Raw genomic sequence first — 144179 nt, 5'->3', positions numbered from 1 at the left:
ATTTGCTGTTGATTGGGAACATCAGGAAGAACTGGTTCTTCTTCATTTCCTGCAACAAATTCCCAATATCCTTTTCCCATAAGGAAATTCGTCATTCTAAACTTCCATGCTTGGAAGTTGTTCTTGTCAAGCTTTTCAGTTACAATCTGTGAAAGAGAATCAGATGCCATTAGAGAATACTGCAAAAAATTCTGTCACTGCAAAAAAACACAGCTTCACCCTCACAAGGGCAAATCTGCAAAACTGGCGAAAGTGGTATTTGACCACATAGTCACTTCCTAGTGACGATTTTGCATAAACAGGAACCAAGGATGATTCTGTAACTCCCAATGTCTCTGCACACAAGCATACGATGCAATTTCTGTGGTAACTTTTCACCGACCTGTAGAACAGTGGTCGCACAGCATAAAATAGGGCCTTTTCCTGAGTGCGTGCAGAAAACTTCCGCCTCCAAAACAGGCCCCGAAATGGCCTCAAATAAAAAAAACAGGGTCGCCTGGGGCTAAAGCCCTTCCCCGCAGCATATATTGCCCTCTTGCTTGACCGCGAAGGGCGTCTCAACCTGAGACAATGCACTCTTGCAATTTTCGACTGTGCTACCTGCAGAGATCTGCTCCCAGAACAGAAAATGAAAGCAACACTGCTCCTCTTACTAGAACACCGCGAGCTTGGCTTGCTTTCTTGAGCTCCTTACCACGAGCAAGGCTCTGATACCATGTCAAGATTGTGGGAGAGAAGGAAGGAGTCTCACTTGTAGCTTTCTTGCTTGCACAATGGGGGAATACACACAAGGGTGGAGGCTGAAAACAATTTTCCTCTTCTTAGTTGTGTAAGCCAAAAAGAACTCTCATACAAAGAAATAGAAGAACCCTATATATGGGTCTCAAACCAAACTCAACTAACTAAGGTGGCATACTAATTGAGCCACGAACTAGAGTAGATAAGGGTAGCTGTCATGTAGCTATTATTTATGGGCAGTGTACCAACCGCGTCTGCAACTGACAAGTCGGTGACATAAATTATACAATGGTCACCCTGGCGTATCACGATTGGATCTCGATATCTCAACATTGCCTCTGCTGTCCCATTATCTATTGGCAATAACCGCATAAAACTACATATCGCATGCCCTTTGCCTCCATCACTAATATACAAAATATAAATAATCAAATGTTTCTCCAAGGTGCGATCAGTGCTCTCATCAATGAGCATAGAAAAGAAGAAACTTCTACATACTTCTGCATACATTTGCTTTCTTACATGGTCTCTCATAGCCAATAACATCTCTCTTCCTGAAACCGAATTGACGTATGATCCATATTCATTTGATGCATGTATATCTGGAGTAGAAAGCTCTCTTTGCAACTTGCACAACTGTGGATATTTCTCTAGTAGTAAATCCTCACATGTCCAACGGATAACCCTTTCCAAACTCCTCACAAGGAGCTCCTAGACATATTGGTGTTATACACCACATAAAACAGTCACAGGGAGCACCCCTTGACTCATTGCCATGGCCCCTCTATGGCTCACCTACACCTCAAGGATTGACTGACAACAATCTAGTTTCACCTCATTTTTTTGCATATATGATGGTTGAAATTTCAACCATAGTGTTAGTCATTATAAGATATAGGCATTATACCGACGTTAAAAGCAACAAAAATGTTAAATAAGAAATTTACCCCCTATCGTCGCAAAAAGTGTCGTTATTGGCGACGCCATAGAATAGTTGGTATTTGCGTCATTATCAGCGTCATTATTTGTGTCGGTATTAGCGTCGCATACCGACACAAATAACGACGTTGATAACGATGCTTTGCAACGCTAATAACGACGCTAATAGCGACACGTGTAGTAAATTTGCGATGCTAATAGTGACGCTAACAGGGAAAAAAAATTTGTGGCAAGGTAGCAAATAGTTTCAGAAATGTGTACAATGCTCGTGTAAATAAAGACAAAGTGTACTTAAATCATAACATTAATACATGAAATAAATACATGATCGCATAATGAAAGCGACCGGTACAATCATGGCAAGATACTATTACTATATAGAAAATATCTACACATATCATGTGACCAAAAAAGAAGGGTGTGTGAGCTCCAAGGATCCAAGGGTGAGCTATAGATCATCGCCATCCGAAACCTCGTCCCACCGCAAAGGAGCATCGAACGGACTCTACAAAAACAAAGAAAAAACTACACATCAGTCCACCATACAATAATGTGTTCTAATTAAACATGGTAACTACGGACAAGAAATATGAGTGACTTACAAGGATGTCGCATCCATACAATCGGTCGATCAATGCAGTGAGACCGTGCCTCTCTACATATCGAGTCTCAAGGCCGGTGGGATCGCGATTTGTAATGGAGTGCTGCAAAGAAAACAAAATTCAACTATTAGAAACACGATTGTCAGTACAAAGGATATTGCAAAAATATAAGCAAGCAAAACAAAAGAAAAACTTACAAAGTCCTCCAAATATGTCCTGTGGCTGCCATTCCCAAGATGATGGATCACTCCGGCCTCTAGTCGTGCCCTCGCCGCCTCATACTACTGTCTTCAATGTCCTAGAGAATCTGTAGTCTCCTCCCTAAGTCGGCGTCAGTCATCCGCATCTAGCCACTCAAGCTTTGCAACCCCGTTCTTGAGTGCCTTACGTGTGTCCGATCGTCTGTGGGACATATATGCATGCATTCACTCCATCATCCAGCTCGTAGAAAACCTACCTGCTGTGGCTGGTACCGGAAACTCCTCATGCAAGGATACTACTATGTAGTCCTTGCTCCCCTTCGGTATGTTCTTCCAATGATCCAAGACGTTGTGCCAAAAAACTTGTTGGCACAACTCTCTCATGTGAGCCATCACCCTCCTCCCCTCATCATTCATGATGATGGCTCCTAACCTATCATCTACAAGGTAGGCATACCTTCTGGGGTATGCCTAAGATGGGTCCTCTCCCACCTGCGACCATGCTCATGGGCATATCCAGGAGACCCATGTACATCTGGTGTACCGATTGGGGTAGTATCTATCGAAGTAGTACCCATAGGAGTGCCACTTGTGGATGGCTAAGCAAAAGCCGGAGTGAGTGGAGTAGACATCCCTACAGGTGTGACAAATCCCGGAAGTGACGTAACTCCAGTAGAACGACGAGACGGAGACACCGCATCCGTGCATCCACAACAACCACCTGAGCCATGCTCTCTAGAACTGCCACAAGAGTGAGGAGTAGCACCTATATCCCGAGCCGACCGCGGCCTCATTGCATCCACATCTCTATAGAATCCCCCTGAATCACTCCCTCTGTCTGGCCCAAGTTTGGAGCGTCGACCTCGTCTACTCGAAACTGAAGCATTAGATCGCACCGAAGTAGATCTAATAGAGCAGCCTGACGGTGTTGGAGACAGCTCATGGTCTGCCATATCTCTGAATCTTGCCATTTGATCTGGAGACATGTGCATGAAGATCTCCTACAGCTCCTCATCACTCATCCCTTGACTCATCTTGATGATCTAAATATCCACAAAGGTCACCTGCACATACAAAAAATGATGTTAGCATAATCTATTTAAATCATACAAAGCACGGTAATATAAATCTTAAAAAAATGATCTTACTTAAAATACATATCTTATGTACCCTTATAAGCGATTCGTTAACGAATTGAGTAGGTGGATGCTCCAAGTATGAAGTAACCTATGGTCCCATGTCAATCTCCTGACATAACTCGGCATACACTGGAAGGTTGATAGACATATTACCACAAAAGGATGAGTCCACCTCTTTCTCAAAAAATTCTTAGACTCCTGTATTGCCATCATTGTTACCCGATGTTGGCTCCTCTACATGCTCCAAGCTTTCGGTGGTCTCCACCCCTTGTAATATCGACCCCTCTATTTGCATATTGTCCTCATCTATGCTTGGAACATCGCTTTGATCATATACTCTCGCACTTCAGGGAGCTGAAGGTATCACATACCGCCATTGAGGTTATCGGGGGTTTGGATAGAAGATTACATGTTCACAATCACATACAAGAGAGATTTAACTATTGTGACATGTACTAGGTCATAATACAATTAAAAAATAAATGAGTTCACATACCTATTCACAATGGGCCGGCAACACAAAGGTGTCGCGCAAATCCGTCCATTTTTTTTCAAAATTTATTTCGAGAAATCCAGATGGACCTCGTTGAACTGTTGCTCCAGCTCCTTCAAGTACTACTTTGAACCACTGCACATCGAATAGTATCATGGAGAAGCTACGGTAATCCACCATAACAATACTTTGCAAGTTCCCAAAATACTCTATCTCATCTATAACCGTATTTGGATCCGTTGCTTGTCCTCGACTCTCTTGCTCGAACCTTGCCATGATAACACAATCTGTTGTGGAGTGCATTTTGTCAATACCCTCCATGCAGAAATGCCATCCATGCAACCATGCTGCACTATATATTTTGTGTTGTACATTGAAATAATCAATTAGTTGTTGCATATAAAATATAGATATGATAAACCCTAAACATGTCATCACCTTTGGACTACATTCCCTCGAGAATTCTCACTCCTCGGTTGAGACCTGTGCCCCTTCACGAGATGCTGCAGTCAAAGATCCATGCAACCATCGTGTTGACATAAACCACGGCATCTCCTCCATGCCCTCGGGATATCAAATCAGTCGATGACACGTACTACGTCAAAATTCAAATCGTGCTTCCTCTCGATCTTTCCTAGCTTATTGGTACCTAGCAAGCCACATCTCCATAGAGGCATAGTGCAACATACAAAAGTGATTCACTTTTTCCTCCATTGCAGCATCCATTCTTCTTTCTACCCCATTTTCAACCACCACATCTCCGATCAGTCTATCATCGTCCTTCAACGACCATAGCATACTGTTGTCTGAATCCACCGTTGGTAGCCATTGTGAAATATGCACTAGCACCTCAAATACCAAACCAACCTTTAGCCATGCTACCTTCTAGCCGAGCTTATTGTCCCACAAAGCCTTTCAGGGTTTTCATGAAGCGCTCCAAGAATAACATCCATCGCGTATGGACTGTGCAATCTCCACTTCATCTACAAGATGCACCAGAAGGTGGATTTGTATCGTGAGCATGCTGGTAGGCATTCATTTCTCAAAGAGATAGACCATCTCCACTGCTCCCCACCTCGTGGATTCAATAGAGGATATCTTAATCTCCTTCTGTGAGATCCATTGCACTAAATTCAATAACCTATAAATTGCCCTGCGTATTTCTAGAGTAAGGCATCATGCGATCGCGATCGGTAGTACAAACTGCCATAAATGAGAAAGCATTATGAACAATGACTTCACTCCAAATAGCAAAATACGCAGGCCACTTATAATCCATTTATAATACAAATCTGGCATATCTTATGCCAATCATGGGATTTTAGCCCTAATAATTGGTCATCTTTAGAAAACACAGACCTCAGAGAACACATCATACCTGTCGGAGTGCGGAAAGACTTGACTATTTGCTTCACAATGCGCTTTTCTTTAGTAGAAAAAAACCATTCGTGCCCCTATAGTGTCTCTCTTTCCTGTGATGTGGTCCCATAGCAAGCTACACACGTTCTTGAAAATATATATGGGATCCAACAAGTGGTTGATCTGTAACTGGGTCCAATATGGCAATTTGTAGAAAACTGAGAACCGTCGCATTCTATTTGGATGCGATTCCTGTGGACCATTTTTCGCTCGTACCAGCTTTGGGCATTCATACGTGTTGGAGGTCATCCAAGAAAACCTTCCCTGAGTTCATGACCCTCTGGCAAGAAAGTAGCGTGTCCTTGATATAACATATTCTTCATGGTTTGTGACCTTTGAGAGTCTAACTGTGGCTCGCACAATGGACATGCATGATAACCTGAGATAACTAGACCTGTCCCAACACCTCTATCCAATGAATATAAACTTGAATGAGATATGATAGATATTACCAATGAGAACGGAAGCCTACTTACCTGAGCACTCTCCAAACCCTGGAGAGTCATACATCGTCCATATCAGAATGGCTCGAATATTGGTGGACCGTCAACCATCGCGCTTGCTCATATCTTACACGGTGACCCCTTCCTCCAACAAAATCTTAAGCTCATCGACTAATGGACGAAGATACATGTCTATATTTTTGACTTTGTAGCGGCATGGGGAATGAGTAAGCTAAGGATGAGATGTTCTTTCTTCATAGAAAGCCATGGAGGGATATTGTAGTTGACAAGGACTATAGGCCACAGACTGTAAGAAGTTGAGCACTGATCAAATGGGTTCACGCCATCCATTGCAAGACCAAGCCGAAGATTCCTTGGCTCTCGAGCAAGTCCATGTAGCTCCATGTGTGTGAATCCGTTTATATTTGTTGAACTCCATCTATGGACCTATTCTATGCATGCCATATTGTCAAGCTCGCCATGCCGAACTTACGAAACATGTGGCTTATGCAGGGATAAGCAGAAAGTGTCTAAGAACTTTTTGAGGGATGGTTTTCCCTTGCAAGTCCTATTGATACATATGAGAACCACACTTTGGATATGTCTCCATAGCCTCGTATTCTCCTTGAAACAGTATGCAATCGTTGATACATGCATGGATGCTGTTGTAATCCATGCCAAGCTTTCGTAAAACATGTTGTGCATCATCACGAGACTCAGGTATGGTATTTGCAAGTGGTAATATATGATACTTTAGTAACCTTTAAAAAATCATAGAATACCTTGAAAAAGTACACATATTTTTAATGATAGTGCTGAAAAGAAATCAACGAAGCGTACATACAAGGTACCTGATCAACTCGGTCACATTCGCATCGCTCCACCCATATTTTGCTTGCACACTTAGAAGTGCAAGTAGTGTCTTTAGGAAAAATACTCGGCACCCATCATATAATGGTATGGATGCTTCCTCCCTAAGCGGATTAGAAGTCTCGACATCCATGGGAATCAATGCATCGATCATTGCCTCCATCTCAGGCTCTAAGATTGTAGATAAGTCTCGAAGGTTGCATGTCTCCTCTGGTATTGGCGGTATAGATTGGGTAGTACCTTCCAAGTTGTAGATTGGCTCAAGCACTCCATCCATCGCATGCCCACGAACTCTTTTAATTTGCTGCAAAGAGTGCACTCCTCCTTGGGACAAGACATCACCTCCTTGGATAGAAAATTTGATAGTCACACCTAATATTTTTGTATATATTGGTATTCAATTAGCTTGCGAATACAATGCATGATTGATATAAACTTTTCTTACCATTTTCTTGAAATCTAAGATAGCTTGATCAATGATCTCAGATTGAAACTTGCCAAAGTGTCGTACGTGTTCTATAGACAATCGATGTTTTCGTCTAATTGCCAACTTACATTGAGAGCAAGGACATGGGATACACTGATTAAGATACGCCTCGTGATCTTGAACATCACGACCTTCATTGTTTTCCATTTTGTCTACGTTACGACGAACAATTTGTTTTTGTTATCATTCTTTTTTTCTTTCTTAAATTGTTTGAGAAGGGATTTCTTCTCTTGTAACTTAACAAACATTAGCGTATGTAAAGTCTCCACCCACCCACAAATTAACGCATGTCGGAGTGTTTCCCGTCTCGTGGTATTGCATGGGACCTCACCAGACCTCGTCACCACTCTCCTTTGTTTTTTATCCATTCATTCTCTCCTCTCCTTCCATCTCTCTCTCTTTTTCTCTTTCTTTATTATGTTGTATGTTTATTCCCTCTCTCTCGTTCCTTATTCCTTTTTCTCTTCCTCCCCCTCTCTCATTTCCTTTAACAAAATATATATCTCTCTCTACCACTACCACTACCACTACCACTACAATAAACAAGAAAAGAAGAAACAACAACAACAACAACAAATAAAAAAACCACTACTACTACTACAACCATGACTACGATGACTACGACCATGACTATGACTACGACTACGACTATGACAAACCACTACTGCTACCGCTATCGCTACCACTACCACTACCACTACCACTACAATAAAAAGAAGAAGAAGAAAAAAAAAACCAACAACAACAACATCAACTACTACTACTACTACTACAATAACAATAAATAAGAAAATTTAAAAAAAACTACTACTACTACTACAACAATAAAAAAAATAAAACTAAACAACGATAAATAAGAAAAGAAAAACTACTACTATTACTACTACAACAAACAAGAAAACTACTATTACTACTAGTAGTACTATTTTTACTAGTAGTACTAGTACTACAATCACGACTACGACCACGACTACGACCACCACAATAACTCTCTCTCTCTCTAGTACTACCACTACCACTACAATAAACAAGAATAGAAGAAAAATCAATAACAATAACTACTACTACTACTACAACAACAACAAAAAACAAGAAAAGAAGAAAAAACAACTACTACTACCACTACTACAACAATAACAAACAAGAAAACTAAACAACAATAAACAAGAGAATAAAAAAACTACAACAACAACAATAGCAACAAATAAGAAAACCACCACTACTACTACTACTACTACTACTACTACAACCACAACTACTACTACAACCACAACTACGACTACGACTATGACAAACCACTACCGCTACCACTACCACTACCACTACCACTACCACTACCACTACCACTACCACTACCACTACCACTACCACTACAATAAAAAAGAAAAGAAGAAAAAAAACCAACAACAACAACATCAACTACTACTACTACTACTACAATAACAATAAATAAGAAAATAAAAAAAAACTACTACTACTACTACAACAATAAAAAAAATAAAACTAAACAACGATAAATAAGAAAAGAAAAACTACTACTACTATTACTACTACAACAAACAAGAAAACTACTATTACTACTAGTAGTACTATTACTACTAGTAGTACTAGTACTACAATCACGACTACGACCACGACTATGACCACCACAATAACTCTCTCTCTCTCTAGTACTACCACTACCACTACAATAAACAAGAATAGAAGAAAAATCAACAACAACAACAACTACTACTACAACAACAACAAAAAACAAGAAAAGAAGAAAAAACAACTACTACTACCACTACTACAACAATAACAAACAAGAAAACTAAACAACAATAAACAAGAGAATAAAAAAACTACAACAACAACAATAGCAACAAATAAGAAAACCACTACTACTACTACTACTACTACAACCACAACTACTACTACAACCACAACTACGACTATGACTATGACTATGACTACCACAACAATAAACCACTACCACTACAATAAACAAGAAAAGAAGAAAAAACAATAACAACAACAACAACAACAACTACTACTACTACAATAACAACAAACAAGAAAAAAGCAAAAACTACTACTACAACAACAATAACAACAACAACAAGAAACAAGAAAAGTAAACAACAATAAACAAGAAAAGAAAAAAAAAACTACTACTACTACTACTACAACAAACAAGAAAACTACTATTACTACTACAATCATGACTACGACGACTACAACCACGACTACGACTACGACTACCACAACAATAACAATCTAGAAGAGAAGAAATTAAACAACAGCTACTACTATCACTACCACTACCACCACTACTACTACGACTACCACAATAACAACAAACAAGAAAATAAGAAATTAAACAACTACTACTACTACCGCTATCGCTACCACTATCACTACCACTACTACTACTACAACAACCACAAAAACAACAAACAAGAAAATAAGAAATTAAACAACTAGCACTACCGCTATTGCTACCGCTACCGCTACCACAACAACAACAAACAATAAAAAAATAAAAGAAGAAATAAAACAACAACAATAACAACAACCTCTCTCTCCTTCTCTCTCTCCCTCCCTCTCCCTCTCCCTCTCTTTCTCTCTTTCCCTAATATGTTTAATGTTTTCTCCCTCTCTCTCTCTCTATAAACTAACACTAACATCATGTTCATATTCAGTGCGAATGCCCAACAAACCTATCTCCTCTTCAAATTGTAATAATGCACTAGTGATATCATCAAGAAACTGACATTTTCTCTTAATTATGTCAATGATTTTGTCATGAAATTCCCAATTGCGGAGGCGCTGAGCATCTCTCCTAAGGTGAATTCCACCCGATTGTTTAAAATCCGTTCTTCAAGAACCTTCTTGATATCGGTGGTTGTCTCAATACTAGATTATAGCTTATATCCTAGTACCTTGCCCGTCTTTTTTCCCTCTTTTTTGCTATCATGTAGCTCTTGCCCAATCTCTTTCATAACATGCTCTCAAGAGTTGGCTGATCTGTAGGTTTAGGCTGATCCACACTTCTTCTCTTCACTCTCTTAGATGTCCCTACATTAACTTCATCTCTCTTTCATTTATCTTCCACAAGTATATCCGTGTTTTGCACTTTTGCTAAATATGCATACACTAAATATGCATCTATTGTTGATTCCCAACTAGTTATGTCACAAATGTCTTGCATGCATGAGAGATTTTACTGTCAGTAACTTTTGTCTTTTCAGTTGCATACAAAGCATGTGTCCATAGTGCAGCCTTTGGATAAATTGTTACTAGGCCAGACATTCTATCCAAATGTAAACAAAAAATTAACAGCATATACAACCACATAAGTATTTCAAATAGCTAAGTCTTCCAACAACTTCTATATACCTCCCTTTCCAAAATTCAAAGCAAGAGACAAAATCTCATTTCTTATGCACGAATCTTGCCATCTTTCCAAAAGATGAGCTATCGTGCCAAGGCCTACTGGATGAGCAACACAATCTTTCCTTTCATGCTACAAACTATCATATCACATACATATTTTCCATGGTTTAGGAGCTAACTACTCAAATCAACTTTCAAATTCTCTTAATAACTATGTAGCCACAAGACCCTTATTGGGTTGTAGAACCCACTCCTGGAAAGTCTTATGGGTAATGAAACTAGTATTGACAATGTAAATTTATTCCGTGAGTGTCTTCTTCAAAGCTATCCACCAATGCATATACAATTTGGTAACTCAGGCATTCAATTCATGTACAATAACGTACAAAATACTGGATCCATGATGCAAGTTAAGCCACCCCAAAGCACTCCATCTTTTGAGCATAGATATGCAAATATGCAAATACACTCCTACCATTAAACAACTTCATCCCACACTCTACTACTTGTAGAGTATTCATCACAAAAATTTCTCTTTGAGCAAAAGCTTACATCACCTGTTGTTGTTATTGTACCTGCATAAGCATGTTCATATTCTACACTAACTACTACAAAATCTAGCTAGACATTGTCCTGGAATTTTCTCCCATCCTAACTTTCCTTTCGACAACCTTTCACATCAAGCTCACCAATGTCAAAGGGGTTTTAGTCAAAAGGTTGCATCCACTGGGGATCAAAGAGAGAAGGAAGTGAAAATAAAAGATAGAAGATTAAAAAAGAAATCAACAGAAGGTACACAATATAAAGACAAAGCTCAATTATTCAAAGCACAATGTATTGATAGAACTTGAGAATATAAATAAAATCCTTCTCTGGGACTACTTAGAAGCAATCTTTAAGCATTAGATCTCTTGGAGCTCTTTCGTAGACCAAAAAGATACACCAAACACTAGTTTCTTCTCTACTACTTAGAAAACAAATTTGATGTTTTGGTTGGCTCTGAAAGGGGAGTAAAACCTAAGATACCTGCTCAAAATTCTCATTGATAATTGTTTCTTCTTCTTTTTGTCTTGAGTGCTATTTGTTGTGCCTAAAAAATGTGATCGTACATCGCACAAATTTGGAAGCCCTTCTTTTTGCATGAGATCTCCCAAAATAGCTAAAAAGGGACTTGCTTTTTTGTATGTCACCCTATTCTAGATATTTTCTTTACATTTTTAGAATATTTACAAGAAATAATATCTAAAATATCAAAAATAGACTAAACTTGTCTAAAAATCCCATATTTTGGAACTATCCATACTATGGACACTAAGACTAATTACTAATATGACATTGACTCCCTAGATTAATAAGAAAGTCGAATGATGATGAACTCCATGGATTTTCACACTGCGTCTGTGTAGTGGCATGACAGCGCCATCATTAGCTGCCTATCACTTAGTCTAACACATTGTTTGAGACTACAGTCCACTTGCAATTATATCATGAGCATCTGCATTTTCATCTTTAGCCTGGAAATATTTGTGTTTTCCTAGCATGCCCCTTGCTAGCTTCACTTGTGGCTCCCTTTCGTAGTTCTTAGCCATGCATATTTGTGTTTTCTTGTAGCAAAACCTCCTATAGTTGTATTTGCTATAATAGCAAGTTGTGTAGCTATTTTTCTCCTCTCATAGAGCATGTTGTTGGAGGGTTTTTAGTCAAAATGTCGTATTAACCAGGGGTCAAAGGGAGAAGGAAGTAGAGAATAGACAATAGAGGAGAAAAAAAAGAATAGACAAGAGATACACAAGGTAAAAACAAAGCTCAATGATTCAAAGCACTATGTATTGACAAAACGTAAGAAGATAAATAAAATCGTTATTTTGAACTACTCGAAAGCAATAAGTAAGCATTATATCTCTTGGAGCTCCTTGGTATGTGTTTTTTGTCTACCAAAAGGAGCTTCAGGTAGTTTTTTGTGTGCGTTTATTTACTACTTGAAAACTGTGATCGCTCCTGCACGAATTTGAAAGGCCTTTCTTTTTGCATGAGATCTCCCAAACTAGTTTAAAATCCACTTGCTTTTTGCATGTCACCCTATTCTAAAATTTTTTAATATCTTTTTAGGATATTTATAAGAAATAATATCTAAAATATAAAAAATAGACTAGTCCAAAAATCTTGTATTTTGAAACTATCCATACTATGGACACTAACACTAATGACTAATATGACATTGACTCTCTATATTAAGAAGAAAGCTAAACGATTATGCATTCCAGGGTTTTTCAGACCATGTTGTTGAGATATCGAGCTCCACTCGTGATATGCCAGGGTGGCCATTGTGCATTTATGTCACCGACTTGTCAGTTGCAGATGCAGTTGGTACACCACCCATGAATAATAGCTACATGATAGCTATGCTTATCTACTCTAGTTCATGGCTCAGTTAGTATGCCACCTTAGTTAGTTGAGTTTGGTTTGAGACCCATATATAGGGTTCTTCTATTTCCTTGTACTAGAGTTCTTTTGGCTTACACAACTAAGAAGAGGAAAACAGTTTTCAGCCTCCACCTTTGTGTGTATTCCCCCATTGTGCAAGCAAGAAAGCTACAAGTGAGACTCCTTCCTTCTCTCCCACAATCTTGACATGGTATCAGAGCCTTGTTCGTGGTAAGGAGCTCAAGAAAGCAAGCCAAGCTCGCGATGTTCTAGTAAGAGAAGCAGTGTTGCTTTCATTTTCTGTTTTGGGAGCATATCTCTGTAGGTAGCACATCCGAAAATTGCAAGAGTGCATTGTCTCAGGTTGAGACACCCTTCGCGGTGAAGCAACAAGGCAGTATATGCTGTGAGCGAGGGCTTTAGCCCTTGGCGACCCTCTTTTTTTTATTTGAGGCCATTTCGAGGCCTGTTTTGGAGGCGGAAGTTTTCTGCACGCACTCAGGAAAAATGCCCTATTTTATACAGTGTGACCATTGTTCTACAGGTCGGTGAAAAGTTACTGTAGAAATTGCATCGTATGCTTGTACGCAAAGACGTTGGGAGTTTCAGAATCATCCTTGGTTCCTGTTTATGCAAAATCATCACTAGGAAGTGACTGTGTGGTCAAATACCACTTTCGCCAGTTTTGCAGATTTTCCCTTGTGAGGGTGAAGCTATGTTTTTTGCAGTGACAGAATTTTTTGCAGTGTCCTGTAATGGCGTCTGATTCTCTTTCACAAATTGTAACTGAAAAGCTTGACAAGAACAACTTCCAAGCATGGAAGTTTAAAATGACGAATTTCCTTATGGGAAAAGGATATTGGGAATTTGTTGTAGGAAATGAAGAAGAACCAGTTCTTCTTGATGTTCCCAATCAACAGCAAATGTAGGCATTCAAAGCATGGCATGAGCGAGCCAGGAAAGTTATGTACTGGCTATCTATCAGCATTTCAAACTCTATGATTGTGCATATTCAAGATGCAAGTACGCCAAAGGAGGCATGGGATACTTTGTCAAAAATGTATAACACAAATACGCAAGCTAGGAAAATGCAGCTCAAGCAAGAGTTGCATAATGTGCAAAGAGAAAATATGAGCATCAACGACTACCACATGAAGGTGAAGAAGATTGCAGATGCACTTGCTTCCATTGGGTCGCCAGTGGAAGATGATGATTTAGTTTCTGTGACCTTGAATGGTCTAGGAAAGGATTATGCACAGTTCCGAACATCCATTTCCGTCCGTGAAAGATTTCCTGATTTTGAGTAGTTGATTGCTCTTCTAATTTCTAAGGAGCAGAGAAATAGTGGTACATCTTCTTCAGGAGGAACTTCAAAAGAAGCTGTCTTCTACTCAAATGTTGGAAGAGGTAGAGGCAGAGGTAGAGGAGGCCGATTTGGAGGCCATGGTAGAAATCAGAATATGCAGCAAACTCAAGAAAACCAGTCCTATGGAGGAGGATGTGGTAACTCTAGAGGCAGGGGGAGCCAAAGAGGTCGTGGTGGATGGCAAAGAGGCCAAAATGCAAACAGCAATGTTGAATGCTACTACTATGGTAAAATGGGTCATATGGCTAAAGACTGCTATAAAAAACAGAATGACATCATGAATGGAAAATTGTAACAAGGGAATTATGCATCTTCTAGTAGACAGGGTGATGACAGAAATGAGCATTTGTTTATGGTGCAGCACATGAACAATTCTGTGACAAGTGCAGAAGAAAGCAACGATGTATGGTATGTTGACTCAGGTGCATCAAACCACATGAGAGGTCATGCAGAATGGATGGAGGATGCAAGGAAAATGGAAAAACCAGGATTTGTGGAGACTGGTGATGATACTGCACATCCTATTGTGCAGATTGGAAAAATTCATTTGTCTATGCAGGATGGGAAAAAGAAATACCTGTCCGATGTATTTCATGTCCCGAATATCACCAAGAATCTGGTTTCTATTGGTCAAATGGTTGAGCAGGGCTTGCAGGTCAGATTTAATCCTCATGGATGCTTTATTGAGGATATGAAAAATAAAGGTCGCTTGATAGCAAAAGGAAAGAAGAAGGGCAGAATGTTTACGTTGGATGCAGACATGCCTAAATTGAGTGCAGCAATGCTTGCACATGGGACCGGTGTAGTTGCAGATATTGATATCTGGCATAAATGCATTGGTCATATTAATGTACAACGACTTAAATCAATGCAGGCCCAAAATATTGTTGCAGGATTACCTAAATTCAAGGTTGCAGAAATGCATAAGGTATGTGAAGCCTGTCAATTTGGAAAACAGGCAAGGAAACCATTTTCTAGATATGTTCAAGAGAGTGAGAAGCCATTGGAATTAATCCACTCTGATGTGTGGACTACTAAAGCTGCATCTCTTGGAGGCTGTCATTATTTTGTCACTTTTATTGATGACTATAGCAGAAAAGTTTGGGTGTATTTTATGAAAAAGAAAAGTGAAGTTTTTGGGCATTTCAAAACTCTTAAAGCTATGGTTGAAAAAGAAACAGGCCTGCAAATAAAATGCCTAAGGTCAGATGGAGGGGGAGAGTACCTCTCAAATGAGTTTGCAAGGTTCTTGCAGGAGCATGGCATAAAGCAGCAATATTCATGCAGTCATACCCCACAACAAAATGGAATTGCAGAAAGGAAAAAGAGGCATATTGGAGAGGTATCTCGTGCCATGCTCAACGAAAAAGACTTGCCATATTTTTATTGGGCTGAAGCAGTTGCTACAACAGTCTATATAATGAACATGACTCCCACTGCAGCAATACATGGGATGACTCCAGAGGAGAGGTATACTGGTAGGAAACTAGATATTTCTCATTTGAAAATTTTTGGTTGCATTGCCTATGTACATGTGCCAGATGAGTTGAGATCCAAGTTGGATCCAAAAGCTGAGAAGTGCATCTTTATTGGTTACTCTCTACAGCAAAAAAGGGTATAGATGCTATAACCCTTCTACTCGTAAGTTTACAGTGAGCAAAGATGTTGTTTTTTATGAGATGAGTAGTTGGTATAAACCAGTAAATGTGATTGATGATGTAGATGCACAAAATGGTAATGTTACACAGAATTCACAGCAGTAGTCACAAAATATTAGTGGACCTGGAGCGTCCTCTAGCAGTGGTTCACATTCTTCGCCATGGACAGGCAGATTGAGATCAGGAGAATCTTCTCAAAGCAATGCAGATAGTGGTATGCAAGTATCACGAAAAGGAAAAGAGAAGGTTGATCAGCCCATGTTTGATGTGAATGCAGGTCACTCTTATGTGGATGGTGAATCCAGTGGCTCAGAACAGAGCATTGATGATGAGTTGGGTATTCCTTCTATTATTACACCTGGAGTAAGGAAGACGAGCGATGTTTTGAGAGCATCTGGTAGTGAACCTACTTTGTGCAGGTCTACGAGAGCTAGGTATCCTGTGGATAGGCTGAAATATGATGGATTTACAGCCATTCACTATGCATATATGGTCAAAGTGATACAGGAACCAGAACCCACTTATTTTGAGCAAGCCATGGGAAAAGAAAAATGGGAGAAAGCCATGGATGAAGAAATGGATGCCTTGGAAGCAAATGCTACATGGGAATTGGTACCTTTGCCTAAAGGTAATAATGCAATTGGCTATAAGTGGGTTTATAAGGTGAAGCACAATGCAGATGGTTCTGTGAACAGATACAAGGCAAGATTAGTAGTCAGGGGGTATGCACAAACATATGGCATTGACTATGAAGAAACATTCAGTCCGGTTGCAAGGATGGCAACCGTAAGAGCAGTCATTGCTATGGCTGCATCAAAGGGATGATCTTTACATCAGATGGATGTAAAGAATGCCTTCTTGTATGGTGATTTGCAAGAAGAGGTCTATATGGAGCAGCCACCAGGTTATGTGCATGCTCTTCATCCTGAGTTTGTTTGTAGGTTGAAGAAAGCTTTGTATGGCTTGAAGCAAGCACCTAGAGCATGGTCTGACAAGATAGGACAATATCTTGTCACTATTGGCTTTCAGATTTCCAAGGCAGATTTCTCACTTTATGTGAGAAAAACAGAGAAAGGTATTATGCTACTTGTCATTTATGTTGATGATTTGATTATGACAGGTGACAGTGATGAAGATATCCTTCATGTGAAAATGCTATTGAAGCAGAAGTTTAAGATGAAGGATTTGGGAGAGCTGCGTTATTTCTTGGGCATTGAGGTGATTAGATCACCAAGTGGGATACAGCTCTTGCAGAGGCAGTATGGATTGGACATGCTGTCCAAATATGGGATGACAGGCTGTAAGCCTATTTCAATTCCTTTGGAGCAGAATGTGAAGCTGAGCGCAGATGCAGGTGAGCTTTTGGAAGACCCTACTATGTACATACGCATAGTAGGAAGCTTGATTTATATGACTATTACCAGGCCAGATTTGAGCTATGTTATTGGATTGGTAAGTCAGTTTATGGAGGCTCCAAGGAAACCGCATTTGGATGCGGCTAGACGCATACTCAGGTATGTGAAGTCCACATTGCAGTATGGACTATTTTATGAGACTGGGGTTCAGATACAGTTGCATGGATATACTGATGCTGATTGGGCTGGTAGCATTTCTGATAGACGATCTACCAGTGGATATGTGTTCTCTTTTGGGAGTGCTGCAGTCACTTGGAGCAGCAAGAAACAGCCTACAGTTGCCTTGTCCTGCACAGAGGCTGAGTACAGGGGTGCAGCAATGGCTGCATGTGAGGTAGCTTGGTTGCATAAGCTACTTTATGATATGCATCAGCCTACAGATGGGCCAGTTGTCATTTATTGTGACAACATGAGTAGTGTACACTTGGCAAATAACCCAGTCTATCATGCTAGAACAAAGCACATTGAGGTGCATTATCACTATGTGCGAGAGAGGGTTTTACTAGGTCTTATTGATCTAGTTTATGTCAGCACAGAGGATCAGGTAGCTGACATATTTACGAAGGCATTGGGCACAGAGAAGCTGCGCAAGTTCATAGACTTGCTTGGTGTGCAGGAATTGGGATTGAGCTCGAGGGGAAGTGTTGAGATATTGAGCTCCACTCGTGATATGCTAGGGTGACCGTTGTGCATTTATGTCACCGACTTGTCAGTTGCAGATGCGGTTGGTACACCACCCATGAATAATAGCTACATGATAGCTATCCTTATCTACTCTAGTTCGTGGCTCAGTTAGTATGCCACCTTAGTTAGTTGAGTTTGGTTTGAGACCCATATATAGGGTTCTTCTATTTCCTTGTACTAGAGTTCTTTTGGCTTACACAACTAAGAAGAGGAAAATAGTTTTCAGCCTCCATCTTTGTGTGTATTCCCCCATTGTGCAAGCAAGAAAGCTACAAGTGAGACTCCTTCCTTCTCTCCCACAATCTTGACAATGTCCATATAGTAGCACGGCATCCATCCCCTCTAAATCTGCATATCCTCTTGTATGTGTGAAAATCCTAGTTGTCACTAGATTTTGAGTCAAGGTTATAAGCTGAAGTTAAAGCAAGCTTTATACCCAACTGTACAAAGATATCATGGGCTTCATCTACATCTAGTTCACCCCTATCTATTGTAATGTTTCCCACACAACCATACCGACAAAAGATCACTTCTAAGAGAAAAGTACGCACTACATTTATTGACTTGGTATATAGAGCTCTCCCTTCCACTTGATTAGTCAAGACTTCATGAGGATATGTGGGCTGCAATCTATCGCAATGTCTCACAGATGAATATATTTGACATGTCATACATGTTTTCACAAAGTGAGAAACATCCTTATATATGTCCTGCCACCAATATCTTTCTTTGATCTTTGGAAAAGTATCTCAAACACCTCTATGGATTGTTGAGAATTAGGTAATCACACCTGGTGTAGCCCCTTTTTATGGAGTGGTTGGGCTAAGGATATGCATGCTAACTCAATCCCATAAGCACAATGGTGAAAAGTGCTACCTATCTTAAAGCTATAAAGCATTGTACTTGTCTATCATTTGATGGCAATGTCATAGCACTTTTGTCCTTTCCCTCAAGTGTCAATGTTATTGTCTACACACATAACATTGTGTTTATGAGTCCAAGCTTCCATCTTGGAACCTAATTCACTTGTGTGACAATCATTAACTACAGTCAATGTCATCATGAGTTTTCTCTTTCTTTTTCATCTACCATAGCCATACTCTAGATCGGTCTTTCTAACATGGCTAGCCCATAAGATTTCATGAAATTCTTACATAATACTTGTGAAGCTCTGTTACCCATAATTTGCAATGGCATACCCTATTTCTTATTAGCATGTTTCCACAAGTACTCATCTTTTAACAAAAACCCATAGGCTTTCCTCTTGATCTTCTTAAACTCCTCATCCAACCACTTGTCTCTCTTTGTTCATGTGATGATGCATTGACCAATTCTCAGCCAACACTGTCTTGCATATTTTTCTTCTAGAAACATTACATAACATCTAAAGTGTTTTCTCTTTATCGTACAAGCTCTTATTAGTGCTATAGCAACTCCTTGCATAACTAAATTCACTCTCACAAAACTTGTATTTGATAAGCTAGCTAATGTATTTTCAGCGTTTATATTGTCATTGCATTCATGAGAGCTACACCTATAGTTACAATGGTTGTCAATTCAGTTTCACAAATCAAAATATCAATTTCAGCTACAAGAAAGACATCTTCTTCCTCCTCATCCATCATTCCATCTTCATTCTCATAGCGTGCCCCCAAGATAACATATATGCCACTATGTCTACCACTAGGTTATCTCTTCCTGCAATATGCTAAAATCTAGGGTTCAAAGGTTTGATGTATGCAATCAACCTAAGCATAGCAATGTCTAGCATAGCACAATTAGTAATCATACCCAATATCGGCAAACAATCAGTCTCAGTGACTACGGAGTAGCCATATAATACTCCTTATCACATTTAAGAGCTGTAAAAAATTCCCCATAATTCTCTTTTTTCCTTTAGATACCTTCTCTATCATTCGGACATACTTTAGCACCAAACTGGATTGCATATCTTTGCCCTTGCTCATCATCTTTCCCAATTTTCCATCCAATCCCAATTGAGCTTGTATCAATAGTAATAATGATAGGCTTCCCATGTGAATAATTAGCCTTCCTCAATGTAGGAGCATATCTCATAAGCCACTTCAATTTCTACATTTCTTTCTAATTCTTCCTTTCCCAGTGAAACCTTTGACCTTTCCTTAAGAGCTAATATAGAGCATTAGCTACATGTGCAAAGTGAGGGATCCATATCAAATAGAACACACATGCACCCAAGAATCTATGAACTTCATATACATTCATGCATACATCTTGCATTCTATCAATCCCATCTATTTTCGCTAGTGATGGTCTTTACCCATAGGACCCACACATATGTCTAACAATCAAAACCTCTTCAACTCCAAATATTGAATTTTGTCCAGAAAGAGTTAAATGCATGTCTTTTAGATGCATCAAAATATTTTCACAATCAATAATATGGTCCGCAACAAACTCTCTACACCCATGAGCATCCATCTCTTCATTCTTTTCATCCATTGCATACCCTTTGATTGGAACATCGTCCAAGAAGGGCATTGTCAATTTTGGTATAAAGTCCTTGAGTACCCTATTCATAGCATTTGCCATGTGTGCCATTGAGTTCTTTGCACCCTGCAGGAGAGTACACACATCCATACTAACCCTAAGGAAGTCTTCATGGTTGTGATATCCCTACTCTCAACTACAAGCTGAAAGTGATCATACCCCGAGTAAAGATCACCCAAAGAATAGATTGTTCTACCTGTAAAATTCCATGCAAATTCATCAACCACAAGACTTGCACCAACATTTCACATGGTCACTTTATTAACCAGTTGCATGTATTGAACTTGGGGGGTTCACTAGGGTTTACTGTATGGTACCATGTGAGTGTAAGGGAGGGGGTTATTTAAGGGAAGGAAGGTACATTTTATAAGGTAAGGTCAAATAAATAGGGGGTAGATAAGGGGTATTTTCATATATTTCTTACACACAGGTGACGACTCCTTATTACTATTAGTGGATCCCTCGTGGTATTGAATAAATCTCAAAGCCCCATTCTTTTTTGGCATAGTAAACCAACCATTTGAGTATGGGGATGAAGAGGACTCTATCTTCATGATGTGAATCTTTTCATTTAGCAAATCCATTAGCTTTGGCAATTAAGCTTTAGCCACTTAAATAGGCCTCAAGTTCTATGGTAAATGTGGCATAATAAATATTACCTTAGGAGAGACAACATTCGAATCCATAGAACCAGCTGGTTGAAATGCAAATGCTTGCCCATGTTTAAGCAACATCTACATAAAATAGCCTCTTTTAGCTGGAAAAAGAAACCCTTTTGTACCAACTTTCAATTCTTGTAATGTTTCAACTATAAATTGATGACCTATATCTTTAGAATCCGTAAACTTGGCTGCCTTGACACCTTCTCATACAGATCCTCACTATCTGGTGGAAGCAGTAAAGGAACTAGTTTTACCTTTTTATCAACCATTTTATACTTTGTCTCCATAATTTCTTCAACCCATTGTAATCCTTCCTATTGAGCCAACAATGCTATAACATCATACATGTCCAAAGAACATATTGATTATACTCTATTTTTAGTCTCATTTTCTACATGTGTAGTTGCTGAAATTTCAGGCATAGTGTCAGTAATATTTAGCCCATTAAAAAGGCCTATTTTTAGTCTCATTTTCTACAAGTGTAGTTGCTGAAATTTCAAGCATAGTGTTAGTAATATTTAGCCCATAAAAAATGCCTGAAATGCCTTCATCTTTAGCTAACAACCCGAATGCTCTCAATTCCTTAGTAGCCCATCTCATAGATACGCATCCAACCTTGCACGTAGCTTCCATAGGCTTAAACCAACATGATCTATTTGTTATAAACTAAGAATAACCAATAGTAAATACATGATTCATTCCATCAAGAGGCGAGTATATCCTCTAAATAGCACTAATGTAGCCCTGCATTATAGCAATACTCAATGAAAATCTAGGTGTTTGAATTCTCTTGCATTTGGAGGCAAAGGAAACTCTCGAGAAGCATATCTGGATTCCTAGGATTATTAACACAAACTATAATAAATTTGGTTGCTTTCCTTCCATCCTTTCTTCTAACTCTTGCATAAGGAGAACCATCATCAAGCACCTTTGTTTCCAAATGCACTCATGTAATATAGGGCTCTCCCAAAATCACTGCATATGAGGAACTATCTTGCACAAATAAGTATTGCTCTTCTTGTACATCACCAATTATTACTTTTACATTAGGACATGTAGCATACATATCCCATGAAGAATTATTTACAACCCTCATACACCAACCATGATTAGTGTCCATAGGCTATGCCCTGGATTGATATGATACAGGGAAGCTTTGTGAGTTGGGGAATACTTTTCCAGAAGGAAGCTCCAAGAGATTTGACCTGTGGAGTGAGATATAAGCAGCTCAATCTGATAGGGAGCTGCTGGCTATGGCTGCCATGGAAGCTTCAGTGAGAGTAGAGTTGGGAGATGAAGTCATGAGCTGAAATTGAGCTAGACTGAGGTTGAGAGGAATCAAGAGAGGCTAGAGAAGCAATGCCATGCCCAACTGGGCTCTGATACCATGTGAGAAATGCGGGATCTAGAGCATGGCAAAACCGGAAGCTATGGAGGATGAAATGAGAAGTGTGGACTCATGATGGAGAAGACAAAGACACTGTTTGTTACACAAGTGAATTAGGTTCCAAGATTGAGACTTGGACTCATAAACACAATCTTGTGTATGTGGACAATGACATTGACACTTCACTGAAAAGAAAAGAGTACTATCATTGCATTAAGAAAGGAAGCAAGTACAATGCTTTATAGGAAAGTAGGAAACTGCAGTAGGCACCATTGTGCATATGGGATAAGTTAACCTGCATATCCTTGACCCTGAGGCTCCATACAAAGAGGCTGTTTTGTTGAGTGTGATTGCTGATTCTCAATAGTAGCCACACATGTGGCTTGTGTGCATGCCTCCCCCCTCATGCTTCCCCACACCACTTAGCTTCTCTCCCTCTCACACTCCTCTCCCTTGCCATTCATCGGCTGAGGGGAGGGGGTAAATAATAAAAATATTTGCCTTAATTTTTTACCATTGTCCCTTTTTCCCTCTAGAAGAGGAGTTCTCATGCGGCTTGCGGGTTTTGAGACTTGGCGGATGGCACTGGCACAGCATGGCAGCCTTTGTCTCCTCCTTTCTCCACATGCTCCAGGGGGGGGGGGGGGTCATATAGGCTAAGGGGGGAGAGAGGTAGCCACACATGTGGCTTGTGTGCATGCCTCCCCCCTCAGGCTTCCCCACACCACTTAGCTTCTCTCCCTCTCACACTCCTCTCCCTTGCCATGCATTGGTTGAGGGGAGGGGGTAAATAATAAAAATATTTGCCTTAATTTTTTACCATTGTCCCTTTTTCCCTCTAGAAGAGGTGTTCTCATGCGGCTTGCGGGTTTTGAGACTTGGCCTTATTTGCACAACACGGTTGGGGTTTATTAATGCGCGCGCGGGGTAGAGACTTTTCCACTAGCATTATCTCGTTGCGGGAGATGACTTAGCACAGCTTTTGCACGGGGCGTGTAGTGATCAAAGTTCTTTAATATTTCATGCGAAAATATTACATTCTCTCCCCCTTAGAGGAATCGAGATGTCCTCATCTCAAGAAGAACTAGGGGTATTGTTGGTTGAGAGTACTCTCATCCATCCAAGTGGCATCCTCTTTGGGATAATCTTTCCACTGGTCGAGGTATTCTCTCAAGGTTCTGGATCTCAAATGCCTCCTCCTAACATCTAAGATCCTGTCAGGCTGTAGCTCAAGGACTCCTTGGCTAGGCATTACAACGTGTTGATCATCAAGCACATGAATAGGGTTAGGCACATACTTTTTTAGTAGACTGATATGGAATACATTATGAACTTTTAGGGTCTCAGGGAGTTGCAGTCTATAAGTATTAGGCCCTAGGCACTTGAGAATCTTGTAGGGTCCACAATACCTTGGACTTAGCTTCTTGCATTCACCTAAGGATAGGGAACTCTTCTTTGGGCATACGCAAATGAAGACCATATCCCCTTCAGCGAAGGATCTATCTTAACGTTTCAAATCCATGTATGCCTTCTGTCTATCCTTGACAGCTTGGATGTCCTGTCTTATTGACTTCATTTAGTCATCCATATCTTCCAGCATCTATTTTGAGGCTTCAACCCTTAGGGTTGGATTTGAGAAGTTTAAAGGACTATGACAATCGTGTCCATACAATGCTTGAAAAGGGGTCATCTGAATGCTTTGTTGATAAGAAGCATTGTAGGCAAACTCAACCAGTGGCAAATACTGAATCCACTTTTTGGGTTCACAACAGCAGTGTGTCCTTAGCATATCCTGGATGACTTGGTTGACTTGCTCTGTTTGACCATCAGTTTGGGGATGGTAAGCTGTACTGAAACAGAGTTGAGTCCCAATGACTTTGAAGATAGCCTTCCAGAAGTGTAAGGTGAAGAGAGAGTCATGATCACTAATGATTCTTTTGGGCAACCCATGTAGTTTCAATATCTCCTTGATAAACAACCTTGCAATGTCTGAGGCTTTATAGTTTGTCTTAACAGGAATAAGGTGCGCAACCTTGGTGAGCATATCCACCACAACCATAACGGAGTTGTATTCTTCCTGAACTTGGGGCAAGCCAACAACAAAGTCCATACTGATGAATTCCCATTTCATTTGGGGAATGTCAAGTGGTTGCAACTTCCCTGGCATTTTGACATGTTCAGCCTTAATGCATTGACAAGACAAACACTCCGTGACATATTTGAGAACGTCACCTTTAAGACTCTCCCAATAATAGCGCTTTCTGACTGCATTGAGGGTCTTGGAATAGCCAGGATGTCCTGAGAAAGGGGAGTCATAAGCTTCCCAAAGTATCTTTATCTTGAGTGATTGTCTTGCTGGTATACATAATCTCATTCTGTGTGTGGTTCTAATTTTGTTGCTAGTAAAGCTTTTGTGAGACCTTTATCATCTCCAAGTGAATCATGCTTCCGAGTGGATGTTGTTCCCTTTAGTGAAAGCATGGTCTGTCAAGATTGTGGGAGAGAAGGAAGGAGTCTCACTTGTAGCTTTCTTACTTGCACAATGGGGGAATACACACAAGGGTGGAGGCTGAAAACAGTTTTCCTCTTCTTAGTTATGTAAGCCAAAAAGAACTCTAGTACATAGAAATAGAAGAACCCTATATATGGGTCTCAAACCAAACTCAACTAACTAAGGTGGCATACTAACTAAGCCACGAACTAGAGTAGATAAGGATAGCTGTCATCTAGCTATTATTCATGGGTGGTGTACCAACTGCATCTGCAACTGACAAGTCAGTGACATAAATGCACAACGGTCACCCTGGCATATCACAAGTGGAGCTCGATATCTCAACATGGTCCCTACGAGTAACAAGTCACAGTGTGGACGTAAACAAGTAAAGACATATGCAACATGTAATTCCTCTTCCGTAAGGAATTGGTCAATGTAAGGGTGAGCAAGCACATGGTCGTCTAAATGCTGGTTGCGGGTGATGGCCAAAACCCTAAACAAGATAGGTGCCACATAAGTAGGGTCGTATTCGATGGTTTTAACTGCCCTGCGTTGCTCAGCATTGGTCATTATTCGACAATCTTTTTTCTCCCATTGGATTCTCAGAGCAAACCACTGCTACAAGAACGTGGAAGGCGAGCTTGCCATCTGCGTGAGCTCTTGCAACTCGTGCTCAGGAACAGAACGAGGAGGCTTACGATATGAAGTGATTAGTCTTCTGAGGGCAGCTTGCTCCTTTGAGATTTTGTCGTTTGCTATTAGTTCAGCAGTAATTTTGGGGAATTTACCGGTCATAAGTTCGTATTCTTCCCAAGTGCATGGTAATGCACGAACATTCGAAGCAAGTGTTTTGTCAAGAAGACCTAGGTCTAGCCTCTCATAACTTCTAGCGAATGTAGTGAAAGTTTTTTCCAACATCTTGATGTAGGTTACTAAGTCATCCCCAGAAGTCGCGGCGAGGTCTTTAGCCAAGGAAAGGAAAGGTCGTTGTCGAAGGGTTTGTGAAAGCAAAGTCGCAACCACAGAGGTTCTTGAGAAATTCCAAGATGAAAGATCAAGCGAAACAAACAATCAGGATGAATATGATGCCAGGTTTTAAGTGTATTACAATTTTTGGTTCAAGTACAAGGAACAAGACCCATAATTTTAGCTCTTTAAAATTGTTGATAACAAACAATGCTTCAGCTTTGAGCAATGACTCTTCAGGATTCCTTGTTGCTACACCATCAGCTGCCAACTCTAATGCTTGGTCAGGTGAGAGACTGAAATGCCCCAGAGCCTTCAGATAGGGATCTGGAAAGGGCTTTACTCTTTCACATTCATTTCCTACCACAAAAATCTCAAAGAAATTTGTGCGGCCAAGCAACGAGATCATTAACTCAGCATTTTCACGAGGTGCATTTGTAACAGCAGCGCATTGGAGACCATTCTGTTTTATCCATTCACAGAGTCCTTCCAGACCTTTTACAGGCTTCAGTAGCTTCCTTGCAAGACTGCGAAAACGAGCTTCTTTGTTTTTCCATGAATTTGGCACATTTCTCATTATCCCAGACAGGGAATAAATGTTTAATCATCTCAGCATCATCTCTTCCTGTTATATGGTTGATGTAAAATTCTTCGCTTATCGGTTTTCCTCCCTGGAAGCTCACCTCTTGCAGGAGTCCTTGATACCTCTTCTGTACCTCCTGGATTTCGTATTTCCAGCAACTCCAATGGATCCAAGCAACCCGCTGAACAAAGGCAGGGAGTTCAGCTATGGAGTCGGGAATCTGAATCCGGTGAGGGCTGGAGACCCTGGCCTGGTATACGACGCGAGCTTCAGGGACTACGTATTGTTCCTGTGCAGCCACGGTCTGAATACGACGACAGTGAGGGCACTGACAGGGGATGCGACGACGGAGTGCCCAGACAACTCGGCAGAGCTGTACAGTCTGAATTATCCGGCGATCACAGCGGCGTATCTGATCGACCTGAAAGGGGAGTGGTACACGACGGAGAGGACGCTGACGAACGTGGAGGGGCTGGGTCACGAACTGCACGTATGAGGCGGTGATGGAGGCGGTGCAAGAGGGCTTGATGGAGGTGCGGGTGTCTCCCTCTCGCCTGGCCTTCTCCAACCCGCGGCAGCAGCTCCTCCAGAATGATGTACCGGCCTTTCCTTCAGCTTTGTCTTCGTCGTCGTCATTGCAGCACTTCTTCCTTGTCGTTGATATTAGCTTCGTCAGTAGTCTCAATCAGGTCATCGTCTGCAGCTCCACTTTCCTCCTCCGATGTTCGAGCTCTCCAACGTTGTCCTTCCCATTGTTTGCTTCTTCAGCATGATCAACATTGCTTCATTTTCCTTCTTCAATTTTCGGACGATTCTTTCATCTTCACAGCTTTCTGCAGCTTCGTCATCTTCATAGTCCGCCTTCGTTACCTTTCGTGTTGAAGCAATGCCGTCTTTACATTCTTCTGTGTTTGTCATAGTAGACCTTTTGACTGCAGATTGGCCCTTTTAGCACGTTCATGGGTGCTTCAGGCATCCTCCTCGTCGTCACTCTACATTCGTTATGGGAATTGGCTTCTCCATTTCCGTCCTCTGATGCTTCTTCTTCTCAGCTCGACATCCTCTTCGCATTGTCTTCAGTAACTTCTTCATCTTTGTCGCTTGTCTTCAATCGTCTTCCATCGCTTTGATTTGATGCCGACTTTCTCCTCCTAAAGCGCGGCTTCTCCTCAGCTTTTCTCCATCCTCCTCTTCCCAATTCGTCCCTTCGTCATCGTAATCCATCTCCGTTGCTTTTTCCCTTTTCTTTTTATCTTCCTCCTTTTCTTGGCTTAATGCCCCTTTGATTAGCTTTCTCATCTTCGTTTTTGAAGCTTGCCTCCCTTTTCGGATTTCCCTCCTTTTTATTTAACCGGTAGCATTTATTATTTTATGTACATCATGGTAATGAGCTACCACAGAACGAAGCACTTCTTTAGAATAGTTGCCAAATTGAAATTCACCCTCACTTTCTCCGTTGCCTGAGAAGTCGAATCATGCCACCACTATGCGTATCCATCTTGGTGAAGTGGGCAAAACCAACAACAACAATGTGCACCAAAAAGAACCCACCTCACACACATATTCTCACCAATTGTATGTACTGATGATGCCTTCCATTTGATTTCAATGACAAATACTCCAAAAAGGAGCACCTGAATTGTCGTCTCACTCGCATACCACAAAGGGCCATTGACACCATACTCCCATGTAACATTAGAGCTTTGCAAAATAGTAGCTGCCCAAGTCCACTGTGATACAATGACACTCATAATCAAGCCTGTCTTGATGCTCCTACTAGTTGTATTGCACCATTCTGAGGTGTGCTAAACATCAAGCATGCTCTCACATTTGGCAAACATATCTACCAATATACTTCGACTTGCATCTCTTGGAATTATTTAAGTACTTCCTCACAAAGCCCATATTCGGCATATCTTGAAATAAGTGTAGCCCATGAGATTGCATCTCGAGTTTCCAACCCATCAAAAACCTTATTCTTCTCCATCTTCGGCATAGAATGAAAGAGCAAGCATAAAAACTAAGTATGTACAAAGTAACAAATCTCATGCACAACTTTTGGGTGGTTTTCACACCTCGAATGCGCAGCAATACGACATCATACCGCGTAGGAAGGTTTAAGACCTACTAGTGGGAATGGTGCAAATGGACTGGATAGTGGTGACTCCATCATTGGTGTCACAGGTGTGGCTTTGCACTCCGAAGCACTTTGAGGTGCTATAGGAAGCTCTAGGGGCATGGGAGTTGTATTGGGTTCTGAGTGAGCAGTCATGGGGGTATTTAAGTTCTCTGTATTAGGTAAGTCCAAGGCTTGTGGTGTTTGCTTTGGTTGATAGATGAGCTGGGGCTTACTAGCCACAACGAGCAATGGTTTGCTGACTATGCCCTGGGCACCATGTGTGCAAGCCTCCCTCACTTGGGTGAGATTTCTTGTAGATGAGCTTTTAAACTTGCCATTTTTTGGCACCCAAATCCAGGGGTTGCCCTCGTAGTATCCTTGTGCTCACAAGAGATCTTTGGGGATCCATCGCGGCGTGGTTGTGTGTCTACGTGATAGCGTCTAGACTGCCTCTTAGGCCGTGATGGCTGATTATTTTGGTGTTTAGAATCACATTTGGGTGGTCTACCTGGATGTGGTCTTTGCCATTTTTGCACCCATTTAAGCTTGGACTCCTTGGCCTTGTGAGCACTCCTGGTGGGTTTGGGCCTAGGGTCGAGAGCCTGGCATGAGGCCTTAGTTTTCTTCTGTTTAGCGTTGGGCTGAAGCGTGGCTGTAGGGGTTTCTATCGGTGGCTTCGTAATGGTGGAGGAGTCAGGACAGCCCTTGCTGAAAGTCGTCACTATACGCACATTGCCTATAGCAAGATGAATGTGGTTTACGTTGTAATCCACATTACAGTTCGTTTGCTTCTTGAAAGTACGACCTAATAGTGACATATTACCGGCTCCTTTAGTGTCAGGCAACACATGTAAGAAGGCAGGTAAACTTTCAGACTCGATATAAACGACTACCTTGCACTTCCCTAGGAGTGAATAAGCATTACCCCCAAACGGGGTGAGTTTGACATTAGTGGGCTGTAGTTTCGGTTGACCAATGCGTGTCCAATGGTCATGTGTCAAGACGTTGTAGATGGCACCTTCATCAATCAAGGCATCGAAAGAATACGTCGCTCCTGCTGTGACTGTGATTCGTAGATACGTTAGTGCCACTGCTTCTTCATCCTGATTTGTAAGGTTGGTTATAGTAGCCATGCAGATGTTCATTGGGGGTTCTAGCATGGGTGGCTCATGTAATGGATGGGAAGGAGGATATTACTTCTTTATGCAGCTGCCTTTAAAAAAGCCTATTCCTTCGCCTTCAAGTGTCTCTAACTCAACATTCCCTGTTCTACCAATCATGCGTACTCTGAAAGGCCCTAGCCCCCGAAACTTCATCTTTTGTTTATGTCCTTTTACAAAGTATAGCAGAACAAGTTCCCCTTGTTCAAAATCTCGCTGTTTGACATGCTTGTCAAACCACATCTTTTGTCGAGCCTTCTCACAAATCAGAGAGTGAGTGGCGAGGAGTTGGGTCTCCGTTAGGCACTCTAACTCCACTAAGCGATTGGTCCAAGCCTCTCTTCCCTCCCAATGCTCCTGGACTGCTATCCTTAAGCTAGGGATGAAGAATGCTAAGGGTAAAATGGCTTTAGTTCCGTATGTCAGCCTAAAAGGTGTCTGTTCTACAGCCGTTTTATAAGCTGTGCGATAGGCCCACAAGGCCGCCATTAGCTTGTTGTCCCAGTCACTTCTTGAAGTAGACACTACCTTTTGTAAGCACGTTGACTAAGATTCTATTCGTGGATTCGGCTTGGACATTAGCCTGAGGGTAATAGGGAGAGGACTTTCGATGAATTATTAGGAAGGTAGAGAGCAGGTGGGAAATCACCTCATTAATGAAGTGCATGCCTTGGTCGCTTACAAGTTTGATTGGACAGCCAAACCGTGAAATGACCTGCTCCCACAAGAACTTTGCAGTGGTTCTAGCATCATTCTTCCTCGTGGCTCGTGCCTCTGCCCACTTCATTAGATAATCGGTTGCCACTATGATGTAGCGAGCTTGGGAATATTGTGCCGCAGGACTGATAGGTCCAATAAAATCGATGCCCCATTTTTCAAAGGGTTGTTGGGCTATGATAGGAGTCAACTCCATCTTGTCTTTCCGCATAGACACTTTGGTCCTTTGGCACTCATTGCAGTGCTTTACGAATTTAGCCGCATCGCGGAAAAGGGTGGGCCACCATAGTTGGGATTGTAGCACCTTTCGGGCTGTTGTGTCCTCGCTAAAGTGTCCTCCAACGATTCCGCCATGTGCTTCTTTCAATGCATCGTGCATCTCGTGCTCACATACGCATCTGCGCAATAAACCATCTTGTACCAACCTGTAGAGTTGGTCGTGGTATGGCTGAATTTTCAGGATAAGTCTTCTCAGCTTGGCCTTCTCAATGGGTCTCTCAGGTAGTCTGCTCTCTAGCATTTGCACTATGTCATCGGCCCAATATGATGTAAGATCATCTTTAAACAATTCTCTCTCGCTAGACAGGTTAAAGAGATGAGCATTCGGTAAATCGTCAGGTATGCCTTGTCCAACGGCTTCTCCTATGGGTATGCGGGACATGTGGTCAGCCATCTAATGTTGCTTTCCTTTGCGTACAACCACAGAGAAGTCAAACTCCAGTAGAAGGAGTAACCATCTAGCTGTGCGTCCCGTAGTGCAAGGCTTGTTTACAAGATATAGCAAGGCTTGATGGTCAACAAAGAAGACAAAGGGAGTGGCCAACAGGTAATGCCTAAATTTCTTTACTGCAAATACCATGGCCAACCCCTCCCTTTCTGTCGTGGAATAGTTCATCTCAGTCTCTATGAGCTGCCTGCTGGCAAAACTCACCGGGTAATCTAAGTTATGTTCACCAGGCTGCCATAGCACGGCTCCAATAGCGAACTTAGAGGCGTCTATGTGTACATGAAACGTTATGTTCCAGTCTGGGGCTCGTAAGATTGGTGCAGTAGTAAGAGCCTTTTTCAACTCCTCATATGCATGCTGGCATTCCTCAGTCCACTCGAACACTATCAATAGCTTGTACAATGGTCTAGCATGTGAGAAATGCGGGATCTAGAGCATGGCAAAGGTAGAAGATATGAAGGATGGAAGGAGAAGTGTGGACTCATGATGGAAAAGACACTGTTTGTTACACAAGTGAATTAGGTTCCAAGATTGAGACTTGGACTCATAAACACAATCTTGTGTATGTAGACAATGAAATTGACACTTCACTGAAAAGAAAAGAGTACTATCATTGCATTAAGAAAAGGAAGCAAGTACAATGCTTTATAGGAAACTAGGAAACTGCAGTAGGCACCATTGTGCATATGGGATAAGTTAGCCTGCATGTCCTTGACCCTGAAGCTCCATACAAAGAGGCTGTTTAGTGAGTGTGATTGCTGATTCTCAACACCCCTCCTCAATCATAACTAGAAAGGCACAAAGTGTGTAGAGGCTGTAATGAGAACCACTGCAAAGTGTGGGCACACCACAAACATGGTAGACACCAGAGGCTGTTGCAGAAAAACTGTGTGGGCACCAAAACATGATGGACATCCAGAGGCTGTAACAGGGGCCTCACAAAGTGTACAGGGACTGTAATGCCAAGTTACATAAGGATTTTTACAAAGCTTATGGTAGGAAGCATTAGGGCAAGGAAGTACAAGGCTATTTAAAACAGTCTATAAGAATTATGAGAGTAAAAGGACTTATGAGTCTTGTCCTTCCGATCCTGGTGGTCTTCATCTTCATCTTCTTCTTCCTTTGCTCCATTTTCTTCTTCTTCTTTGACTGCGACTAGATAGGCCTTTTGGGATCTCTTTCTTGTGTGGCAGAACTTCTCGGTGTGTCCGGTCCTTTTGCAGAAGTCACAGAAGAGCTGATCCTTCTTGCCTTTGTACCTGTTGCCAACATATAATGCATACTCATCTCTAGAGGTACTTGGTTCTTCCTTAGTTTTTAGCTTCTTTTCCTCTTCTAACAGTGATGCCTAGATATCAACAAGTTCAGGATTTGGCATGTTGATTAAGGTTGTTGATACATTATTATATTCAGGAGGCAAACTCTTAAGTAGAACACCGATGCAAACATCTTCATCCATTTTAATGTTGATTCTTGCAAGTTGGGTTAGGAGTCCTTCCATGTAATTGAGATGTGTGGCAAGTGATGTGCTGGACTTCATTTCAAGCCTGAAGAACTCAATCAGGAGACCATACTTTGATGATTTAGATTGTGCACCGAACAGGGTGTCAAGTCTTTTCCATGTATCCTGTGAGGTCTCACAGTTATCCACATGATGGATATAACTGTCGTCTAGCTCCAGTTTGATAATGGCATGGGCTCTGTCATCATTCTTTTGCCAAGTAGTTGCAAGGTCCGCGTCCCGAGGTTTCTTCTCTTTGCCATTTGTGATGGCCCAGAGACCCTTTTTCATCAAGATGAGCTTGATGCGGGTTTGCCAGGTGTGAAACCCGACTCCTTTGAATCGGGCATTTGGAGAGTCTTTTTCCATGTTGAGGTTTCAATATCAGCAGCAAATCAGCACCAGAATTCTGAGATTTTATCAGTAGAAGAGCAGAATGCAGTGTGTCAAGAGACACAGTTAGTGACAGTGTGAAAACACACTATGTCAGTGTTGATGTTGAGCTTGATTCTTGATTCTTCTTGTTCGGGATCGTTCGGTCGTTCTTCAATCTTCTCAAGTCCTTCCCCTCCTTGATTTGATGCTAGGTCAATGGATTACAGTGACAGAGGCTTGGGTTGAGTGTCAAGAGAAAGAAAAACTCAGAAAAAAAAGCTTGAGAAATTTTGGCTATGGTGGAATTAGGGTTTCTGAGACAGGGGCCTGGTTTTTCTCAGATTGTAGGAGCTATACTTGATCATTTTAAAAAAATTTTACATGCCTAGGAAGCTGACTTCATGAGCTATCAAAGCCCCATGATAATCATCAAGATCGTGGATTGTATGAAGCACGCAGGCAACTCGAACAGATTCGGCGCAGTTCAGGACAAGTTTCCGTGATTTCCGTAATGCCGGGGTCAGGGCCTAGCAATGTGATCAATTTTCATACCAGGATGAAGCGTCTTGAGTAGAAGAACAACCCCCTAGAAGGAATCAAGAGCTGAAATGGCCTGGTTGAGAAGTTATTGAAGCTCCAAGTGAGGTAGGTCCTGTCTGGCTATGGCAGACACAGAGCAGAGATTGAGAATTTTCACAATGCTGAGCTTCAGATAGCCAAATTTCATAGATTGATGTGATACAGGGAAGCTTTGTGAGTTGGGGAATACTTTTCCAGAAGGAAGCTCCAAGAGATTTGACCTGTGGAGTGAAATATAAGTAGCTCAATCTAACAGGGTGCTGCTGGCTATGGTTGCCATGGAAGCTTCAGTGAGAGTAGAGTTGGGAGATGAAGTCATGAGCTGACATTGAGCTAGATTGAGGTTGAGAGGAATCAAGAGAGGCTGGAGAAGCAATACCATGCCCAACTGGGCTCTGATACCATGTGAGAAATGCGGGATCTAGAGCATGGCAAAGGCGGAAGCTATGGAGGATGGAAGGAGAAGTGTGGACTCATGATGGAAAAGACACTGTTTGTTACACAAGTGAATTAGGTTCCAAGATTGAGACTTGGACTCATAAACACAATCTTGTGTATGTAGACAATGACATTGACACTTCACTGAAAAGAAAAGAGTACTATCATTGCATTAAGAAAAAGTGTAATCCATTTTCATCTTCACTAAGATAACCATTCCTTTTACCCTTTACATTGACATGCCTCCTAAGAACTTGTTCCCCCCATTTGCTAGAGTTATCATAATTGAGAAGCAATGTAGCATACCTAGTGCTTGAAGAGTAAACCCAAAGTGATATGGTAAGCTCTTGATAGGGGCTTTGGCCAAATTTTGTGGTAATAATCCGGGTTGTAAAAAACCCGGATCAACATGACCAAGAATTCAAAGTGTCCATACCTTGTACTGAATGCCATCTTTGGGATATCTTCTTCCTTGATCCTTATCTGATAATATCCAGACCTAAGATCAATCTTTGAGAAGATCTTCGCACCTTGAAGACGGTCAAGAAGCTCATCTATTCTTAGAATGGGGTACTTGTTCTTAATGGTTGATTGATTCAACCCTCTGTAGTCAATACATAACCGAAGCATTCCATCTTTCTTCTTCTGGAATAGTACTGGAGATCCCCATGGTGAGCTGCTATGATGGATGTAGCCTTGATCTAACAGTTGCTTGAGTTGCTCCTTCAACTCAATCGCTTCCGGGATGGACATCCTATATGGTCTCTTTGGAATTGGTGCAGCTCCTGGCACTAGCTTGATTTCGTGATCAACTTCCCTTTGAGGAGGAAGTTCTGTCAGCTCTTCAGGAAATACGTCTACGTATTCCTTTAACCATGAAGGTTCTTCCCTAGACTCCTGATTGTGATCTAGCTTATTAAGCTTAATCAAATAGACAGGTAGCCCCTTTCTAACTCCTTTTATTATCTGAGATGCTTTGGCTAGTTGAATTTTTGGCTTCCTAGCCTCTCCTTGAGTTGTGACCAATTCTCCTTTAGAATTTCGAAAGGAAACTTGGCCCTTTCCACAATAAATGTAGGCATCATTAGGTTTAAGCCAATCCATTCCGAGCAAACACTCGTGGATACCTAGGTTCATAACCTTGAATTTGACCGAAGTCGACTTTCCTCCCAGTAGGAATTTCACCTTTAGTAGTTTGCTTGGTACAAGTGACCTCACTGCCATTTGATAATTCCACAAGTAAGGTAGGTGCATCTATTGTGGCTATTCCTAATCTTCTTGCACAGAGACTGGTGAAATGAAGGAATGCGTACTGCCACAATCAATCAAGGTTTTGAAGCTTTTACCTTGATAATCCGATGGAGTTTGAATCACCGAAAATTGGCGATTCGGGCCTTTCTTGTGAAGGGCGGCATGAATCATTGCCCTCTCAATGTCTGCTTCCATGGTTGGGTCTTCTTCATTACACAACTCCTTGTTGGCAACACTAGAGGTTCTCCCTCTGGCCCTGACGGTGGCTCCTTGGTCACAGATGGTTCCTTGGAATGGTCCTTGACGTTGACCTCCGTTAAGCTTGGGACACTGCCTTTTAAAGTGACCAGGCTCACTGCAATGGAAGCAATGGAGATTGTGGCCATTACCTTGGGTAGGCATGAAATTATTGACATTGTTGGTCCTAGCTTTCTTTCTTTGTCCTTGATTTTGGCCTTGCACTCTCTTCGCCTAGGACCTATACACTCCTTTGTTCTAATCCTTGTAAGACCAAGTCTTGTTATTTCTTGGCCTGGTCTGCACCTCCTGTATTATGGGTGCCACTCGAATGAGCACATCCTAAAGGTCTATTGGGCGCATTGATTCTAGACGGGTATTTATGGGTGGGTTTAATCCGGGACAAAACTTTGACACCTTTTGTGTCATATCCATTTGTGGCGCGTACTTCAAAAGAGAGACGAACTTTGAATAGTAAGCATCAAGGGATAGATCCAGCTGCTTCAGCTCATAGAACTCGTTCATCTTCTGCATGTGGTAGGTAGGTGGTAGATATCTTCCTTGCGCAGCTCTTTTCAGCTTCTCCCAAGTAACTGACCCTTCCGAGATCCCTTGGTCTCTGCACCATTGCTTCCACCAAAGCCTTGCTTCGCCGGTAAGCTTCAGTTTGGCGAGCATCACTTGGTTAGCTGGTGCAATACCTGCTACTTCAAAGTAATCCTCCATGGATTTGATCCAGATTTCGGTGTTAGTTTGGACAGTCCTTCCCTTGCCATCAAATTCTGGTGGCTTGATTTTCTTGAGAAGAAACTTCTTCTCCTGAATCATGGCCGTACTTGGTGTAGGGGTCGGACTAGGAATTTGCTTTTGAGGTTGTGCCTGGGCATTAAAATTCCTTACGTAAAAAACTTGCTAAGCATTTCTCACATTACATTACATGCACGTTCAGTTTTTAGCCAAGTGACCTAATCACTTAACTCCATTACTAACACTTACAGCCAAGACAATCATTGATAAAAAAAGTCTATTTCATTCATATGGGTGTAGCCCTTTCAAGTATAATTATTTTTGGAAAGATGGGACAAGCTAATACATTAATTTGGGGAGAATAAGATTGTATTACATTCAGCTACAGGAACTGAGTAATAGTATGGATTGGGGTCATGGATTTTCAAGAATCGATAGGTCATAGGAAGATTAGGGTATCCTTTCCTTTGATACCGGTTCTTCTCATAACGTCCCAACACCTTGATTCTGTCGGCAGGGATTATTCGAGTTACTTCCTAGTACACATATGTGTTCTGTGCTTGACCTTTCGACCGCCGATATGTAGGGTTGCATTTGCGTGAGCTTCAACAAAAATGAACAGCTTCACGATCTTTAGGTCCTCCATCCACTTGATTCTCTTCAAGTTGGTCCGAAGGTACGCAAGTCAGTGGACAGCTATGTAATAAATTCCTGAATCACCCATCCATCTCCGTTCCATGTACAGGGGTGAAGGATTGTAGATGCAGTCTAAGATATTCATCATACCTAGCCTCCATCGATAATCAAAAACATGCATCGCGGTTATAAACATAACCTGGAACACTAGGAACTTGTTCCATGCTTCACGACTCTGCGCTTCTCCTCATTAAGTTTCCTTGAAATTATTAGATCCTCGTTGGCTCGCTCTGATACCAACTGTAACATGTCCACCTGTTCACTTGTAGGACACGTCTTAGCAGCCCATCAGGAAGAGAGTCCAGAAAGCGCCGCCCGGCACTCCCACGGAATGTCACGAGGTTTGCGATCTAGGTCTTCCCGAGTTTGCCATGAAGCGGAAGCATTCCAGCCGTTCCACAACTTAGGATCGACCTGAATCAAGGTTTTTCTAGTTGTCAAATTCCTTGAACGATAGGTAGCGTCGAACCCCAAGCGAACTACTTTACGCAGATTTTCCCGAAGAAAATTGACAGCAAGGAACGGTGACCTAGAATCTAGAGTACTAGAGTCCCGATTTATATTGTTTTAGGGGAATGGAATGGGACTATGCCTTATGGGCAGAGAGGTCGAGCTTTGCATCCCTCCCGTTTCCCATTCTTCGTGAACCAAGTGCAGCATGAATCCACTTCGACCCTAACGTTTCTGCGTAAAGTAGTTCACCTGGGGTTGGACACTAGCTACCGTTCTAGGAATTTGACCACTAGAAAAATCCTGATTCAGGTCAGTCCTAAGTGGGAATGGCCGGAATGCTTCCACTTCGTGGAAGACTTGGGAAGACCTAGATCGAAAAACTCGTGACATTCTGTGGGAGTTCCAGGCGGCGCTTTTTGGACTCTCTTCCCGATGGGCTGCTAAGACGTGTCCTACAAGTGAAGAGGTGGGCATGTTACACCGAATACTTCCAGCATTCGATCCTGGATCATTCGCGACTTGGCAAGATTCCAAAGGTTTAGCAAGCTAGGTTGCTTGTTTACCCTTTTTCCTTGGGTTGGGGTTTATATCTTGTTGATCCCAAATTGTCACTACCTTAGGTTTCCTTATATTATAGTTGAATAGATCCTGGACAACCTCGTCATCCTAACTTGGTTGGTCAATTTGCTTCTTGGCAATTCACCATTGCCCTAAACTTCACAAAACAATTCCCAACAGGGAGTGTTGTAGTGGGACCACTACTCATTTCTTAGAGAATCTAATTTGTAATTAGAATTTTCCAATCTTGGTCTAAGGTATAGCAGTACTAACTTGTGATTTAGATGCAAGAGCATATGGCCTTGCAGGCTTGTTGCAGGAGATAGGTTTCAATACCTAACTTGTGGGATTATATCTCCCATCAGGCGGTATTTCTTGATCACGATATAGTGTTTGGGAATCCTATTGACCCCAATCCAAAACCGTAATCCTACTAGGTTGATAAATGTTTTGGCCCTAGGGTCCCTAAATTCCTTGCGCGAAATTCTAGTATTTGGTCATCTGATCCTTAGGGTGAGAACCCTAGATCATTCCTACATGGTTGATTTGATAACCCTAACATTCGCGAATGTGGGTTGAACTTTTAAGATCGAAAATATTAAATCGACATCCTAAGTGCAATACTAAGCAGAATTTTAACATAACTTAACCTAACCTAGCACATTGAGGTGTTCATCGTACGCCTTTATGAATCTCATGTGAGTTACAAGTACATGCGATTTACTTAATTGATCTAATTGTCTTACGAATAAAGATGATCCTTCCCTTAGAGATGCAAATATTTCCCTCTAAAGTTTGCAAGAACTTTCCCTAAAGATGGAAATAACTGCAAGATGCATGAGATATATCATTTCATGCGAATATGCAATTTCAAGACCATAGACCTTTTGCCTTTATACAACTATGGGACCTACAATGATCTTTCTTTTCCTCGGCCTATACGGTATTGGTTGACATTCATAACTATTTCTTATAAATCCTACGTTTTATGCATCAAATTCAAAGCTTTTGTATTTTAATGAAGGTGCATCCTTTCCGAAATGCGAATTTTGATAATAGAACTCTATGCATGGATGCAACATTCTTTCATGACCAGATGCCAATGAATACATCATTGATTTAATCCATCCTTTATCACTTATCTCAACCTAAATTGTAACTATCATTGCATGCGAATTGTCTATTGTCATAAGTGCATTATGTGTTATATGCCCTATCCTTTGTGTGATGCAACAAAGACACCTTCGCACAATTGCAGCTTTTAACTTATGCATCATACGTTCAAAAATGCGACTATCCTTGATCATGGAAGTGCTAGCAAATGCAAGTACCTCGTCATGCAATTGAACTTTGTAAATGGAACAAGTATATAAATTTTCCAATGCATTTAAGTTTCCCTATGTGAATTAAAACATGCTTTATGTATCCTTTTCATGTGAGGATATTTTTCGGAACTTGGGCATTCAATATTGGGGCGTTGTCCACTCTTGTACTTTGGGTGGAAGCTCCCACGTGCGCTCCTCTCGACTTTTGCTTAGGAGCCATTGACGAAGTAAATTTTGACTCAACAAACTCTCCCTTGGCCCCCTTACGAGTTTCGAAGTTACTACTGTCTGAGATCTCCTTCCCTGCACATGAAATAGGCCTTGCAAGACATGGACTAAAAACCCCGGGAGAGCTGCAGGTGAACTTGGTCTAGAGAAGCTTCAATTAGAAGCTTCTCAAGCTTCTGGATGAATAGGGGATGACGTGTGAAGACGTGATGGCAAAGATGATTGGAATGATGATGGTGAGGATGACGTTGATGATACCATTGGTGGCGGTGAGGATGACGATGATGATAGCGTTGGCGGCGGTAGCAGCCTGACGGCGTGGCGCAGGCTAACGGCGACAGCAGTCCGATGGCGGCGGCAGCTCGACGGCGGGCAACACAGACCAGGCCCCTCCCAAGCTTGGGAGGGGGGGTTTATATGAGGTGAAGGTGGGGGGGTGGCCACACAGGTGGCAGTTGCATGGTTCCCCCCCATGCCCCTCCATAACACCTACTCACTCTCTCTCTCCCCACCATGCAACGGGTGAAGGAGAGGGAGTTATATATATAAAAAATTTGCAATTTATTGATTATTCCTTTTTCCCTTGAAGGGGAGTTCTCGTGGTGGGTTACGATTTTGAGCCACGGTTTCCTATGCACAACGTGGGGGCTGGTATTGTTAGTACACGAGGATGGAGCACTTAGGCTAGAGTTTCTTGTCACGGGAGATTAGTTCAAATTGTTTTTACGTGGGATGTAGGGTCATAATATTTTGTTGTAGAAATATTACATTCTCTCCCCCTTAGAGGAATCGAGATGTCCTCATCTCGAGAAGATCTGGGGATATTGTTGGTTGAGAGTACATCCATCTATCCAAGTGGCATCCTCTTCGGGGTAATCTTTCCACTGGATGAGGTATTCTCTCAAGGTCCTGGATCTCAAATGCCTCTCCCTAACATCTAGGATTATGTCAGGTCGTAGCTCAAGGACTCCTTGGCTAGGCATTACAATTTGTTGATCATCAAGCACGTGACTAGAGTAAGGCACATACTTTTTCAATAGGCTGATATGGAATACATTATGAGCTTTTAGGTTTTCAGGGAGTTGAAGTCTGTATGCATTAGGCCCTAGGCACTTGAGAATCTTGTAGGGTCCACAATACCTTGGACTTAGCTTTTTGCATTCACCTAAGGATAGGGAACGCTTCTTTGGATGTACGCGAATGAAGACCATATCACCTTCAACGAAGGATCTGTCTTGCCTTTTCAAGTCTGCATAAGCCTTCTGCCTGTCCTTGGTAGCTTGGATGTCATGTCTTATTGATTTGATTTGGTCATCCATGTCTTCCAATATCTGCGTTCAAGCTTCAACCCTCAAGGTTGGATCTGAAAAGCTCAAAGGAGTACAACAATCGTGCCCATACAATGCTTGAAAAGGGGTCATCTGAATGCTTTGTTGGTAAGAAGCATTGTAGGCAAACTCAACTAATACTAACGAATTCCCATTTCATTTGGGGAATGTTCAATATTTGCAATTTCCCTAGAATTTTAACATGTTCGGCCTTAATGCGTTGACAAGACAAACATTCTGTGATATATTTGAGAATGTCACCTTTGAGCCTATCGCAATAATAGCTCTTCCTGACTGCGTTAAGGGTCTTGGAATAACCAGGATGTCCTGAGAAAGGGGAGTCATGGGCTTTCCAAAGTATCTTTTGCTTGAGTGATTGGCTTGCCCGGATACATAATTTTGTCCTAAAGTAGACAAGTCCACTATCGATAGAGAATTCTTGATACTTCGTTTCTAGCTTTGGGTCTTGATCTTTGATGGGGATCTCCCTTAGCAATTTCTGATAGGTTGGGTCATGAGATGCCTCTTCTCTAGCTAGCTCAAGAATTGGATTGTTTGGCATGAATAACTTTGTGGCTAGAGATCTAACTGTTGATGGATCTTGCAAAATCAGAGAATTTAGAAATGACTTGTGACTGAGTGCATCGGCAACTACATTCTCCTTTCTAGGCGGGTATCTGATTTCAAAATCATATTCTTCCAGTACTTCAGTCCATCGGCATTGCCTCATATTGAGCTCATTTTGGGTGAAGATCCATTTAAGACTCTTGTGGTGTGTCACTAAGGCAAATTTGTTACCCAGCAAGTAGTGTCTCCAAAGTTTGAGAGCATGGATGACAGCCAACAGCTCCAGATCATGCGTAGCATAATTCCTTTCATGGCTCTTCAGTTTCCTTGAAGAGTATGCTACGGGGTGACCTTCTTGTATGAGCACACATCCTAAGGCAAGTGCGCTAGCATCAGTTATCACTTCAAACTCCTTCCTAAGATCAGGAAGTTTCAGGATGGGTGCTGATACCAAGCTTTGCTTTTGTTTGTCAAAGCTATCCTATACTTGCTTCTTTAGTAGATCAATTAGAGGTGCTGCAATCAAAGCATAGTTTTTGATAAAGACCCTGTACCATCATGTCAATCCAAGAAAATTATGTACTTCTTTGACAGAAGTTGGTGTTGGCCATTCCAGAACGTCTTTGACCTTGGCCGGATCTACTGAAATTCCTTCCGCTGATACAATGAATCCCAGATATTCAATCTATCACTTGAAAAATGCACACTTTTTCTTCTTGGCATAAAGCTTGTGTGCTCTCATTGTTTCAAGGACAATGCAAAGCTGGGGTTCATGATCTTTTTGCTGCTTGGAGTAGACTAGGGTATCGTCAAAGAAGACGAGTATGAAGTCATCAAGATAGGGCCTAAGGATATCCTGCATTAATCTGTTGAAGGTAGCAGGAGCATTTGTCAGCCCAAATGACATGACTAGGAATTCAAAGTGTCCATACCTTGTGCTAAATGCGGTCTTCGGGATATCTTCTTTCTTGATCCTTATCTGATAATATTGAGACCTGAGATATATCTTGGAGAAGATCTTCGCACCTTGAAGACGGTCAAGAAGTTCATCTATTCTTGGAATGGGGTATTTGTTTTTAATGGTTGATTCATTCAACCCTCTGTAGTCAATGCATAGCCGAAGCGTTCCATCTTTCTTCTTCTGGAACAGCACTGGAGCTCCCCATGGCAAACTACTAGGACGGATGTAGCCTTGGTCTAATAGTTGCTTGAGTTGCTCCTTCAACTCAATCGCTTCCAGGATGTAAATCCTATATGATCTCTTTGCGACTGGTGTAGCTCTTGGTGCCAGCTTGATTTCGTGATTGACTTCCCTTTGTGGAGGAGGTTCTGTTAGCTCTTCAGGAAATACGTTTGCGTATTCCTTTAACCATGAAGGTTCTTCCCTAGATTCCTGATTCTGATCTAGCTTATTTATTTTAATCAAATAGACTCGTAGGCCCTTCCTAACTCCTTTTATTATCAGTGTTGCTTTTGCCTGTTGAATTTTTGGCTTACCAGCCTCTCCTTGAGTTATAACTAGTTCCTCTTCATAATTTCTAAAGGAGACTTAGACCTTTCCATAGTGAATGTGGGCATCATTGGGTATTAGCCAATCCATTTCGAGCAAACATTTGTGGACACCTAGGTTCATTACCCTGAACTGACCGAAGTCACTTTCCACCCAGTAGGAATTTCACCTTTAGCAGTTTGCCTGGTACAAGAGACCTCGCGACCGTTTGCTAATTCCACAAGTAAGGTAGGTGCATCTATTGTGGCTATTCCTAATCTTTTTGCACAGACTGGTGAAATGAAGGAATGTGTACTGCCACAATCAATCAAGGTTTTGAAGCTTTTACCTTGATAATCTGATGGAGTTTGAATCATCGAGAATTGGCGATTTGGGCCTTTCTTGTGAAGAGCAGCATGAACGCAGTTAGAAGATTGTTGGTCCGGTACCTCTTAGCAATGTGTGGAGGAAGCAAGGGTTCAGTGAGGTAGAAAAAGTTGTCAATGGTGAGGGGAAGCGCACAGGACGGTGCATGAGACATCATTTGTACTGTGACAACACAATGTAGCATGGTTGAGCTCAGTGACACCTTACTTTTGGTAGTGGGTAGCTACTTGTATTGCTTGATGAGTACGGTGTATTTTCCATGGTCGTCCGTGCATTGCTTACCATGATCGATTGCAATGGTATTAAGGTGGAGTGCAAAAAGGAATCGTGCAAATGAGTCAGGGTGATAGGTCATGCCCTTGATGTGCCCTCGACAATTGTGGGGGATGTGTAGAGGGCTAGGGGACTAGGGACGGAGCCAGCCGACCAAGGTAACTAGGCGTACCTAATTTGAGTACCCCTAGGTGTCGTGCTGCGATTGTGAGTGCTTCTCTTTTCTCTCTCTCTCTCTCTCTTTCTTTTCTTTTTGTTTTTTCTTTTTCTTTCTCTTCTTTTTCTTTTCTTTTATTTCCCCTTTTTTTTTAAAATAATAACATGAGTACAACCATTGCAATATGTTGAGGCTATCATCCTTTCAATTGAATTGGGAAATGTCAAGATTCAAAGGCTATGAAAATGGATATTAGAGCGATGATTGTGTCCTAGCCTCTTTGCTAGAGGAAGAGTTGTTGAGATGGGGAGATATACTGGATATTTTGCAAGACCTCTTTGTAACGTGCAATGTTGGTACAATTAAGGTAACAGTTGTTGTGAGTGCCAGGTGTAGAGCTTGACCCAGAAAGAGAGAGTGGCCATTGATCATGCTTTAGGCCATGTGATGTGGGCGATTGACAGGGGTGATTTTCGCTTTCGATGGTGAGGCTTCCATCATGGCTCTTTGTGAGGCTGGTGGTCTTGCAGTGACTTGGGCATTGAACACTTTCGTACAAAGACCTGTGTGGTCCTGCATCCACTTGACACTTTGTGAGAGTATATGCAGGTCACATGCGTCAATTATAATGAAAAAATGCAATGCAAGAAGATATTACTTTATCAAAATCCTATGGTGTTGACTGTGATGCATATCATCGGTGCTTGTTAAAGACGTCACATGTATTAGTATTCGGTAAGGGAGGTTTGTACAGTTGGGGAGCTTGCCCCTTTAACCACTTAAGGACAAAAAGTTATGACAAAATGTCATTTGGCAAGCAGCTTATACAACATAGGGCCTATTCTATTTGTATGTGGTGGGGTGAATTTGGGTGATCAAGCGATTGGGACTGTGCCAGTGCAGGATTCCTATCCGGCCAGGCACAGGGAAGATGTCAGCCGAGACCTGTATGGTGTAGTCCCTCACCACAACTGTTTCAAGAATTCTTTTAAATAATTCATCAAATTCCCTCTTGTTTCTAGCTTCCTTCTTCTCTTTTGAGCACCTGGTGCTTAAGTGTTTGGTGAGGGCCTACATGGCCGCGGTTGCCCACCCCCCCCCCCCCCGGCATTCACTTGAGCCTTTGTTTTCCTGGCCTAGGAAGTTTTTGGCTTGCGTCCGGAGTGATGTCTCTTAGGGCCTCTTTTTGGTGTGTACCTCTTAAGGGTAGGCATATATTGCTCTGGTGGAGGCGCTTGTGCCTTATGCTCCCTTCTACGGAGGAGAGCTTCCTTGCATGCCAGCTACATTGTGTGCTCCATGATGGCTACTGTGGGGAGATATGTAAAATGTGAACCAAGGTTAGGTTTTGAGGTAGGATAGAATTATTTGCATGAAAGGGATTAAATAATGGATTATCAAGTGCATATGAGGAGGAGGGGTGAGGTGAGGCATGCAATGTTTGTTGTAGAGGGGCGGCCCCCGTGATGATATTCGTCCTGCTTCGACTGCAAGGTGTATTCTATTCATTAGCAAATCTTGGCTTATGCTAAGTTGCGTGGGCTGGTTGTGATGGAGTGGAGTAGGGCTCGTCCCCGGAAGGATAGATCAAAAAGGGAAAAGGTGTATAGAAGGGGATGGCGCCCCATCTACACCGTCATAGATGTTGGTCAAGGCTTCCTATGGCGGTAATGAGGGTTGCATGGCCTCCACCTAGAGGCGAAAATGGTCACATGACTTCTAGACGTGTGCTGAGAGGAGGACCTGATGAGCTCAGCCTATCAAACCCAACTCTTTTCCCTACGCTTGACTATCATTGCTTGTGTGTTCATATTATCTATACAGGGTCACAAAACTCATTTTTTATCTATGTACATATTTACGAATCTAGGTCACTTCATGAGGATAAAAACCAATTGTAGAACCTAGGATTGTACTGGAGTGTGGCACACACATCCAGTACTCATGGCATCTTACTCAATAACAATAGATATTTTGCAACATCGAGTAGCATGGTACCTTGTCCGAGTCTAGTAGCAACATGTAACTCCTCCTAAATTAGAACCTTATCAGCCAATAGTTCTCTTGGCTAGTTCCGGCTAAGTCCATACCCCGAATGGCAGTCATTACTCAAAAGGAAGTCGTCGCCATATAGGTTGGGTCTCTTTGAGACCCATTTGGCCAATCGCTCCTTTGAGACCGTGGGCTCCCAGTTGAGCCATTGTAATGCAATTTTCAAACCAATATTTTTCGAATTGACTTTGACCCTCTGATTGTCACTTTAGTTGCTCTATCTCCACAAGATTTGGTTGGCAGAACACATCATTGAATGTCACAGTTAAGCATAGTTCGTCGGCTTCCTCATCATAGATGAGTCGCATGTGTTCATGCAGGTGTCTGTCATAGTGCTCATCGAGATGTTCTTGCTCTTCCCAGGATAAGGGAAATGGTAAGTATTCTTTCAGCTACCCTCTAGGGAATGCACCCATATTTGTAAGGACGTAGACATGTGCGAATACTTTGAGTCTAGCATCCAACTCATTTAAGCATTCTGAAACACTTCTATGTTCAATGAGGGCTTGCTTAGGTACTATCTCATGCAAGGTTCTAGGAGTTTCCCTAGGCTTTAGCATAGCTAGGGGCTTAGACCTAGATGAGCAAGATTGTTCAACACTAGGATTGCTTATGCTCTTGGGGTTTCCATGTTTCTCTTGAGGCCTTACTGCTATTGTGTCATGGTTCTCCTTGTATGTGACCAATATAGTCTTGTCACCCTGTTGTGACAGTGTTGTATCCACTCTTGATTGGTCAATGCGAATTTTGTTGTTAGTGGATTGAGTGTTGCAAGCAACCATTGATGATAATGGTTACTTTTATTTTTCATAGCACACGGATGCGTCGAGGTTTGGCAATGGATTCATTCATGGGTGGACTCGATGCTTTTATTTTTCAAAGCACACGGATGTGTCGAGGTTTCACCACTACTATGAGAGATGGCAATGGGTTCATTCATGGGTGGACTCGATGCTTTATTCCTCGGCTCTTCGGTACTCTTGGTCTCAATCTTCTTGGGGTCTACAACCACTTGCAACTATTGTTGTTGTTTTCATTCTTTTCTCTTCCTTTTCTTAGGCAATGAAGGTGTATCCCTTGAAGACTCGGGACCTTGAACTAGGTTAGTTGTTGATCTGCTTGGCTTGGCCTCAGTATTCTCTTTCTCTAGTGTGTCCTCATGGGACATAGGTGTAGCCTGTTGAATAGCCTCACTAGGTTGTGAGGGTACAACTGCCTCTCTTTTTGGAGAGCCTAGCTTTTTAGCTAATTCCTCTCCATTTTGTTAAAATACGCGAGATCTAGAGCATGGCTATGGCGCTTGTAAGCATAGACTAAACTCATGATGACATTGCTTGAAGACCACAACTGTTACACAAGTGAATTAGGTTCCAAGATGGAAGCTTGGACTCATAAACACAATCTTGTGTAGGACTAACAAGTACAAGACTGACACTAATTGATAAAGAAAATCATCATCATGTATTCATTAATCTGTCAAAAGTGGTAGTCAAGTACAATGCTTTATAGTTGTTGGATGGGTACAGTTTTCCCTTTCTATTCATATGGGATTCCTGCAGCCTACATGTCTTCATCCCAAACTGCCTCATACAAAGAGGCTACATTAGGTGTGATTGCTAATATCTCAACACCCCTCCTCAATCACAACCAGAAAGTACAAAGTGTGTAGAGGCTTTAGTGAAAGTAACACCTGCAAAGTGTGGGCACACCATAAACATGGCAAAATTCCAGAGGCTGTCGCAAAAAAGGCTAAATGTGGGTACCACAAACATGATGGACATCCAGAGGCTATTGCAGGGGCCTTACAGAGGCTGTAGTACAAGGCTACATGAGGAGTTTTACAAGCTTATGATAAAGACATTTGGGCTAGACATTACAAGTCTAAAAAAGTCACTAAAAAATAGGATCAAGGACTGTGAGGCCCTTGCGGTTTTTAGCATTTCTTTTGACATAGATCTTTGATTCATTGCAGTTCTTTTTGTCTAGCTTCCTGTACTTGTACTTCACTTTGTTTGCCACTTCAAAGTCTTCATGATTTTTCTGCTTCTTCTTCTTATTCTTGTTATTTTGGTCCTCTTGATCTGCTTCTTCATTGACTTTGCTTGCAAAAGTTGCATCAGTATTTATGTCCATGTCTTGCTCAAGCAAAGGTATCATTGTCTTTGACGTAGCAGAAATGTCTTTCAAAATATTCAAATAAATTCATCAATTGCTCTTCAAAACAAGTAAATCCATCCATCCTTGCAAGCGGAATAAACAAGTCTTCCATGTAGTTGAATTGAGCAACAAGAGTAATGTTACTCTTCATGAGAAGCAGCTTCATAAAAGACTTGATTTTGGTCATTTCCATGATGGAAATTAGCTTCAAATGATTGAAAAGAACCAGCAATGAGTTGATCTTTGTATGTCTCAAAGACACAAGCAATGGCAATGAAGTATAAAAAGATACTAGTTTGAAATTTGATGTTTGTTGCTTGAGTTTGACTTGATGATCTTCAAAAACTCTTCACAACTTCCCCTCCTTGCTAATTTTATGGTTGAATACTTTCTAAAAACTTCAGATTAGAGTGGCCTTGGCTTGCTTTACGTGGTAGGAGAGAGAAAATGAAGGAAAAATGAGCTTGAAGATAAGTGGCTATGGTTGTCTTGTCAAAATAGGAACCAGTGATTGGTAAATGAGCTCCCACGAGCTCCACAGGTCAAATCTACTCAAACCCTTTAAGATTGAGGACTCTCACTAATGTTTCTAACACCCCCTAAGAGGGTTTGTACTTGTTTTGCTTGAGTTGAGAGATCTAAGCCTTCAAAGTGGTCATTGTTAAAATTGCACCCAGATTTGGGAAAATGCAAATGCCAGGCATGATGTGCATCAATCTCCTTCATTTTTGTGCCAAGAAGTTGTGTCTTGACCTGAAAAACAACTCTCAAGAATAAATCCTGAAGAGATATGGCATGGTTGATGAGATATGGCTGCTCCAATAGAGGTAGGTAGGTGTTGTCCACAGACACAATTATGGCAGCGACTCTGAAAAGAGGCAATGTTGAAGCTATAGTTGCCCAATCTCAATGATTGAGGTGCTAGGGAGGAGCTCTGGAAGTAGAGAAACACTTCTTCAGAAGGAAGTTTAGAGAAATTTAACCTGTGGAGAGAGATATGAAATCTTCAAGCTCACAGGGTACTGTTGGGTATTGCTGCCATGGAAGCTTCATTGAAGGTAGGAATGCAAATGAAGTTGGAGATAGGGTCCAGTACTCAAATTGAGCTAAGCAAAGATGGAAAGGAGCTGAGAGGAGTGAAAGGAGATTTGGGCCATGCTCGAGCTCTAATACTATGTTAAAATATGTGGGATCTAGAGCATGGTTATGGCGGCTTGTAAGCATAGACTAAACTCATGATGACATTGACTGAAGACCACAACTATTACACAAGTGAATTAGGTTCCAAGATGGAAGCTTGGACTCATAAACACAATCTTGTGTAGGACTGACAAGTACAAGACTGACACTAACTGATAAAGAAAAGTATCATCATGTATTCATTCATCTATCAAAAGTGGTAGTCAAGTACAATGCTTTATAGTTGTTGGATGGCTACAGTTTTCCCTTTCTGTGCATATGGGATTCATGCAGCTTGCATGTCTTCATCCCAAACTGCTTCATACAAAGAGGCTACATTAGGTGTGATTGCTAATATCTCAACACATTTATCTCCTCATCTGATTGCATTGGCAGGTGCTTTTGGTTGGGCATTTGCTCTAGATTCTTGTCCCTACCCATTGGAACATGCCTCCATTGCTTCTTATCAGTGCAGGTGTTATGTTAAGAGTTGTTTTTCTCTTGCTCAGGAGGTTTGGGTGACTCTAATATAGAATTGAGAGATATTCTAGGATTCTTGTTAGGTAAGTTTGGACGAACCAATCGAAGAAGTTAGGGTTGTATTGAGGGGAAGCATAGAGATCTAGAATTGCAGGGTCTTGAGTGAGGAAAAAGACATATGCACTAACATCAAGAACCATACTCCCTACTTCTAGCCTACTAGCCATGTGTAGATCTTCTTCTAAATGCAGTTTATCATACAAGGGATGTTTTTGGACAATGGCAGAAAGCTGGACCTCATGGACCACTGCCAATACTTGTAATGAGGTTGGGGCAATGTACGTGGGATCATGTTTTATTTCCAAAGGACTTTTCTTTGCTCAGTGAGTTTCATTAGTCGGTGGCAAATTTTGGCTGCCAATCTTTGATTGGAGCACCATTTCTGCATGAACTCACCTTTTCCTTTCCCTTTTCATTTGATTGCTTCGATATTTTCCTTGTTTGTCTCACATTGAGCAGTATAGAATGAGGGTATCATGCACAATTCTCTAGCTGTGGCCTTTGGAATATCCTTTATGACTTCTTCAGTGATAGCTACATAGTAGGACAAAACATGTTGTTGCTCATCCCAAGTCAAGGGTTCCACTATGAGCTTTGTGTGCTCTAGTGTTGGCCTTCTCATATCCACATGGACGTACGCACGTGTGATGGCTATTAGCTTGTGATTCAAGCTTTGTCAGGTACTTCTTCTCTGGTTCATTGGTCAGATGCGCCATCTCCTTGGCCAAACCTTCAAGAGATTCCTCCTGAAGCCTAGGCTTTAGGTGCTTTGGTAGTGCTAGAGATGTCAAGGATGTTGGTTGCGAAACCTCTTCCACGGTTGACTTGCTAAGGACATGTTCCGCAAGGGACATTGTCACGGCCAAAGACTATGACTGGTGTGATTCCTGATTGGAAGTGGCAGCAGCTAGCTCAGTGGACTGGCTATTGTTAGTAGGTTATAGTGTCAGGTCCTCACGCATATCAGAAGTGGTTGTGTCTTTTGTTGCCCTTTGAGCATTCACTTGTGTAGATCAAGCCTCAGTTGATCTACTCTTAATAGATTGCACAGGCATATCCTTGGGCTGAGAGCTACGGGTGGTGTCATGTCCCACCTCTTGGACATTTGGAAGCTTAGATGGAGATAGAGATTGGGATTGAGCAGCTGCACTTGATGACTATTGTTGTGCTTCTTGTGTCTATTTATGGAAAGAGGATGTAGGAGACTTGGGACTCCTCAGTGGCTTTGACAGGGCTGGAAGATTTGCTCGTGGGTGTGAGATTATTCTGCCATTTGCTTTGTTGAACATTTAGCCTTGCCATGAGCAATGTTGTGCCTATGATGCCTGTTATCCACTTGGGAAATCAAAGGCTCCTTGGGCACTAGTGGCTTTTGCATACCCTCAATGATTACATCTGATATCTGCTTGTCAAGCACGCTAGGCTGAGGATCTACCCTTTGATTAGTCCCATTTGGTTTCTTGATTTTGATCATGAGGGGCTCCATTACTCCAATGTTTTTGACTCGAGACTTGGTTTTTCGTTTGGATTTCCTCCTGCACTTCTTTGCTCTTGATACAATCTAGCCTTCAGTTGACAAAGGTGGTTTAGTCGGGAGTTTTGGCACCCAAATCCATTGGTTACCTGCGTAATACCCTTGAGCATGTAGCAACACTTTGGATATCCATCATAGTATTGTGGTAGCTCTCCATCGATGCCTTCATCAGTAAGGCTTGGGCTTCTTTTGTGGTCTTCTACGATATTTGTAAGTCCAAAGCCTATTCTTGGCATTGTCTCCTGACCTTCTTGTTTCAAGCATGGCCTTGCTTATTGGTTCTCTCTGTTCAACATGTGCTTTTATCAACTCTTTCAACAAGTCCTTTCTCTTGTCGCTAGGCTTGCCTAGTATGTCAAAACATTCCTTGTCTTTCCCTAGAGGTTTAATGAGGTCACCCTTGCTAAAGGTTGTGATTATCCTCACACCTAGTAGTGTCAAGTATATCCTCTGTGCTACATAATCTGTCTCACACTTGGTCGCCCTTTTAAAGGGTCTTCCTAAGAGGGTTTTCTTTCTGCAATTAGCACTATTTGGAGGAACATAAAATGGGATACGCAAGCTTTCAGTTTCAATTATCGCAAGGATTTTGCACTTCCCCATAAGTGCTTGTGGTTGTCCCCTATAAGGACTAAGAGTTGCATTAGTCGGTGTTGTTGACATATCGAGCTCCACTCGTGATACGCCAGGGTGACCGTTGTGCATTTATGTCACCGACGTGTTAGTTGCAGACGCGGTTGGTACACCGCCCCTGAATAATAGCTACACGATAGCTATCCTTATCTACTCTAGTTTGTGGCTCAGTTAGTATGCCACCTTAGTTAGTTGAGTTTGGTTTGAGACCCATATATACAGGGTTCTTCTATTTCTTTGTAAGAGAGTTCTTTTTGGCTTACACAACTAAGAAGAGGAAAACTGTTTTCAGCCTCCACCCTTGTGTGTCTTCCCCCATTGTGCAAGCAAGAAAGCTTCAAGCGAGACTCCTTCCTTCTCTCCCACAATCTTGACATGGTATCAGAGCCTTGTTCATGGTAAGGAGCTCAAGAAAGCAAGCCAAGCTCGTGGTGGTCTGGTAAGAGGAGCAGTGTTGCTTTCATTTCCTATTTTGGGAGCAGATCTCTGCAGGTAGCACAGCCGGAAATTGCAAGAGTGCATTGTCTCAGGTTGAGACGCCCTTCGCGGTGAAGCAAGAGGGCAGTATATGCTGCGGGTGAGGGCTTTAGCCCTCGGCGACCTTGGTTTTTTGATTTGAGGCCATTTCGGGGCCTGTTTTGCAGACGGAAGTTTTCTGCACGCACTCAGGAAAAGGCTCAGTTTTATGCTGTGCAGCCACTGTTCTACAGGTCGGTGAAAAGTTACTGTAGAAATTGCATCGTATGCTTGTGCGCAGAGACATTGGGAGTTTCAGAATCATCCTTGGTTCCTGTTTATGCAAAATCGTCACTAGGAAGTGACTGTGTGGTCAAATACCACTTTCGCCAGTTTTGCAGATTTGCCCTTGTGAGGGTGAAGCTGTGTTTTTTGCAGTGACAGAATTTCTTGCAGTATTCTGTAATGGCATCTGATTCTCTTTCACAGATTGTCACTGAAAAGCTTGACAAGAACAACTTCCAGGCATGGAAGTTTAGAATGACGAATTTCCTTATGGGAAAAGGATATTGGGAATTTGTTGCAGGAAATGAAGAAGAACCAGTTCTCCCTGATGTTCCCAATCAACAACAAATGCAGGCATTTAAAACATGGCATGAGAGAGCCAGGAAAGTTATGTATTGGCTGTCTATCAGTATTTCAGACTCTATGATTGTGCATATTCAGGATGCAAGTACGCCAAAGGAGGCATGGGATACTTTGTCAAAAATGTATAGCACAAATACGCAAGCCAGGAAAATGCAGCTCAAGCAAGAGTTGCATAATGTGCAAAGAGAAAGTATGAGCATCAACGACTACCACATGAAGGTGAAGAAGATTGCAGATGCACTTGCTTCCATTGGGTCGCCAGTGGAAGATGATGATTTAGTTTCCGTGACCTTGAATGGTCTAGGAAAGGATTATGCACAGTTTCGGACATCCATTTCAGTTCGTGAAAGATTTCCTGATTTTGAGGAGTTGATTGCTCTTCTAATTTCTGAGGAACAGAGAAATGGTAGTGCATCTTCTTCAGGAGGAACTTCAAAAGAAGCTGTCTTCTACTCAAATGTTGGAAGAGGTAGAGGCAGAGGTAGAGGAGGCCGATTTGGAGGCCGTGGCAGAAATCAGAATATGCAGCAAACTCAAGAAAACCAGTCCTATGGAGGAGGACGTGGTAACTCTAGAGGCAGGGGGAGCCAAAGAGGTCGTGGTGGATGGCAAAGAGGCCAAAATGCAAACAGTAATGTTGAATGCTACTACTGTGGTAAAATGGGTCATATGGCTAAAGACTGCTATAAAAAGCAGAATGACATCATGAATGGAAAACTGCAACAAGGGAATTATGCATCTTCTAGTAGACAGGGTGATGACAGAAATGAGCATTTGTTCATGGTGCAGCACATGAACAATTCTATGACAAGTGCAGAAGAAAGCAATGATGTATGGTATGTTGACTCAGGTGCATCAAACCACATGACAGGTCATGCAGAATGGATGGAGGATGCAAGGAAAATGGAAAAACCAGGATTTGTGGAGACTGGTGATGATACTGCACATCCTATTGTGCAGATTGGAAAAATTCCCTTGTCTATGCAGGGTGGGAAAAAGAAATACCTGTCCGATGTATTTCATGTCCCGAATATTACCAAGAATCTGGTTTCAGTGGGTCAAATGGTTGAACAGGGCTTGCAGGTCAGATTTAATCCTCATGGATGCTTTGTTGAGGATATGAAAAATAAAGGTCGCTTGATAGCAAAAGGAAAGAAGAAGGGCAGAATGTTTACATTGGATGCAGACATGTCTGAATTGAGTGCAGCAATGTTTGCACATGGGACCGGTGTAGTTGCAGATATTGATATCTGGCATAAACGCATTGGTCATGTTAATGTACAGCGACTTAAATCAATGCAGGCCCAAAATATTGTTGCAGGATTGCCCAAATTCAAGGTTGCAGAAATGCATAAGGTATGTGAAGCCTGTCAGTTTGGAAAACAGGCAAGGAAACCATTTCCTAGACATGTTCAAGAGAGTGAGAAGCCATTGGAATTAATTCACTCTGATGTGTGGACAACTAAAGCTGCATCTCTTGGAGGCTGTCATTATTTTGTCAGTTTTATTGATGACTATAGCAGAAAAGTTTGGGTGTATTTTATGAAAAAGAAAAGTGAAGTTTTTGGGCATTTCAAAACTCTTAAAGCTATGGTTGAAAAAGAAACAGGCTTGCAGATAAAATGCCTAAGGTCAGATGGAGGGGGAGAGTACCTCTCAAATGAGTTTGCAAAGTTCTTGCAGGAGCATGGCATAAAGCAGCAATATTCATGCAGTTATACCCCACAACAAAATGGAATTGCAGAAAGGAAAAACAGGCATATTGGAGAGGTATCTCGTGCCATGCTCAATGAAAAAGACTTGCCAGATTTTTATTGGGCTGAAGCAGTTGCTACAGCAGTCTACATAATGAACAGGACTCCCACTGCAGCAATACATGGAATGACTCCAGAAGAGAGGTATACTGGTAGGAAACCAGATATTTCTCATTTGAAAATTTTTGGTTGCATTGCCTATGTACATGTGCCAGATGAGCTGAGATCCAAGTTGGATCCAAAAGCTGAGAAGTGCATCTTTATTGGTTACTCTCTGCAGCAAAAAGGGTATAGATGCTATAACCCTTCTACTCGTAAGTTTACAGTGAGCAGAGATGTTGTTTTTGATGAGATGAGTAGCTGGTATAAACCAGTAAATGTGATTGATGATGAAGATGCACAAAATGGTAATGCTACACAGAATTCACAGCAGCAGTCACAAAATATTAGTGGACCTGGAGCGTCCTCTAGCAGTGGTTCACATTCTTCGCCATGGACAGGCAGATTGAGATCAGGAGAATCTTCTCAAAGCAATGCAGATAGTGGTATGCAGGTATCACGAAAAGGAAAAGAGAAGGTTGATCAGCCCATGTTTGATGTGAATGCAGGTCACTCTTATGTGGATGGTGAATCCAGTGGCTCAGAACAGAGCATTGATGATGAGTTGGGTATTCCTTCTATTGTTACACCTGGAGTAAGGAAGACCAGGGATGTTTTGAGAGCACCTGGGAGTGAACCTACTTTGCGCAGGTCTACAAGAGCTAGGTATCCTGTGGATAGGCTGAAATATGATGGATTTACAGCCATTCACTATGCATATATGGTCAAAGTGATACAGGAACCAGAACCCACATCTTTTGAGCAAGCCATGGGAAAAGAAAAATGGGAGAAAGCCATGGATGAAGAAATGGATGCCTTGGAAGCAAATGCTACATGGGAGTTAGTACCTTTGCCTAAAGGTAAGAATGCAATTGGCTGTAAGTGGGTTTATAAGGTGAAGCACAATGCTGATGGTTCTGTGAACAGATACAAGGCAAGATTAGTAGTCAAGGGGTATGCACAAACATATGGCATTGACTATGAAGAAACATTTAGTCCGGTTGCAAGGATGGCAACCGTAAGAGCAGTCATTGCTATGGCTGCATCAAAGGGATGGTCTTTACATCAGATGGATGTAAAGAATGCCTTCTTGCATGGTGATTTGCAAGAAGAGGTCTATATGGAGCAGCCACCAGGTTATGTGCATGCTGTTCATCCTGAGTTTGTTTGCAGGTTGAAGAAAGCCTTGTATGGCTTGAAGCAAGCACCTAGAGCATGGTCTGACAAGATAGGACAGTATCTTGTCACTATTGGCTTTCAGATTTCCAAGGCAGATTTCTCACTTTATGTGAGAAAAACAGAGAAAGGTATTATGCTGCTTGTCATTTATGTTGATGATTTGATTATGACAGGTGACAGTGATGAAGATATCCTTCATGTGAAAATGCTATTGAAGCAGAAGTTTGAGATGAAGGATTTGGGAGAGCTGCGTTATTTCTTGGGCATTGAGGTGATTAGATCACCAAGTGGGATACAACTATTGCAGAGGCAGTATGGATTGGACATGCTGTCCAAATATGGGATGACAGGCTGTAAGCCTATTTCAGTTCCTTTGGAGCAAAATGTGAAGCTGAGCACAGATGCAGGTGAGCTTCTAGAAGACCCTACTATGTACAGACGCATAGTAGGAAGTTTGATTTATATGACTATTACCAGGCCAGATTTGAGCTATGCTGTTGGATTGGTAAGTCAGTTTATGCAGGCTCCAAGGAAACCACATTTGGATGCGGCTAGACGCATACTTAGGTATGTGAAGTCCACATTGCAGTGTGGACTATTTTATGAGACTGGGGTTCAGATACAGTTGCATGGATACACAGATGCTGATTGGGCTGGTAGCATTTCTGATAGACGATCTACCAGTGGATATGTGTTCTCTTTTGGGAGTGTTGCAGTCACTTGGAGCAGTAAGAAACTGCCTACATTTGCCTTGTCCAGCATAGAGGCTGAGTACAGGGGCGCAGCAATGGCTGCATGTGAGGTAGCTTGGTTGCATAAGCTACTTTATGATATGCATCAGCCTACAAATGGGCCAGTTGTCCTTTATCGTGACAACATGAGTAGTATACACTTGGCAAATAACCCAGTCTATCATGCTAGAACAAAGCACATTGAGGTGCATTATCACTATGTGCGAGAGAGGATTTTACTAGGTCTTATTGATCTAGTTTATGTCAGCACAGAGGATCAGGTAGCTGACATATTCACGAAGGCATTGGGCGCAGAGAAGTTGCGCAAGTTCAGAGACCTGCTTGGTGTGCAGGAATTGGGATTGAGCTCGAGGGGGAGTGTTGACATATCGAGCTCCACTCGTGATACGCCAGGGTGACCGTTGTGCATTTATGTCACCGACGTGTTAGTTGCAGACGCGGTTGGTACACCGCCCCTGAATAATAGCTACACGATAGCTATCCTTATCTACTCTAGTTTGTGGCTCAGTTAGTATGCCACCTTAGTTAGTTGAGTTTGGTTTGAGACCCATATATACAGGGTTCTTCTATTTCTTTGTAAGAGAGTTCTTTTTGGCTTACACAACTAAGAAGAGGAAAACTGTTTTCAGCCTCCACCCTTGTGTGTCTTCCCCCATTGTGCAAGCAAGAAAGCTTCAAGCGAGACTCCTTCCTTCTCTCCCACAATCTTGACAGGTGTGAGCTCTGGTTGGCCTAGTAGGGTCCATGCTTCATAGGTCAAGATATTAAAATCTACTCCTTCATCAATCAGAGCATTGACAGTGTGCTCTCTTTTTGTGGTGAGTTTGACCCAAAGATAAGCAAGTGGTACTATGTCTTCATCTTCCGGGTCTTGGCTTATAAATTCAAGCCTTCTAACAAAACCCCTTGAGTCCCCAACTACATGACCAGATGTGTATTCTCCACTGATGTCTTGGATCGTTTGTGCAGTGCTATTCAAGGTGCATCTATCATCGGGATTGTCATATCTAGTCATCCTCGTAGTTTTAGCTTCATGTTGTTGCTTTCTGCTTTGACTAGATGCATCCCGAATGTAACACGTATGTGTATTTGTGGTGTGGCCCTTTTTCCCTTGTTGGCTAGATTGGCCCATTGAGATTCTAGGGTCTCTATTTGTCTTTGTTCGGGTATGGGCTTTTGGTTGCTCCTTTGCAAGTCAAAATCCATGCTTGTGTAGAGCCATTACTACACTAGGATCTAATTCGGAGGACCTGTCATGGCACATTTTTTCTCTCCAACCTACTTGGGGGAGGTGCAGAGTGTCAAGATTGTGGGAGAGACTGAAGGAGTCTCACTTGTAGCTTTCTTGCTTGCACAATGGGGGAATACACACAAAGGTGGAGGCTAAAAACAGTTTTTTTTTCTTCTTAGTTGTGTAAGCCAAAAGAACTCTCATACAAAGAAATAGAAGAACCCTATATATGGGTCTCAAACCAAACTCAACTAACTAAGGTGGCATACTAACTGAGCCACGAACTAGAGTAGATAAGGATAGCTATCATCTAGCTATTATTCATGGGCGGTGTACCAACCGCATCTGCAACTGACAAGTCGGTGACATAAATACACAACGGTCACCCTGGCGTATCACAAGTGGAGCTCGATATCTCAACACTCCCCCTCGAGCTCAATCCCAATTCCTGCACACCAAGCAGGTCTCTGAACTTGCGCAGCTTCTCTGCGCCCAATGCCTTCGTGAATATGTCAGCTACCTAATCCTCTGTGCTGACATAAACTAGATCAATAAGACCTAGTAAAACCCTCTCTCGCACATAGTGATAATGCACCTCAATGTGCTTTGTTCTAGCATGATAGACTGGGTTATTTGCCAAGTGTATACTACTCATGTTGTCACAATAAATGACAACTGGCCCATTTGTAGGCTGATGCATATCATAAAGTAGCTTATGCAACCAAGCTACCTCACATGCAGCCATTGCTGCACCCCTGTACTCGGCCTCTGTGCTCGACAAGGCAACTGTAGGCTGTTTCTTGCTGCTCCAAGTGACTGCAGCACTCCCAAAAGAGAACACATATCCACTGGTAGATCGCCTATCAGAAATACTACCAGCCCAATCAGCATCAGTGTATCCATGCAGCTGTATCTGAATCCCAGTCTCATAAAATAGTCCATACTGCAATGTGGACTTCACATACCTGAGTATGCGTCTAGCCGCATCCAAATGCGGTTTCCTTGGAGCCTGCATAAACTGACTTACCAATCCAACAGCATAGCTCAAATCTGGCATGGTAATAGTCATATAAATCAAGCTTCCTACTATGCGTCTGTACATAGTAGGGTCTTCCAGAAGCTCACCTGCATCTGCGCTCAGCTTTACATTCTGCTCCAAAGGAACTGAAATAGGCTTACAGCCTGTCATCCCATATTTGGACAGCATGTCCAATCCATACTGCCTCTGCAAGAGTTGTATCCCACTTGGTGATCTAATCACCTCAATGCCCAAGAAATAACGCAGCTCTCCCAAATCCTTCATCTCAAACTTTTGCTTCAATAGCATTTTCACATGAAGGATATCTTCATCACTGTCACCTGTCATAATCAAATCATCAACATAAATGACAAGCAGCATAATACCTTTCTCTGTTTTTCTCACATAAAGTGAGAAATCTGCCTTGGAAATCTGAAAGCCAATAGTGACAAGATACTGTCCTATCTTGTCAGACCATGCTCTAGGTGCTTGCTTCAAGCCATACAAGGCTTTCTTCAACCTGCAAACAAACTCAGGATAAACAACATGCACGTAACCTGGTGGCTGCTCCATATAGACCTCTTCTTGCAAATCACCATGCAAGAAGGCATTCTTTACATCCATCTGATGTAAAGACCATCCCTTTGATGCAGCCATAGCAATGACTGCTCTTACGGTTGCCATCCTTGCAACCGGATTGAATGTTTCTTCATAGTCAATGCCATATGTTTGTGCATACCCCTTGACTACTATTCTTGCCTTGTATCTGTTCACAGAACCATCTGCATTGTGCTTCACCTTATAAACCCACTTATAGCCAATTGCATTCTTACCTTTAGGCAAAGGTACTAACTCCTATGTAGCATTTTCTTCCAAGGCATCCATTTCTTCATCCATGGGTTTCTCCCATTTTTCTTTTCCCATGGCTTGCTCAAAAGAAGTGGGTTCTGGTTCCTATATCACTTTAACCATATATGCATAGTGAATGGCTGTAAATCCATCATATTTTAGCCTATCCACAGGATACCTAGCTCTGGTAGACCTGCGCAAAGTAGGTTCACTCCCAGGTGCTCTCAAAACATCCCTGGTCTTCCTTACTCCAGGTGTAACAATAGAAGGAATACCCAACTCATCATCAATGCTCTGTTCTGAGCCACTTGATTCACCATCCACATAAGAGCGACCTGCGTTCACATCAAACATGGCCTGATCAATCTTCTCTTTTCCTTTTCGTGATACCTGCATACCACTATCTACATTGCTTTGAGAAGATTCTCCTGATCTCAATCTGCCTGTCCATGGCGAAGAATGTGAACCACTGCTAGAGGACGCTCCTGGTCCACTAATATTTTGTGACTGCTGCTGTGAATTCTGTGCAGCATTACCATTTTGTGCATCTACATCATCAATCACATTTACTGGTTTATACCAGCTACTCATCTCATCAAAAACAACATCTCTGCTCACTGTAAACTTACGAGTAGAAGGGTTATAGCATCTATACCCTTTTTGCTGCAGAGAGTAACCAATAAAGATGCACTTCTCAGCTTTTGGATCCAACTTGGATCTCAACTCATCTGGCACATGTACATAGGCAATGCAACCAAAAATTTTCAAATGAGAAATATCTGGTTTCCTACCAGTATACCTCTCCTCTGGAGTCATCCCATGTATTGCTGCAATGGGAGTCCTGTTCATTATGTAGACTGCTGTAGCAACTGCTTCAGCCCAATAAAAATCTGGCAAGTCTTTTTCGTTGAGCATGGCACGAGATACCTCTCCAATATGCCTGTTTTTCCTTTCTACAACTCCATTTTGTTGTGGGGTATGACTGCATGAATATTGCTGCTTTATGCCATGCTCCTGCAAGAACCTTGCAAACTCATTTGAGAGGTACTCTTCCCCTCCATCCGACCTTAGGCATTTTATTTGCAGGCCTGTTTCTTTTTCAACCATAGCTTTAAGAGTTTTGAAATGCCCAAAAACTTCACTTTTCTTTTTCATAAAATACACCCAAACTTTTCTGCTATAGTCATCAATAAAACTGACAAAATAATGACAGCCTCCAAGAGATGCAGCTTTAGTTGTCCACACATCAGAGTGGATTAATTCCAATGGCTTCTTACTCTCTTGAACATGTCTAGAAAATGGTTTCCTTGCCTGTTTTCCAAACTGACAGGCTTCACATACCTTATGCATTTCTGCAACCTTGAATTTCGGCAATCCTGCAACAATGTTTTGGGCCTGCATTGATTTAAGTCGCTGTACATTAACATGACCAATGCGTTTATGCCAGATATCAATATCTACAACTACACCGGTCCCATGTGCAAACATTGATGCACTCAATTCAGACATGTCTGCATCCAACGTAAACATTCTGCCCTTTTTCTTTCCTTTTGCTATCAAGCGACCTTTATTTTTTATATCCTCAACAAAGCATCCATGAGGATTAAATCTGACCTGCAAGCCCTGCTCAACCATTTGACCAACAGAAACCAGATTCTTGGTAATATTGGGAACATGAAATACATCGGACAGGTATTTCTTTTTCCCATCCCGCATAGACAAAGGAATTTTTCCAATCTGCACAATAGGATGTGCAGTATCATCACCAGTCTCCACAAATCCTAGTTTTTCCATTTTCCTTGCATCCTCCATCCATTCAGCATGACCTATCATGTGGTTTGATGCACCTGAGTCAACATACCACACATCGTTGCTTTCTTCTGCACTTGTCACAGAATTATTCATGTGCTGCACCATAAACAAATGCTCATTTCTGTCATCACCCTGTCTACTAGAAGATGCATAATTCCCTTGTTGCAGTTTTCCATTCATGATGTCATTCTGTTTTTTATAACAGTCTTTAGCCATATGACCCATTTTACCACAGTAGTAGCATTCAACACTACTGTTGCATTTTGGCCTCTTTGCCATCCACCACGACCTCTTTGGCTCCCCCTGCCTCTAGAGTTACCACGTCCTCCTCCATAGGACTGGTTTTCTTGAGTTTGCTGCATATTCGGATTTCTACCACGGCCTCCATATCAACCTCCTCTACCTCTACCTCTACCTCTTCCAGCATTTGAGTAGAAGACAGCTTCTTTTGAAGTTCCTCCTGAAGAAGATGCACCACCATTTCTCTACTCCTTAGAAATTAGAAGAGCAATCAACTCCTCAAAATCAGGAAATCTTTTACGGACGGAAATGGATGTTCGGAACTATGCATAATCCTTTCCTAGACCATTCAAGGTCACTGAGACTAAATCATCATCTTCCACTGGCAACCCAATGGAAGCAAGTGCATCTGCAATCTTCTTCACCTTCATGTGGTAGTCATTGATGCTCCTTTCCTAGACCATTCAAGGTCACTGAGACTAAATCATCATCTTCCACTGGCAACCCAATGGAAGCAAGTGCATCTGCAATCTTCTTCACCTTCATGTGGTAGTCATTGATGCTCATACTTTCTCTTTGCACATTGTGCAACTCTTGCTTGAGCTACATTTTCCTGGCTTGCGTATTTGTGCTATACATTTTTGACAAAGTATCCCATGCCTCCTTTGGCGTACTTGCATCTTGAATATGCACAATCATAGAGTCTAAAATGATGATAGACAGCCAGTACATAACTTTCCTGGCTCTCTCATGCCATGCTTTAAATGCCTGCATTTGCTGTTGATTGGGAACATCAGGAAGAACTGGTTCTTCTTCATTTCCTGCAACAAATTCCCAATATCCTTTTCCCATAAGGAAATTCGTCATTCTAAACTTCCATGCCTGGAAGTTGTTCTTGTCAAGCTTTTGAGTTACAATCTGTGAAAGAGAATCAGACGCTATTACAGAACACTGCAAAAAATTCTGTCACTGCAAAAAACACAGCTTCACCCTCACAAGGGCAAATCTGCAAAACTGGCGAAAGTGGTATTTGACCACACAATCACTTCCTAGTGACGATTTTGCATCAATAGGCAACAGGGATGATTCTGTAACTCTCAATGTCTCTGCGCACAAGCATACGATGCGATTTCTACAGTAACTTTTCACCGACCTGTAGAACAGTGGCTGCACAGCATAAAACTGGGCCTTTTCCTGAGTGCATGCAGAAAACTTCCGCCTCCAAAACAGGCCCCGAAATGGCCTCAAATCAAAAAAACAAGGCCCCGCAGCATATACTGCCCTCTTGCTTCACCGCGAAGGGCATCTCAACCTGAGACAATGCACTCCTGCACTTTCCGGCTGTGCTACTTGCAAAGATCTGCTCCCAAAACAGAAAATGAAAGCAACACTGCTCCTCTTACCAGAACACTGCGAGCTTAGCTTGCTTTCTTGAGCTCATTACCACGAACAAGGCTCTGATACCATGTCAAGATTGTGGGAGAGAAGGAAGGAGTCTCACTTGTAGCTTTCTTGCTTGCACAATGGGGGAATACACACAAAGGTGGAGGCTAAAAACACTTTTTTTTTCTTCTTAGTTGTGTAAGCCAAAAGAACTCTCATACAAAGAAATAGAAGAACCCTATATATGGGTCTCAAACCAAACTCAACTAACTAAGGTGGCATACTAACTGAGCCACGAACTAGAGTAGATAAGGATAGCTATCATCTAGCTATTATTCATGGGCAGTGTACCAACCGCATCTGCAACTGACAAGTCGGTGACATAAATACACAACGGTCACCCTGGCATATCATAAGTGGAGCTCGATATCTCAACACAGAGGGAGCAGAGCCCCCCTTTGCAAGGGTTTGGGGGGAGGGGTCTTGGAGGGGGGGGGGGGGGGGGGGGGGGGGGGCAGTCCCCCCCGGCCCACAGGGCTATTACGGTAAATGCCATGTGCAATTTGAAGGACCATTTAAAGCCATGTTTTGGACTACTTGCTCTAGATTTTAGCCCATTGATAGATCTATGATGTGGTTTTGGCTCTATATGGTCTCTCGGTCAATTTCAGGGTCTATATGTTAAAATTTGAAAAAATCCAAAATCGGCCCAACAGGTCCAAATTGCAAGGGCCGAATGCCCGATTCAGCCCTCCGAGGGCCAAGGGCTGAATGCAACTGGTCCGATGTGTCAAATTCAACCAAGTCGAATGTTACCTTGTCCGAGTGGGGTTGGGCGGTCGAGTTGGGAGGGATGAGGGCCAAATCAGGTGGTCCAAATGGTTGATTAGGATGGGCCAAACAGTGGGTGTTCGAGTCAAGTGGTTCGAGTCAAGCAGGCCGAGGGCCGAATGTCAAGTTGGGCTAAATATTAAGTTCGTCGGAGTGGGGGTTCGAGGGCCGAATATAGGACGGCAGGTCGAGGGCTGATTTTGGGACTCGGCCCATAATTGTCGTCACTCGAACAATTCTATGTGGATGACTTGATTATTACAGGTGACAGTGACAATGGGATTGCTGAAGTTAAGGACTTCTTGAAGAAGAAGTTTGAAATGAAAGATTTGGGTGAGCTGAGATACTTTCTTGGTATTGAGGTGATTAGATGTGATGATGGTTTATGGCTATCCCAAAGGCAATATGGCTTGGATATGTTATCCAAGTATGGTATGACAGCATGTAAGCGTCTTTTAGTACCATTGGAACAAAATGTAAAGTTGAGTGCCGACATTGGGGATGAGATAGAGGACCCTACTATGTTTAGGAGGATAGTAGGGAGTTTGATTTACATGACTATCACAATGCCAGACTTGAGCTATGTTGTTGGCCTTGTCAGTTAGTTTATGCAGATGCCTAGAAAGCCTCATTTGGATGCAGTTAGACATATATTGAGGTATGTGATTTCCACTTTACATTATGGAATTTTTTATGAGGGAGATAAGGACGTATAGGTCTTTGGATACACAGATGCAGATTGGGTTGGTAGCATGTTAGACAGAAGATCTACTAGTGGATCCATTTTTTTTCCTTGGTAGTGCAGCAGCTACATGGAGCAGCGAAAAGTAACCTAGAGTTGCTTTATCGAGTACGGAGGCTGAGTATAGAGGTGTTGCTATGGTAGCATGTAAGGTGGTATGGTTGCAAAAGTTATTAGGTGATTTGGATGTGCAGGGAGATGGTTTTCAGTTGTCATTCATTGTGAGAACATGAGCAGCATATAGTTAGCTAGGAATCTAGTGTTCCATGCTAGGACAAAACACATTGAGGTGCACTACCACTTTGTGAGAGAGAAGGTACTTGCAGGAGAGATTGACTTGGTATATGTTAGCACACACAGGATCAAATAGCTAACATTTTCACAAAGGCATTGGGTGTAGAGAAGCTTCGAAAGTGCCATAGCTTACTTGGAGTTGCAGAGATAGAGTTGAGCTTGAGGGGGAGTGTTGAGATAGCAAGCTCAACACGTGCGGACATTGATGATGGACCACCTGGCTAGATGAGTCCGCACATTTACACTTAGGACGTTGGTGGTCATTATGATACTCACATGGCCACTGACTTATCACTTATTATATTTAGTTTGTTATACCTACCTACAATTGGCAAAGATATAATGCCAGACGATTAGTGTAGTTGGTTATGCACTGTTGTATCTTATCTATACTTTATGTATCTTATCTATACTTTATGTATATTGTATAACCAACTACACTAATCGTCTGGCATTATATCTTTTATGTTGTATCTTATCTATACTTTATGTATATTGTATAGTGTGTGGAAGAAGAAGAAAAATTTAGCAAGAAAACATTTTGGCCTCCATCTCTCTTCTTGTGTCTTTAGTGAGCTTCCTCTTGTGTATACAGTGTGTGTTTGGTGTAGCAGCTCAAGCAAGCCCCCCACCACACAATTCTTGACAAATTGTAGTCCATACTTCATAAAGTCAGGATGATGTAATTAGAACCTTCTTCAATGAGAGCATCAGTGACATTGACGAGTTAGTTTGACCTAATTATATGTAGCAGGTACTAGCTCTTCATATTATGAGTCAGGATTGATGGATTTGACTTTTTGTATATTAGGCTCTATAGATTATGTGAGGGTACTATTGGACGCCTTGTGTCTTGGACAGTTATGATACATATGAGTGATGCCACATTCAATGCATCTAAAGTCAATCTTTGTAAATGTGTCTTTCTCCATCTAGCCTACTCATTGTGGCCTAAGCTCTTGAGTTTCTAGCTTAGTTATATTATCAATGGATAGATGTATGGAAATTTTTCTCTTTAATGTTGACTCTGAAGATTTTAGGACTTGCAGGCCTATGGCCTACTCAACTATGAGGCATATCAATTGATTCTTAGGCTTTGAAATGCCAAATGATAAAATTATTAATTGTTCTTCCAAATTAAAGTTATCGTGTAATTTCTTGTGTGTTTTTTCATTCTTTTGAATCTCAATTTAGATTGGTACTCTTGATAGCTTAGTTAATAACTTCTCTCTCATTGCGCCCTTCTTGTAGTGATTGGACTTTAGCTCTTCATGTTAGCTTGGATGATTTCCCCTCTCGACTCATTGTGTTTTCTATGCATAGGTGTGGGAATGATTGTTGTGGTTCTACACTATGATCCTAAATGTCCTTGGGTGATATTAGCCTAATGTAAGTTGCCTATGTGCTAGGTCCTTAAATAGTGACAGATGATTTTTAACACCGAGAAGTGCTTAAAAATAGCCAAAAAATCCAAATTTCAAGGGACGAATAGACTTCGTCAAAGGCGGCAGCTGCAATCAATATGATTTTAAGTGGAAAAGCCCCAAAAGTGCTATAAAGACCCGCCGAGCGACGGTTGGGGAATTTTTATAATTTCTTCGACTACTGGATTGGATCCCAAGAGATGCCAGGCAATGGGGGACTTTGTGACAAATGATTTTTGACACCAAGAACTGCTTTAAAATAGCCAAAATTTCCAAATTTCAAGGGGGAAAATTAGGCTTTGTCAAAGAGGCAGCTACAATTAGTACGATTTTAAGCTGCAATACCCCAAAAGTTCTTTAAAGACCTATCGAGCAACGGTTGGGAAATTTTCATAATTTTTTTGACTGTCGTGTGAGACTTCTGGAGATGCCTGGTAGTGCGGGACTTCAAGTCGAATGCCCAAAATTTTTCAGTGGCCAAATTCGATGCCGAACTCACGGGAGATAGGTTAGACGGGAGGCCAAGGACCAAAATGGCCAAGTGGAAATATACTTGGGAGGGGCCAAAGGGTGTGTGTGCCTTTTGGGGGCTCCCTTTATGGGCCCCTAATTTTTTATTTTCATGGGGGGGAGGTGTTTCGGCGGCTGCAGCAGGAAAAGATGCCATGAAGATCACGACAATTTCTTGGAGGGGGGTTGGAGAGCTTCAAAGCCCCCCCCCCCAAACTGATTACATACTTGATCTCCCTCCTGTCTACGCTTTCTATCACCGGTCTCTGCCCATGAAATGGCTACTTGAAGATGGAGAACAAAAATAAGTATTTCTCTTTCCTCCCTGTCTCTCTTCCAAGAGGCAATTCATGTGGGAAGAATCAAGAAGAGAACTGATTGAAGAATGCTTGTCTGGCATGGTACCGGATCACTCCCAACTCGATGTTGGAGGGCTAAAATTGGCTGTTCGAAGGTGGGCTGAGCCTTGAAAGAGGGCTGATCTACAGTCGCGCATCAGATTTTAAAACTCGCAAAGAATGAAAAAAACCAATAACTCTATTTTACAAAGAAAATTGCTTGTTTTTTGTATTTGATTGAGCCAATGTTGTTCTTATGGAGTGGAAATTCATAGCAATTGTTTGAATCATAGTTAGCTCACGCTTGACACTGTAAGATTCCCCTTGCCATAGGGTAGTCATTTGTTTCTTGGGGATTATTAGTGAGGGAACATGGTATCTTCTGGATCTCGTTGAAAAAAGAGAGAAGTCTTATGCAAATGTGTTTATATGTAAAAGCAGCGCATCAAGGGGCCAATCCCCAAGATGTAGGAGAGCTGTAGCGGGGCCACGACAATCAGCCGATGGGGTACCTCCTATGTCTGTGATATGTAGGAGAGCTGCAGCGGGGCCATGACAATTAGCCAATGGGATACCTCCTATGTCTGTGATACGTGGCATTTATCGCCAATATGTGTGGGATACCCCCTTTGAGGGGTTTTAAAGAAGGTGCCATTGGACTCTTATCCAACTACAAATGAGATATTAGATGTATCTAGTGTGCATTTAGTTATTACAAATGCTCTTGGCCTGCGAGGCCCCACTAGTGCCATAGCCAATGCCAGCCCATTTTTGGTCCCATCAATGGTGTGTTTGCCTGGAGCTGCCTCAAAGTGGTGGTTTCTGAATCTAGGGTCTCTTGGGGCCTACTTGTTAGTTGATGTCCTTTGAAGAGATCTGTCAAGCCAAACTCCAAAAACACGAGAGAGCCGAGAGGGCTAGACGGAGGGCCCAAATCAATAAACATTATTCTCCTAAAAGGAGTACTCCTGAACCTATTCAAGGGCAGGGTCTTAGTAACCTTAGCTTGAATCAAAAGCTCGTCAGGAGGTGGAAGTTCTAGTACTTCCCCCCTCCCAATTAATCTACCCACTTCGAGTGCTGTGATAGCTTTGCCTATCCCGATTCCACTAGCAAATCCGATCATTGCCATGGTGCAACCTATCGCAATCCCTGCAGGAATGGTGGATTTGCCAGCCTTAGGTTTTCCGCTACCAATTTTTGAAGGGTTAGTGAAAGAGGATACGGAGCTTCATATAAGGGAGTTCTAAAAGCTGATGTTTAACTGCCGCATCCAGGAGAAAGGGTATCTAATGATGTTCTTCAACATGACCCTAAAGAGAAGGGTAGCTATATGGTATCATGGCCTTGAGGTCGGAACCATAACCACCGTGGACTTATTTTATGAAGGCTTTCGAAGGGAGTTCGCCCCTGAGAGGGATGGCCAATATTAGCTGCGCGTGTTGAATTTGACATGCCAAGAACCACATGAAGATATACGAGTGTATGCCAAGAAGATAAAAGAGGTTTTCTGTAAATTGGATGCCTCTATCCCTATCCCATGTGCTGCCCAGTTACAATACTTCTTGCATGGTCTTGATTTTAACATCCAAGTGCAGCTAAGTACTGTCACCTTGGTGGATATCTCGGGGGGGTCACTCATGAATATATGGATATATAACATGAGTTCAAAATAAGGGGTTTATAAAATACCATTTTTATACATTTTTTTACATACATAAGAGTGTCATATAAAGGGGTTACTTACAGATTGAATAGAAAAGGGTTGTGTTTTATTCAAGAAAAAATCATAGGTTAGGATATTTATAAATAGACCATGAACGCATGTTATATAGAGAATATATATATAGTGAACCCCCCGAGGCGGATATAGACACTACCATTAGACAAGTGCAAGAAATAGAGTCCCGTCTACAAGCGGCCTATGCTTCTTGAATCAATCCCAATATGGGTCTAGAGTCAAGAAATAATTCACAACTGATTAATGGTAGTCGAAGCCAAGGGATAGGGATGGCCAACCCTAACGGGAGAGGGAATGTGGTGCCAAATGTGCCTTTATTTCCAGCTCCGCCTAGTGTGACTAGGCCTATGGCTAGTCAAATGCCTCCAAATGTGGGAGGTCAAGCAGCAAACCCTAATGTTGTTCTTGTGGGTCGGCAACCAATGCAACCAATGCCTAATCAAATTGTGCGGCCAAGGGACCGACGGGTAGATGATCAGGGCTATGAGTTGCATTCGTCAAATGTCCTTAGTGAAGTCAAGGACATAATGAAGCACTACATGGATATGATCTATGAGCAATATTGGCAAATGGTGGTTGACGTTAATTTCTTAAAGAAACAACAGAATCTAATCGGGAGTCGATGCCCCGAAGAGGGTGTACCCTCTAGATTCAGCTACAAATGGTGTGGTGGGCAACACTATCCACGTAATTGCCCAAATGTCAAGTGCGACATTTGCAGGAAGTTCGGCGATTTAGCAGCCACCTGTTGGAGCAAGATCAGTTTCCTCCAACAAGGTACTCGGCAACCAGGGCCTATTAATCATCATGCGCAAGGAAAAAAATTTCAGCAGGATGATGGGCCGTAACAAAGGGGTGAGCCTCATTGAGGCTATGCAAGTTAATGGCACTGAAGCTTCTAGCCTACGTGCCGTAGAGAGACAAGGAAGGGGGACCTCTGAATCTCGTAGAGAGGCTGACACCAAGAGAGATAATGAGAAAGAAGGTGAGAGTTCAAAAAGAGGCAATAAAGCCGATGCAGCATCCTAAAGAGTGAATTCTTTGGCACGAGAAGCGAGCTTTAGCGAATTATCACGATTTTGATTTAGCTAGCTCCCTTTAAGATGTTAAACCAGACATGAATCTATTGCAACTAATCAAGCTATTGCCAAGAGTATGCAAAGAATTTAAAAAGATCTTGTGTATAGGTTATATCGTAGAACCCTTGGGAATAGCACGAGTAGGGGATGATTGGTTTGAACATCCCGAAAAGCAGTACCTAAGGGTTCCAACCTATGTTGATGGGATTCTAGTGGATAATGCTTTTGAACATGCCGAAAAGCAGTACCTAAGGGTTCCAACCTATGTTGATTGGATTCTAGTGGATAATGCTATTGTCGGCATAGGATCCTCGGTTAATATTATGAGTTCTGAATTGATGGAGAGGTTGGGTCTTGCGATTCAGAAAGATGCGTCCACAATCCTTAAAATGGCTGACGATAGTCTGAGATAGCTGGAGGACTGTTGAGATGACAAGCTCAACACATGCGGACGTTGATGATGGACTGCCTAGTTAGATGGGTCCACACGTCTACACTTAGCACGTTGGTGGTCATTATGACTCTCACATGGCCACTGACTCATTAATTATTATATTCAGGTTGTTACACCTATTTACAACTGGCATAGTTGTAGGGCCAGTCGACTAGTGTAGTCGGTTATGCATTGATTGACTTAGTAGGCCACTTTCCTTTATGTTTTATCTTATCTATACTTTATGTACATGGTAAAAAAGTGTGGAAGAAGAAGAAGAAACCAGCAAGAAAACGTTTTGGCCTCCATCTCTCTTCTTGTCTCTTGAGTGAGCTTCTCCTTGTGCATTCTGTGTGTGTTCGGCGCAGCATCTTGAGCAAGTCCCCCCACCACGTGATTCTTGACATGGTATCAGAGCTACGCCACTGAGAGAGGATGATTTTGAAGGTTGAAGCGAAGGAGAAGAAGCAAGGTTTGAGCAAGCAAGCCAAGGGTAAGAAGCTCTCCCATTCTTACACTCTCTCTCTTGGATAGTACCTGTGGAGGCACCGGAAGCAGGGTCGAGCAAAAAACTTAGATTGCAATGAGATTTGGTGTGCACGAAGAGCGTTGTGTACTCCGCATATTAACCCTTTAGGGCTTGTTGTAGCTATTTTGGGCATTTAAGGCCGTTTCAGGCCCCGTTTTAGAGCCGCAAGGTTACAGACAGCAATTTCAAGGTACACTGTGACTTCATCTGTATTGATCAAAAGTGGGTGCGCAGGTTACAGATTTCATATCTGTAAGTTCAAAGGCGTTTACTAGCAAGTAAACACAAGGTTTATCTACAAACTGGTTGCAGATTGCATGTATTGTTGAGCAGACAGTGAAAAAAGGCTGTCTGGTGTATTGCTGTGCACTACAGGTTGAGGGTTGCAGAAGATTTGCTTGTTGTTTGGTATTAGTTTTGTGATAATGGCAAAGAATAGTGGAAGCCCCATCATTGAGAAGCTCGACAAGAACAACTACACTTCATGGAAGTTCCGTGTCATGAACTTCCTTATTGGAAAAGGCCTCTACGAGTTTGTTTCAGGAGAAGAAAAGGAGCTGGAGGTGAGTGATCCTCCAACTACAGAAGAGACAAAGGCACGGAAGGAATGGAATGCAAAAGATAAAAAGGTCATGTATTGGTTGTCTGTAGTAATTGACAATAATATGTTGGGACATATTAGAAATGCAGAGAATTCATATGTAGCTTGGACCATACTTGAAAGTATGTTTTCTGTAAATACAAAGGCACGAAAGATTCAACTCAAGTAAGAGTTGAATACATTGAAGAAAGGAAAGATGTCTATCAATGAGTATGCACTGAAGGTAAGGAGCATTGCAGATGCATTGGCAGTGATTGATGCAATGCCCAATGATGATGATTTGGTGTCGTCTACCTTGGGTGGACTTAACAATGAAAAGGCTTGGAAGTCTTTTGTAACTTCCGTATATATCAGAAAGCCATTTCCAGATTTCGATGAGTTGGTCTCCCTTATGATCACTGAAGAGATCAACATGCAGAGTGAGACATCTGAAAGAAGTGGTGAACAGGTCCAAGATTTCTACTCCAGTTCAGGAAGGGGATGTGGTAGGTTCTCTTCAAGAGGCCGTGGTAGTGACAACCAGCAAAACAGATTGAATCAGCAATTTGGCGATATGCAGGTTTCAGGAGGTCGTGGTAACTTTAGAGGCAGGGGGAGCTTTAAAGGAAGAGGTGGATGGCGGAACAGAGGTTCTAGAAACTCCGGTATTGTGTGCCACTACTGTGGCAAAACAGGTCATATCGCAGCCCAATGTTATGCTAAGAAAGATGATATCCGCAGTGGTAAGTTACAGCTAGGAAACTACGCATCGTTTTCACAACAGAATGAAGACAAAAATGAATGTCTGTTTGTTATGCAGCATATGCTGAATGCTGTTACAGGAAAGGGAACGCATGATGATGTTTGGTATGTTGATTCAGGTGCATCCAATCATATGACCAGCCATGCAGAATGGTTTGGAGAGATGTAGGATTTGCAAAATGCAGGTTATGTGCAGATGGGTGATGATTCATGCCACCCAGTTTCACACATTGGAAAATTTTCCTTGTCCTTGCATGATGGTAAGAAAAAGAGTCTTTCAGATGTATTACAAGTGCCATCTATTACAAAGAACTTGGTGTCAGTGGGTCAGATGGTAGAGCAAGGTCTGCAAGTCAGATTTAATACACAAGGCTGCTTTGTAGAAGACTTCAATGACAAGTGCAGGTTAGTTGCAAAGGGAAGTAGAGTTGGACGTATGTTTACTCTAGATGTTGGAATTCCTACTATGAATGCTGCTATGTATGCTAAAGGAAAAGGTGTTGTTGCAGACATTGAAATTTGGCACAAACGCATTGGACATGCAAATGTACAAAGGCTAAAATTAATGCAGTCCAAAGGGTTGGTTTACAGGTTTGCCTACATTTAGAGTTGCAGAATTTCATAAGGTATGCGAAGCATGTCAGTTTGGTAAGTGGGCAAGAAAACCCTTTTCACATGATAGAGATGTAAGTAGAAATATCCTTGATGTTATGCATACAGACATTTGGGGGCCTACAGAAAATGTATCTCTTGGAGGCAGTTCATACTTTGTCACATTCATTGATGATTGTTCTAGAAAGCTGTGGGTATATTTTATGAAGGAAAAGAGTGAAGCGTTTGAGCACTTTAGAACTTTCAAGGCTACAGTTGAAAGAGAAACAGGCTTGAAAGTAAAGTGCTTGAGGTCAGATGGAGGGGGAGAGTACCTCTCGAATGAGTTCAGTGATTTTCTGAGGTCTCATGGGATAAAGAGACATTTCACATGCAGATATAACCCACAGCAAAATGGGGTTGCAGAAAGGAAAAACAGGCATATTGCAGAAGTTGCACGTGCCTTGATGGCTGAAAAGAATATGCCTAAGCATTTTTGGTCTGAGGCTGTTCATACCGTTGTTTATATTATGAACAGAACTCCCACAGCTGCAGTCCATGGGATCATCTGGTAGTCCTTGGTCTGAGAGACTAAGGAGTACCTCTACATCTTCAGGTGCATCTAGTAGCACTATAGGTAAAGACATCATCTGGTAGTCCTTGGTCTGGGAGACTAAGGAGTACCTCTACATCTTCAGGTGCATCTAGTAGCACTACAGGTAAAGACAAAGGAAAGAATAAAGTGTCAGAAGGCATTGATGTATTTCTTGATGGAGACTCCAGTGGCTCAGAGAGCTTGGATGATGAGCTTGGCATTCCTTCAGTGAGGACTCCAGGTGTGCAGAGAGCACGCGTTAATGCAAAGACTCCATTGAGTGATCCAGTGGTACGCAGGTCTAGCAGGGTGAGATACCCTGTTAAAAGATTTGGTTTTGAAGGTTATGCAGCTCACCATTATGCTTATATGGTGAAACTAATTGAGGATGTTGAGCCCACATGTTTTGAGGAGGCTGTTGGTCATGCTCATTGGGATGCAGCAATGGATGAGGAGATGGCTGCATTAGAGGCCAATAAGACTTGGGATCTAGTATCATTGCCGAAGGGCAAGAAAGCTATTGGATGTAAGTGGGTTTATAAGATTAAGCACAATGCAGATGGTTCTATTAGTAGGTACAAAGCTAGGCTGGTTGCAAAAGGCTATGCCTAGACATATGGCATAGTTTATGATGAAACCTTCAGTCCAGTTGCTAGGATGGCAACTGTCAGATGTGTGATTACTTTGGCAGCAGCCAAAGGTTGGAGGTTGCAGCAAATGGATGTGAAGAATGCCTTCTTGCATGGTAATTTGCAGGAAGAAGTGTATTTGGATCAGCCAGCAAGTTATGAAGATTTAGAGCATCCCACGTATGTGTGCAGGTTGAAGAAGGCGCTCTATGGACTCAAGCAACCACCTAGAGCATGGTGTGACAAGATCAGAGAGTATCTTGTCAATATTTTCTTTTATGTTTCTGATGCTGATCACTCACTTTATGTGAGAAAGGGAGATGCAGGTTCGGTCATCATAGTCATCTATGTGGATGACTTGATTATTATAGGTGATAGTGATAGTGGGATTGCTAAAGTCAAGGACTTCTTGAAGAAGAAGTTTGAGATGAAGGATTTAGGTAAGCTAAAGTACTTCCTTGGCATTGAGGTGATCAAATGTGATGATGGTATATGGTTGTCCCAAAGACAGTATGGCTTGGATATGTTGTCCAAGTATGGTATGACTGCATGCAAACCACTTTCAGTCCAGTTGGAGCAGAATGTAAAGTTGAGTGCTAATGTTGGGGATGAGATAGAAGACCCTACTATGTTCAAGAGGATAGTGGGGAGTTTGATCTACATGACCATTACAAGACCAGACTTGAGCTACGCTGTTGGTCTTGTGAGTCAGTTTATGCAAGTACCTAGAAAGCCACATTTGGATGTAGTCAGATGCATATTGAGATATGTGAAGTCCACATTACATTATGGACTTTTCTATGAGGCAGGTATATATGTACAGGTGTTTGGATATATAGATGCAGATTGGGCTGGTAGTATGTCTAATAGAAGATCTACTAGCAGATACATGTTCTCTCTTGGTAGTGCAGCAGTTGCTTGGAGCAGCAAAAAGCAATCTACAGTTGCTTTATTGAGTACAGAGACTGAGTATAGAGGTGCTGCTATTGCAGCATGTAAGGTAGTATGGCTGCAAAAGTTATTGGCTTATTTAGATGTGCAGGTGGAAGGTGCAATTGTCATTTATTGTGACAACATGAGCAGTATACAGTTGGCTAGGAACCCTGTGTTCCATGCCAGGACAAAACATATTGAGGTACACTACCACTTTGTGAGAGAGAAGGTACTAGCAGGTGAGATTGACTTGGTGTATGTTAGCACATAGGATCAGATAGCTGACATCTTCACGAAGGCATTGGGTACAGAGAAGCTTCAAAAGTTTCAAAGCTTACTTGGAGTTGTGGAGATGCAGTTGAGCTTGAGAGGGAGTGTTGAGATGACAAGCTCAACACATGCGGACATTGATGATGGACCACCTGGTTAGATGGGTCCACATGTCTACACTTAGCACGTTGGTGGTCATTATGACTCTCACATGGCCACTGACTCATTACTTATTATATTCAGGTTGTTACACCTATTTACAACTGGCATAGTTATAGGGCCAGTCGACTAGTGTAGTCGGTTATGCATTGTTTGACTTAGTAGGCCACTTTCCTTTATGTTGTATCTTATCTATACTTTGTGTACATTGTAAAAAAGTGTGGAAGAAGAAGAAGAAACCAGAAAGAAAACGTTTTGGCCTCCGTCTCTCTTCTTGTCTCTTGAGTGAGCTTCTCCTTATGCATTCTGTGTGTGTTCAGCATAGCATCTTGAGCAAGTCCCCCCACCACACGATTCTTGACAAAGACTGCATTACGAAAGTCCACATGATAGTTGCCAACGTAGAATGCCTGTTGGACTTTAGGGTAATGCAACTTGTAGGGCGTTCGAGTTACCAAATATTGCTTGGTCGATCTTGGATTTTGCAAGCAGACTATCAAGTAGATATACCTGCTCGTAGATTGATATTTGTTAGAGGTGCTAGACATGTGGTAGTCGATGCATATCCTGAATCACCTCAAAATGAGCGAGCTCCCATGTCTTCTATAGAGTTAGAGACAATGGAAGATGTGTCTGCAATCTTGACAACTGATGAATCCAAAGAGGGATTGACCACAGAATATGTCTATCAAGTAATGTTGAACGAGCCATTAGAAGCTCAAGATAGAATAAGGGACGGAGATGTTATCGAGGTAGACCTTGGTACGCCAGATGATGAGCGGCCAATAAAGCTAGTGTCTATGCTAAGTGCAGAGGAATGGGAGGATTATGTCACTCTGATCCAAGATTTCCTCAATATTTTCACTTGGAGTTATGATGAACTTAGGGACATCCCTCCCACCCTCCCTTTCCATACAATTTTGTTGAAGGAAAGAAGTCATCCCGTGTGACAAAAAGTCAGTCGTATGCCATTTGAGTTGCGGGATGGACTGTTTGAGGAGTTACAGAAATTACAAGAACTAGGTTTGATCTTCCCTATGTAGCATAGTGAATGGTGTTCAGCAGTTTTGATCAAGAAGAAGAAAAACAATCAAATCCGGTTGTGGGTGGACTTTTGAGAGTTGAACAAGCAAACAGTTAAGGATTACTACCCACTGCTCTTTATTGACCAGATTCTAGATCAATTGGCGGGTAGGGAGATATACTCATTCATGGACTATTTTGCAAGCTATAATCAGATGGTGATTGCAAAAGAGGATAAGCTCAAAACGATATTCATAACACTCTTCGGGACCTTTGCGTATCATGTGATGGCATTTGTTCTATGCAATGCGCCTGGTTCTTGTCAACAAACTACCGATAAGAACTTTGGTGACATTTCCCCTGAAGAGCTGAAGGTATTTATTGACAATTTAGGGGTAGCCACCATGAGAGAAAGGCAGTTGATTATTTTACGGAAATTTTTTGAGCGATGCATACAATTTTGCATAGCTCTCAATCCGAGGAAGTGTGTTTTTGGCGTACCTTATGGGCTCCTACTAGGCCATGTAGGTAGCTCGGTAGGGATTGCGACTAATCCTGAAAAGATCAAAGCTATAGTGACCGTGAGTCCGCCACGCACCCCCAAAGAAGTCCACCATTTTCTTTCATCAGTTGGATATTATTAATGGTTCATACACGCTTTGGCAGAAAGAACATTGCCATTGACAAATATGTTATCCTTCAATTGTTTATTTATATGGAATGACCCTTGTAAGGTGGCTTTTGAGGATGTAAAGTAGGAACTCGCAAGAGGACCTATGCTAAAAGCACCAAAGAGGGGCGAAATTTTTTATGTCTTTTCAGAAGCTACCATGCATAGCATTAGTTTTTGTTTAGCGCAGATGTGGGAAGAGAAGTGGTATCACCCGATTGCTTTTGCCAGTAGAAAGCTGGGTGTATCCGAAATTAATTATACTTATATGGAAAAGCTATGCCTTAAGATGGGTTTTGCGAATAAAAATTTCAGGCACTACATCCTTTATGAGAAGGTTGTCCTTTATACCAAGGCTAAAGGGCTACGATTGCTGATGAATAAGCTACAACTGCCCGACTGTTTGGCAAAGTGGTTAATCATTTTGCAGGAGTTTGACTATGAGGTTAAGAGCAAGCCACCCTGGTTGCAGGGTATCGTAGAGTGCCTTGTGGACTTTGTGGAGCCAAAGGAAGCTTTGGCAGCTAAAGCCGGTGACTAGGACTCATTGTTCAAGATTGACACGGCATCTATGTCCTCCTAATATGCGGCCATAACGCATTATTTGTCGACGGGAGAGACTGGAGCTGGTCTATCGAAGTCAAGAAAAGTGAAAGATCAAGCAAAAGGCTTTAAAATTCACAATAATCGCAGGCACATTGCATCGGCAAGGGGTAGACGATATCAACCACCAATGTGTAATGCCTAATGAGGTCCCTTTCATCTTAGGAGAGTGCCATGACTCTGCTTGCAGAGGTCATTTTGCTGGGCGGCTAACCATGCAAAAATCCTTGAGGGTGGGATATTGGTAGCTGGCCATCTTCCAGGATGCATGCGAGTATGTTAAAAGATGCGACATCTATCAACAACATGATAGCTGAGAAAATAGGAAACGACCACTCACTCCTATTATGGCAATCCTTTCGTTCGAGAAGTGGGGGATCGATTTTGTGGGCCCTATTACTCTGTCATCCACTACACAGAAAAGATATATTATCGTAGCGATTGAGTATTTTACTAAGTGGTCGAAAGTACGTGCAATAAGAAAAGACGATGCAAAGGAAACTGCCAGTTTCCTATTAGAGCAAATAGTATGTCGATTTGGTCTGCCAAAAGAAATAGTATCGGACTAGAGGACGCATTTTGTGAACAAAGTGATAAAAAGCCTGACTGAGGCTTGGCACATCAAGCACAATAAAACAACCCCCTATAACCCACAAGGTAATGGGTAGATTGAGAGTACCAACAAGCAGCTTGTGGGCAAGATTGGGACAAAAAGTTGTATGTGGCAGTGTGGGCATACAATACGATGTTCAAACGAGCTACTGGTCACACCCCATTCAAGTTAGTATATGGAGAGGAGTGTGTCCTACCTCTAGAGATCGAGTTGCCAACAATAAGATTTGCAATCAATCATTCTTTGGGTGATGGGGATGTCCTCTTAGAGTGCTTTATGACTTTGGCACACCTCGATGAGATTAAATTGTAGAGCTTGCCATCAGGAGGTGACCAAGCATTGGATAAGAAAATCCATGACCTAAAAGCAAAGAAATACACTTTTAAGAACGAACAACTAGTGTTGTACTATGATGTGCGTAGAGATTTATTTTCAAGAAAGCTGGAGCCCAAACGGGATGGTCGTTATAGGATTGTGAGAATCGGGAAGAATAAATCCATAGCATTATTGGTAGATCTTGAGGTTGTGGAGTTTAAGAATAAGGTTAATCTTAATAAGATTAAATCTTATTATTTTTGACTCCACTAATGACATAAGTGCCTTGCAGGTCTATGCAAGATTGATGAGACATCTGAAAGGAAACAACAATAGAGATTGATGAATCGCCTTATCCCTTATTTGGAGCACCCATAAAGTAGCGATATCATCAGGGAAAGCTCATCTGGTGGAGTAAAGGCTATAAAGTGACTGAGCAAGATGATGGGACATTCGTTTGGGAGATTAAGGTCTTCTGTCATCACTATTTGTAGATTTTGATGAGCGTCCCTGTAGTCTTTAATGATGAAGGTGGGATGGAGCCGTCAGTTCATCCTCTCAATATGTTGAATTTTGACTATCATAATTACAAATAGGGGAGGTGTGGATGGCTGGCTGTGTAACCCCATTGTGGACGTACACATTATATTTTGATGGGGCGTCTAGGGGCCCTAATAAAAAAGGGAGTGTTGGAGTAGTTATCAGGGATCCCCGACGTAGAGTTACAATGAAATTAGCTACTTATCTCGGGGTAGGATTCACTAACAACATGGCGGAGTATAAAGCCTTGATTATGGGACTGAATATTGCCATGAAAGGTGGTATTCGATAGTTGTTAGTAAAAGGGGATTCCCATCTAATCTTAAATCAACTCAATGAGACTATACAGTCTGGAATCCTGTCCTTCGTATGTATCAGGAACTGATATAACCCTACTTGATGAAATTGAGAGCGTATCTCTTCAACTGATTCCACGTTCTTGGAATCAATTTGTGGCTTCACTAGCCAATTTTTCTTATGAAGAGGACCTCTTCTTCAACTGTGGTCCTAGTCCGAAAGTTGCTCTTGATAATGAGACAGGACCTGGTCATTTGTGGGGAATGTTATCAGACCACGCTTTATATGGTAGGCGATGGTTGATATGGGTAATGCGAAGAGTAGCCGAGACCCATCTACCACTATTATCCTGGACCCATAGATTAGTTAGACAACATGTTATGCATATGCCTCTTGTTGTATATGCAGGAGGTATGGGTCACAACCTGATGCATTCAGTTTAGGGTTGAGAGCCCTATTTTTCCCCTTGTAATAGAGTATATTTTCATATATCTTCCTTCTTCCAAGGAGGGATCTATATGAGTTAGTTTGTTTTATTTCTTTAGGCCAAGTGGGCCAGTTAGTTTGCAGTAAAAATGTGCTATTTCTTTAGGCCAAGAGGGCCAGTTAGTTTTGCAATAGAATGTGCTATTTCTTTAGGTCAAGAGGGCACTATGTATGTTTGGTGTAGGTATGTTTAATGGTTTTTTGTTTTAGTGATTGCATCATTCAGGTTGATGAAGTCACTGGAGGGAGCCTTTGCTGGCAGAGGAGCTTCTTGTGGCCATTCCAGGTGGTTTCGTCCCCTTTCTGAGTCTTTTTTTCCCTTAAGGGGACCGACAATCAAGGCATGAAGTGCCAGGTTTAGGTTATATATGTCTGTGGGAGGTCTGAATAGTCTTTGCCTCCTAAAAAGGCATTGTCAGGCATTGAAAGACTTGTTTTAGATGGGAGTTCTAGTGACCCTGTCCTGCTAGCCTACTAGGCTATTGTTCTAGGAGTTTCTATTAGTGTGAGGCTGTTAGAGAAGCCTACCAAAATGATGACATAAAGAAGCAAAACCCTAAATATCTAAGAGGAAATCTATGAATATACGGAGGTGTATAAAAAGGGGTTTTAACCTCTATAGAATATATTTATTTATTTATTAGAAAAGAAAAGAAAGAAAAATCTTTGCGCATTTGTTTATTGCCTTGCGAAGGCCTGGTAGGTTCCTGGGGATGAGACAAGACATGGGGCCAATGCCTTATCTTCCTAGCGGTGGCAACTAGCTAAAAAGCAAAGCAAATAAAAGAAGGTTGGAGAAAAAATAAAAGTTAGCATTAGAAAAGGATTGTCGCCTCACAAGAGCTTGGTAGGTTCTTGGGTACTAAGACAAGACCTAAGGCGAATGCTTGTTCTCCTTGGGTCGCTATGCTCAAGTCCCCCCTTTTGACACGCCCGAATATGGAAAATAAGAGGCTAAAGGACCCATGTGCTAATAGATAATATTTTTTGATCAGGCTATAGGAGTCCTTGCCTAGTAGGAGCTCCTAGTTGAGTTGTCCTTAGGTAGGTAGTTCAAACCACCACTTAGGATGCCCTCTTTGATAGTTCTTTCTAGCTTGGCTGTGTTGGAATAGTTGGTTAGTGACTAGCTTTAGGCTTTCTATCAGATTATGCTAGGCCTACTCCTTGTGGATTTCATGCCTTGGTTTTGTCAAGGGGTAGGGTGAGAGCTGTGATGTATGCGTATCTATTTTGTATAAGCTTGATGCTTCCTTTGGTTGATTTTATGCAAATCTGTTCATGGGATTCAATGAACTGAGTCGCCCTATCTCGTGGCCGCCAATGACAGATGACTTTTCACGCTGAGAAGTGCTTAAAAATAGCCAAAAATTCCAAATTTCAAAGGAAAAATAGGTTTCATTGAAGGTGGCAGCTGCAATCAATATGATTTTAAGCAGCAATGCCCCAAAAGTGCTTTAAAGATCCACCAAGCGGCAGTTGGGGAATTTTCATAATTTTTCTGACTGTCAAGCAAGACTTCAGGAGATGCTCAGTAGTGCGGGACTTTGAGATGAATGCTTAGAATTTTTTAGTGGCCAAATACGAGGCCGAACGTGGGAGATAGGCGAGACGAGAGGCCAAGGACCAAAATGGCCAAGTGAAAATGAACTTGGGAGGGGCCAAAGGGTGTGCCTTTTGGGGGCTCCCTTTGGGGGCCCCTAGTTTTTTATTTCATGGGGGGGGTGCGTTTTCTTCAATGACTATAGTAGGAAAATGATGCCATGAAGATCACGACAATTTCTTGGAGGGGGGTTGGAGAGCTTCAAAGCACCCCCCCAACTGATTGCAAACATGATCTCCCTCTTGTCTACACGCTCTCTATCACTGGTCTCCGCTTGTGAAATGGCTGCCTAAAGATGGAGAACAAAAATTAGTCTTTCTGTCTCCTCCCTCTCTCTCTTCCAAGAGGCAATTCATGTGGGAAGAATCAAGAAGAGAATCGGTTGAAGGATGCTTGTCTGGCATGGTACCGGATCAATCCTCGATCGATGGAGGGCTAGAGTTGGTAGTTCGGAGGTGGGCTGAGCCTTGAATGAGGGTTGATTTATAGTCCCGCATCAGATTTTAAAACCCGCAAAGAAGGAAAAAAACCTGCAACTCTATTTTACAAATGTAAATTGCTTGTTTTTTGTATTTGATTGAGCCAATGTTTTTCTTATGGAGTGAAAATTGATAGACATGTTGCTTACTATTTGTTCTATGCTTGCATAGTGAAAAATCAAAAAACATAAAGTCAAAATGCTAGAAATAATTTTTAGAAACCCATAAAACACGGTTTTTATGAGTAAAATTAGATTTTTGGTGTTTTTGGGTGGGATAAACGAATACACATGCGATAAAATGCCAATAAAATCTATATTTCTACTATTCTAAGAATCAAGAGCCAAAGATCTAAAAAATTATGATTATTTTTTTAGAAAAATAGAGAAAAAATAAGAGAAAACTAGAAATACACCTTCGAAAAATAGGAAAAAATATAATAAGTAGTTATGGATGTATAGTAGTGGCAAAGCATGAGGTTTGGCCTCAGTTTGCCCTATCTATTTTGTCACAATGTGTGATTTATTGCTCTTTATATATTAAACTATGACAAAACAACCTCTATACACCCATGCAACGAAGCAAAACCTAAACGGTGACGGGGAGGAGGATTTTGTGCAACAGTTTGAGGGCTGAAATAATACAAATTCTGAATGTTTTTTAATGCATAGAATTTAGGAAATAGCCTATTTGGAGATAAGGGATCTAGTAGAACAAGGCTCGCCTTGGTGCTAGATTCTTGCAACGAAGTATATACGTATTAGTTGGAATTCATGAAAATATTGTTTGTGTACTAGCACATAGGCTGATTTCGAAACATAACTATTTATGCACAAAGAGACATCCACTATTGCATTGATCATACATGTGGTATCAACTCCTGGAAATTCATAGCAATTGTTTGAATTATAGTTGACCCACTCTTGAGAGGGTAAGATTCCCCTTGCCATAGGGTAATCATTCGTTTCTTGAGGATTCTTGGTCAGGGCACATGGTATCTCCTAGATCTCATTGAAAAAAGAGAGGAGTCTTGTACAAATGTGTTTATATGTAAAAGCAGTGCATCGAGGGGCCAATCCCCAAGATGTAGGAGAGCTACAGTGGGGCCACGAAAATCAGTCGATGGGGTGCCTCCTATGTCTATGATATCCGTGGCATTTATTGCCAATATGTGCGGGATACCCTCTTTGAGGGGTTTTGGGGAAGGTGTCATTGGAAGCTACAAACCCAATATTAGATGTATCTAGTGTTCATTTAGATATTACAAATACTCCTAGCCCTCAAGTCTGTGTGGTGGTGGAGGTGTCTGTTGTGTGCATGAGGTCCGGCTTCTAGTGCCATAGCCAGTGCTGGTCCATTTTTGGTCCCATCACTTCGAGACACTCGAGCAGAAATTTTCAGACCTCAAATCCGATGTTGGACGCAGAAATGGGGATGCCCAGGAGGCCAAGACCCAAAAAGGCCAAGTGTAAATGAGTTTTAGGAGCCCAAAGGGTGTGACCTTTGGGGGCTCCCTTTGGGACCCCTAAAAAGCCTGATTTCATGGGGGGGGCGAGGGGGACCATTTTTTTCGCTGCTTGAAAGAAATTGGACGCCATTGGAGGAGGCGATGTGTGAGGAGGAGGGGCTATGGGGGGGCTGCAAACAACCCCCCCTTTTGATCATATCCCTAATCTACATCTTGTCTTCTCTCTCCATCACCACCTTTGACTTGTGAGATGGCTAGCTGGACAGGGAGATACAGATTCAGTCTCTCTCTCTCCCCTTAAGGGGCAGTTTATGCCCATGAAGAAGAATGAAGACCGATTGAAGGATGCTTGCCTGGTATGAACCGGATTGCTTCAAGGTCAAGAAGAGGCTTAGAGGAGAGATTCATCATTGAATATTTTCTACTGTCGATTCATTGGCAACGTGAAAAAATTAATTACAAAACCCGCAACATGCAAATAAGCGGTATGCCTCATTTTTACAAAGGAAATTTGTTTCTTTTCTATGTTTGATGGTTGAAATGAAATTCATATGAAACAAAACTTTGTTTGGATTATTTTTTCATTATTATTGAGGGTTGTGCATAAAAAAAGTGCAAACCTATAATGATAAATAGTCATAATAATTAAATTATGGCTCGAAAAGTGCATTTTTAGTGTAAAAATGAAGGTTTTATTGGTTTCGAGTGGGAAAAAGAGATGCACATGGGATAAAACTCTGAGACAAAACATCTTTCAGTTATCATAATCAGTGACTAATCATAAATCAGAAAATAATCCATTTTTATGCACAAATAAATAGAGAAAATAGCTAAAATGAAAAAAATAGGATTTTCGTGTTACAAAAATCTAGAAAATTATGATTCATGGTTGTGGCTATATAATAAAGCTGAGTCGTGAATTTTGGCTTCAGATTGTCTTTCTTTATGCATTATAGTTCATGTTTTTTCTATTTTATGCAAAAAATACATACAAAATAATATTCTCACACCTATGCAATGCAGCATAATCTAAACGTTAGAGGGAAAGGATGATGTTAAGAGATTAATAGGGCTGAGAGGGTTTAAATTTTTGAAATATTTGATTGTGCATTTCATTTAGAATTGTGATAATTAGCTTAAGGGGCTAGTAGCACGAGAAATCGGTGCTAGTCTCCGTACATCAAAGCATACGTTCAGTGAAAATCATGAAAGGGTTATTTTTTCCATATCACAAAATGATATTTTTTTTAATATTGTTTGTCCACTAGGATCATATGCACTATGCATGACACATGGCATGATATCAGTCCTAGATTGCATAGCAATTGTCTTCCTAGGATATGACTTATATGCTGAGTGGAAAGGAGCCTTTGTTGTAGGTCAGTTGTACGCTTTCCTTGGGATTGTTTGGTGAGGATTTATATATTCATGGATCGTGCAAAACAAGAAAAGAGTGGAGTTTGTGCATTATGTTTTATATGTTGGAGCGACCCATCTTGGGCCCAATCCCTGAGGTGTAATAGAGTCGCAATGGAGCTGCGGCAAGCAGCTGAGGGGAGCTTCCTAATGTTTGTGTGACGAGACAGTATGCCTACATGTTATGGGATCTCCCTCTAAGGTGAAGAGAAGGTAAACCTTGGACTACATATCAGCTACAAATGCATAATTAAGTCTATCTAGTGTTCATCGCTGTATTACAGATATTCCTGGATCGCGAGGCCGTGTGGTGGGGTTTTCTGTTGTGTGCATGAGGTCCAGCTAGTGCCATAGCTAGTGCCGGCCCATTGTAGGTCCCATCAGTGGTGCATCTACTAGGAGCCTCCAACAAGTGGTGGTTCCAAATCTAGGGTTTTTAGGGACCAAATAGTTGTTTTATGTCCTCTGACAAGAACCGTCAAGCCAAAACACAAAAAGCAGAACGTGCTCAGAGGCCTAGATGGCGGTTTGGAGATTATAAGGCTTTATTCCCCTCAAAGAAGCAGCCCACTATGCATAAGTGGCAATGGTTCTAATGACCTAGGTATCATAAGTAATCCTTTGAGTGCAAGTGGAAGTCTTAGCACTTTCTCTCTTCCAGTCAATCAACCCGCTTCAAATGGGGGTGTAGTTTTACCTACTCAAACTCGTGTTGTCAATCCGATTGTAGCTATGGCACAACCCATTGCAATTCCAACAAGGACACTGGATTTACTGGCATTAGGAGAACCTTTGCCCATCTTCCATGGGTTAGTAGAAGAAGATGGAGAACTCCATATTAAGGAGTTTCAAATGCTCATGTTCAACTATCGAATCCAAGATGAAGGACACGTAATGATGTTCTTCAACATGACATTAAAAGGAAGGGTAGCAGTATGGTATCACGCTCTAGAGGCCGAAACCATAACTAGCACTGACCAATTCTTCATGTCCTTCTGTATAGAATTTGCTCCTGAGAGAGGTGGATAGTATTAGTTTCTTGTTTTGAATGTAACATCCCAAGAGACAAATGAGAATGTCCAAGCCTATGCTAAGAAGCTAAAGCAAGTTCTTCGTAAATTGAATGCTTATATTCCCATTCCACCGGCTACACAGTTGCAATATTTCCTACATGGATCATATTTCAATATTCAGGTGCAACTTAGTAGTGTCGCTTTGGCTGACATTGACATTGCTATTACCCAAGCAGAAGGAGTAGAATCACGCTTACAAGCGGCTTATGCAGCAAGGATAAATTGTAATGGTAATAATTTGGCATTGACCAAGGGGAGTCAAGGGGACCCCATGTCAAATGTGAATGGTAGAGGGAGTATCATGCCAAATCTGCCTATGTTACTGGCTCCTCCCAATAGTATGACTATGCCTATGGCGAGTCAGATGGGCCCACTAGATGGTGGAGGCCAAATAATGAATTTTAATGTTGTCCCAGTAGGTCAATGGCCAATTCCTAATCAAGTGGTTAGGCCGATGGGACGAAAGAAAAACAATCACGGCTATGAGTCGAGTGCCTCTAATGTGCTTGGCGAAGTTAAGGACATGATGAAGCACTACAGCGATATGATTTCTGAACAATATAGACGAATAGCTGTGGATGTCAATTTTCTTAAGAAGCAGTAGAATTTGATAGGGAGTTGACTCCTTGAAGAGGGTGCCCCCTCAAGATTTAGATGTAAGTGGTGTGGTGGCCCACTACGAGATATAGGCCTTATACCGACGTTAAAAGCGACGAAAATGCAAATAACAAAATTTGCCCCCGTCATCCTAAAAAGTGTCGTTATTGGAGACGCATAGAATAGTCAATATCACCATCTCTATCAGCATCAGTATTGGCATCGGTATTTGCGATGCTGATACCGACACCAAGTACTGATGCTGATAGCAACAGTTTGCAACGAAAATAACGACGCCAATAACGACGCGAGCAGTAAAATTTGCGACACTAATAGTGATGGTAACAGGGAAAAAAAAATTTGTGGTAGGGCTGCCCTGCCACATATAGCACTGTGTGCTTTATTAGAGCCATACAAAATAGTTTCTGCACTGTTTACAATGCACTTGCAAATAAAAACAATGTATACTGAAATCATAACACTGATATATGAAATAAATACATGATCGCATAATAAGTGATTGGTACAATCATGATAAGATATTACTAATGCATAGAAAATGTCTACATAGATCAGGCGACCCAAAAATAAAGGTGTGTGAGCTCCAGGGATCCAAGGCGAGCTACATATCCTTGCCCTCCGAAAGCTCGTCCACCGCAAAGGAGTATCGAACGGACTCTGTAAAAAAAGAAACAATATACCAATCCACCATACAATAATGCATTCTAATTAAACATGGTAATTACGGACAAGAAAGATGAGTGACTTATAGGGCCGTCGCGTCTATACAATCAGTCAATCAATGAAGTGAGACCGTGCCTCTCTGCATATCGAGTCTCAAGGCCAGTCGGATCGCGATTTGTAATGGAATGCTACAAAGAAAACAAAATGCTAACTGTTAGAAACATGATTGTCAGTACAAAGGATATTGCAAAAAAATAAATAAGGCAAAAAAAAAAGAAATACTTACAAAGTCCTCCAAATATGTCCTGTGGCCGCCACTCCCAAGATGATGGACCACTCCGGCCTTGAGTCGTGCCCTCGCCGCCTCGCACTGCTAACTCCAACGTCCTAGAGAATCAGTAGCCTCCTCCCTCAGTCGGTGCCAATCATCTACATCTAACCACTTGGGCTTTGCAGCCCCACTCTTGATTGCCCTACGTGTGTCGAATCATCTGTGTGACATATATGCACACATGCAATCCATCATCCAGCCCATAGAAAATCTATCTACTGAGGCTAGAACAGGAAACTCCTCATGCAAGGATGCTACTATGTATTCCTTGCTCCCCTCCGATATGTTCTTCCAATAATCTAAGCCATTGTGCCGAAAAACTTGTTGTCACAACTCTCTCATGCGAGCCATCACCCTCCTCCCCTCATCATTCGTGATGATAGCTCCTAACCTATCATCGACTAGATATCCATATCCCTCTAGAGCCTGTCTAAGATGGGTCCTCTCCCATCTGCGTCCACGCTCCTGGGCATATCCAAAACACCCCTATACATCCGGTGTATCGACCGGGGTAATATCTCTTGGAGTTGCACCCATAGGAGTGCCACCTGCTGACGGCTGAGCAAAAGCTGGAGTAACTGGAGTAGACATCCCCACAGGTGTGATAAATCCCTGAGGTGACGCAACTCCAGCTGAACGATGAGATAGAGACACCGCATCCGTGCCTCATAGCATCCACCTGAGCCTGAGCCACGCTCCCTGGAAGGGCCATGAGAGCAAGGAGTCACACTTGTATCCCGTGTCAATCGCAGGCTCACTGCATCCATATCTCTGTAGCATTCCCCTGACCCCGAAACACTCCCTCCCTCTGGCCCAAGTCTGGAGCATCGAAACAATATGCAACCATTGATACATGCATGGATGTTATTGTAGTCCATGCCAAGCTTTCGTAAAACATGTCGTGCATCATCACGAGACTCAGGCATGGTATTTGCATATGGTAATATATGATATTTCAATAACCTGAAAAAAATCATAAACATCTTGAAAAAGCACAAATATTTGTAATAATAGTGCCGAAAAAAAAATCAATGAAGCATATGTACAAGGTACCTGAACAACTCGGTCACACTCGTATCGCTCCACCCATATTTTGCTTACACACTTAAGAGTGCAAGCAGTGTCTTCAAGCGAGATACTTGGCACCCATCATATAATGGTATGGATGCTTCCTCTCTAAGCAGATCAGAAGTCTCGACATCCATGGGAATCAATGCATCGATCATTGCCTCCATCTCAGGCTCCAAGATTGTAGGTAGGTCTGGAAGGTTGCATGTCTCCTTTGGCATTGACGGTATAGATTGGCCTTGCAAGTGGTGGATCGGCTCTGCACTCCATCCATTGCACGCCCACGAACTCTTCTAATTGGCCGCAAAGGGTGCACTCCTCCTTGGGACAAGACATCACCTCCCTGGATAGAAAATTTGCCAACGAGACCCAATCTTATTGTATATGGTATTCAATTAGCTTGCGAGTATAATGCATGATTGATATTAACTTTTCTTACCATTTGCTAAAAATCCACAATCGCCTGATCAATGATCTCAGATTGAAACTCACCAAATCATCGTACATGTTCTATAGACAATTGGCGTTTTTGTCTAATTTCTAGCTTGCATTGAGAGCAAGGATATGGGACACGCTGATTAAGATACGCCTCGCGATCTTGAAAAACAGGACCTTCATCATTTTTCATTTTATCTACGTTACAACAAACAATTTGTTTTTGTTATCTTTTTTTTTTGTCTTACATTGTTATCCTCTTCTTCCATCTCTCTCTTTTTCTATGACCACGACTACAACTACAACCACGACCATGACCATGACCACGACTACGACCATGACCACGACTACGATTACGACTATGACCATGGCTACGTAGTACCTAGCATATAGTACCTAGTACCTAGCATATAGTATCATAGAACACTAGTATTTAGTACCTAGTACTCAGTACCTAGCACATAATATCATAGCATCTTAGTATCTAGCACCTAGTACTCTAGTATCATAGTGCCAAGTACCCAATACTATGACTCTATGTAGCAGGTGCTAGGGTACCTTAAGCATTATATAGTAGATGTGAGGTTCTAGGGTACTATGATAATATGTAATAGGTACAAGGTAGTACATACTAGGGTACTATGATACTATATAATAGATAGTAAATACTGGGCTAGCATGATATTATGCCATAGATAGTAAATACTTCGCTAGCATGATAATATTGAATAGATAGTAAATATTAGGATACCATGATATTATGTAATAGGTAGAAGGTACTAGATCTATCTATGTAACTATGTTTCTATGTCTCTATCTATCTCTTTATCTATCTATCCATCTATCTATTAATGTATCTATCTACCTATCTATCTATCTAAATTTCTATCTATCAATTTACCTTCATAATACTTGGGTACAATAGCAAATATGGGTAGTAAAGAAGAAGAGAAGTTGTAACACTGACTATTATACCCACATATTGTTACATTTGTCTATTTGGCTTCTCTTCTATCTATTTTTATTTGTACCCTTTGTACATAGATGCATACACAAATATAGAGAGGGGGAGGGTGAAATATGATGGTACCCTTGTGCCAACACAAGTGGAAGCTTGTATAATGTAGTTTCTAGGATAATGTATTTGTACCCTTTGTACCTAGATGCATACACAAATATAGAGAGCAAGAGAGTAAAATACGATGGTACCCTTGTGCTGACACAAGTGGAAGCTTGATTCTAGGATACTATGAGGCTATGGGGATGATGGTAAGAGGGTACTATGATGGTATGTGCTAGGTACATGGACTCATTCATAGTGAGGTGAATCGCCAATCCTATTCTTAGTGAGGTGGACTCATTCTTAGTACACACTATCATAGTACTCTAAGCTTATTGTAAGGTCCTATTTACTTTTCTCTCTTTCTCTCCCTCTCTCATTTCCTCTCCCTCCCTTACCTTGACCCTCTCTTTCTCTCTTTCCCTATTAGGTTTAATAATTTTTATCTCTTTTTCTCTCTCCTCTCTCTCTCATTTTTCTTTTTCTCTCTCCTCTCCATCTCTCATTTCCCTTTCTCTCTTTCTCCCTCTCTCATTTCCTCTCCTTCTCTCACCCTCACCCTCTCTTTCTCTATTAGGTTTAATGATTTTTTCTCTTTTTCTCTCTCCTCTCCCTCTCTCATTTTTTTCTCTCTCCTCTCCCTCTCTCATTTCCGTTTCTCTCTTTCTCTCCCTCTCTCATTTCCTATCCCTCCCTCGCCCTGACCCTCTCTTTCTCTCTTTATCTATTAGATTTAACGATTTTTTTTCTCTTTTTCTCTCTCCTCTCCCTCTCTCATTTCCCTTTCTTTCTTTCTCTCCCTCTCTCATTTCCTCTCCCTCCCTCACCCTGACCCTCTATTTTCCCATTAGGTTTAATGATCTTTCACTCTTTTTCTCTCTCCTCTCTCTCTCATTTCCTTTTCTCTCTTCCTCTCCCTCTCTCATTTCCTCTCCCTCCGTCACCCTCACCCTCACTCACACCCTCTCTTTCTCTCTTTTCCTATTATGTTTAACATCTTATCTCTTTTTCTCTCTCCTCTCATTCTCTCTTTTTTTCTCTCTCCTCTCCCTCTCTCATTTCCTTTTGCTCTCTTCCTCTCCTTCTCTCATTTCTTCTCCCTCCCTCTCCCTCTCTCATTTCCCTATTATATTTTCATCTCCCCCCCTCTCCCTCTCCCTCTCTCATTTCCTCTCCCTCTCTCATTTTCCTATTATGTTTAATTTCTCCCTCCCTCTCTCTCTCCCTCTCCCTCTCTCATTTCCCTATTATGTTTAATGTCTCCCTCTCCCTCTCTCATTTCCTCTCCCTCCCTCTCTCTTTCTCTCTCCCTCCCTCTCCCTCTCCCTTCCTCTTCCTTTCCCATTTCCTCCCCCTCTCCCTCTCCCTCTCTCATTTCCTCCCTCTCCCTCTCTCTCTCCCTCTCTCATTTCCTCTCCCTCCCCCTCTCTTTCTCTCTCCCTCCCTCCCTCTTCCTTTCCCATTTCCTCCCCCTCTTCCTCTCCCTCTCTTTCTCTCTCTCTTCCTCCCCCTCCCCCTCCCATTTCCTCCCTCTCCCTCTCTTTAATTTTCCTCTCTTTCTATCTCTCCCTCTCCCTCTCCCTCTCCCTCTCCCTCTCCCTCTCCCTCTCCTTCTCTCTCATTTCCTCTCCCTCTGTCATTATACACAAATTATACAATAAATAAATAAATAAGAGAGAGAATACACTCTCCCTCCATCTCGTTCTCTCATTTCATCCCCCTCCCTCTTCCATTTCCTCCCTCTCCCTCTCCCTCTCTTTCTCTCTCTCTCTCCCTCCCTCTCTCTCCCTTCCTCTCTCTCTCTCATTTCCTCCCTCTCCCTCTCTTTCTCTCTCTCTCTCTCTCCCTCCCCCTCCCTCTCCCATTTCCTCCCTCTCCCTCTCCCTCTCTTTCTCTCTCATTTCCTCTCCCTCTCTCAATATATATACACAAATTATATTAAAAAAAAGAGAGAGAGAATGCAGTCCCCCTCCCTCTCTTTCTCTTTCTCTTTCTCTCCCTCCCTCTGTAAAAATTACACGGCGCAATGAACAGAATCTGAGAAAGAGATAGAGAGTACACAACAAATAAGAGGAGAATCAGTAAATTCTTAAGCTCCAAACAACTGATACAAAGATGGCTCTATCTACCCGTGCGCTTCCACTGTGTGAAGCTTAGATGGCGATCTAGACAAAAGATAGGTGAAGAGCTTAAGGCTAGCTGGACCAACAACTCTAACTGGGTGAAAGATGAATGATAGATGGATGTGAAGGGGTTTAGCTTTTATAGCCCACGAAGGCCGTTAGGTCAGCCTGACCGACCTACCATATAAGCCTCCACTAGTCGGCCAGGGAATATTCCCTTTACCATCGGGCCCCCGGACCCCAAAATAGGGGCCCCTTTTAACTCCCTTATCCCGCAACTCGATGTAATGTGCCTCGAGTTGCTAACAGCTTAAATACTCTGTCTAACCCAAAGATTAGACCCATAACGGTCACCTTTTTGCCATCCGCTCACATAGACCTCATCTGATATACAAGTTAGGACTCAACCAATGTCTGGGCTCACATTTGGCTTCTCCTCATAATGGGGGCCTTATAACTTTGAGCACCATGGATCATTGGTGGTACCTAATGAGGGTGGGGAATTGATCATATCTAACACCCTCTCCCTCTCTCATTTCCTCCCCCTCCCTCTCCCTCTCTTTCTCTTTCTCTCCCTCTCTCTTTCTCTTTCTCTCCCTCCCTCTCCCTCTCCCTCTCTTTCTCTCTCATTTCCTCTCCCTCTCTCAATATACACAAATTAAACCCTAAACAAGTAAAAGAGAAAGAGAATGGACTCATCGTAAAGATTTGGCGAGGGTTTGGCGGCTCCTCTTTGCGATGGCGGCTCCTCCTCTCCTTCGCGAACAGCGGCAACGGCGGCGGCGGCAAGCCTTCTTCCTCTCCCTCTCTCACCCTCTATACAAAACGGTCGCTCTCTCTCTCGCTCTCCCTCTCAAAATGTCTCACGAATGCACAAAATGAAACGCACTTGGGTTTCGGCCCTCTTTTTTTTCCCTGTGGGCCGTCGCTATTTGCATCGCAAATGCGACGCTAATAGCGACTCCGCTATTCCTGCGTCACTACTTGCCATCGCTATACATGCATTTCCTTCTAGTGGCCAACATTTCCCTAGGAATTATCCGAATGTTAAATGCGATATTTGCGAAAAGTCTAGCCACTTAGCTCCTACCTGTTGGAATAAGATTAGTTCTCTCCAACAAGGGAGTAAAATGCCATGTCCAATTAACCATCGCGCACAAGGGAATAATCTGCTATTGTGGAGGAGTTGCTTCATGGCAGTGGAGTCATCCTTATTGAGGCTGTATGTGTCAATGATGCTGAAACTTCTAATCTACAAGCCGTAACAAGATGTCAAAAGATTAAAGAGGGTGATAAAGGAACTGTAAAACCTATCGAGGGAAACCCTAAGCAAGAGACTAGGGGAAAGCAAGTTCTAAATCCTGATATGGAAGGTGGATCTCTAAGGCCTGTTGATAGTAAAGTTGATCCCAAGAAGGATAAAGGATTGCCAAGAAAGAAGGTAAAAGTTAAAAAAGAGACACTAAATCCAATCCAAAGACCAAAGGAGAGAATGGTTTAGCACGAGAAGAGAACTTTGGCTAACTACCACGACTTTGATCTAGCAAGTTCTCTTTGCAAAGTTAAACTAGACGTGAACCTCTTGCAATTGATTAAACTTTCTCCAGGAGCACGCAAGGAATTCAAGAAAATCCTACGTATTGGGTATATCATAGAACCCTTGGGCATAGCACGAGTGAAAGAAGATTGGTTTAATCATGCTGAAAATCATTGCCCTAGGGTTCCAGCATACGTGGATGGAATATTAGTAGAGCATGCTATCATGTACACTGGATTCTCCATCAATATTATGAGTTCAAACTTGATGGAGAGGCTAGGTCTCGAAATTCAAAAAGACAACTCCACACTTCTTAAGATGGCGGATGACAGGCAAAGACAACCAGAAGGTTGCATCACTAATGTCCATGTTACAGTAGCAAACGTGGAATGCTATCTGGACTTTAGGGTGATAAGGTTTACATGACATTCTAACTATTGAGTTTTGCTAGGTAGGCCATGGATCTTATGAATAGACTATCAAGTCGATATACCTGCTAGTCGAGTGATTCTAGGGAGAGGTGCCGATCGTGTAATAGTGGATGCTTACCCTGAGTCCCCTCAGAGTGAGAGAGCTCATTTATCCTCTACTGAACTAGAAATAGTAGATGATCCATTTGGTAGTGAGATGTCATCAAGCAATGGATCTAAAGAAGGGTCCACTACAAAGGACATTTATCGGATAACATTGAATGAGCCGATAGAGCCTCAAGATCGAATAAGAGATGTGGACGCTATTGAGTTGGACCTTGGTACACCTAATGATTCATGGCCAATTGAATTAGGTTCCATGCTCAATTTGGAAGAGAGAGAGGACTATATGCCCGTGATTCAGGAGTTCCGCAACATCTTTGCTTGGAGATATGACGAACTTAGGGGCATTACCCCCCAGTCTAGCTGTGCATACTATTCTTGTAAAGGAAGGAACACGCCTTGTACGTCAAAAAGTAAGGCGTATGCCTTTTGAATTGAGGGACGAGTTGTTTGAAGAGCTATAGAAGTTGCGAAAAGTGGGTTTGATCTTTCCTGTTCAGCATACTAAATGGTGTTCACCAGTTGTGATTAGAAAGAAGAAGAACAATCAAATCTGACTTTGTGTAGATTTTAGAGAGCTAAATAAGAAAATGGTCAAGGACTACTACCCATTGCCCTTGACCAAATTTTGAATCAATTAGTAGGTAGGGAAGTATATTTGTTCATGGATTGCTTTGTGGGGTACAATCAAATGGAAATTGTTGAGCAAGACAAGCTTAAAACGACATTTATTACTGTCTTTGATACCTTTGCATACCATGTGATGGGATTTGGTTTATGTAATACACCTGGTTTGTGGCAAAGAACAGCCGACAAGACCTTTGGTGACATCTCCCTAGAAGAGTTAAATGTATTCATTGGTGACCTAGGGGTAGCCACCATAAGAGAAAGGTAGTTGATTATTTTGCGGAAGTGTTTTGAGATTTGTAGACAATTTTGCATAGCTCTTAACCTACGGAAGTGAGTCTTTGGAGTGCCTTATGGACTATTGTTAAGCCATGTGGTCAGTTTAGTAGGGATTGCGACTGACCCTACAAAAATCAACGTCATAGTCGCCATGAGTCTGCCACGTACTCCAAAGGAAGTACATAGCTTTCTGTCTCACCGGTAGGGTATTATCAGAGGTTTATGAATGCCTTGGTAGAAAGAGCGTTGCCACTGAAAAACCTATTGTCCTTCAACTATTAACTTGCATGGAGTGATGCTTGCAAAGTATCTTTTGACGATGTGAAGTAGGAGCTTGCCAAGGCACTTGTTTTAAAAGCACCTAAAAGGGGCAAAGTGTTCTATATATTTTCACCAGCCACTATGCATAGTATCAGCTTCTACTTATCCCAAATTTGGGAGGAAAAGTGGTACCATCTGATAGCTTTTGCTAGTCAGAAGTTGGGCATATCAGAAATTAACTACACCTATATGGAGAAGTTATGCCTTGCAATGGTACTTGTGCCCAAAAATTTCAAGCACTACATTCTCTATGAGAAGGTGGTTTTCTATACAAAGGCAAAAGGGCTTCGACTGTTGTTGAAGAAGTTACAACCACCAAATGGTTTAGCAAAGTGGTTAATCACTTTGTAGGAGTTTGATTACGAGATCGAGAGCAAGCCATTGAGGCTACAAGGCATTGTAGAATGTCTTCTGGATTTCATAGAGCCCAAAGAGGTCTTCACGGAAGGAAGTGACATGGAAAATTTGTTCAAGATTGATACGACATCTATCAACAGGGTGTCAATGATATTTATCGCCGATGTGTGATGCCTGACGAGGTTCTATTTATCTTGGAGGAGTGCCACAACTCTGCTTGTGGAGGGCACTTTGCTAGGCGATTAACGGCACAAAAGGCTTTAAGAGCTGGATATTGGTGGCCGTCCATCTTCCAAGATTCATTTAAGTATGTTAAGAGATGCGATACATGCCAAAGACAGACAGTAGAGAGAATAGGAATCAACCACTTACGCCTATTATGGCTATCCTTCCATTTGAGAAGTGGGGCACCGACTTACCCTATCATCTACTACTTAGAAGAGGTACATTATAGTAGCCAATGATTAGGGGCTTTCTGTCAGATTATGCTAGGTCTACTCCTCGTGGATTTTATGCATTGGTTTTGTCAAGGGGTAGGGTGAAAGTTGTGATGTGTTTTGTTGCCTATATTTTGTATCAGCTTGTTGCTCTTTCTGATTGTATTTCTGTGCATATCTGTTCATGAGATTTCACAGGCTGAGTCGCCCTATCCTGTGGTTGCCAATGACATATAATTTTTTACATTGAGAAGTGCTTAAAAACATCACAAATTTTGAAATTTCAGGGAAAAAATAGACTTCATTGAAGGCGGCAATTGCAATCAGTATGATTTTAAGTGGCAAAGCCCCAAAAGTGCTTTAAAGACCCACCAAGCAACAATTGGGGAAGTTTCATAAATTTTTCGACTATCGGATTGGATCGTGGGAGATGCCAAGTAGTGGCGCACTTGGAGATAGTTGAGCAAAAATTTTCAGACCTCGAATCCAACGTCGCACGCGCAGAAATGGGGGTGCGTGAGAGGCCAAGACCCAAAAAGGCTAAGTGTAAATGAGTTTTAGGGACCCAAAGGGTGTGACCTTTGGGGGCTCCCTTTGGGGCCCCTAAAAATTTTGATTTCATAGGGGGGGTGTTTTTTTCGCCCGCCAGAAAGAAATTGGATGCCATTGGAGGAGGCAACGTGTGAGAAGGAGGAGCTATGGGGATGCTGCAAACAACCCCCCCTTTCTGATCATATCCCTAATCTACATCTTGTCCTCGCTCTCCATCTCCACCTTTGACTCCTGAGATGGCTGCCTGGACATGGAGATACAAATTCAGTCTTTCTCTCTCCTCCCTCTCTCTCCCCTTAAGGGGCAGTTCATGCCCATGAAGAAGAATGAAGACCGATTAAAGGATGCTTGCCCGGTATGAACTAGATTACTCCAAGATCAAGAGGAGGTTGAGAGGAGATGTTTAGCATTGAATATTTTCTATTGGTCACTTCATTGGCAACATGAAAAAATTAATTACAAAACCTGCAACATGCAAATAAGCAGTATGCCTCATTTTTACAAAGGAAATTTTCTTCTTTTTTATGTTTGATGGTTGAAATGGAATTCATATGGAAAAAAAAATTGTTTGGATTTTTTTTCATTATGATTGAGGGCTCTACATAAAAAAATTGTAGACCCGTAACGATAATAGTCGTGATAATTAAATTATGGCCTGAAAAGTGCATTTTTAGTGTAAAAATGAAGGTTTTATTGGTTTCGGGTGGAAAAAAGAGACGCGCATGGGATAAAATTCTAAGACAAAACATCTTTCAGTTGTCATAATCAACCACTAAATATAAATCATAAAATAACCTATTTTTATACACAAATAAATAGAGAAAATAGCTTTAAAAAAAAATAGATTTTTTACTTTATAAAAATCTAAAAAATTATGATTCATGGTTGTGGCTGTATAAAAAATTTGAGACATGAAGTTTGGATTCAATTTGGCTTTTTTTATGCGTTATAGTTTATGTTTTTCCGTTTTATGCGAAAAATACATACAAAATAATACCCTTACACCTACGCAATGTAGCATAATCTAAACGTTAGAGGGAAAGGGTGATGTTAAGAGATTAAGAGGACTAAGAGGGTTTTACTTTTAAAAATTTTGATTGTGCATTCCATTTAGAATTGTGATAATTCAGTTTAAGGGACTAGTAGCACAAGAAATCAGTGCTAGTCTCCATACATCGAAGCATACATTCAGTGAAAATCATGAAAGTGCTATTTTTTCCACATCACAAAATGTTGATTTGATAAATATTGTTTGTGCACTAGGATCATATGCACTATGCATGACGAATGGCATGGTATCAGTCCTAGATTGCATAATAATTGTCTTCCTAGGACATGACTTATATGCTAAGTGGAAAGGAGCCTTTGTTGTAGGTCAGTTGCATGCTTTTCTTGGGATTGTTTGGTGAGGATTTATATATTCGTGGATCGTTAAAAATAAAAAAAGAGTGGAGTTTGTGTGTTATGTTTTATATGTTGGAGCGACACATCTTGGGGCCAATCCCCAAGGTGTAGGAGAGTCACAATGGAGCCGCGGCAACAAATCAGCCGAGGGAAACTTCCTGATATTTGTGTGATGAGGCACTATGCCTACATGTTATGGGATCTCCCTCTGAGGAGAAGGGAAGGTAAATATTGGAATACATATCAGTTATAAATACACAATTAAGTCTATCTAGTGTTCATCACTGTATTACATATGTTCCTGGCTCATGAGGCCATGTGGTGGGGTTGTCTGTTGTGTGCATGAGGTTCGATTAGTGCCATAGCCAGTGCCGGCCCATTTTAGGTCCCATCAAATAGGATGTGACAAAGTGTCTTGCAGACCTCTTGACCTTGGTTTCTACAAGTTCATTAGTGAATTTCTAAGGTATTTAAATGCTTTTTACAACAAATTCATTCCAAAACATACAATCTTCAAGACACCTGAGACACTTTCAACATATAAGAATGAGATGTGAAAAATCAAGCTTTCTTTTGTTGAAATAATGTGGGTATGCAATAATTCCTCAAAGCATCAAAATCATATCAAGCTAACCTTAGAGGAATGGAGGCATATGTATATGGGAGCAGGATTATGTGTAGGAGTGAGTGTTTGATATGGGGGAGTGGGATTATGTGTAGGAGTGAGTTTTTGATATGTGGGAGTGACAAATGGTACCAATCCTAAGTAGGTGTATGTGGAAGTGGGATTATGTGTGGGAGTGAGTGTTTTATATGTGGGAGAGACAAATGGTACCAGTCCTAGGTAGGTAGTGCAAGTGCAAAGTGTAGGATACAAGCCTAGGTAGTGCAAGTATTAGCCTAGGTGGTGCAAGTGCAAGTGTTAGGTGATGCAAGTGCTAGGTGAAGTGGTGTAAGATGTGAGATGATTCAAATCCTAGGTGATACAAGTCCTAGGTGGATGGTGCAAGTCATGAGGGTAGTGCAAAGTGGTTTAAGTGTAAAGCAACCTAGGTGGTGCAAGTGGGTGGTGGAAGTGCAATGTGACCTAGGTGGTGCAAGTGGGTGGTGCAAGTGCAAAGTGACCTAGATGGGTGGTGAAAGTCATAATTGTAGTGTAAGTGGTGCGAGTGTAAAGCAACCTAGGTGGTGCAAGTCCTAGGTTGTTTAGGGATGGTGTAAGTGGGTGATGCAAGTTGTGAGGTGGTGCAACTAGGTTATGCAAGCTAAGTAATGGAAGGTAGATAGTGCAATGTAGGTTGTGCTATATTAGTGCAAGCCCTAGGTGGTACAAGGATGGTGCAAGTGAAAAGTGTAGGCAAGTGATGCAAGGTTAGGTGGTGTCCCAAATAGAATATGTAAGATACCACATGAATTTAAAAGAAATGGTATTATATTTAATAAAATTTTCAAGATTATATTTACAAAAGGAGTTTTCAAATTGCAATTTGAAAAAAATACATAAGTTTTCTCTCTCTCTCTCTCTCTCTCTCTCTCTCTCTCTCTCTCTCTCTCTCTCTCTCTCTCTCTCTCTCTCTCTCTCTCTCTCTCTCTCTCTCTCTCTCTCTCTCTCTCTCTCTCTCTCTCTCTCTCTCTCTCTCTCTCTCTCTCTCTCTCTCTCTACTACAGAAGCAAAAAAGGAGCCTTCCACCCCCCTTCCTTAGGTCTTAAACCTTTGTTTTAATGCCTAAGTGCTGCCCCATTAGTGCTTATGCCTTGTTAATGGATTGCAAGCCGTTCCCCCTATTTTTTTTCCTATTTTGGGCATGTTTACAATAGAAACCCTAAAATGATTCGCTTCGATTTCTTGATCATATCCTACTCTAAATGCAACAAAATCCAAAACCCAAGTACTGAAATGATTTACCCTACTCGTCTACTCATCAAAAACCCAAAATAATTACTTGTTTTGAAGATTAAAAACCCCAAATATCCTACCTATATCAAGCACCAGTTCGAGGATGCAACTCTACTTTGATGCTTGATTTGAGATGCACAAGTGCTCAATCTTGAATCCGTTGGTCTCGGTGGCAATGGAACCAAAATGTAGTGGGGAGCTCATGCTCAACCACCGCCAAGACCCACGGACCGCTTATTGCTTCAAGCATTTCAAGTGAGCACAAATGGCTATCTCTCACCTGGTCGGTGAATCCTATGGGGGTGTAGTGAGCTTACCTTGATGCTTGAAGGAGTAGCCTCCTCCTTCAAGCAAGCTGGTAGTTCAACAATTTGAGATGCGAGCTTAAGTCCTCTCAAGCCTCCTCCTTCAAGCTCCATCCTCCATAGCCATGTGTAAGAGAAGAGAAGAGAAGAGAATAAGAAGAAGGAGAGAGGAGATGATGGAGAGCTTCTTCTCCAAGATCCCTCACACTCCCTCTCTCAAGTACACCCAAGCAAGCAAGAAGGAGAGAAGAAGAGAAGAAGAAGATACCACTTTTTCCACACACCAAAGAATGAGCTCCTCATTCACTTTTCAGGTTTACATTCAAGCCCTAAATCCCTTGGGCACGTGTCCCCTTTTTTACATGATCGGGCATCTTGCCAAGTTCCTCTTTCCCTGTTCCCTTCTAGTTGCCTTATCCCTTCACCTATGTCCATTTAGACTTTACAACTTGCACAGGAGAGGGAGCCTGGCACTCTTATAAAATGAATTACATTGTGCCCTACACTTTCCTTGCAAGAGCCCTCGAAGGTTCTCCTTGATCCTTGAGAGAGCCTCCTTCATCCTTGAGAGGACCTCCTTCATCCTTGAGAGGACCTCCTTTATCTTTAAGAGGACCTCCTTCATCCTTGAGAGGACCTTGCTAGAATATTCAGTGCTCTCCCACGTTTTTTCTGAGCTTGCCTTCTCCTCCACTTTTCATGTTTGGGCAGAATGAGCTTCTTCATTCACTTTTTGACTTGGGCTTCCTTGGTCTTCCTCTACTTCTTTTTGGTTGCATGGTCCGTATCCGTGACATGTCTTGTAACAAATGTTATACTACTTTTTCTCCACTCTATTTGATGTTTTATGTTTGCAAAGGTGGATGTGCTCCATAGTTGTTTTAAGAGTGGTATAGTACTAATGTTGTACTATTTTTGCTCCTGTCTATTTGATGTTTTATTTGTTTGGAAAGATAAATGCACTTCATGTACTTCAAATTCCATCTCCTCATGTACTTGTAGTGGAAGTATTATGGTTGCTAGCAACTATATTACATCATATACCTCATGGATAATAGGACATGGTTGCTTTCTTTGAGAAACCATATTTGTCAAGTCTTTATATATACTTGCTCGTGATTGACTCACTCACCACTTTATTCTTACCAAGTAGACGTATTCTTTTGCCATTATCACAAAATTGATACAAAACAATAAGGAAGTCTTCTATAACCTTTCACAAGTATACAACAATGCACCAAGTAATCTTTTTCACTAATTATTCAACAATACATGTAATCTACAATATGTTAGTAAATAAAACTTGTGTTTGCTTCCAATAAAATATGTTAAAACTTACACATTTGAAATCTATAACTTGCACTCACTTTTGGTCGATACAACTAAAATTGCAATGTACCTTAAAACTATTTTCTGTAACCTTGTGAGTCTTAAATGGGGCAAGAAACGGCCTCAGATGGCAAGAAAAGCAACAATAACACCCTAAAGGGCTTATCTACAAAATACATAGTTGTTGGGACCAAAAATGAGTCTGGCACTAGCTCTACTAAGGCTTTAGCCACGCACTCCTACATACACCAAACAACCCCCATGACCTTGCAGCCAAGAGCATCTGGATACTATGAAATGATTTATCTAACTGTAACGTGTCCACCTATTCCATTCCAAACACGTCTTAGCAGTCCATTGGAAAGGAGGTCTAGAAAGCTCTGCCCGGCACTCCCATGGAATGTCACGGGGTTTGCAATCTAGGACTTTCTACGTCTGCCACGTAGCGAAAGTATTCTCGCCATTCCCACTTAGGATCAACATGAATCAAGGTTTCCCCTAATGGTCATTTCCTAAATGACAACTAGCGTCGAACCCTGAGCGAACTACTTTACGCAAAAATGCCAAGGCCAAGCGGATTCATGCTGCACTTGGTTCAAGGAGAATTTGAAACGAGAGGGATGCAAGGCTCGACCTCTCTGCCATAAGGCATAGTCCCATTCTGTTCCCCTAAAACAGTGTAAATTGGGATTATTATAACCTAGACTCTAGGTCAGGGCCTTTGCTATTCATTTCCTTTGAGACGATCTTCTTACTGTCCATTATGATTGAGAAAAGTTCACAGCCAACTGAGACCACCCACCCGTAGGATGGACCCATGGCCACATCCATCGCACTTTCCTCATGTTGTTTTACTTGTCTAATTACCTACCACATTTTTAGTTGGACATGCATCAAGCAACTTCCTTAATTAGCCCATTAGGCACTGGTTCCTTCACGTAATCATAGCACTTGACATAGAAAAACAGTGTCAAACAAGTTCCTTGTCAACAGGTTATCATATTTATCTTTGGAATACATTTATAAAGTCCAGCCCGTAGGCTTATCCATAATCTGCCCGAAGGCTATCCAGCAATCCACAGGGATTACTAATCTGATATTCCGCCCGTAGACTAGTATGTGGGCCTCGAGATCCAATCCCGAGTCGCGTTGGCCTCTTGTGCAAGGCCCGAAAGGCGAGGGATTTACGGCCAAAGCCCCCCTTGGCAGCCAAGCGTCCTCCTGCTCCAAGTAACACTCAACGGAGAGACCTCTCCCAGCGGGTTTGGTCCACCTTCCCGATCTTTTCATCCTTTAATTCCTTGAGCAAACAAAGCAAACATTGCTCTCTAAACTATTACAAGCACAATCATTTCCAGTGGTCGTTATTTGTTCAACTGCTAAGGAGTGAATCCTTCTCTCCGAATGCATCCAGCACCCGATCCGGGATCAATTGCGACTTGATAAGATCCCCAAGGGTTTTCTTGTTAACCTTTATGTTCTTGGGTTAGGGTCGTACCCTATTAACCCAACTTAACCAATACCTTAAGTTCTATCAAAAGAAAATATGTTTCTCCAGATTATTGATTGGTCGTTTGCTTCCAAGCAAATATCTATTCCCCTTATCTTGGTCACTTTTCCCAAGAAAGGTACTATATCAGGACGACTACTCATCCTCTTGCAAGATAAACTTGCGAAAAATCTGTCAATCTTATTCTGAGGAATTGGCCATTCTCTTGTGGTCAAACCACAAGAGTATGCGACTCTACAACTTGTTGCACAAGTGTCGCATCTAACTCATGGACTATTTTACCCATCGAATGACGTCTTTTAATCACAGAATCATGATTAGATAGGGAACATGGTTAGGGTGTCTTCATATCCAATCTGTTCCTGATTGCACTAGGCTGACATCATCCGTCCTAGGGTTCCAACTCAATCCGAGGTTCATCTTTTTAATCGAGCGATCCTTAGGGTAGAAACCCTAGATCATTTCTTGCAAGTATATCCTATTGTCCCTACATTTTGTGAATGTGGACAGGTCTTTAGGGTATGAGAGTTTCAACATGGCAATAAGTGTGACTAGGTCATGTCCTCATCGTACTACCCTAGTTAGCACTTGGGGTATGTTGCATGGATTTAACCATTCCTAAGCAATTCCTTCGCAGTTTTAGGTGTTTAGGGTAAACCAATTTACTTGTCTACTCATGAAGATAATTACGATACCATTCTCGTAATCACATGATTCATTGCCTACGTATGATTAGATTTACAACCCTAAATTTTCTTGTTAAGATCAAAGCATAGGTTAAGTTACGGCATAATTTCCATTGATGCATTCACGATTCATGCTACTAAGCTTTTAGGGTTTATGTTAAAGTGAACCATGCAGCCTTTTTCTAACTTCATTTCTGAATGAGATATTCGTACGTTGAATGAGCATTACACAACTTTTCATAACTACTTGCGTAGTTGATTGAGATTTATGCCAATTGACTAGAGTCTAATCTACTTCATGCAGCTCTAGAATCATTTCCATGCCTTGCAAATTCCTACGGTTATTAGCAATCTTTTTTTAATGAATCATTGCAAAGAAAGAGATATCTAATAATGCTACATGTGATTTAATCTTTCCATGCATAATCGAAGTGTACAACAATAGTTTCAACTTTGTAACGATGATTATTAGTTGATCTAAATTCGTTACTTTGCAATGCATAAAAACAATTTGCTAGGAATGCATAGACGTTTTATGTTCTTCTTTCGTTCATTTCTTTGAGAAATACAAGTGACCGATTCTTCAATTGTGAGTTATTTCCTTTAAAATAGCCAATGTTTTTCAATCATAAAAGTGTATCTTACTTCCATGAATTAACCATTCATAATTGCAATATTACGACGTAAATCAAAAATAGGAAGAAAACCTAGACTTGTGGATTCGGTGAAATGTCCACATGAATGTTAGGAGATGATCCTCCTGCGGCTGCACCTTGTGCCTTTTTAGGGGCCATCGCGTATTCGACCTTCTTGCCTTGGCCGCAGACTTATGATCTTGGCCCGTCTCCCTTGCACGCGTAATTCCCTTTTGAAATAGGGCTTCCTTGACCAACGCACCTTCTTACGGAATTTGGGCTTTGGAAATGGGAACTTATGAACTCCCCTTCTTTTCGTAGAAGTTCCGGGACTACAATCGATCTTCACAACAGAAAGGGGGCTTAAGAAAAACCCCGGGGTAAATTGGCTTGTGGGAGTTGAAATGGAAAAGGGGCTAAAACCCGGCTAATATGGCTTTATGTGAGACCACGGGAAGGGCTTCAAAAGAAAGCCGAGGGATAAAGTGGACTTAAGGAGATTGAGTGGGAAAAGGGGGCTTAAAACCGGCTAGTGTGGGAATTCCACAGAAATGAGAAAAATAGCTATGTAGTATGCAAGGGAGAGTGCTCAATTCCCGAGGATGCAAGGGGAAATGCCTTAATTCTGAGGGTGTAAAGACCGCTTGATAAGGGCCAATGGAAAAGGGTTTTAAGAAACCAGGGAGTAATATGAGTTTGAGTGGGGATTTCCATGGGAAGGGCTGCTTAAACCCCAACGTAAGGTGAGCTTTATAGGGATTTGGTGAAACCCCACAAGAAGGGGTCTTAAATGGACTTGGGTGGAAATTGCAATGAGAAAGGGGGCTTAAAGAGCCCCATTAGAAGCTTCCAAGAAGCTTCTTGGAAGCTTCTGTGGCCCACAAAAATCCACGTGGAGGAAGAGGAGACGATTCCTAATGACGCTTGTTGGCGGGCAGGTGGCGGAATGATGGCAGTGGTGACGTCCAGCTTCAGGTGGCTGCTTCACGCTACAGGCGGCGGCTTCCTCCTCCTCACGACTACCACACGGCGATGTTGCTCTCCTCGCTCTCTCTCTCTCGGCCTACAGCGTTATGGCTCTTCCTCTCCTTAGTCCCCCCCACAGGGGTTTTTTATAGGGTAGGGAGAGGAGACCTCTCTCTCCCACGCGGCTAATTGCATGGCCATTCTCCCCCCATGACCTCCAGCAAGAGAGCTTAGTCATCCTGCCTACTCCCTCTCCTCCAACACAGCCTTCGGCTGGGGGAAAGAAGGGTTAAATAATAAAAAATTGCCATAAATTAATCAAGTTCCTCTTGACCTCCTCCCAAGAGGAGGTTCACATGAAGATATGCGATTTATTTTACTTTGGTCTCGTTTCTTCCAATCATGATACGTCGTGTACAATCGTACCGTACGTATTTTCAATGCCGGCATTGTCATTGCATGAAACTCACGCGTGCACGTAATATTTTTCAGCAAAAATATTACATTCTCTTCCCCTTGGAGGAATCGAGATGTCCTCATCTCGAGATAAACTGGGGATATTGATGGTTGAGAGTGCTTTCATCCATCCAAGTGGCATCCTCCTCGGGATAATCTTTCCACTGGACGAGGCATTCTCTCAAGGTTCTAGATCTCAGTTGTCTCTCCCTAACATCTAAGATCCTGTCAAGCCGTAGCTCAAGGACTCCTTGGCTAGGCATTACAACTTGCTGGTCATCAAGTACATGACTAGGATTAGGTTGTTACTTCTTCAATAGGCTGATATGGAATACATTATGAACCTTTATGTTCTCAAGGAGTTGCAGTCTATAAGCATTAGGTCCTAGGCACTTGAGTATCTTGTATGGTCCACAATACCTTGGACTTAGCTTCTTGCAATCTCCTAAGGATAGGGAACTCTTCTTTGGCCATACGTGAATGAAGACCATGTCTCCTTCCTCGAAGGTTCTATCTTGATGCTTCAAATCTGTTTATGCCTTATGTCTATCCTTGGCAGCTTGGATGTCCTATCTTATTGACTTCATTTGGTCATCCATCTCCTCCAACATCTACCTTGAAGCTTCAACCCTCAAGGTTGGATCTGAGAATTTTAGGGGACTTCGACAGTCATGACCATACAATGCTTGAAAAGGGGTCATCTGAATGCTTTGTTGGTAAGAAGCATTGTAGGCAAATTCAACCAAAGGCAAGTATTGAATCCACCTTTTTGGTTCACGACAGCAGTGTACCCTGAGCATATCCTCGATGACTTGATTGACTCGCTCCGTTTGGCCATCAGTTTGGCGATGGTAAGCTGTGCTAAAACAAAGTTGGGTCCCAATGGCTTCAAAGATAGCTCTCTATAACCCATGTAGCTTGAATATCTCCTTGATAAACAACCTTGCAATGTCTGAGGCTTTATAGTTTGTCTTTACTAGAATAAGGTGTGCAACCTTAGTAAGCATGTCAACCACAACCATGATGCAGTTGTATCTTCCTTGAACTTGGGGTAGGCCAACATCAAAGTCCATACTAATGAATTCCCATTTCATTTGGGGAATGTTGAGTGGTTGTAACTTTCCTGGCATTTTGACATGTTCGGCTTTGATACGTTGACAAGACAAACACTCAGTGACATATTTGAGAACGTCACCTTTAAGCCTCTCCCAATACTAGCTCTTCCTAACTGCATTGAGAGTCTTGGCATAGCCAGGATGTCCTAAGAAAGGGGAATCATGAGCTTCCCACAATATCTTCTGCTTAAGTGACTAGCTTGCCAGTATACATACTCTCGTTCTATAGTAGACAAGTCCACTATTGATAGAGAATTCATGATACTTAGCCTGTAGCTTTTGGTCCTGGTCCTTGATAGGGATCTCCCTTAGCATCTTTTTATAGGCTGGGTCATGGCATGCTTCTTCTCTAGCTAGCTCAAGTATTGGGTTGTTTGGCATGGATACCTTTGTAGCCTGAGATATAGCTATTGATGGATTTTGCAAGATTAGAGAATTAAGGAATGCCTTGCGATTGAGTGCATCGGCAACTACATTCTCCTTTCTCGGTCGGTATTTGATTTCAAAATCATACTCCTCCAGCACTTCAATCCACCGACGTTGCCTCATGTTGAGCTCGTTCTGGGTAAAGATCCACTTGAGGCTTTTATGATCAATCACACCAGAGTAAACTTGTTACCCAACAGGTAGTGTCTCCAAAGCTTTAAAGCATGGATGACAGCTAACAGTTCTAGATCATGGGTAGTATAATTCTTCTCATGGCTCTTCAGTTTCCTTGAAGAGTATGCTACAGGATGACCTTCTTGCATGAGCACACATCCTAAGGCAAGCGTGCTAGCATCAGTTACTACCTCAAACTCCTTACTAAGGTCTGGAAGTCTTAGGATAGGTGCTGATAACAAACTTTTCTTCAATCTATCAAAGCTGGTTTGTTCGACACTTGACCATGCAATAGATGTTTGCTTCTTCAATAAATCCATCAAAGGTGCTACAATCAAAGCATAGTTTTTGATGAAGACCCTATACCATCCTATCAATCCAAGAAAACTGTGTATTTCTTTGACAGTTGTTGGTATTGGCCATTCTAGAGCATCTCTAACTTTGGTCGGATCCACTGAGATTTCTTATGCTGATACGATGAATCCCAGATATTCAATCTGACGTTTGAAGAATGCACATTTCTTCATCTTAGCATACAGCTTGTGTGACCTCATTGTCTCAAGGACAATCCAAAGTTAGGGTTCATGATCTTCCTCTTGTTTGGAATAGATTAAAGTGTCGTCAAAGAAGATGAGCATGAAGTCATCAAGATATGGCCTAAAGATATCCTACATTAACCTGTTGAAGGTGGCAGGTGCATTTGTAAGCCCGAATGACATAACTAGAAACTCAAAGTGTCCATATCTTGTGTTGAATGTCATCTTTGGGATATCTTCATCCTTGATCCTTATCTGATAGTAACCAGACCTGAGATCAATCTTGGAGAAGATCTTCGCACCCTGAAGACGATCAAGAAGCTCATCTATTCTAGGAATATGGTACTTGTTCTTGATAGTTGATTGATTCAACCCTCTGTAATCAATACACAGTCGAAGCGTTCCATCTTTCTTTTTCTGGAACAGTACTGGAGCTCCCCATGGTGAACTGCTAGGACGGATGTAGCCCTGATCTAGCAATTGCTTGAGTTGTTCCTTCAGCTCAATTGCTTCTGGTATGGACATTCTATAAGGTCTCTTTGCAATTGGCGTAGCTCCTGGCACTAGCTTGATCTCATGATCCACTTCTCTTTGAGGCGGGAGTTCTGTCAACTCTTCAAGAAATACGTCCACGTATTCCTTTAGTGAAGGTTCTTCACTAGACTCCTGCTTCTGATCTAACTTATTGAGCTTAATTAAGTAGACAGGAAGTCCCTTTCTAACTCCCTTTATAATCCGAGATGCTTTGGCCAATTGAATTTTTGTCTTTCTTGCCTCACCTTGAGTTGTAACCAATTCCCCTTTAGAGTTCCGAAAGGAAATTTGGCCCTTTCCACAATGAATGTGGGTGTCATTAGGTTTAAGCCAATCCATTCCGAGTAGACACTCATGGATACCTAAGTTCATGACTTTGAATTTGACCGAAGTCGTCTTTCCTCCCATAAATAATTCCACCTTAGCAGTATGCCTGGTACAAGTAACCTCACGAACATTTGCTAATTCCACAAGTAAGGTAGGTTCTCCTACTGTGGCTATTCCTAATCTTCTTGCACAAGCTGGTGAGATAAAGGAATGTATACTTCCACAATCAATCAAGGTCTTGAAACCTTTACCTTGATAATCCGATGGCGTCTGAATCACCGAGAACTGGCAATTCGGGCCTTTCTTGTGTAGAGCGGCATGGATTATCACCCTTTCAAACTCTGCTTCCATGGTCGGATCTTCTTCTTCGCACATTTCCCTATTAGCAACATAGACGGTTCTTCCTCTGCCTCAAGTAGCGGCTCCCTGGCCATGGCCAGTTTCTTGGAAAGGCACTTGGTGATGTCCTCCTCCAAGCTTGGGACATTGCCTCTTGAAATGACCAGGCTCGTTGCAGTGGAAACAACGGAGGTTTCGGCCATTGCTTTGGGTAGGGACAAAGCTATTGGCAGTATTAGTCCTTGCTTTCTTTCTTTGTCCCCGATTCTAACCTTGAACTCTCTTCATTTGAGGCCTATATGCTCCTCTGTTCGGGTCATTATAAGACCAAGTTTTGTTACCTCTTGGCCTAGCCTGCAGCTCCTGAATTATAGGCGCGGCTTGAATGAGTGCGTCTTGTAGATCTGATGGACGCATAGATTCGAGACAGGTATTCACTAGTGGGTTTAAACCAGCACAAAATTTTGACACATGTTGTGTCATGTCCATTTGTGGCGCACACTTAAGAAGTGAGATAAATTTTGAGTAGTATGCGTCAAGAGTGAGTCCCAGTTATTTTAGCTCATAGAACTCATTCATTTTCTGCGTGCGATATGCAGGTGGTAAGTATCTTCCTTGCACCGCTTTCTTCAGCTTTTCCCAGGTAACAGATCCTTTCACAATCCCTTGATCTCTGCACCATTGCTTCCACCAAAACCTGGCTTCGCCGGTGAGCTTCTGCTTAGCGAGCATAGCCTGGTTGGCGGGTGCAGTACCGGCTGCTTCAAAGTAATCCTCCATGGATTCAATTCAAATTCCAGCATCCACTTGGACAGACCTGCCTTTCCCATCAAATTCAGGTGGCTTAATCTACTTGAGAAGAAACTTCTTCTCCTGGATCACGGCAGTACTTGATGTAGGAGGCGAACTGGGAATCTGTACCAGGGGTTGTGCCTGGATAAAGGATTTTTAACATTTATAACTCGCTAATCGTTATGATTTATATTTCATATCCAATTCAGCTATCAACCAAGAATCTTAGCCACTTAACTTTTTATCAATTCTCATGGACAAAACAGACATTGATAAAAAGAAGCCTTATTGCATTTATATGGGTCTAGCCCTTTCGGAGTACAATATTTCTTGGAATGATAGGGCAACTATTTACATTTAGTTTAGGGAAAATAATGTTGTATTACATTAATCTACAGGAAATGGATAATAGTATGGTTTCGGGTCATGGATCTTCAGGAATCGGTAAGTCATCAGAAGATTAGGGTATCCTTTCCTTTGGAACCCATTCTTCTCATAGCGCCCCAACACCTTGATCCTATCGGCGGGGATTACACGGGTCACTTCCTCATATACATATGAGTTCAGCTCAACCCTCCGACCTTGAATATGTAAAGTTGAGTTTACGTGGGCCTCCACAAAAATGAACGGCTTCACGATCTTCAAGTCTTCCAACCACTTGATCCTCTTTAGGTTGGTTTGAAGATATGCAAACCGGTGGGCAGCTATATAGTAGATTCATGAGTCACAGTCCATCTTCGTTCCACATACAAAGGCGATGGATTATAGATATAATCTAGGATGTTCATCATTTCAACTCTTTGTTGATAATCCGGGGAATGCATCGCAGTCATAAACATGACTCGGAACACTAAGAACATATTCCATGCTTCATAATTCTGCAAGACAGCATCCAAAGTAAGGAAATGTTCTTTAACAGCACCATTTGCTTTACTTCTTCTTAGTAATATTTAAAAAAACAAATCCTTCATTGGTTTGCTTTGATACCAACTATAACATGTCCACCTGTTCCCTTCTAGACATGTCTTAGCAGTCCATCGGAAAGGAGGTCTAGAAAGCTCCGCCCGACACTCCCATGGAATTCATGGGGTTTGTGATCTAGGACTTTCCGCGTCTGCCATGTAGCAAAAGTATTCTTGTCATTCCCACTTAGGACCAACCTGAATCAGGGTTTTTCCTAATGGTCATTTCCTAAACGGCAACTAGCGTCGAACCCTAAGCAAACTACTTTACGCAAAAACATCAGGGCCGAAGCGGATTCACACTGCACTTGCTTCAAGGAGAATGGGAAACGAGAGGGATGCAAGGCTCAACCTCTCTGCCATAAGGCATAGTCCCATTCTGTTCCCCTAAAATAGCGTAAATCGGGATTATTATAACCTAGAGTCTAGGTCGGTGCCTTTGCTATTCATTTCCTTTGAGACGATCTTCTTACTATCCATTATGATTGAGAAAAGTTCCTGGCCAACCCGGGACCACCCATCCGTAGGACGGACCCATGGCCACATCCACCGCACTTTCCTCAGATTGTTTTATTTTTCTAATTACCTACCACATTTTTAGTTGGAGATGCATCAACCAGCTTCCTTAATTAGCCCGTTAGGCACTAGTTCCTTTACATAATCATAGCACTTGACATAGAAAAACAGTGTCAAACAAGTTCCCTGTCAACAGGTTATCATATTTATCTTTGGAATACATGTATAAAGTCCAGCTCGTAGGCTTATCCATAATCCGCCTGAAGGCTATCCAGCAATCCATAGGGATTACTAATCCAAGATTCCACCCGTAGACTAGTATGCGGGCCTCGAGATCCAATCCCAAGTCATGTTGGCCTCTTGCGTAGGAGGGTCCGGAAGGCGAGGGATTTACGGCCAGATCCCCCTGGCACCCAAGCGTCCTCCTGCTCCAAGTAACGCTCAATGGAGAGACCTCTCGCGGCGGGTTCGGTCCACCTTTTCGGCGTGGTTAACAACCCCCTTGGTTAGGGTCAGGTATAGAGTCGGGGGTAATTGAGGCTGCCTCTCCCTTCAGGCCTTCAACCTGAAGCATTAGATATCTTTTCATCCTTTAATTCCTTGAGCAAACAAAGCAAACACTGCTCTCTAAACTATTACAAGCACAATCATTTCCAGTGGTCATTATTTGGTCAACTGCTAAGGAGTGAATCCTTCTCTCCGAATGCATCTAGCACCCGATCTGGGATCAATTGTGACTTGGCAAGATCCCCAAGGGTTTGTTTGTTAACCCTTATGTCCTTGGGTTAGGGCTGTACCCTATTAACCCAACTTAACCAATACCTTAAGTTCTATTAACAGAAAATATGTTGCTCCAAATTATTGATTGGTCCTTTGCTTCTAAGCAAATATCTATTCCCCTTATCTTGGTCACTTTTCCCAAGAAAGGTACTATATCAGGACGACTACTCATCCTCTTGCAAGATAAACTTGTGCAAGAATCTGCCAATCTTATTCCGAGGAATTGGCCATTCTCTTCTGGTCAAACCACAAGATCATGCGACTCTACAACTTGTTGCACAAGTGCCGCATCTAACCCATGGGACTATTTTACCCATCGAATGACGTCTTTTAATCATGGAATCATGATTAGTTAGGGAATAGGGTTAGGGTGTCTTCATATCCAATCCGTTCCTAATTGCATTAGGCCGACATCGTCGGTCCTATGGTTCCAACTCAATCTGAGTTTCATCTTTTTAGTCGAGCGATCCTTAGGGTAGAAACCCTAGATCGTTTCTTGCAAGTATGTTCTATTGTCCCAACATTCTGTGAATGTGGACAAGTCTTTAGGGTATGAGAGTTTCAACTCGGCAATAAGTGCGACTAGGTCACGTCCTCATCGTGCTACCCTAGTTAGCACTTAGGGTATGTTGCATCAATTTAACCATTCCTAAGCGATTCCTTCGTAGTTTTAGGTGTTTAGGGTAAACTACGGTTGCGCCTTGTGCCTTTTTAGGGGCCATCACGTATTCGACCTTCTTGCCTTGGCCGCAGACTTATGATCTTGGCCCATCTCCCTCGCATGCGCAATTCCCTTTTGAAATAGGGCTTCCTTGACCAACGCACCGTCTTGCAGAATTTGGGCTTTGGAAATGGGAACTTATGAACTCCCCTTCTTTTCGTAGAAGTTTCGGGACTACAATTGATCTTCACGGAAAGGGGGCTTATGAAAAACCCCGGGGTAAAATGGCTTGTGGGAGTTGAAATGGGAAAGGGGCTAAAACCCAACTAATATGGCTTTATGTGAGACCACAGGAAGGGCTTTAAAAGAAAGCCGAGGGATAAAGTGGACTTAAGGAGATTGAGTAGGAAAAGGGGGCTTAAAATCGGCTAGTGTGGGAATTCCACAGAAAGGAGAAAAATAGCTTTGTAGTATGCAAGGGGGAGTGCTCAATTCCCGAGGATGCAAGGGGAAAGGCCTTAATTCCGAGGGTGTAAAGACTGCTTGAGAAGGGCCAATGGAAAAGGGTTTTAAGAAACCAGGGAGTAATATGAGTTTGAGTGGGGATTTCCACGGGAAGGGTTGCTTAAACCCCAGGGTAAGGTGAGCTTTATAGGGCTTTGGTGGAACCCCACGGGAAGGGGTCTTAAATGGACTTGGGTGGAAATTGCAATGAGAAAGGGGGCTTAGAGAGCCCCCTTAGAAGCTTCCAAGAAGCTTCTTGGAAGCTTCTGTGGCCCACAGAAATCCACGTGGAGGAAGAGCAGACGATTCCTAATGATGCTTGTTGGCGGGTAGGTGGCGGAATGATGGCAGCGGCGGCGTCCAGCTTCAGGTAGCGGCTTCACACTACAGGCAGTGGCTTCCTCCTCCTCACAACTACCACACGGCGACGTTGCTCTCGTCGCTCTCTCTCGGGGCCTGCAGCGTTACGGCTCTTCCTCTCCTTACTCCCCCCCACAAGGGTTTTTTATAGGGTAGGGAGAGGAGACCTCTCTCTCCCACGCGGCTAATTGCATGGCCATTCTCCCCCCATGACCTCCCAGCAAGAGAGCTTAGTCATCCGTGCCTACTCCCTCTCCTCCAGCACAGCCTTTGGCTGGGGGAAAGAAGGGTTAAATAAAAAAAAATTCCCATAAATTAATCAATTTCCTCTTGACCTCCTCCCAAGAGGAGGTTCACATGAAGATATGTGGTTTATTTTACTTTGGTCTCATTTCTGCCAATCATGATACGTCGTGTACAATCATACCGTCCGTATTTTCAATGCCGGCATTGTCATTGCATGAAACTCACACGTGCACGTAATATTTTTCAGCAGAAATATTACACTAATGAATGCATTTGTAGACATGAGTTTCAAATTGTAGTCGAATGTACTGCCCATCCTAACTCCAAGCAAAGGGAGTACCCCATACATGTAGGTGACTGACACCTCATTATACACACAAATAGAGCACCCCCAGCTAATTGTCGTGGCTCCTACAGCTCTCTTGCACCCTAGAGATTGGCTCCAAGATGTGTCGTCTCAAACATAGAAAACAAACATAACAAAATCCTCTCATGATACATATAATGATCCAAGAATATTTCAATCTCACTTAACATCTCCCCAAAGATCAACATGCTACCCTACAACAAAGAAACCTCACACCCTTTGCGTAGGTCACAACTAGGCATACAAGTACTATGCATCCAAGAGTTTCCCTTTTGATACCATGCTCAATTGCAAATGCAAGGTTTATGACTCATTATGCTCAAATAATATCAACTATAAATCAGCCATGTGTCATGCAAAAATAACATTTTCGTGATTGCAAAGGGATAGTACCTTGGGGGGGTCACTCATGAATATATGTATATATAACGTGAGTTCAAAATAAGGGGTTTTTAAAATAGCATTTTTACACATTTTTTACATACAGAAGGGTGTCATATAAAGGGGTTACTTACAGATTTAATAGAAAAGGGTTGTGTTTTATTCAAGAAAAATTCACAGATTAGGATATTTATAAATAGGCCATGAACGCACGTTATATAGAGAATATATATATAGTGAACCCCTCGAGGATAGTACTAGGCTAACCCGTGCTATTATTCCTCTTCAAACTTAAGTAAATTGAAGCCTATATGCCATAATGTGCAATGAAATTAGAAATCATTCAAATATTATCTCTTCTCAGTCCTTTTTCTCCTATTGTTTAGGTTTTGCTTTCATGCATAAGTGTAAAAGAGTTTTTTCCATCAATTTTTAATATAAATCAGCAATAAATACACACTTTTCATATATAAATGGAGGTAGATTGAGGCAAACCCTCATGCCCTGCCCTCATTATACATCCACATACTCTCTCTTAATTTTTGATAATTTTTTGTACATTAAAACTACTTTTTATGTTTTTTCTTCAAAAAGACTATTGCTTATGATTTTTCTTACTTATTTGAATAAAAATTACTACATTTTCTTAATTTATTGATTTACGTGACTAGTATGGACTATGATCCATCATTTGTAACAATTACGAACAACATTAAAACCACAAAATCCAACAAAAACTCCATTTTCATACGCAAGTTTTGTAGTTTTAATCTTTTGTATATAAACAACTGAAAGTGACTGGGTTTCTTATGATTTCAAACATCAACAAACATAAACAAATCAAAATGACTCAGTTTCTTATGATTTTCAGACATCAACAAACATAACTCAAGCATTTTCAACCACAATCCACGATAGACACAAGAGATAGGATATAATATGCAATAAATTAGAAATTACGCTAAACTCTGCACATATGATGCATCATATTTCAAAAATCAGAGCCATTGATGCCATCACACAACCGTTGATACTCACCTTTACGCTTTATTGATCCATTCCTTGCATCTCATCAATGAACCAACACCCATTCCCCCTCATTCTCTCAGCCCATATACGAATAGCTATTATGGCAAGAGAGAAAGAGGAGAGAGAAATATTAAAATCTAAAATTTTCATAAAGTGCATCAAATTTATTGTTGTTTCTTGTGATATAGAACAAAGAAATCAAGGATCTGAGCCCCAAGAGAGGAGGAGGCATGATTCTATATTACATCCCCTTCCTCCTCATGACATGGTTTCTATGTTTTCTTCCTCTTTTAAACATGGTTAACACTTAACCTTTAAAATATCTAGCTCACATTCTTGCATTCATACTCTTTCACAAGTGGTTCCGGGACAAACAAGGGGACAAATGACCTAGGATTTGTGATCTGACTAGACAACCAACTTCCTAGCATCGAAAACTATTATCTTGGCATGTGTCACTTGCTTTCCAACTTCTAGATCAGGTAGCTACTTCATAATGCCAAACCTTGCGGCCATTAAATGGGTCAAACAGGCTCGATTGATGAACAAAAACTTATGTTAGATTCTTGGCATCGAAATGTACCTAGGAAAACTCCAGCTCCTTGATCCATGATCGACACATTTTCCACCAAAAATGTTACTTTGACGAATCTTAGGTCACTTTTACACATTAAATTTTTCTCTAAATTTTAGCTCTCGATAGTACTTTGCTCACACATCAAATCTCACAACACTGAGATTTTCACTCTACCCTACTTCTTCTGGTGCATCCACAAGCACTATCCAAGAGAAAGAATGGAAAAATGGGAGAGTTTCTTACCCATTACTTTCTTGCTCAAATCCTTACTTCCTCTCCTTTACTTCAGCATTCAAAACCAGCCTCTCTCTGTGGTGCCACTCTGATACCATGTCATGAATCACGTGGTGGGGGGGACTTGCTTGAGCTACTAAACCAAACACACACCATGTACATAAGTGGAAGCTCACTCAATAACAAAAGAGGATAGATGGAAGTAAAAACGTTTTCTTTCTGGTTCTTCTTCTTCTTTCACACACAATATCATGTATAGAAAGTATATATATGATACAATATAAAAGAAAGTGGCCTACTAAGTCAAACAATGCATAACTGACAATATAAATTGAGTAGTCCTATAACTATGCCATAGAAAGAGAAAACATAGAGGTCTCAATGACCCCATCCTAGTGACCTATAGATCAATGGACATGATCAACTAAGTGGCTTTCGAAGTTATTGTTTAGGATTCAAGCGGATTGATCATGGTTTCTTGTGTAGTAAGATAAAACCCAAAAAAATATTGTTTTAGGGGAGGAGAGTGTGACTACATCATGGAAAAGGAGTTAATGCATCACTCCTCTCTTGTTATACTTTTTTTGAGCTAAGTGTTGTGCTGGTTACTCTTGTCCTTGAGATTCTACCAAACAATCTCTTTAGCAAGTGTGTTAAATTGCTATTTTAAGATGACTTTAGAAGTTTGGAAACCTTCACGTTTGATACATATGCTTGACACCTTGATATTTCATTGTGAGGTAGACTTGGAGACCATATAACTAGCTAGTTCCATATATCTCTTGAGATGCAAATAAGAGTGATCAGGAGAGATATCCAAGTACGTCCTCTATCATAGTTAGGTACCTCAAATGTGGTATTAGAGAAAAAAGAAAAAGTGAAGAATGGAAGATCATATTAAAATATTGACTTATGCTTTGATGGTACAGAGGAGCTACAAATTAGAAATAAGATTATCCATTACCTTAGTTTTTTATCTCATTATAGGGTGTCAAAAGTATCCTTTTTTTGGAGTTCTTAAGAAAAGGAATTGGAGACTCGAGGAAAATGCATCAAGTTTTTTTCTACTAGCTATAGTGGATAGATGATTTTGATCTTCTTGTTTAAATCAGTAGCAGTTAAACTTGAGTTAGCAATTGGATTGATCTTGTAGCAAGTATTCATCAAACTATTTTTGGTGTTTGAGGATTTTAGAATTTCTAGATAGAGGTGACTATGAGTTTCTCATCCAAGTTGCAAAGAGAATGCTTTTGATAAAGAAAAGAAAGAGAATACTTCTAGTGATGGGAGATGCAGAAAAGAAGCTATATGGAAAATGAATTGTGATGGTTTACTAAAGATAAGGTCAAATGTTTTCCTAATCAAGCTAGGTTGATCAAACATGAATGGACTAGATTTTGGCTTGTGAACTACTTGAGATTATATTGATAATTCTATTCTCCCTTATGGAGCAATGGGTTTTTGTATGTACATAGTTGAAGAAAGTTTAAACCATGTCATTTCCAATGAAGTTTGGTTATACAATGTATGAATATTTGTCAACCAACTACAATTGAATTATGAATTGACTTAGGGTAAATGAAGAGATTTGGGATGGTCAAGAAAGTAGGAAACTATGGACTAACTGAAAATGAGTGGATAAAGACTTCTTACTTTAAAGTTCCTACTTTAGAAGAAGCAAAGAATCAAGACTTAGTATGTCCTACTTAATTCTGGTGCTTAGGAACTGTATCCAAGGTTCTTCCAAGATGAGAACATCTCAATTTTTTATGGGAGAGTAGATTCAACATACCAACCTTTTACTTTAAAGGTTTTATAATTTTTTTCTTAACTTACCTTAATAAAATATCAATAATATTGCAAATTTTGTTGTGTTTTGTTGTATTTCTAAGGTGATGATGTTTAAGGATTTTTAGAAAACTTATTTTGATTTTTCTCCTAACATTGGTAGAAATTATTCATGGAAAAGGGCATGGTTTTTTGTTTTTCTTTTTTGCTTCTTCAAAATTGCTCAATTACTAATATGAGAGAGCTTATGATAGAGCTCCATCTCCTACCATTCCAATGCTTGAATCCATTTTGAATTTGGAGTTCTAGATCCAAGTGTAAGAAATTTTCTTGCATGTGACACATTTGAATATGGACACATGCATTTTCATTTTGCTTTTTGGGCCTTTTCTAGAAAACCATGCCTTACTTTTCCTCCCCCTTGCCAACTAATAAGCTTTTGTAAGCATTAGATCTTTCTTTCAAAAAGTATATAAAGGACCCTTAGGGTTATCTATAACATATCTTCCCTTGGCCAAGTGTCTTGTAAGTGTCGCTAGTGCTCATCCTAAAAGAATGAGAGTTTGTGTATCGGTATGGAACTCAAAGAAAGAAAAAATGAGTTTTTATGTTTCCAACTATCTCTTATGGAAGCTCTACCAAAAGTTGACTTAGCTCTTTCTCAAACTCCTCCCTTGCTATATTTATCCAAACAAATTCAAAGCCATCAACCAATAAGGCTACATGGCTAGTTACCCTCACTCAACTACTACCTCTACAAGGGCCACAATTAATGAGGACATGGCAATCACTAACATGGAGGCCACTAACCCCATCCTATGGAAAATATGATTAGCATGTAATCTACCCAAATTATTGAGGCAGAGGCTTGAAATGGTTGTTATATGGCAATAATTTGAATTAAAGTGGGATTGAGCATTGTTGGACAAAAGGAGAATTTTCATGAAAAGAGAGTGATGCTTTTTCTATAGCATGCTTGTAAGTGCATTTGAGAATATCCTCTCTTTTTTATTCACTTTCTTCCTTGTGTTACTGGAGCCATGGAGGTGTGTTAGTAAGGTTAGAGAGTACCCAAGGTTCCCTCATGCATAACAATCACTAATGAGTTGGAATATAGTCATCAATAGGGTGGGCCAAGCTATTATTTGAATGGAAAAAATAAGAATCAATCTCCTTGGTGGGATGAACTAAGCTATTGGTAGGGTAGCATTATCGAGTTCATGCCTTGTATTTGGGGAGCCACATAGGTGCATTAGTAAGCTTTAGGGACTACCTAAAATGCCTGCATGTATTGGAGATAATAATCATCGATGGACTGGACCGTAGTCACCAATGTTATGAAATGAGTTGTTGATTAACTAGCACTCTTGAGAATAAAGCTTCCTAGTATTGTGGGTAGGTCATGATTGGAGACCCTCCTACTATGAAATGTCCCACCAAGGAACTGAAGGGTTGAGTATTGGGTAATGTCACAAATATCTAGACCTCATAAGATTATAGATTCCATAAAAAGTTCTAGAACATCCTAGAGGGAATTTCTAGAAGCTTCCTTGAAGAAGTCTCTAGAAGGTCAGCTATGTAAGCACTAATATAAGATGTGCTTATATTGTTGTGATATCATCAAGGCTTGCATCATTGCATATATCATCAATGCTTATATTAGTGCTCTTTGAGTGGCTTTACACCAATTAGTAAAGATAGAGGTATTGGGCTACAAATCCCTTCAATCCTACCAATGTTAATTGCGAGGCTCCTCTTATATTAGTGCTTGCCTAAAAGCTTTCATTGATTAGTAAACATGGGGAGCCATGGGCTACAAGCCCTTCAATCTTACCAATGCTGATTGTGAGGCTCCTCTTATATTAGTGCTTGCCTACTAGAAACCTCCACCAATTAGTAAAGATGGGGATCTTGAGCTACAAGCCCCTCAATGATAATTGTGAGGCTCATATGAGGTACAGGTCCTCTTCCATCCATGCCTATACTCTTGTCGTATCTTTATCCAAGTATTATCATGTATCTTGTATATCAAAATTGTACTTTATTCTCGTAATCAAGATATATTGTCTTGTATTCAATCCTATTACTACAATCATGTCAATTCTCCATGGAATTATCATCTTGTATTCTTGTGAAATCCATTCAAGTAATAGGTCTTGTACATGTCAAGTTCTTATCACACTTGTAATGAGTCTAGAGAGGGTAGCCAATTATCTTGATGCCTCATTGACTACCTAAAATGAGATATATGATCCCTTACAACAAATACCCAGTTAGTGGGGCTAGAAAGCAAAATCCTTGGTTATAAACCAAAATAAGAATCAATCATTGAGTTGCCAATCAAGCAATGGCTTTTAATAATACATTGACAAATAGTTAATTTTATTTCTAGTGAAAAGTTTGTGTGCATTATTAATTGATTGTGGTGTTGTGCCTAAAGGATCCTACAATGAACCTTGCACAATCGCACTCAAGAAACTTATTAATGCAAGGATCAACATGATGGGGGGTCAAACAGACTTCGATCGATGAATCGAGACTTGTGTTGGGTTCCTGGCATCAAACTCTACTAAGGGAAACTCTAGCTCGACCATCCACCACCATTCAATTTTCCATGAAAAATTGGTCTTTTATGCCTCTTGACCACTTTTTCGCTTCAAAAATGGGTCCCAAAATTCAACTCTCAAACTTACTATTCAAGACTAGGACCAACTGATCATGATTGTGTATTAAGGTGGGGATCCAAACCAACATTGTTTTAGCTGAACTAAGTTTGACTATGCTACTAGAAAGTGGTTGATGCATCACTCCCCTCATTTAATTCTTGTATTGGACCAAGTTTGATGTCGATTACCCTCATCTTAAGAGGCTCCTAGGTGGTCTCTTTAAGAGGAATATTAAACTACTCTTTTAGGATGACTGAGGTTTTAGAACCTTTAGGTTTGATCCTTTGATATGAGAGCTTAACTCTCTTGTTGTGAGATAGAGTTGAGAGGCCACACAAATAGCTTACTTCAAGCATCATATGGCGTCTAAACACCCCCACTCATATAGAGGTGCCCAAGTGATTATTAAAGGTTGCAAGTTCTCTAGCCTAGCTAAGGGTAAGTACCTCACATCCAACTACTATGGTTATATGCTTCGTGTACATGCTTATGACTTTTCAAAACCAAGGCACTTCATCCATACAAGAACTTACACAATCTTTTAGTTTTAACCAATCTCATGATCAATGCCAAGAAGTTCCATCATTTCAAAATCCAAATCCACTTGTGCACATGAATGGAGTGGTTTGAGCTATTATTGGCATAAGGTGCAAACATATGCCTATACAACTATGTCCCCAATTCCAAAGCTCAAGACTTACAAGTGATGTACCAAATCCCTTTAAATTGTCCTTTTTATTCTTTTATGCTTGGCCTCACATCAGCTTCACATGTCACCTATGAGCCAACTACAAATTAAGCAAGCCAGTCACACTACTTCAAACAAGCTACTCCTAAAACCACCTCTCAAAAAACAAACAACACCCGAAGCCAATTCGCTCAAAACTATTCCCAATTTCCTTTCGATCAAGGTCCCATTTTCTTTTGCAAATTTGATCTTTGCTTGCAATGGTATGCTTTCCTCCTAATGGTCATCTGCCTACAAGTATGGTCCTAGGAGGGGCCTCATTCTCTTGTGGCTAGGTTTAAAGAGGTCCCTACCTCTTTCTTCATCCCCTTTTGCTTTAGCCGCCCCCCCCCCCCCCCCCCTTTTCATGGCTTACTCCTAGGACCCTTCACATTTATATCCCCCCCCCTTTTTGTGGCTTGTTCCTAGGACCCTTCACATTCAGGCCCCTCCCCTCCCATCCTCCATCCTTCAAGCCCTCTACACTTCGCAAACATTATACAATGCAAAAGAATTTATTTATGTGCATTCATTTTATGTGTTTTTTCTATTTGCCACTAAACTTTCAAGCTCCACGTGTCAAAACAAAAACAAAACTGGTGTTTGCACTAATGATCATTCTTCTACCATTCATATCATGTTGCGTCAATACCTCTATTTACATTTAGAAGCTATTTAACAGCACACTACTTGCATCTGGCTTCAGCTTAAAGGCATTAACTGTGAACACTTGCAGTCATTACACATGCTTTTGTATAATGTCTAGATTCAATGTATCATTTGGAAATTCACACGAGAGGCTGCCCACTTCATAAATATGTGTGCTTATGATGTGATCTCTATAAGTCTTCAAAAATTGGTTGAATATGAAACATGCTCCACCATTAGTGCATTGCATGCTTTTTTTCATACCATGAAGATTTAGGAAAAGATAATCCTCTCGATACTAATAGGAAACTTTCACAAAAGACTTTCGTTGTAATGTCCCCATTACTTAGTTTATTTTCTAGTATCATGTTTAGATAACTTAATTCTCCCTTTAGATGGATCCAAACATATACTGTGACCTATTTTGAAGGAAATAAGTCATCCAAGATAAAGATGGAGAAAAATGATGCGATTTACAAAAATTGTTATTTTTGCCTATTTTTGATGGATTTTTGCAATTCTATGCATGCAAGCTTGTCGCCTAGATGCATTCCGATTGTTATGAGTACCCAAACAACTATATTCAGAGTTCATATGACGAAGTTATGATCCAAACAAGTTGTAGACATACATAGGGCAGAAAAAACAAAAATACTAAAAAAAGCATAAGCTTTAAAGATAAATGCCTTGAGCTTTTATGAAAAAGCAAAGAAAAAACCACACGTGAGAGGGAGTGGAGAAAAACTATAGAAGGGAGAACAAAGAGGGGAGAATGGCAATTAAAAAATCAAAAGTGTGTGTAAAGCTTGAGGTTGAGATTTTATCCCTCGCCTTCTTCGATCTTGCCATTGAATTTCGGAGAGAAGATTTGAGGATGTGCTTTAAGCCCCTCGCCTACATCAAAGTTCCAACATCGGAGTCACTATGGAGATTGGCTTGAGTTGAGCTTAAAGCTTCTCGCCTATTTTTGAAGATCGACAACAAATTCCCGTCCCTGTGGCGAGTGACTTCACAAACCCCTGCATGAATTTCGTACAACATCTAGCTCTATACCAAAAGAGGGAGACAAGAGAAATGTTGACAAGGACGAGACACCGATCGAGAAAAAGGAGACTCTATTCCACGAGACGAAGAGATATCATTCCATTCAACCTAAGTAAGGGGATATGCTGAAGGTCTCTCATCCTCTTCTGCTCTAATCCGAGAAGAGAAGACACTAAACCTCTATCATATTCTATCATACCTCTACTCTCGTCCATATTCTGTCTACTAGAGAGAGAGAGAGAGATCATACCTATTCTCTTGCTGTTGCTCTATACCAGAGAAAGAACTACCCTTGTTCTTACCCTTGCTTGCCAAGGTGAGAGAGAGAAAAGTATTGCTCTCCACGAAGCAAGCAAGGCCTACATCATCGAATCTTGTAATAACCATCATCATCATCGTGAGTCTTACACCTTTGCTAGCCAGTATTGATGTCCTTCTCTTCTTCTTCTAAAAATCATATTTCTATCATGGCCCCAAAGAAAAAGAATTCAAAAGTGGAAATCGTGAATGACCCTACTAACGTGAAAGTAACAATTGGAGTTGCAAGCACGGGAGTCACTAATGGAGTCACGGACGCGGACAACAACCCTTTACCAATTTCGATACCACATGTTTTTTTTTCCTAAATATTTATATTCAAATTCAATATAAATAAGATAAGATCGTCTTATAGGCTAGAAATTGTTAGGTGAAGTATGAAAACCTAGAACTCAAGAGAAATCACGAGGAATTTTAATGTTAACCCCATAAAAAAGAGGACTAGAAAATTCAAGACGAATTTACTAAGAACGAAACCCTGAAGAAACTAGCCAAGGATACAGTTTTAATCTAGAAGCTCTGATAAAATATTTTAAAGATTGGAAATATCTCTAAGTTGAAGAAACGGACTTAAGGCCAAGAAACTTGGTTACAAGAACTGGGAAGTTAGAGGTCCCAAAATCTAGATACCCTTAGTTAAATTCCAAGGAGAAGAGTTCATTATGTAAAACTCAAGTGTTGATTGCTACTAGATTAATCATCACTTGAAAGTTGCATGATTGATTAAAGTCATAAGTACTCGAAGACATCAATCTTGTTTGTGATTTTCTAGATTAGATCCTGATTGAATTAAGTATTGAAACAAATAAAATTTGAGGAGCCCTATACCTCCCCCAAGGATAGGTGTTGAGGAGCCCTATACCTCCCCCAAGGATATCAATCTTGTATTAAGTAGGAGGTGGTTAGGGTACCAAGGGGGCTCTAGCTAGTAAATCCTTTTCACACCTAGGAATCACTTGGTCCCCTATATGGCCCGAGTTCTACTTGGGACACCTAAAACACTAGTTATAGGTGGATTTGATCTTGGTGACGTGCAGATGCATCGGATGAGGCAGCATGTGAAATTGTAATTTTTCTTCTGTATGGGCAGGAGAACACACATTATGGAACATAATCAATGAATTTGTTTTATTTTGATTGTATGTCTGTAAGTAAATTACGTAAATGAGCAATTGTGCATAAAGGGATTTTAATTAATGAAGTTGTTTTTATATGTTTCACGTAATGTGATAGGTAATTAGATAACTAAGAACTTCCATATAGGGAAGTGAGTGGATGGATTCTCGACAAATCCAGTCCTATGGCAGGGTGGTCTTGGTTAGCCAAGAGGTTTTCCAAAAAAAAAACGCTAGGAAGAAACTCTAGGAAGGGCCGATTCGTTGACTTACCTAGAGTTTTGTCTCAGAACCCGAACTGTATATTATCTTAGGGGAAAGGTATAGTTGTTGTGCCAGAGCACTGCAAGGAATTTCATAAATCCTTAGTCTGCTAGTGGAAAAAAGTGTTGGGAAGGGCCAATTCGCTAACTTACCTAGGGTTTGGTCACAGAATCCGAACTATAAATTATCTTAGGGGGAAAGGTATAGTAGCTATGCTAGAGCATTGCAAGGGATTTCATAAATCCTTAGTCTACTATTGGAAAAAAGTGTTGTACTCCATGAACCAATGGTAATGGTAGTTGCTCCTTCCGGACAAAAAGCCTCTCGAAGGAAACCTCCGAATGTTAGCTAGTTGTTGATAGGTGACTGTTAGGTCAATTAGGAACCTTCAGGTCCAGTCCTACGTGGGCAAGGCAGGACGCTTCCCCTGCGGGGTAGACCTAGGGTTAAGTAGCCAAAATCAGATCATTTTGGTTAGAGTACAGATGGCAATGGCTGGAAGGTAAACTCTGGGCAACTACTAAAACATTATCTGTCACATAATCAAGGCAAATACGTTACAAATTGATATCACAGCCAAAAGAAATTAAAAACTTATTAATTGGCCTGAGCTATGAGTTCTGTTTCCTTTCCCCTGCTAATACGTGTTTTTATCTTACCCAGAGAGACAAAGATTATGAGTGATTCCTAGTCTTCTGAGCAATGTTTAAATTAGCAATGCATTCTACGGATTATGGATAGAGAATGCAAGTAATGCGGATTCTGGATCGCATCTATGATCCTTCTCCACTATACCGGGAAAGACGTTGGATGATAAGCGGTGGAATTTTTTATATCGACACAAACCGTCTTGCCTTCCTTCAAACCAATTTGAAGAGGATAAGATGGATGGAAAACCTCAAAGTCATAAAGGTTTATTTATTCCATAAAGCCAAAGTGAATTCAACTTTATTCACTAGAGGTCAGGAGGTTAAACTAAATCAATATATTTACGAGGAAGCAACAAAGGTCATCCCAGCGGACCAAATTATAGTTATTGGTTGCTCTAAACACCGCAACTATGTCAATGATGGACTTCTTGATCTTCATTTAAAGTATCAATTTTTAGATATCCATTCTTCGAAGCCCGATTATTACCCAATGGATGTATCCAAATGCCATGCTTAGATTGTATTAGGGAAATCTTCTCTCCCAAATAACCAGCCATCCCAAAATAAACCATGTATTTTTTCCCTACAACAAAAGAAATTATTTTGTCTATCCATTGAATATGAATTTGGTTACCATTTTGACAATTAAGAATTATGAGTCAGTAGATATATCTGAAGTCCATAGTTAGATTCCTTAAGTTAATTCAAAAAACTCTATCATGATGTAACCCTCTTTGAAAATTTAATATAAAGTATTTCTATCCTTCTGAAATGATTTCTCTTTTTGAAAAGATACGAGCAATTTGTATGATAACATTTGTAGAGCTGACTATAGAAAATCTTATGATACCACAAGAAGTTGTTCCTACCCTTAATGCTGTTGAGATCCAAGAAAAGAAGTTCTTGCTTAAGCAAATCAAGCCACCTGAGTTTGATGGCCAAGGAAAAAACGTCGAGATTGAAGCAAAAATATGGTTCGAGTCCATGGAAGATTATTTCATTGCTGCTAGAATTACCCTAGCTAATCAAGCAATGATCGGCAAGTTAAAGCTAATAGGAGAAGCCCGAATTTGGTGGAAACAATGGTGTAAAGACCAAGAAATCTATGAAAGGTCTGTTAGTTGGGACATATTAAAGGATGCAGTGCGAGGCCGGTATCCCCCGTCAGCATACCGCACGCAAAAGATGAATGAATTATTTGGTCTAAAGCAATTTGAATGACACTAGAAGCCTATTACTCGAAGTTTGTAACACTTCTCAAGTATGCACCGTCTATGGATATTGCACAGCAAGTACCCAAGTTTTGCCACAGATTGGATGATCCCTTGAACACACGGCTTGAAGCAATGCGTCCATACGACCTCCAAGACGCATTGATAAGGGCAAGACTGATTGTACAGGAACTCTAGTCCAAACCAAGGAACAATAAGCCTTGGAATAATAAGTTCCAAAACAGAAATATAACTAGGGGCTATGCAAAAAGAGCCCAAGGTCAATTCCAATCTGCTATTCCAATAGCAAGAAGGCTAAGACGTCGATAGTGGAAAACTTTACTGGTGGTAATAAGGATACTTTCAAGTGCTATTATTGTAACGAACCTGGCCACATCCAAAGGCGATGCCCAAAACTCGAACAAAATGAACGCTAAAGCAAGTTCCGTAATGACCAGAGCCAAACAACCATAGCTAGAGAAAGAGTTGCCAGCATAACCCTCGAGAAAGTAGAAGATAATGAAGGTCCCACCTTGGAAACCAACATGGAGAGAGCAAGAATTCACACCTCTCTCAACAAGAGGGGACCAATTCAATGATTCAAACCCCATCAACCCATAATGGTAAACCCTTTAAATTTTTGATTGATTATGGAAGCATACATTCATTCATATCACCAAGGTATTCTAGAAAACTAGGCATAGACACAATGCATTCACTTGGGCTAATAATTGAGTTAGCTGATGGAAAATAAGTTTCCTCAACACAACAGACAAGTAAGATGGAGTTTAATCTGGGTGGCAATCAAACCAACATGCGATTCAGAGTTATGAACCTGGGAACCTATGAGTGCCTGTTAGGAATGGACTGGTTAATTCGCAATGATGCTCATATGCATTTTGAAAAGGGCCAAGTCACATTCTTGAATCTTGTAGGACAACAAGTGACCACACAAGAAGCAGGGAAACCAAAGATTCAATTAACGAAAGCTTCTAGAATCGCTAAAAGTTTAAGAAAAAGCTCATATGTATACCTAATCAAATTAAATAAGACTAAATAGGATAAAGGAGCTAAATATGAATTATCGTAGCTTAGGGAATATGCTGATATATTTCCTAAAGAATTAACTAAACTTCCACCACCGAGAGAAGTTGACCACGAAATTAAGCTAGTACCAAGAGCTGCACCAGTTGCAAAGTGACCATATCGAATGTCCATTCCAAAAGTCATAGAACTAAAGAAACAACTCAAACAACTCTTAGATCAGGGATACATTAGACCCAGTAACTCACCCTAGGGAGTTCCAGTGTTATTTCAAAAAAAGAAGAATGGGACTCTCCGTCTCTGCATTGATTATCAAGATAACAATCAAGAATAAGTATCTGATTCCAAGGATCAATGAACTACTTGATCAACTATAAGGAGTGAAGATTTTCTCCAAGATTGATCTCAAATCAAGGTATTACCAGATCATAATGAAGCAAGAAGATATCCCAAAAACCACTTTTAGCACAAAATATGGTCATTACGAGTTTATCGTAATGTCATTTGGATTAACAAACTCCCCTGCTACCTTCAACAAATCAATGCAAGATCTATTCAGACATTATCTTGACGATTTCATCCTTGTATTCTTTGACGACATATTAACATATTCTAAGGATGAAGGAAGTCATAAGCCACAACTACGGATAGTTCTTGAGACAATGCGAACTCACAAGCTGTATGCTAAGAAGAAGAAGTGTACGTTTTCTTCAAGAAGAAAATTGAGTATTTAAGGTTTATAGTTTCAGCAAAGGGAATTTCAGTAGATCCGATCAAGGTCAAGAATGTACAAGACTGCCCGCCTCCAACCATTGTAAGCAAAGTTTGTAGCTTTTTGGGTTTAATAGGATGGTATCATGCCTTTATCAAGAATTATGCCTTGATTGCTGGACCCCTCACCGACCTACTCAAGAAGCAAGTTGCCATTAAATGGACCCAAGTTGAACAATCTAGCTTTGACAGCAGGCTCAAGCTAAGCTTAGCCACATCCCCAATCCTCAAACTACCCGATCTTAGCAAAGAGTTCGAAGTGGTGACCAATGCGAGCTCTCTTGCCTTGGGATGTGTAATCATGTGAAAAGAACATCCAATAGCATATTCCTCCAAAAATTTGAAGACTCACGAGAGAAATTATTCTACTCATGATGACCTAGAATTACTTGCAATTCTCCATGCTCTTAAGTTATGGAGACATTATCTACTCAAGAAGAAATTCTCACTGGTAACAAACTATAAAAGTCTTAAATGGAACTTCACTCAACCAGATCTAAATATGAGGCAACGTCGGTGGATTGAAGTCTTGCAAGAGTATGATTTTGAGATCAAATTTAGACCGGGCAAAGAGAATATAGTTACAGATGCATTAAGCTGCAAATCATTTCTCAATACACTTATCTCTAAAGATCCTCCTAGAGCTCAAACACTAACTACAATGATATCAATGCCTAGCAATCCCATCATCGAGCTAGCCAAGGAGAAGGCGAATAATGATCCCAAATATCAACAAATGCTAAAGGAAATTCAAAATAAAAAATAAAATTCTAAGCTTAAGACAAAGTATCTTAACTTCTCTGTTGAGAAAGGACTTGTCTACATCAAGACAAGATTATGTATTTCTTCAAGTCAATAACTTAAGAAGAAGATACTATGGGAAGCTCATGATTCCCCATTTTCAGAACATCCTGACTATACCAAAACTCTCAATGCAATTAGAAAGAGCTATCATTGGAAGAAGCTCAAAAGTGATGTATACTTAAATACGTAACCGAATGCTTGAGTTGCCAACAAATAAAAGCCAAATGAGTTAAGCTAGGAGGAAAGCTACAACCACTTGATATTCCTCAGATGAAATGGGAATTCGTTAGTATGGATTTTGTAGTTGGATTACCCTCGGTTCAAGGAGGATACAACTTAATCACGTAATTGTGGACATGATGACTAAGATTACCCACTTTATTCCGATCAAAACCAACTACAAGGCCTCGGATATTACCAGATTATTTGTCAAAGAAATATTTAGACTTCATGGACTACCAAAGAGAATTATCAGTGAGCGATCAAGATTCTCTATTCACTTCGTATTTTTGAAAGGGATTATTTAAAGCTCTCGGTACACGGCCTTGTTTTAGTACAGCTTATTACCCTTAAACTAATGGGAAGTCAGAGCATGTAAATCAGGTCATTGAATACATACTTAGGGCATATTGTTGCAAAGAATCTAGACGGTGGATACAATATCTACCTTTGATGGAATTTTCTTACAATGCTACCTATCATCAAAGCATTCACATGACCCCATTTCAAGCTTTATATGGGCAAGAATGCCTAACTTCGCTAAACTTCTCCGACCCTACCTTGAAGGTTGAAGCTTCTAAGAATATGCTTAAAGAGATGGACGAACAATCCCTCGCCTTCTTCGATCTTGCCATCAAATTTTGGAGAGAAGATTTAAGGACGTGCTTTAAGCCCCTCGCCTACATTGAAGTTCCAACATCGCGAGTCGCTATGGAGATTAGCTTGAGTTGAGCTTAAAGCTTCTTGCCTATTTTTTAAGATCAACAACAAATTCCCGTCCCTGCGGTGAGCAACTTCACAAACCCCCGTACGAATTCCGTACAGCATCTCACTCCATACCAAGAGAGGGAGACGAGAGCAATCTTGATGAGAATTAGACGCCAATTGGGAAAAAGGAGACTCTATTCCGCAAGACAAAAAGACATCATTCCATTCAACCTAAGTAAGGGGATACGCTAAAGGTCTCTCATCCTCTTTTACTCTAATCCGAGAAGAGAAGACACTAAAGAACTCTATCCTATTCGAGCATACCTCTACTCTCGTCCATATTCTGTCTACTAGAGAGAGAGAGATCATGCCTATTCTCTCGCTCTTGCTCTATACCAAAGAAAGAACTACTCTTGTTCTTACCGTTGCTTGCCAAGGTGAAAGAGTGCAAAGTATTACTCTCCACAAAGCAAGAAGAACCATCTACGAGGCCTACATCATTGAATCTCGCAATAACCATCATCATCATCATAAGTTTTACACCTTTGCTAGCCAGTAGTGCTGCCGTGTTCTTTTCTACGAATCATATTTCTATCATGGCCCCAAAGAAAAAGAATTCAAAAGTGAAAATCATGAATGACTCTATTAATGTGAAAGCAACAATTGGAGTTGCGAGCACGAGAGTCACTAATGGAGTCACGGGCGTGGATAACAACCCTTTACCAATTTCGATACCACATGTTTTTTTCTCCTAAATCTTTATATTCAAATTCAATAGAAATAAGGTAATATCATTTTATAAGCTAGAAATTGTTAGGGGAACTATGAAAACCTAAAACTATAAGAGAAATTATAAAAAAAATTAATGTTAACCCCATAGAAAAAAAGACTAGTGAATTCAAGACGAATTTACTAAGAACGAAACCCTGAAGAAACTAGCTAAGGACATAGTTTTAATTTAGAAGCTCTGATAAAATATTTTAAAGACCGAAAATATCTCTAAGTTGAAAAAATAAACTTAAGACAAAAAAACTTGGTTACAAGAACTGGAAAGTTAAGAGACTCCAAAATCTAAATACCATTAGTTAAATTCCAAAGGAAAGAGTTCATTATGTGAAACTCAAGTGTCGATTGCTACTAGATTAATCATCACTTGAAAGTTGTATGATTGATTAAAGTCATAACTGCTTGAAAACATCAATCTTGTTTGTGATGTTTTAGATTAGATCCTAACTGATTTAAGTATTGAAACAGATAAAAATTGAAAAGCCCTATATCTCCCCCAAGGATAGGTGTTAAATCCCTATACCAAGAGAGGATGTTTTTACCGCCACGAAAGCATGGACCAACTTCGATAGCGAGAGATCTCCCAACAAAGATCGTATTAAGTAAAAGGTGGTTAGGGTGTCGGGGAAACTCTGGCTAGTAAATCCTTTTCGCACCTAAGAACTACTTGGTCCCTTGTATGGCCTGAGGTCTACTTGGAACACCTATAAACACTAGCTATAGGTGGATTTGATCTTAGTAACATGCAGATGCGCCGGATGAGATAGCATGTGAAATTGTAAATTTTCTCTTAAATGGACGAGAAAACACACATTATGAAATATAATCAATGAATTCGTTTTATTCTAATTACATGTTAATGAATAAATTACGTGAACGAACGACTGTGCATAAAGAGATTTTAATTAATAAAGCTGATTTTATATGTTTCACATAATGTGATAGATAATTAGATAACTAAAAACTTCCATAGAGAAAAGCAAGTGAATGGATTTCCGACAAATCAAGTCCTATGGCAAGGTGATCTCGGTTACCCAAGAGGTTTCCCCAAAAACAAACGCTAAGAAGAAACTCTTGGAAGGGTTGATTCACTGACTCACCTAGGGTTTGGTCTCAAAACCCGAACTATAAATTATCTTGGAAGGGTTGATTTGCTGACTCACCTAGGATTTGGTCTCAAAACCCGAACTGTAAATTATCTTAGGGGAAAGATACGACAACTATGCTAGAGCACTATGAGGGATTTCATAAATCCTTAGTTTGCTACTGGAAGAAAGCGTTGTACTCCATAAACTAAGGGTAATGGCAGTCACTCCTTCCAAACAAGAAGCCTCTCAAAGGACACCTCCGAATGCAAGCTAGTTGATGATAGATAATTGTTAGGTCAATTAGAAACTTTCAGGTCAGTCCTTCGTGGATAACGACAGGACGCTTCCCTTGCGGGATAGACCTAGGGTTAACTAGCCGAACAAAATTCGATCATTCTGGTTAGAGTACGGATGGCAACAACTGAAAGGTAAACTGTAAGCAACTATTAAAACATTATCCGTCGCATAATCAAGGCGGGTACGTTACATCTGTCTTTACCCATGACAATAATTTATTGCAAAAGTTCGTAGAACAAATCATTTAATTGCAATTACCACTAATGCATCAAAAAGTTCAGAGTCCAAACTGTGCTTCATGCAGAGCAAAATAAAATGCCACAATTACTGAAAAGAAACCTAAGAATTGCCAGAAAGAAATATGATTAACTTTACCATATTAGTTTAAGAACCCTTACCAAATGCAATGATAATCAAATTGGGATAAGAAAGCCAACCAATTTGCCCAAAAAAAATCCAAGAATACCAGACTTAGCAGAGGATACTTAACTTAAGAGCCAGAAAACATAGAAAAGAAACCTGAGAATCCCAAGTTCAGTAAAACATATTTAGCTTTGCACTAGAAAAACTTAGGAAAGTGCTCTGTCTATTGTTTGAACTTGAGTCCCCTGATCATTATGTCTTATACAAGCCATGTCTATTTCAATTTCCCATGACTGTTTATTGAACAATGGCAAACAATGATTCAATGATGTACCACTTAGTGGACATTCATCAGAGACAGTTAGTACATGTGCAAAGAGCTCAGAGCTCAGTCTGTACAGATTATCAATATATACAGAATGTACAGAGTCACTTGTTTTGGGTTAATCTTATAGAGCTCTCAACTTTGCTGCATGTAGATAGCCAGTGTTTCTCGTTTTAAGGGACTTCGGTTACATCATGCTTGCATATTGGGCAAAGCTTAGAATGATTTAAGAACCACTCAGATCCACATGCCTCATGATAAGTATGGGTACAGGGCAACACCATAAGCATATCTCCATCTTTATACTCTACCTGACAAACAGTGCAGAGCCTGGAACAGAATCACACTGAAATTTAAAGATCCCTTACAATGATGACAAACCTGATATAATTCAGAACGAAATGAAACCCAAAGATATTATTCAACAGAGTAATAAGGCGAAATCTAACCTAACTGCATACTGAAATGACCAAAAGATCTTACACAACTGAAAAATGTACAAATCATGCAAATCATACTTACTCATCCGTATTTTCAGATGATGAAGTACAATGATCCTTCACATAAGTGTGCCCAATCAGCATATTAACAATGTCAGAAGAGGCTGTACATTTTACGTTCTCCAGCAAGACGAGACTCTGTATAGAGTAAAATGTTGGCAAAGTTACATCTCACGACCACAAAACAAGTGATATAATGGCAACAATTTTACAAGTAAGGCATAGGCAATATTAGAGCCACTTACACCTCCAGAAACAAGATATAATGAATCAATTGGCCCTCATACCTCATAGGACATGTCTGTTACTGCTTGTCCAGAAATGGCAGAGTTCACAGCCTGCCTCGAGCTGTCACTTACATTATCAGAAAGTGAAAGAGATATTGCTGCAGGATAAGCATCCCAGAAAAACACAAAAACAAAGTTCAGTGAAATCCCATCCTTAACCCACAAGCATTATTTTTACAGAAATCAATATCACTTTCAAGTAGATCTGTCACCCTTTCTTAGCATAAGCCTTTGTCAAATCATACCTCCTACATGAAAGAAAGGCTAATGATTATCACAAATTAAGGCTGTAAGGCTGCTTCTAATATGCCTTCAAGAGCTTTCAGTTGAATACCAAGAGCAACATCAAGGTCATCATCATCATCAATATTCTGATCATCAAAGAGAAGGCGCTCCTCCAACTGATCTCGGGCCACATTCCTGGCGGCTCGTCTTGACTGCCTTCTATTGGGAGGCCTAGGAGCAACCACAAATTCATACTCACTGTCAGGCATGAGGTGGCTCCAATGTTGCTGCTCTAGTCTCCTCTGCTCAGCAGCAGCCCTCCTCCTCCTCCCTGAATAACACAAATGAGCCACTCATCATCTTATTGGATCCTTTATACCACAATGAAAACGGGAAAACAGGCATAGCTTACCTTTACCAGCTGACCTGTCACTCCTGGCAGGTCGGATGCGAGAAGCTGATGGGACATCATCTGCAACAAGAAGGGCACTTCAGGAGGCGACATTGATCAGTTCCAGAGACAAATCCAGTTCAGCTTCAAGTTTTGTGGGCACAAATTGTGAGAGTGAGTTAAGCTTTCCCCACCCAGGTTCTGCATGGTTAGTTACCCACAACCTAGCTTGTAATGAAAGGATAAACTGATGTTCGAAGCCAATTCCCAGAGAGGGGATCCTTTCCCCAATTCCCACCCCACATGCAAACACAAGTCTGAAGGCGTCACACCACAAAACCAACACAAATTCACAAGAAATTTTGGACAAATTCCCACTATAATCCCCACATTGTGAATAACAGCCCCCTGCCCCCAACCCACCTAGCAAGGTATGTAATCCCTGCCAAGTCCGGTGCTGGGAGCCCCCTGCCCCCAACCCCACCTAGCTGGGTATGCAATCCCTCCCGAGCAGAAGCTCATAATATTGGACACTACATAGAAAATCTAGGGAAGGAGGCCCCTTCTCTCACATGGGAGAACGTCAAACTTTTCTTGTGAAACCAACAAATACCAAAAACGATTCAACAGATCTCAGAAAGCACTGTATCCAGACGCTGTCAATTCCCATCACTTAATTACGACTGTCATCACTTGATTAAGATGAAATTCAGACGCTGATCGGCACATCCCTACCCTGAAACTGACACATCCCGGCCATCAACCAAAACGGCCCCGACAAATTATGACACAGAAACACAATTAGATGTCATGGCGAAATTCGGATGAAAAGAGAAGATCTGGACGATTCAGATCTAGCAAATAAGCTAACTACCTTTGACAGAGGACTGGAGTTGTAAAAAACAATCTCTAATCTACTTAACTGTAACTAACAATCAGGATTACACGGCACACACACACAAAGGGATTAATTCACCGTTAGAATTGTTGCGAGCAGCCGGAACGGAGGAAGCAAGGACGGCAGAGTTGCTCATGGCACATAGAGGCAGAAGAAGAGAGCGAGCTGGAAGAGGAAGACGGGAGAATCCAAGAAAGTATCGTCCAAAAGCTTTTGAATTAATGGACGATATGTCTTTCCGCACTCTCTTCTCTCTCCCGTCTTTCGGAAACAGGACACGGGAACAGGAAGAGGCAGTGAAAGCTTATTAGGCCAGAGAGAGAGAGAGAGAGACGGTAGACCTACTTTTCTCGAAAGTGTTGAAAGAGAGAGAGAGAGAGAGAGAGAGAGAGTACACACGGGAAGAGTCCAGCCATGCATATGCTACTGCCACGCTGTCGGTTGTGAGACATCGGACGGTTTTCCTTTTATTCTGCAATTTTCTTAATTCTCACATTTTCTTGTTTTTTAATTACTTTAAAGAACTCTGTTAGCATCTTGGAATCTCCTTTGGTTCGGTTCCCTGCGCATATTCGGCGGTTACTCTTTCCCTACGCCCTCTCCCTCTCTCAAATTTTGAAAATCAGTTTACATCTTGCCGCCGACGAATTAACCTTTCGAGATTTTTCATTAAGCGATGTAAGAGCCCCGTCCCACCTACACATCACAGGGTTAAGGTCCAAGGGGTTGCTTCTGAAATACGAGTGGCTCTTTGGTCCCACCTACTCGCTCTAGAAAGGTTTTTCTAACCGGTGAAAGAGAGCCCATAGCTAGTGTGTCAGCACCTCGAATCTGATCTATTCAAAGGAATGCAACCAATCCTCTATTAAGGTAAAAGACTTGGCAAAAAAGGTCATCCTAGATGCCTACCAATGTCCATCGCTTCAATAAGGAGGTGCTAGTAATTTTCAAGGGCCAGTACCTCAAAGGCATGGATGTAACATTCAAATTCAACACAATACTCAAAAGTGAAGGCTCTATTGATCACATTTACTATGGAGGTAAGGGTTTCTTTTTAATTGTATTTGATTAAAGGGAAGCATGCAACAAATGTTATCACAAGGCATATATTTCTAGGGCCTCGACCTTGTATACACCATGCCATGGTAATCAATGGAGACAGGAAAAGACTCCCTCAAGAAGGAACACTTGATAAGGGTCAAGATACCAAAGCTTCCAGCTTACCTTTGAAAAAGGATTGGCAAGCCTCTTTACATCCCTCCTCCAACTACCCTTTTCAGGAATAGGATTTGCCTTATATGGAACATTGAGGAGGCTAAACCAAAGTATTTAGGTGTGGATGTTGCCTATGTCAATGAGCTTGTTAACTGCAAAAAGAAAAGGGGCCTACGAATTTTTGAAAAAGAAATGGAATTTATGTTATCATTTTGTTGAGACTTGGGCTCCTATCCATGCGATTTGCAACAACTAGTTGATGTTTTGAAGTTATCATTTCTATTAGTCAAATTCTAGTTAAGAATGAGGTCTAGGAATATGAATAGATGCCATGAGCAATTAGAAAGACCACAAAAGGGGCAAGATGCCCAAGGGACGTGGGGAAACCCTAACCCTCGATTTCTTGTATAAAAAGGATGAGAACTAATGGAACGTGCTACTCATATGTGTGCAAACTTTGTCTTCTTGATTTCTTTGCATGTTATATTCTCTTCTTCATCTTGTCGTGGTGAGCACCTTCACAAGCAAGAGCACATGAGTTGAGAGTGTTAGAAGGTGAGAGACGTGGAGGGAGAAACCATCTTTTTCTCCCTAAACTCCTTGCAAGTATCTCTTCTCCATCATGGTAAGAAGGAAGTGACATCAAAGGAAAAGGAGTGTGTGCCTGGATCAAGAACAAGAAAAGCAAACATGCAAACTACAAGGAAGGAGGTAAGTATATGTACACATGTTCTCCCAACTCCTATGGAAACATCATGTGAGTAGGCTAGGTGAGAGCTAGTCATGGATTGGGTATGTTGAGCTCTTGAAATAATAAGAGTGTGTCCAATGGTTCCAATGCCAAGCTTGTAAAGTGTGACATTTTGGTTCCATTGTTGGGTACAATGTCATCGATGATGAAGTTGTTCATGCATGTCAAAACCATGGAATAGGATAGCATACTTGTGTGTATAGTCTTAAACATGGGTATTTCATAGGTCATAGCCATAGATTCTATGTTTTAAAAAATCATTGTCCATTCTATTTGACAAATAACAAATGAGTTGGAACATCATTATGGTAATATTAACAAGCTTGAGGGAAGAATTATCAAAGATAATTGGAAGAAGATACACTTAATTATGTAAGGGTTACATAATGTCTAACATTTCCACCACAAGAACTGAATATTAGACTTTGTGAGATAGATAAGAGGGAGATAGAGGGTTAGGGTGCTTTAGATTGATTTTCTCCTCTAAAGAAATAGAAAATTGTAAAAAAAGAGAGAAAAACATGAAATAATAGAAAAAAAGTATATGCAGCATGTATTGTTTTTATCTCCATCATAGAAGGCACCCTTTTCAAGTGCTATGCATTAGGATTGTTTACACAACCTTCATCTCCTACATTAGAGCAATCATCATCTTTGGAGGAGTAGTAGGAGAAGCATCAAGATCATCATCACCTTCTTTAGAAGGAGGGTACCTTATCTTCACATTGATATCCATGTTTGATTCCAAGCTACCCACATTGGTACAAAAAAAGCCACCCTTGCTCACATTTGCTCATCATCATCATCATCATCATCATTCCCTACAACAAAGAGTAGCAACACAAATAGACCATCTTCATCAATAAAAGCACCAAGGTGATCACCTCAAGCATCAAGCTTAAAGACACTTGCTATCCATGCTACAATTTTGGCTACCCACATTGGCATAAAATAGGTTGCCCCTACTCATGCTTCTATCTACAGTTCATCATCATCATCTTTTACATCAAAAGCAACAACAAATTAATCCCCTACACCAATATAAGCACCATCATGATCATCTTCAGCATCTTGAGGATCCTTGATCTCCATTCTACTGTCTAAACACATCCATGATTCCTGGCTACTCTTGCTATCAAAATTTCACACCAAAGCATCTCCATCCTCTACTACACATCAATTATCTGTTAGAAGAATGAGAGAGAGATAGTGGCAACAAAGAGCAGACAGCTCTCAATGAGATTCCTCATATTATTCATCACACATATTGACTAACTCACTCAATACATGAACTAGGTCTAAGTGACTAACCACTAACTAACTATGGTTAAGTCAAGTACCAACTTATTGAAGACACACACACATGTTAGGTAGCCACATACATAATTGTCACGTCAGATAGTGGTAGGTGGGTAGGTGAGCTTGATTATCACAACACTCCCCCTTAAGCTCAAGTCACTTCATGTATCCCAAGAAAAGAATCTAAAACGAGTGAACTTCTCACTACCTGTTGAGTGTTGAAATGACTTGTTTTTTGGCTGATTTTTGTTGTTTTTGAGAGCTGAATGGTTGATTTTATGGGATGATTGATTGATTTGGAAGTGGTTTGAGAGTGTTTTGGATGATATTGATTGTGTTTTGGAAGATCATGATGTTTGTTGATGTTTCTGTGATGTTCTGATAGGTTCTGAATGGTTCTGTATACCTTTTGTTTTGTTCTGTTTTGGTCTGTTTTTGTTCTGATTGTCTTCTGTAAGGAGGGATGGAGTATTGATTGATGAAGAATGAGATATTGTGAAAGCTTATTGAATGGTTTGTGAGAGTTTTGAATGATTTGAGAGTGAGTTATGTAGTTCTGATGACCTTCTGTAACCTTCTGTAGGTCTTCTGTAGAGCTTCTGTTTCTGTACTGTTCTGTTCTGTTTCTGTACTGTAACTGTTCTGGTACTGTTCTGTAGACTGTTCTGTGGAATGTATGTGTGATTTTGGAAAAGTTTTCTAGCCTTGGAAAGAGGTGAATACAAGTGCAAAAGAGCTGAAGGAAGTGGAAGAAGTAGCTGCTGAAGACTCAAGTGAAGACTAGAGTGAAGTGACAGTAGTGAGCTATGAAGAGACACTGTAGTGGCTATGGTGACCCTTCATATCAGACATACCTCTTGGGAGGGGTATCCACGACCTAAGAGTGATTATTGAGAGTAATTTTTGAGAGATTGTAGTGAGGATATGATGTATGATTGATGGAGTGTGTGAGAGAGAGTCAGAGATAGCCAATTCTACTCAAACAAAGTGATTGTATATGAGAGATTGAGAGAGAAGACTATGAAGATATTGAAGATGAATACTATGTGATGTATTTCCATTCAAAGATGGTGTATTCCTTTGTTTTCTTTGGTCTATTGATGGATTTTGTGAAGATATTGAAGAATATGGTTGATTCTATTAAAAACCGTGGGAGATTTACATGATGCTGCATGAAGATTTGTTGTGCCTGGTGTTCTTTTCTTCATTATGATCATATGAAATATGATAAACAAGCTTGTTGATGTTACAAGATAGATTTTCTTGCAAGAGAATTCCCTTTTCCTTGGTGTTCCTCTCGGGGCTCCATGTTTTTGGTGCGCAGCCGGGGAAACTTGCCATCAACAAGCACCAAAAGAGGCTGAAAATGAAGGAATTGGCATTGCCAAGAAGAGAAGAATTCAATGGATGTTTGTAAAGTTCCTTCTTCCATTGAAGAGTTGGAATTTCTCATAATCAAAGCCATTTTCCACAAGAAGTTCATCCCACAATGGCGGAAACACATCACCATCATGATGCATGCTCTATGTGGTGGACAGTTTCCTCTTCCTATTGAAGCAGCAGAAACTTGCATCTTGGTGACAAATTGTTTGGGAACAAACTGAAGAGCAAAAACAGAGAGAATGAACATCCATGGAAGATTTGGCATTCATTGAGAAGTTTCCAGACAACATCAAGTGGGAGATTGTGAAGAAGCTTCAGGAGTCTTGGTCTGTAGAGGTTCACAAAGACAAGAAGGAAAAGAGTTGGAATTTGTTCGTGGATGCTCAACAGCAAGATACATGGGATGCTTGGTGTACTGATAATCTTCTGTTTGTTCAATTAGCAACCCACTGGAAGTTGGTAGACAGAGTGTTTTTCACAACATACACTATTGAAACCATTAGAAGCTGGCATTACTATGATGATGGCACCACCACAATGCTCAGACGTATGCATTTTGACACCTTCAGAACCGAATACCTTCCTCTGTGCAGCGGCATGAAAGCAGAATTCAGGGACGTTGAAAAGAAAGAAGTAGAAGAAATGTTGGCAAGAGAGTCCTCCAGAGACTGAAGCCTTCTGTTAACCCTCTGTGGAGCACTAACAACATAGTGGAGTCAACCCCCTGATGAATGACGCGATAAAAAGGCAAGCGTTAGAACGAGTCCAGAGGTACGTAAGAAGAGAGAAAGCAAGAATCAAAGCTGAGAGCTCGCTCGCAGCAGAAGCTGCCTTGGACGCCCTTGCGGAACTCTTTACAGAAGTCCCAATGGCACATCAAGCCCTTCCTCCTCCTGCTGGAGGTCCACTTCCAAGCCAGATCTGTCCTGGAAATATTGATGACAGACCAGCGAATGTAGTCCCATTGCCAGTTTTTAAGGGAGAGTACAATGAAGACCCCGATCTTCATGTAGCAGAGTTTATGGTAGCGTGTGTGGCTAACAATGCCAGAACCCCTGAGCATTGGTTAGCGATATTTCCCGCCACTTTCAAGGGCGCGGCGTTTCAGTGGTATGAGAGACAAGCAGCAGGAACTTTTGGCACATGGGACGACCTGAAGTTGGCCTTCCTCACTAAATTCAGGCGTGAAGGTTTTGAAGAGCGGATGAGAGAGGAATTTATGAACCTAAGTCAGTCCTCTGGAGAAAGAGTGGAAGCCTATGTCTCACGAATGGAATCCATCCTGAAGAGATGGACTAACCATAATCTAGATGATGGCATTCAGAAGGGAGTGTTTCTCAGAGGATTACAACCAGAAGTCCGTAAGTTTGTGGAGCTACAAAGACCAGCCACACTGCAAGCTGCAACAGAAGGTGCAAGACTGTACGATGAAGTGGAAGCTAGATTAGCAATGAATACAGGAAGAGGAGTCCTACCTCCTCTGGTGCCAGGAATGATGTACCCACCAAATGCAGTCCCAGGGACTGTTCCCTATCCCTACCAACAAATGCCCCCGGTATCACAGTACAGTGCACCAAATCCACAGTGGCCACAATCCATGCCTCAAATGATGGTTCAACCACAACAACCATGGTCTCAACCAATTTCCTCAATGACAAGTCAACAGCAACAGTGGAATCCTACCAACTGGAGCCAACAGCCAACAGTTCAAACAGGAGCTCTGAATCAGAACCAGAATAGAGACCCCTCTGTACCAGCCCAACCCGTTTATGCAGTAATTACAGAGACTCCTCAAAACCCTCCTGCCAGTACGTCAGGAGGAGAAAGCTTGAAGGATTATTTATCCAATTCAGTTGCAAACATAAAAAAGGAGTTGATGGATGTGATTACAGAACAACTACAGACGTTGAAAGTGAATACCGCTAGCATATCCAACGTTGCAGGATCAGGAAGAGATGTGATGCGGTCAAATACTTGGTGTGGTAAGTGTCATCAGGCAGGTCATTTAGCCACTGAATGTACACGGAAACCAACCATCCCTGGAGCCTTCTGTTCCTACTGTTTGCGGAAGAATCATACAGAGGACATTTGCTCTCTGAAGGAGATGCATGATAGGAGAAGAAAGGAAGAAGATGCGAGATTTAACTTGCTGGAATCCAAAATGACAACACAAGACATTGGACCCAAGCCTAGAGAGTTTGGTCCTAATTTCGGACCCAGAAGATTTCCCTCTCAAAGTTACAGAGGAAGACAGTCTGGCGGTGGTCAGAGATCAGAAGTGGAGTGTTACAGATGCGGAGAAAAGGGACACATTTCACCAAATTGTCCAAATCCTCGAAGGTCAGTGGATTACAAGCCCTTATGCAGTTGATGCAAAGGAGAAGGCCACACTGCAAAAGACTGTCCAAGCCCAGCCCCAGCGAAAAACAGTGCTACTGATAGTCCGTCCAAGGCCCAAGAGCCTACCTCCAATTTGGTAGAATTGGAAGTTGCTGCTATCACGCGTGCAAAGCAGAAGGAACCACCTACCCAGAAAGAAAATAACCCTCCTGTCAGAACAGTGAAGTTTAATCTTCCACCAGAAGAACAGAACAGAACAGAGCCTAACAGTGCCGTACAGAGCCCTACAGAGCCACAGAGAGTTACAGAGACAGTTACAGAGACATGACCAGAGG

General features: G+C 41.4%; 1 protein-coding gene across 1 annotated transcript; it reads right to left on the bottom strand.

Moving 5' to 3' along the window:
• Nucleotides 1-134427: 134427 nt before the first annotated feature.
• On the bottom strand, nt 134428-137187 carry LOC148038929 (uncharacterized). Its single transcript, XM_087674806.1, has 6 exons — nt 136935-137187; nt 135980-136039; nt 135677-135898; nt 135343-135440; nt 135078-135193; nt 134428-134885 (listed from the first exon to the last, which is right to left on the bottom strand). Exons 1-6 carry the CDS (start codon nt 136990-136992, stop codon nt 134729-134731), a joined length of 711 nt encoding a protein of 236 aa, XP_087530932.1. The 5' UTR covers nt 136993-137187; the 3' UTR covers nt 134428-134728.
• Between the last annotated feature and the right edge of the window lie 6992 nt (nt 137188-144179).

This window comes from Lygodium microphyllum, chromosome 3, assembly GCF_053477565.2.
Source record: "Lygodium microphyllum isolate KBCC chromosome 3, Lygodium_microphyllum_v1.1.10, whole genome shotgun sequence".
Lineage (NCBI taxonomy): Eukaryota > Viridiplantae > Streptophyta > Polypodiopsida > Schizaeales > Lygodiaceae > Lygodium > Lygodium microphyllum.
The sequence above is the reverse complement of the archived record's forward strand: the minus strand, read 5'-3'. Positions and strand labels throughout refer to the sequence as shown.

Excerpts from the sequence above, each read along its gene's own strand:
- LOC148038929 (XM_087674806.1), bottom strand. The coding sequence starts at position 136,992 with ATGAGCAACTCTGCCGTCCTTGCTTCCTCCGTTCCGGCTGCTCGCAAC. Across the intron at positions 136,040-136,934 it reads TGCTCGCAACAATTCTAACG|ATGATGTCCCATCAGCTTCT; the intron begins GTGAATTAATCC and ends TTCTTGTTGCAG. Across the intron at positions 135,441-135,676 it reads TGACCTTGATGTTGCTCTTG|CAATATCTCTTTCACTTTCT; the intron begins GTATTCAACTGA and ends CTTATCCTGCAG.